Source organism: Haliotis rufescens, unplaced genomic scaffold (assembly GCF_023055435.1).
Source record: "Haliotis rufescens isolate VD_foot unplaced genomic scaffold, xgHalRufe1.0.p SCAF_1, whole genome shotgun sequence".
NCBI lineage: Eukaryota > Metazoa > Mollusca > Gastropoda > Lepetellida > Haliotidae > Haliotis > Haliotis rufescens.
The window spans coordinates 60,142,841-60,287,019 of NW_025963779.1; the positions used below are offsets into that span (position 1 = coordinate 60,142,841).

The 144,179-nt window shown below is 41.0% G+C and overlaps 6 protein-coding genes across 17 annotated transcripts; 4 read left to right on the plus strand and 2 right to left on the minus strand.

The window, feature by feature from the left end:
- Nucleotides 1–1,880: 1,880 nt before the first annotated feature.
- On the minus strand, nt 1,881–14,985 carry LOC124145067 (transmembrane 6 superfamily member 1-like). 6 transcript variants are annotated; one of them, XM_046514737.2, is made up of 8 exons: nt 14,332–14,985; nt 10,660–10,861; nt 7,923–8,005; nt 7,406–7,509; nt 6,503–6,610; nt 5,352–5,444; nt 3,886–4,005; nt 1,881–2,201 (listed from the first exon to the last, which is right to left on the minus strand). In XM_046514737.2, exons 1-8 carry the CDS (start codon nt 14,528–14,530, stop codon nt 1,983–1,985), a joined length of 1,128 nt encoding a protein of 375 aa, XP_046370693.2. In that variant the 5' UTR covers nt 14,531–14,985; the 3' UTR covers nt 1,881–1,982. The 6 variants fall into 6 exon arrangements, with proteins under 6 accessions (XP_046370693.2, XP_048254740.1, XP_048254746.1 ...); XM_048398783.1 differs by lacking the exons at nt 1,881–2,201; nt 3,886–4,005; nt 5,352–5,444; ... (3 more) ...; nt 10,660–10,861; nt 14,332–14,985 and adding exons at nt 8,012–9,559; nt 9,603–9,654; nt 9,750–10,652; XM_048398789.1 differs by lacking the exons at nt 1,881–2,201; nt 3,886–4,005; nt 5,352–5,444; ... (3 more) ...; nt 10,660–10,861; nt 14,332–14,985 and adding exons at nt 8,012–9,559; nt 9,603–9,706; nt 9,750–10,652.
- Nucleotides 14,986–15,188: 203 nt separating this feature from the next.
- Nucleotides 15,189–62,242, plus strand: LOC124145069 (probable 39S ribosomal protein L24, mitochondrial). The gene is made up of 6 exons (XM_046514743.2): nt 15,189–15,330; nt 17,822–18,115; nt 58,699–58,794; nt 59,823–59,929; nt 61,741–61,880; nt 62,072–62,242. The coding sequence occupies exons 2-6, from the start codon at nt 17,864–17,866 to the stop codon at nt 62,206–62,208; spliced, it is 732 nt and encodes a 243-aa protein (XP_046370699.2). The 5' UTR covers nt 15,189–15,330; nt 17,822–17,863; the 3' UTR covers nt 62,209–62,242.
- Nucleotides 30,413–55,414, plus strand: LOC124145068 (adenosine kinase 1-like). 4 transcript variants are annotated; one of them, XM_046514739.2, is made up of 2 exons: nt 30,413–31,004; nt 46,025–55,414. In XM_046514739.2, the coding sequence occupies exons 1-2, from the start codon at nt 30,999–31,001 to the stop codon at nt 47,075–47,077; spliced, it is 1,059 nt and encodes a 352-aa protein (XP_046370695.2). In that variant the 5' UTR covers nt 30,413–30,998; the 3' UTR covers nt 47,078–55,414. The 4 variants fall into 4 exon arrangements, with proteins under 4 accessions (XP_046370695.2, XP_046370694.2, XP_046370698.2 ...); XM_046514738.2 differs by lacking the exon at nt 30,413–31,004 and adding an exon at nt 32,078–32,172; XM_046514742.2 differs by lacking the exon at nt 30,413–31,004 and adding an exon at nt 38,523–38,660.
- Nucleotides 62,243–90,425: 28,183 nt separating the features above from the next.
- Nucleotides 90,426–112,377, minus strand: LOC124145066. 2 transcript variants are annotated; one of them, XM_046514736.2, is made up of 14 exons: nt 112,036–112,376; nt 110,135–110,289; nt 108,577–109,122; nt 107,680–107,743; nt 102,072–102,238; nt 101,566–101,692; nt 100,542–100,654; nt 97,835–98,053; nt 97,271–97,380; nt 96,036–96,210; nt 94,878–94,975; nt 94,478–94,632; nt 93,829–93,958; nt 90,426–91,557 (listed from the first exon to the last, which is right to left on the minus strand). In XM_046514736.2, exons 1-14 carry the CDS (start codon nt 112,269–112,271, stop codon nt 91,531–91,533), a joined length of 2,322 nt encoding a protein of 773 aa, XP_046370692.1. In that variant the 5' UTR covers nt 112,272–112,376; the 3' UTR covers nt 90,426–91,530. The 2 variants fall into 2 exon arrangements, with proteins under 2 accessions (XP_046370692.1, XP_048254767.1); XM_048398810.1 differs by lacking the exons at nt 90,426–91,557; nt 93,829–93,958 and having other exon boundaries at nt 94,474–94,632; nt 112,036–112,377.
- Nucleotides 112,378–112,482: 105 nt separating this feature from the next.
- LOC124145065 (survival motor neuron protein 1-like) lies at nt 112,483–122,144 on the plus strand. Of its 3 annotated transcripts, none has more exons than XM_046514734.2 (8): nt 112,483–112,567; nt 113,583–113,654; nt 113,806–113,943; nt 114,949–115,149; nt 115,998–116,135; nt 117,125–117,172; nt 118,540–118,671; nt 120,382–122,144. In XM_046514734.2, the coding sequence occupies exons 1-8, from the start codon at nt 112,508–112,510 to the stop codon at nt 120,433–120,435; spliced, it is 843 nt and encodes a 280-aa protein (XP_046370690.1). In that variant the 5' UTR covers nt 112,483–112,507; the 3' UTR covers nt 120,436–122,144. The 3 variants fall into 3 exon arrangements, with proteins under 3 accessions (XP_046370690.1, XP_048254772.1, XP_048254785.1); XM_048398815.1 differs by lacking the exon at nt 112,483–112,567 and adding an exon at nt 112,768–112,866; XM_048398828.1 differs by lacking the exons at nt 112,483–112,567; nt 115,998–116,135 and adding an exon at nt 112,768–112,866.
- Nucleotides 122,145–132,904: 10,760 nt separating this feature from the next.
- Nucleotides 132,905–134,134, plus strand: LOC124145023 (adhesion G protein-coupled receptor E3-like). Its single transcript, XM_046514657.2, has one exon. It carries the CDS (start codon nt 132,905–132,907, stop codon nt 134,132–134,134), a length of 1,230 nt encoding a protein of 409 aa, XP_046370613.2.
- Nucleotides 134,135–144,179: the final 10,045 nt, after the last annotated feature.

A 144,179-nucleotide genomic window follows, 5' to 3' on the forward strand; every position in this document is an offset into this window, starting at 1 on the left:
CGATCCTGTTAGTCGCCTCTTACGACAAGCTAATCGCCTCTTACAGCAAGCATGGGTTGCTGAAAACCTACTCTCTACACGGATCTTCACTGGTTAAACAGTATATGTCATCAGGACCCTCTAGTATGGTTGAATGCAAAAAGTTACCCATCTTGCTACCTTGTATAATATACTACATGTCTCCACCACAATTGAATACAATGTCACATCTGTCAATTACACCTTTGTACGAAAAAAACATGCGATTGTTGGTCAACGTTGGTGGGTAAACATACTGTAAGTATTTGTGTGATACTTCAAGAAAAGAGAATTCCCATTACTGAAATCTATGGGAAATTACCTCCCCAATCATAAACAAAACCATTTTTGCACAATACATGACTTTCGGTGTAAAACAATTTAGAATGTAAATACATTCATTGTATAATACATTCAGTGTTAACTGTTCTGAAACTGCAATAATGAAGTAGCTCCTATAACTGAAAACACGAGTAAGTGAGTGGATTGGGGTCCAAGGCTTCAACATTCCAGTGCATCATCCTGATGGGTACCGTGGACGTTCACCACTTTGGTTGGCTTCAACTTAGTTCAAGGGAGCACCACTACCAATCACTCTTACGATCATAAACATTCAAATTCACAAATGCTTGTCACTGAAGCTATTAAAAAGGATGGTTTCAGAAAATAAGCCACATATTCTTTAAAAAAATCAAGAACCTTTTTAAAATGAAATAAAGTTTGAATCAAAATTAAAGACCCACAACATATATAAAGCTATTTCAACATATTTCCATATTTGTTTTAAATAATAGAAATAAAAAGAGTATTGCAAAACATCATATTTAAATATGACCCCTTAAGAAATAATTAAATGCCGAATTAACATAAAAAAGTAAAAATATATCTGAGGAACATGCTTGAGAAACATGCTTCTTTGAAAGAAAAGTCCAAGAGTTACCCCCCTTCTCATATGGATCTTCCTTTCTACCTACTAAATTGCATAGGCATAATAAGATAATAAAATTGGTGGGAGATGGAAAAATTGTTATTCCATGTTTGTGACATACTTGGTTGGTTGATCAATAAAACAAGCACTAAAAACCCCAACCTCAGTGATCCATCCATCACTTGTTGTTTTGTAAGGGGCTTGTTTCACTAAGTTATATGAGTGTTGAAGACTTTAAACATAGCTTGAATGTAGTTGTCCCATCAAGCAGGCCTCAAACATGGGAACCACCTATCTCCTTAATGTTTTTTCATGTTTTGCTTGGATAAAACTTGAGTTAGATGTTAATTTTTTTTCTAACCACAAAACTTTCCAAGGAGCCACATTCAAAATGAAAACATACTGAACCAGTTAAGAATCATGAACATCTTTGGAGTTATTTTTATGTAGTGAACACACTTTCATAATAATTTGAAAAAGAAATATTCAGGACCACACAAATATTCAGGTTCCCTAACATTTTTTGTTCAGGCTTCTGTTTCATGTTTAATCCTGAGTCTAGAAACATCATCAGAAGTCAAAACATTAAAGCCTGTTATCTTATGGTGAGTAAGGATAGGATTTATGGATGAACAACTTCTTTATTACAATCCATAAATCCTATCCTTCTTAGACCTCCAACTTCTAAATGCAAATCAAAGAAGTTATCTTATGCTGACGAAGCCTTGTTTTTGAAGATTAAAACTGAAAAATTTCATAAAACTGGGTCAAAATTGTCGTGAAAAAAATCCTGTACAGTATCCACGATGTTTGGTGTTTACAAAAATATTCTTCACATCAAGAGGTTTTGACTCGAGGTAGATACAAGGCAACTTCATGATTTGTCATAATTACAAACATATGATTTAAGTAAAATTTATAATGAATTACCGGGTAAGGAATACAGTTTAATGACACCTCAGCAGTTTCTAAATCACGGGTTACAATGGTCACTTGGTGTGGAGGATGTATCATCTGGTCCACAAACCAAATGTGATCATGTGACTTTCTTCTTGCTGGCTTTTGAGGTCTTGTTCTTGATTTGCTTCTTGAAGAAGTCCGCGTTTGACAGACACCTGTAGGCTAACACCTGGGGCACGAGGAACAAGGTCAGGTTGATGAGCCAGAACACCAGTCGGGCCGAGGAGTTCTGCGGAACGCGATGGATGTATGGTGTCCGGTTGTGAAGCGATGCTCCAATGTAAGAAAACTGACCCTGGAGAAGACAAAAAACATTCTAGGTTCCTGTTCCTGTCCACTGAGTAATCTTTGAACTATAGTTGCAGTAAATATGTGCTAAAATATGGCAGTAATGATCTTAGGACTATGGTTGTTGTAAATCTATGCTGAAGTATGGAGTAATGATCTCAACACTATAGTTGCAGTAAATATGTGCTAAAATATGGCAGTAATGATCTTAGGACTATGGTTGTTGTAAATCTATGCTGAAGTATGGAGTAATGATCTCAACACTACAGTTGCCGTTAATCTATGCTGAGGTATGGAGTAATGATCTCAACACTATAGTTGCCGTAAATCTATGCTGAATTATGGGAGTAATGATCTCAGCACTATAGTTGCCGTAAATCTATGCTGAAGTACATGCTGAATTATGGGAGTAATGATCTCAGCACTATAGCTGCCATAAATCTATGCTGAAGTACATGCTGAATTATGGGAGTAATGATCTCAGCACTATAGTTGCCGTAAATCTATGCTGAAGTACATGCTGAATTATGGGAGTAATGATCTCAGCACTATAGCTGCCATAAATCTATGCTGAAGTACATGCTGAATTATGGGAGTAATGATCTCAGCACTATAGTTGCCGTAAATCTATGCTGAAGTACATGCTGAATTATGGGAGTAATGATCTCAGCACTATAGCTGCCATAAATCTATGCTGGGCTAGGATTTCGATAAACTTACATTTACGCCAGCATCCATTCCCCTGGTTCTTGTGATGTTAAATTAACCTCCCTTGATTTTCATTACCATTTTACTGAGCAATTTTTTGCCAATAAACATAATCACGAGACAAACCACGTGTCCGGGTAGTCCTGTGGGTACCTGGGTCCTACTCAATACCGACCCTACCCGTGTACCCGAGTTACCCGTCCTAGCTCTAGTAGCATAGCAAATCAAATTGGCCAATGAAAATCAAGGGCTGGTAATTTGAAATCGGATAACAGCATGGAACGAATTGGGGACTCAGAGTAGGTTTACCGAAATGCCCAATCTCATTAAAATCAGATCTTAGAACAAAGATCCTTTAAACAAAGATTTGAGGACATCCAATTAGGGGTCACGTCTGAACAACCTTTCATCCGACCAATCAGAGCGTCGCTTACCAGATCATTCCAGAATGTTCTATTTTTCAGGTTTCAAATTTTTTATCGAGAAGTTGTCAAAATATGTTTTGAAGCGTAGTCGCCAATTTGAAATTAATGCCGTAAAGCATGAGAAAGCTGCCTTCTGATTGGCTAATGTCAACTTCTTGTTAGTCATTCCATTGGCCGGTCAAAGTTCGCACAAGGTTGGTCTGACGTGACCCATAATGGGATGTCCTCAGATCTTTGTTTAGCGGTAGCGAGAACTAAGATCTGCTTTTACTGGGATTGCCGAAATGCCAGACATGGAGACATGGAGGATGTGGTTGTGCTAATGCTAAGTGATGAGCTACTCATGGAACTTGAGTATCTGGCTGTCATCTAATACAGAAAGAGCACCAGTGACAGAACTATTTCTGGTAAAAAAAGAACAGTTGCAGGAACAATAGGGTTATGATTTGTTCTTGCAACTGTACCTTTATATCCCGATATTGCCCCACCATGTGTCCTCTATATGTTGCATTAACTGGTTGTGTGTGGGTGTTTGTCAGGGGAGATATCTCTGAGTACCTGTGCTGCTGCCCCAGCGTGAAGGAGGGACCAGTCAGACATCCACGCTTCTCCTGGATAGATGAGGCCGTAGATGGAGGCCCCGTAGTAGGGGAGGAAGTAAAACAGGTACACCATCATCTACACACAGAACAATGGCTGTCAGTCAGGGAGAGATAAATACATACAGAACAATGGCTGTCAGTCAGGGAGGGATATCTACATACAGAACAATGGCTGTCAGTCAGGCTGGGATATCTACATACAGAACAATGGCTGTCGGTCGAAAGGAATATTCTACACACAGACCATGCAGCCACAATAATTATATGTTAAAAACTGGATTCTATCAACAAGGAGTATAAAAATTCACACTTGCATCACTGACACAAGCTACAGTGGTAAGAAGAGTTGTGTCCCTTATATCACATCTTCCCGAGACAAGGGAGTTAACTGACTTTAAAAGTCCAGTTTCCATCCTTGCCGAAATAGGCTGGAATTCCTGGGCTCGATCGTAGCACCACCAGGGGTTATTATGAGTTATGTTCCTTCTAAGCCTCTCCTATGGACCAATCAGAATCCACCTCTCATATCACTTACATTTGTTTCAAACAAAATGGCGGCGCCCAGTCAAGATGATCTGATCGATAATCAAGATCTATAGTGTCATAAAACGGGTCTTTCATCACGAAATGCATCAAATGATATGAGCACCTTGATCAAAAACATGAAAAGGCTTAGAAAGTTTCTGTTGACAACGAGTTGGCGGTGCACATGCTTTACAAATCCTGCATTCGATCGAAATCTGCACAGCAGTTTACTAACCGCATTTCGATTTCATTGTGCGATTTTGACTGGACTATGCATAGACTCGTTAGTCCAGCCAAAATGTAACTCCATAATACCAGCCTAGTTTGGCAAGGGTGGAAACTGGACTTTTATAGTCAATTAACTCTCTTGCCTCAGGAAGATGCTTATATCACTACATTTTAGAGAAATGACATCAGAGTATTCATATTCAGTTTGTTTGTTTGTTTGTTGTTTAACGCCGCACTCAGCAATATTCCAGCTATAGGACGGCGGTCTGTAAATAATTGAGTCTGGACCTGACAACCCAATGATTGACATCATGAGCACTGATCTATGCAATAGAGATGTGATGACATGCGTCAACCAAGTCAGCGAGTCTGACCACCTTATCCTGTTAGTCGCCTCATACAACAAGAATAGTCACCAGTTACTACAAGCATGGGTTGCTGAAGACCTATTCTAACCAGATCTTCACAGGTGAGCAAACAGTCAAATCACTGGTCTAAGAATGTGCTCAGAAAGTCAAGTAAAGTCCCTAACCCTGAAGTAAAACAATTTCTAATTAATCACGAGGCCCCTCAGGATATAGTCTGGCGAAAACTGTTCCCTAACATTTGGCACCTGTAAGAACCTTCAACAAAGCCTGCAGCATGATACAAGCGACACAATCAGCATACCTGTACTTTCGGGTAGAGCGAGGGATCAGACATGTACGGCTCGACCTTCTCCAAGTAGTACTTGCCTATTGTCACATTGCCACCTGTGGCAGCCTGGAATACAACAGAAAATCTACCTCAAACTGTTTATGTAGAGTACAAACTTTAGTATGAATAAGAATTGATAATATCTTTTGTGTTCACAGGGGAATAAAGGTCAAATACAGGTGTGCATACTGCATAATTCCACATAGCAACATTACGAAATCAACGACATCGGTCAGAGCTGTAATGCCACACAAGGCCCACCCATGCTATTATCAACTAATCAAGAAACAGTTGTCAGTCAGAGGGTGGAGGCCTCACGTGTTTTTGGCTTATGGAAACAAATGCAAAAACAATTGCTTGGCTAGCCAATCAAATGAAACAGAATCACTTGCAATTTATTTATTATCCACACCCAATACTGATATTGATCTGATATGTTATTTCAGACTGCAGTGGGCGACAACTACCGGTATGCTAACCTGGAGCTAGAGAAAATAAGGACAAGTAAAAAAATCTTTGGACATTATGCAAGTTGATTAAATATTCTTGGAGATACTGATTTTATTTAACAAAGAATAAAGTTTGCCAGCAGAAAATCAATTATGCATAATTCATCTTTGAAATGCCCACAAAAGAAATAAGAAAAGAACTTTGTAAATATCCTGTTTACATGAAGTTTCATTGTTAGATGTTCAGGATTTCCTTGTGATTCTTTATGCATGAGAAGGAAATTCTGAAATTTAACAGACACACACACACATAGCAACAGAGACAGACACACAGAGACAGAGACAGAGACAGAGACAGAGACAGAGACAGAGACAGACACAGACACAGACACAGACACACACACACACACACACACACACACACGCAACTGCAATGCTCCCTGAGAGCAAAATCAATAATTTGGAAAGGAATGTTATGTGAATCAACCTACATAGATTTTTAAGAATTTTTACACAACACAGAAAACAAAATTGAATCGTTTTCTTATATCATTCAAAGCTCCAGATAACTTTTTGAGCAATTAAAAAATTGCTACATTGAAAAGATATTCGCTACAACTTTAAGCCAATCTTAGCTCTGAGATAGCTTCTTGAACAGGCCGCCTGTGTACTCACAATGAACCTGACGATGGCCAGAACTGAGGCTGCTGCGAGGTAGAGGATGAGGAACATGTCCATTGGTCGGCGCCAGATGCTTGGCGGCTCTGGTCTGCTGCTGGTCTCCTGCAAGAAAACACACACCAATTATTGATGATGGCTAAACTACTGCATGCTTCTGCTGCATTGTGTTATTGCATATTCTACCATGACTCAGGAAATTACCTGATTCTGACTGGTCAGTCAGAGGTATCAAATAAAAATAACCACCTGTGACTGAACCAGCGGATTTGACAACCCCATCACTGCAGAAGCTAATGTTATTAGAAAAGTACTTCTTTATCAGTAGTTGTCGGTAAGCATTTTTAAATAAGTATATGTACAATCATAGGTAATAAAATGAAGAGTTGCCATTGCTACAGTATTCAAAGTATGTGTGGCAATACATTTTGAGCAGGAAACACAAGAACTGTCAAGCGTGGGTTGCTGAAGACATATTCTAACCCGAATCTTCACAGGACGTTTCTTAACTACTACTGAGTCAAGCCTGTCTACAAGGTTTTTTCCCCCTCACCTCCTTCTCCTGGCTACAAGGTCTTTCCCCCTCACCTCCTCCTGTCTACAAGGTCTTTCCCCCTCACCTCCTTCTCCTGTCTACAAGGTCTTTCCCCCTCACCTCCTTCTCCTGTCTACAAGGTCTTTCCCCCTCACCTCCTTCTCCTGTCTACAAGGTCTTTCCCCCTCACCTCCTTCTCCTGTCTACAAGGTCTTTCCCCCTCATCTCCTTCTCCTGTCTACAAGGTCTTTCCCCCTCACTTCCTTCTCCTGTCTAAAAGGTCTTTCCCCCTCACCTCCTTCTCCTGTCTACAAGGTCTTTCCCCCTCACCTCCTTCTCCTGTCTACAAAGTCTTTCCCCCTCACCTCCTTCTCCTGCGGCCTTCCCCGGAGGAACTTGGCTCCGGCCAACACTGGGATGATGAGATACGGCAAGTTCAGCAGGCATGGCCATCGGATGCCATGCTCCCCTTTAACAAAGGGCAAGACATATCCATAACAACACATTCATCTGCAAATCAATAAGTTTCCTTGCATGTTAAATAATAATATAAAGAATAGATCTTTTGAAATTGTTTAGAAATGGTTATACTATGGTTATTGTTTATGTGTTCTGAACAAAGGACGAAGGGGCAAGCAATATATCCCAAATTTCTAATACTACTTTCAAAATTCAGGATTGAAACTGGGACTGCTTCCACAACAGTGGGACAGTGGGTTAATAAACAGATAACATGAAATCTTATCCTAAACTAATTTTGAGGGGAGTAACCTTGAATGTGAAATGGTGTCATAATACTACGAAAAGTACTATTTTCAATGCTTATGAGTTAATGAATACAGAAAAGTTGGACAAGTTGTGAGGCTTGTTGAGATCTCCTACCCATCAGGATGCCAGGCATGAAGACAAACATGCTGTGACCGATCGACCCCGCCCAGTACAGGCCCACCTCTCTGTAGCTCTGACTGAAACAATGGAGTAACATTGATGAAACATCACACCTCTCTGTAGCTCTGACTGAAACAATGGAGTAACACTGATGAAACATCCCACCTCCCTGTAGCTCTGACTGAAACAATGAAGCAACACTGATGAAACATCACACCTCTCTGTAGCTCTGACTGAAACAATGGTGTAACATTGAGGAAACATCACCTCCCTGTAGCTCTGACTGAAACAATGAGTAACACTGATGAAACATCACACCTCTCTGTAGCTCTGACTGAAACAATGGTGTAACACTGATGAAACATCACACCTTCCTGTAGCTCTGACTGAAACAATGGAGTAACATTGATGAAACATCACACTTCCCTGTAGCTCTGACTGAAACAATGGAGTAACACTGATGAAACACCTGTAGCTCTGACTGATACAATGGAGTAACACTGATGAAACACCTGTAGCTCTGACTGATACAATGGAGTAACACTGATGAAACACCTGTAGCTCTGACTGATACAATGGAGTAACACTGATGAAACACCTGTAGCTCTGACTGATACAATGGAGTAACACTGATGAAACACCTGTAGCTCTGACTGATACAATGGAGTAACACTGATGAAACACCTGTAGCTCTGACTGATACAATTGAGTAACACTGATGAAACACCTGTAGCTCTGACTGATACAATGGTGTAACACTGATGAAACACCTGTAGCTCTGACTGATACAATGGAGTAACACTGATGAAACACCTGTAGCTCTGACTGATACAATGGAGTAACACTGATGAAACACCTGTAGCTCTGACTGATACAATGGTGTAACACTGATGAAACACCTGTAGCTCTGACTGAAACAATGGAGTAACTCTGATGAAACACCTGTAGCTCTGACTGATACAATGGAGTAACACTGATGAAACACCTGTAGCTCTGACTGATACAATGGAGTAACACTGATGAAACATCCCACCTCCCTGTAGCTCTGACTGATACAATGGAGTAACACTGATGAAACATCACACCTCCCTGTAGCTCTGACTGAAACAATGAGTAACACTGATGAAACATCAAACCTCCCTGTAGCTCTGACTGAAACAATGGAGTAACACTGATGAAACACCACACCTCCCTGTAGCTCTGACTGAAACAATGGTGTAACACTGATGAAACATCAGACCTCCCTGTAGCTCTGACTGAAACAATGGAGTAACACTGATGAAACATCTGTAGCTCTGACTGATACAATGGAGTAACACTGATGAAACACTTGTAGCTCTGACTGATACAATGGTGTAACACTGATGAAACACCTGTAGCTCAGACTGATACAATGGAGTAACACTGATGAAACATCACACCTCTCTGTAGCTCTGACTGAAACAATGAGTAACACTGATGAAACATCACACCTTCCTGTAGCTCTGACTGAAACAATGGAGCAACACTGATGAAACATCACACCTCCCTGTAGCTCTGACTGAAACAATGAAGTAACACTGATGAAACATCACACCTCCCTGTAGCTCTGACTGAAACAATGAGTAACACTGATGAAACATCACACCTCTCTGTAGCTCTGACTGAAACAATGGAGTAACACTGATGAAACACCTGTAGCTCTGACTGAAACAATGGAGTAACACTGATGAAACATCACACCTCCCTGTAGCTTAGACTGAAACAATGGAGTAACACTGATGAAACAACACACCTCCCTGTAGCTCTGACTGAAACAATGGAGTAACACTGATGAAACACCTGTAGCTCTGACTGAAACAATGGAGTAACACTGATGAAACGCCTGTAGCTCTGACTGAAACAATGGAGTAACACTGATGAAACATCACACCTCCCTGTAGCTCTGACTGAAACAATGGAGTAACACTGATGAAACATCACACCTCCCTGTAGCTCTGACTGAAACAATGGAGTAACACTGATGAAACATCATGGCTGCAGTGAACATAAACTTAAACTGGACGGAAGCCAGCATGTACTGGTATGTCCACTGTAGCAACATATCTCTTCATCTTGTTTATGATAAATAATTTTTAATAAAAGAATGATACAAGTGACAAGCTCCTCACAGAGATGGCCTGTACGCAGAGCTCTGTATACCATCACTGCCACCAGTCACAGCTCCCCACTGTGCTAGGTGCCTACAACCATGCATGGAGTTGAGCACACAACCATCTGATGTTAAGGTTTACAAACAAAAATTTCTATTTCATTTCAACTATCATATAATTGGTACAGTGAGAATGTAAGGGGGTAGTTGGGTGCGTTTCCATTGGTCAGCAATCTTGAAACAATCTGATAAAATTTAAACAAACATCAGCTGGGAAATAAAAACTTAGTCATAAAACTATTCCCAATTCACTAGAATGGCATTCCCAAAGATATATACGGTACACATGTAAAAAGTCACCAAAGATGGGTTAGATCGAAAGATTTCAAGATTCTTGTAATCCACAAATCCATGTTCCTAAAAAAAATCTTTGTTTACCATGTTTACAGTTAACTTTGCTTGTGATGTTAAATTTAGTTACAATGTCCCAACATGGCCATCCTTTTCCATTAGGAACTTATACAACCCATGCCATTGGCACAGTAACACAAGGAACATCCAACTCTGCCAAGTGATCAAACTGAAATGTCATGTGCCCACCCCCAGGACTGGGCAGCCAGGATGGTGAGGTACATGGCGTAGTGGGCAACGCCGTCCCAGTAGGCGATCATAGTCCCATAGGCAGTCTTCAGGTATGGCTCCCCCTCTCGCAGATAGAAGGCCATGAAGTCACCAATGATGCCATCATTCTCCAGCGCAATGACGAGGTCAATCACAGAACTGAACGTGAAGATGCTGAGGACTGCAACAGACAGACACATGCTGTCACATACAAAAGATTTATTACCACGTGATGAGTTTGGTTTAAACGCTGCTTTAAACAGTGTGTGAGTGAGTGAGTGAGTGAGTGAGTATAGTTTTATGCCGATTTTAGCAATATTCCAGCAATATCATGGCGGGGGACACCAGAAATGGGCTTCACACATTGTACCCATGTCAGGAATCGCACCCGGGTCTTCGGCGTGACGAGCAAACGCTTTAACCACTAGGCTACCCGACCGCCCCTGCTTTAAACAGTATTTTTGTTTATCAGCTTAGTGTTGGGGGAAAGCTGCAGGGACGCAACTCTGCATAAAGAATTGTGGCCAAGTATGCAGTAAAGGCATGCTTGGAAAATATGAGTGAACAAAGATGCAAAAACTTGTAAGGATATTTCACATTTTATACTTGAACATGTGTGGAGTCGATTCAACTAACTTCCCGTAATATGACAACAGCACATTATATTTAAGTCATTTCTGTCGAGAAAACTATCCTGTTCTTCCTCACAGTCCTATCAATAACCATACTGACAATATCTTCATCTCTACTGTTATGGCTGCCATCTTCATCACCTCCCCACCAATCATCCTAATGACACTTCTCTTCAGCAGGTTAGGATGTTTGCTGGTAGTTTTGTGTGTTCACTGCTCAACTCGGCCATGAACTGGGAGTGCTTTACAACATATTTAATGTCATACTATCCCCAATGTGAAGCGATACAGCCAAGAAATGTAGACTATAAGCATATGGCATTGTATGTCAAACAAGAATGAATTAATTCCCAACCATGTTTCTCAAAGAATAATTGAATGGGAAAAGCACTGCAACATTCTTTAAACAATGACAACTGCATTGTAACCTTGTTGCTTGAGATCATCGCATTGTACGGAAAGCACATATCTGCGGTTGTCATGGCCCCCCATCTCTGCATCGTTAATATAGTGAGTGAGCATGGTTTTACACCACGTTTAGCAATATTCCAGCAATATCATGGCAGGGGACACCAGAAATGGGCGTCACACATTGTACCCATGTGGGGAATTTAACCCGGGTCTTCCATGTGACGAGCGAACACTTTAACTATGCCATCACCCCATAAGGTTTTTGTAAGTGTTATCTTCATGTTAGAAAAGTCTGACAGTGTGCTCTGTAGCATTTACAGCAATGTGCACTGTAGGATGTAACAAGGACGGGACATTGTCATACAATGATATCCTACATACTGCTGTAGAGTAGACATGTTTATTCTAGCAATACCTTTAGGTTTGGTTTCATGTTCACTTACTTAATGCCTTAGATCCCACAGTGCAAGGTAATGAACATGATAAATGTCATGCTTTGGTACAGGGTCTGTGTTTTCATACCAAGTGGAACATGTACAAAGTTGAAATTGTTGTTGAATGCTAATGAAATTATATTGGTGCACTTTACACTTTTTTTTATTTCAATTAGCACTGCATGGAGCATCGAACTCACGTTGCAGCTTGTAGCTAAGTGAGTTAATCTGATTAAAAAACCCTTAACACAAGACCATGGGTGCTGGTTCACCAAGTCATCAGCCCCCGAATGTTTATCATAATGCCCATGTGTAGCAGAGATTTTCTCAGTGGACAAGTGACAAATCTGACAAAACTAACTGCAATCATGCAAACGTAGTAACATCTAAACAATTTTTACATTAGAATACTTATCCTGCATTACTACCTTAATGCTTTTACTGCTATTTTTATTTTATATATATTTATTTAAAAAGAGAGCTTCCACAGCTTTTACAGATTGCAGGAACATGAACTGCATCCAGGAAACCCAGGCAGGTTCCAGATACGGTGCTAGGAAGGAGCCAAAACCAGGAGGCATCAGAGGCACCAGCGCCAGATGTGCTGGCACTGGCAGCGCACCAGGTGCTGTTAATCAAGAGTTAACCATGGCGGCAGACACAATGGGTGTGAGCGCTGATGTAGACAACCGTGGGGATGAGAGCGCTGCTCTAGTAGCAAAGACTGTTGAGTGGTAGGGGGTAGAAAGACCTGAGTCAATGGGATCTGCGACCTCAAGTGTCGGGGATGTCTCAACTGGGAGTTTATTCTCAAACATTTTACAGTGCTACGACTAGCAGTAATGTGATTATACGTGACAGCTGTGCATGGGTAGGAGCCACACCACAGTTGGAACAACTTCTTCTGCAACCTGGACCTCTCACAGCTCCGTCAGGAAAACTTACCTACCAGTAAATATACAAGCTTGATTGACTAGAAACGAAATGGATGCTGAAGATAACTTAACAGCACTTTCAAATCTTGACTGCCCATGTGATGAACTGTCGGGTCGGGTGCTGATAACTCACTTCATCCCTGTGATTGGTGGACAAGACAATGATGTCACAGAGGTCATCAATAGCGACCATACCAAGAATGAGTTTGGTAGTTTTAAAACTAATGTCGCTGCCATTTGTACTTCGGTTTTAGAGCAAACCTGTTGTGTAATCATGTGTGATTAGGATGGCATCTATCCAGACTTCGCTGTTTAAGCTGCCATAGCCCTCACTGTTCCTGCCAGCAGTGTACCAGCTGAATTAGACTACAGAACAGTGTTCATGTTGCTAGTCACAATCGCCTCAGTCAACATCGTCAAGGACGCCTGAACTATTTGATGGAACTGAAAAGGCACCGTGATGAGCCCATTGCTAATACACCTGTTGCATGTCAACTCCTCCAAATAAAAAACAAAACTCTGAATCAACAAGGTACAATGTTTTAATTTCACTTTCAATATAAAGTGATAATGGGGTACGGCAAATTGTTGCCAAGACTGGTATTTCGTATGCAACTGAAAATCCTGACATTTGTTATACACAGTGTTACAGTCACTCAAACAAGATGAAGCGGGGTAACTTTGATCTCTCAACCTTAATTCATACCGGATATTAATGTCATTTTTTATGGTAGTATTTATCTACAGAAACAGGAGAGCTTTGGAATATATTTTGATCAACTAAGAGGTATGCATAAATACCACCGTTAAAATGTCAATAGCCAGTCAGTCTTGGGACATTTCAGAATCGCAAGCTCGACCAAAAGTTTATAAGCCATGCACGGACCAGCGGGCAGGCGGCTATTTCTCACACTGATCAGAACTAACTCTAAGGATCTAAGAGGCACGCGAGATTTGTGATTGTGAAGTGAGAGCGACAGCCTGAGCCATTTAGTACAATATAAGTCGGGCCAGGTAAACTAGATTTGTTGCCCAAATTATTACTGCTCCACAAACGGATCTTAACACAGAAATAAATGAGTTATTTGAAAGCTAAAGTGATTTTTCCCCTGCAAAACTCTCCAGTTGACATAAAGTAACTGAGTGGTGACACATGTGACACATCCTTACTTAGCCTACTTCAGTGTAAAATGGGCTATGTAGCATATAGTCTAGATCTAGAACATAATGCTTCCTTACCATAGAAGAAGGAATCGGTTTTCTGTGGTCGGTACTTGACAGTGAGGTATGGGATGAGCGTCACAAATACCAAAACCAGAACTCCACAAAGAAGTATAAGCCGGGGGTCTGTCATTGAAGACGCCTTGTTCAGCATGTACGAAATTGGGATTGCTGTCAGTGAGGAAAAGAAAACAGCAGTTGGGCCAGAGACACCCATTTTGACGTTTTTTGCAAAACACAACCTTTGGGTGACAGTACCACTCGAACGATTTGTAACAATGCCTGTGTCTGTCCCGTAAGGCGGTCACATGCTCTTTTAGTTATCGCAATAACAGCGATAACTGCCCTGACAACACAAGTGTGGCGAGTTATCTTGTGTTTGTGAGTTCTGGAAGTAGTGAAAAGTTCAGTTTATCTCCCTTGGATGCATTACACGCGAGTGCGTTTAGCTGCACTGATCTAGGTGCCGGAAGAACACGAATACTGATGACGTCATCCATAGTTACCATGGTAATGATTAAATGCTACGAGAATCAGGCAATAATTTGTTCTGCCGTGGAAGGTGTATTGATATATAGTCCCAAGCTGCATTCTTATATTACATAAATCACATCTAAATCGCTTAAATGTAATGACGTCATCACAATCTGTCATGCCGTTCAACGATGCACCCAATCAACAGAGGGCGCTGGCATAACCAGTCTTTGTACCAGGCTTGACGGAAATAGCCGAACTTAAGGCTTGCGATCCACCTAAGCTGGGCCCCGTCTCTCATATCTCAAATTGACGAAGCGCCCAGGGAGCCGGGAACCAGCTTAGCGACCGACCGGGCTTTCATTTTTAACTGGTTTCACTATTGATGTGCGCAAATACCTTGTTAAATTTTATTCAATAACGGATAGACAGAAGCCCAGTCACGTCTCTCCACAAGTACTGTTTCCTGTTTATCCAAGGACAAGAGCACACGCTTGTTTCAGACAGCGCATAAGTATTTGGCATGGTTTATTGCAATATTAGGTAACTATGTCCATAAAGTGATATAGAACAGGCTTCGCATGGAAGGAATTAAATTATTCGGGCAAATTATTTTTCGTTTTGAATAAACAGAGCTATATTTTTGTGTCAGATAAACTGTGATAATGGACAGCTCAAAAGCCTCGGTTTAATAATAATAATCACTACTCTGAGAGTCGCTGAGGCCTGGCCCTGTTTCTTGGGACATATATTTGTGGATGTAGAGTATTCACTTATTTCTTGATTGATCAAGAATGCTTTCATTGACCAGGCCCAGCTGATCTAACTTCCTGCCACTGCAAATATGTCTGAGACTAGCTGTTTTTTAAGAATACTTCTAATTACTGTCATCACTGCATGTTGAGAGACCATATACCAATATGGAAGACGATTCCAAAAGAACTAATTTGGCTCACTGTTCCCCATACCTCAAAGTAGATTGTCACGAGAATCTCCAGAAAATCAAACCTTAACTCTGATTTGCCTTCTCCCTCTATATGAAGAACTGATTTCTGATGTGTTCAGCAATAGTCACTCGCTCCATTAAGAACTGACCAACTCTCTGTAAGAGGTCATGTCCCATGAACTTTCAAATTAGCATGCCTGGGAGGCTTCTAAATTCCAGACTAGCGGGGTCGAGTGGTCAGGCCTCGCTGACTTGGTTGATGCATGTCATCGATTCCAATTGCGTGGATCAATGCTCATGATGTCAATCACTGGATTGTCTGGTCCAGACTCGATTATTTTACAGACCGCCGTCATATAGCTGGAATATTGCTGAGTGCGGCATTAAACAACAAACAAACAAACAAACAAAACAATCTAAATTCCAGGAACAAGTCAGCGAGACATATGGAGCATGCATACCCTGTTGCAGTCCCTCGAAAATGAAATACAACTTACAGTTCTGAATGGAAAATAATAGCCACCCTACAGGGTTTAGTATCAAGGGAATATTTGTGTTTTGTGAATGAGAGGGGAAGGGAGCCCTTTTATTCAGACTAAATTCCAGACAGAAATAAACCATTTAGAAACAGGGACTGATTGTGCTGACAAATTGAAGACTAGTTGAGCCCAGTTGTTATAGAAAGTTGACCTATGATTGATGATGCAAGAAACCTATCATCATGAATCCCACAGTAAAACCCTGATCAAGTGTCTTGTGTGCACCATGCCTGTACTCGTGGTTTCCTCACTGTGGTAAACGTCTTAGACCTGCATCACATTGGCTCTTCTTCCACATCAAACAGACACACTGAAAAATGACTGAAATTCTGTTCAAAGCTATGTTTAACCAAACTCACTCCCAAATTCATCCCAAACAGAATAACATGTTGCAAAAAGGGAAATTATCTCATTTCACAAAGGCCATTTTAACTTACTTTTACGGTTGCCAAGACCCAGAGTTACTACAAGTCAATGAATTTGAATATGTAGATGACAGAAAACATTTTTAAAGCTCCTGAGGCATGTGTTAACAGTGTTTCAAATCAACATGATTGAGGAAGTTGCTCGGGTCATTGAGGTTAGCGGGATCACAGGTGGCCCAGGTGTCTAAGGCGCTGCGATTCGCTGTACAGAATTGTGTCTCTTTGGCACGCCAGAAACCTATGATTGTGGGTTCCAATCCCGCTTTGCCCCCTTTATGTTTCTAGGTTTGTCAACAAAATACCCGTACTTGTGGGTTTCACCGAAGTGGTAAACGTCTGAGACCTGCATCAATTCGGGCTTTCCTCCCACATTAAGCTGACACACCGTGATATAACTTGAATACTGTTAAAGCAGCGTTAAAACCCAACCCACTCACTCATTGAGGTTAGCTGTTGTTGGAATCTAAGATTTAAACATGAATGGGATTGGGTGGTCATGCATGCAGACGTGGTTGATGAATGTCATCATTTCCAAATAGTGAGATTAATGCCCATGAAGTCAATCACTACATTGTCTGGTCCAAACTCGATTATTTACAGACAGCCTTCATATAGCTGGATTATTGCTGAGTGCATCGTTTTTTTTAATTTGTGATGAGGTGTATAAGAAAATGTGAGGTGAAATGGGGTTAAACTTTGCATTCAAGATTATTGCACTTACATAGTAACATGCTTGTGTGTCTGTCTGTGTGCTTGCTTGTACTAGTCCAACTAATGCAAACTTTATGGTGCTGGCCCACTGAAATACTATGCCACAGTTTAACATGGATACACTACTCTGACATGTGCCATGTCTATACTGACTCCAAGTCAACCAGTCCTTGTTTTATCCCCTGAATGTCAAGCTCCAGACAGGGAAACAACAAGTACCATCTTATGCTTTTTGGTATGATGTTGCTAAGGATCGAACCCCTGGACAGACCTCCAAATAACTTTTTGAGCAATTGAGTTTTTACTCCAGGGTTTCTATTTTAATTGGGTTATTACATTTTTCATTGGGTAACCAATATTTCTTCTCTCAAGAATAGGGGCCTGTGAAGTTCAGCTGTGTTTTCATATTGCAGGTGGTGAGCATAAAGGAAACCAGCTGCAGGGCATCTCTCACAATGAGGCTCACTGTGGTTGCATGTAACTATTTCAAGAAGTATGTACAGCGAGAGATTGCGAAAGCAACCGGTGTAACAGTTAGAAAACCTTTCCAGGGTTTTCGAGACATTCGTAAAAAGAAATGGTATTATGATGAAAACCGACCATGGACATCTGCAGCCAAAGAAACTAACATATCTCTCAGACGTCCTCCACATGTCGTAGTACAACCCATATCCAAAAAGGACTGGACACTTTTCAAAGGAGACAGGGTGAGTAACAATATTAGTTTTTATGGATTAGTTGTTAATGTAACATAACTGGATATTACTCCGGTATAGAATGTCTCCTGTAGTCTTACTTGTCCTAAGAGGCGTTGTAATGGATGGGGTGGTCCGGATCGTACACTGACTTAGGATGTTGCTCGTCATGTCAACCACTGGTTTGTCTGACCCAGACTTGTTTAATCACAGGCCACCATGACACAGCTGCAGTACCGCAGACTGAGGTGTTAAACAACAAATAAATACCGTATTCGATAAGTGCCCAGGGCTCTCTCAAAATTAGAAATAGGGGGTGCTTATTAGAATATTATTTTGGTGAAAAAAAACCAATTGTAAGATCGTAAATTTTGTCTTTAGGCGTACACAGAAAACGATCGCTTCAGTATTTTACCCCTTGACGTGGGTACTTATTAGAGAGGGGCGCTTATTACGTCGAATATGGTAAACATTGTTTTCCATGGCTATGATTGAAGGGAAGAGAAAATCTGCCCCTAATTTCTTGGCTTGTCATTACCTGGACAGTGTTATAATTAATTGTAATACAAAGTCTGTCTGTGCAAGACTCAATTATATACAGGCCCCTGGATATAGGTGGAATGTCACTGACTGTGGCGTAAAACAACAAACAGGATACAACCAGATAAAAGAGAAACAAGTAGCCCTGCAGCGTGTGCAGGTTTCCCCCGGCCTCAGGACCAGGGGTTTTATGGCTGTGTCTGGCCTAGATCCTGTTGTGTAGTTGCGTGACTGAGCAAAGTTAATGTACATGCCGTATTCGACGTAATAAGTGCCCACAACGATATTTGCTAATAAATTGGCCAGTGAACAATCCTAATTAGCGCCCCTTCCGATTGATCAATGTACACAAGACTTATTTATTTGTGTAAAATACACACTCATGTGTTATATGCACCCTTAATTATGGGCAATTAAATTCTGGACAAATATATCTGTCGTACATAAACAGTTCAGGCTGTCAGCATAAACCACGAAATTGATCTTTTAACTCTTTTTTCACTAAAATAATATTCTAATAAGAGCCCCCTATTTCTAATTTTGAGAGCGCCCTGGGCGCTTATTACATCGAATACGGTAGTACATGTACAAAAGCGTGTGTCCAGACATGAATCATTTCCACAAGACTGACAAGAGAGGATCAAGTGCAAGGATTAAAGTACAAGCATCAAGTACAAGAAGACAGTGATCCCTCCCCTTCCTGACTTTCGCCTTCATCATCAGTTCCTGACAACAGCATCACTCACTCACTCATATCAGTACTAACACTATTGACCTGATGTTGGATGGATGCATGTCTTCCACTTCCTCATCTCTTCTTATATACTACTCAAAAGAAGTTAAGGTTCACCCGATTCTTTCATATTGGTAATGTTAATCTGTCATGGCATCAGAGATTAACTATTGTAATATGAAAGAATAAGGTGATCCTTAACTTCTTTTGAGTAGTATACTTTTCAGCTTTCTAATGTTCCCAATAGACAGTACTTTGTTATTGTGACAAGGAATAAAGACTTGATCAATGTTGATTGGGTTGAATGGACCTGACTCTGGAAGACCATCATGTGATTCCCAGAAGTTAGGTCTGAGGATGTTTTCAATTGTTAGTGCACACTATACACAAGAAAATGTGGTACAAGTAATTACTGTTTTGGGATAACTCATGATCTGCAGGTATTTTTGTACTCCAAACCTACTCAAACTGACCATACTGACAGAAGGTTGATGTGACCATTGTAACTCCTAGCATGGCAATATTGTGGATATCCGAGTTAAATTATCAGTCTGTAACTTCGTAATGTACTGTATTGCTTTTGATTGCTCTACAATTGTACGATTGGTAGGAATTTAAAAACACCAATGATATGGCTGATAGTATGCACAACAATAAATATTTTAATAGGTGCAATATTAGTTATAAATAAAACTAAATAGCAGAAAACTCAGGTTTTACCATCAAATTTCATACCTGATATATGTTGATAAGCAAGGATTATGACAATTTCATATTAGAGTTACTTCCCTTTGTCTTATGGCAATGCCATTGCCCACATGGCTAGAAAGATGGAGTGTAAAATAATTTTTAATATTGATTCTTGATGCTGGTGAGTTAAAGCAATTTATCATCCAAAACTTACCAGGCTCCCACGGGAGATATAGCTTGGTTGAGATCAAGAGATATCTACATTGTAGATATTGCTGCAATGAAATTGCATCACAATGCTTTGCTGACCATTAGACATCATTGGTTACCATGACGTCACAATCAATTGACATGACTAATGGCTCTGCTACTGAAGCTGTTAGCAGTACTTTTTACGCTAAAGACACTGCTTATTACTGTCTACAAACTGAAAAAATTGGAAGAATGATGTTGGATGATAAAAAAAATCTCTCCCTCGTGTCTTTTGATATGAAATATATGAACACAAGTTGATAAAAGTGGAAAAACTCCTTAGCAAGCCTCAACTCGTGTTGATATATTTCATATCAAAAGACACTTGGGTGAGATTCTCTTTGTGACATCAAATCACTTAATTGTTGAGAACAATATGCAGGGCTTGATTTAATGAGCTTGATTTAGCTTGCATCAGGTGCATGTTGACATGAAAACATAGTTGCATCAGACAAAACCAGGTTGCACCCAAAAATATTTCTAAATAATAAAATCTCAGATCTCATGACTTTTAGTATGTTAGTACTGTTGCTGTACTTATGAGGCAATGTCATCAATGGCAGCCCTCATATATCATATACTGTTGCTGTACTTATGAGGCAATGTCATCAATGGCAGCCCTCATATATCATATACTGTTGCTGTACTTATGAGGCAATGTCATCAATGGCAGCCCTCATATATCATATACTGTTGCTGTACTTATGAGGCAATGTCATCAATGGAAGCCCTCATATATCATATACTGTTGCTGTACTTATGAGGCAATGTCATCAATGGCAGCCCTCATATACTGCATAGTGATTATCATTAGTTGGATAATCTAAATATCAGGGATAGATGAAGCTACATTACTGTATATATAATCTTGATGTACTCACAGTTTGATGATGTCAAGCTCAAGAAAGCATGACAATTTACACAGAACACAGGGATTAGTGATGTAGTATGTGAATAAAGCCAAGAGGTAATGATAGTGTTCAAAGACTGTTGTTGTGTGGACAAGTAAGGGTCAGCCAAGACACAAATTGCGAAGATCTTTTACATGCATTTGGTGCATGCAGACATCAATATTAAGTTGCATTTTTCAATAATAGGTTGCACTGGTGCATGTTATAGATGGCTAAATCGAGCCCTGAATACAATATTACATTATCCATTATTCGTTATGTCACAGATGATAACATTTCATCTTAACAGTCGCTTGACTTCAGTGAGGTTTCTTTATGGCGTTGACATAAAAACATTATTCTTTTCTATTTTTTAAAATTGACAATGAGTAATATATCATAATATATAGGATAACATACTTGAAAATATTGATTATCTGTCATGAAAGTGTAATGCTGTAAGTCAGTCACCAACAGTTAGAAACCCCTGAAGATCTGGGATAGAATCATCTTCCCGAGGCAAGAAAGTTAACTGACTATAAAAGTCCAGTTTCCACCCTTGCCGAACTAGGCTGGGATTATGGAGTTAGATTTGAGTCTATGCATAGTCCAATCAAAATCGCGCACCGAAATCGAAATCCAGTTCGTAAACTGTCATGCAGAGTTCGGTCGATTGCAGGATTTGCAAACTCGTTGTCAACAGATATTTTCCAAATCTTTTCATGTTTTTAATCAAGGTGCTCAAGTGATTTGATGTACTTCGCGAAGTAAGAATCGTTTTATCACCAAATAGATCTTGATGGTAGATCAGATCGTCTTGACTGGGCGCCACCATTTTGTTTGAAGCAAATGCATGTAATACGAGGGGTGGAATCTGATTGGTCCATATGGGAGAGGCATAGAATGGACATAACTCGTAATAGCCACTGGTGGCGCTTTGATCGAGCCCAGGAATTCCAGCCTAGTTCGGCAAGGGTTGAAACTGGACTTTTAAAGTCACTTAATGCTCTTGCCTCGGGAAGATGGGGTAGAATAGGTCTTCAGCAACCCAGGCTTTGTCGTAAAAGGCGACTATGCTTGTCGAAAGAGGCAACTAACAAGATCGTGTGGTCAGGCTTGCTGACTTGTTTCATGCAGGTCATCATATCCCAATTGCGTAGATCAATGCTCAGGATGTCAATCACTGGACTGTCTGGTCCAGACTCTATTATTTACAGAATGACGTCATATAGCTGGAATATTGCTGAGTGTGGCGTTAGAGGCCTTCACCATGTATTCACTTTTAGAGATAATTTCTTGTAAATCTCTTGAAGATTACTGATTCATCTCAAACTGTGTCACAGTCATTCCCATATTCAATTAAATGAATACAGACATTTCTTGTAGTCTTGTGTGTCCTAATTTCTCTTGGCAATGATCACATAGGCAATGTGCATCATGCATATGGGCGGGTGGTTGTTAGAGTTGACTCCTAGCACCCATTGCTTTTCATTAGCGGTTACTAATTATTATCGGGTGGTCAGGCTCGGTGATTGGTTACGTATATGCTCATAACCGCTCACAATATCAACCCCTGGTTTGTCCAGCTCAGGCTTAGGTATTTACAGGCTACTGTGATGTACATCGATCCCAATTGCGTGGATCGATGCTCATGATAATAATCACTGGATCGTCTGGTCCAGACTCGATTATTTACAGACCGCCGTCATATAGCTGGAATATTGCTGAGTGCGGCGTTAAACAACAAACCAACCAACCAACCAACTGTGATGTAAATATGAAGTGACAAGATGAATAAATGTTTACCAAGAGATGAGAGATTGCTTAAACACCAACATTTCACGTTTAATTGCAAAGATGCATAAGGACATCAAGAGAGCCATATGGAAAGAAATTGCAATGAATCATCAACATGAACATCAATGAAATGCCAATCAAATCCTCTACCTTGTTTAAATATGTCTGTGATATGACAGGTCATAAGGTCGCTAATATCATTCAGTACCAACCAATCCTTCTATCTACAACGGCAATACCATGCCACTCTTCATGGCAATGAAAAAATGGGAATGTATTGGCAGAACATTAACCCATGCTTGTCAAACTCTTTCAGTGATGCTCATCATATCAATCACTGGTTTGTCTGAGCCAGATTTGATATGGCTGGATATTGAAATATTGTCGACCGCTGAGTTAAACCACAGCAAACAAAACAAACACATACAATGTTTGGTTGAAATAATTAATTTACTATGTAATTCAGTGTTTCTGTAAGCATGGCAAGATAGTCATGATATAGAACAATTATTGATAAAACTCTTGTAAAACAAAACATATTTGAAAATGTATTCACATTGTTGAAAACATATACTAACCCTCTTGCAAAATTAATCCAGGTGATAATGTTCTTAAGTTCTCCAGTAGGGTCACCTTTATTTATGTCCGTGTTGCATAGATCATGTACATAATTGGTAATTAATATTTTAGTGCCAGCATGCAAAATGTCTGCTTCATCTGACAACTCTCACACCGTGTATGTCAGTATATTATATTATGTGCAGTGTATCAAGCATTATCATCATAATGTTACCATGATCATGTACTTGCATAAAATAACAATGACTAACATGGTCGGAAATGCATAATTTGTCATCAAGTGTGCCACAGTCACTAAGAACCGACTTTCACTTTGTGTGAGTTCATTGGAGTATGAACCTTCATAGAGTGAGGGCCAAACTGTATAAACATCGGAGCTATTCTCAGGGTTTTCCCCATGAATGTAGGTGTTCTGTTAGTGTTTACGTCATTTCAAGAAAACGGTCTCGTGAAAAACATATGAACGTCAAATTGTGTCGTTCATACACTTATGAACTTCAATTTTGTGGTCATGTGACCGGTCTCTCGTCACATGGAAAAGCTGTATATCGGGTAAACTTCAAATTAAAAAATTATATGAAGATATTTCAGTGCTAACTAGAAATAATAATGTTATCATGTACATGCATAATGTATCATTGGATACTTGCCCACCCTTCACTGTTGCAAATTATATATACTGAACGAAAAAAGTGACTATTTTGGGGATATATATGTGGTGTAGACACTATTTCATAAACATATCCCCCAAAATATCCATGACCTCTAACTTTTTTGTTCAATATATGTGTTTGCCGTGAAAAGCTGGAAAATTGCTGATGGGGCGTAAAACAATATTCATTCATTCATTCATTCACTATACATGTATATATACATAATAGTCACATAGCTGGTCCCACCATCGGATAATTACATATGAGTGTCTCTCAAGTTTGTTGTGAGAGGAAATGGCATATTGAGAGAGTTATTCACAGAAACTATCTGATTGGTGATCAGTGCATGATCGTGGTTTGAGGTGTGATGACACGTGTAACGGAACAACTGATTTGCCTCATAGTCATTGTCAACTGGTGATGAATGTGTTTTGAAATTTCTATCAAGTTCAGAATTACAATGAATGATGATATAGATCTATGTCCAGGGGACTTAATTCTGCTGACTTATGTTAAGAATGATCCTGTTAAAATAAGTTGATCAGATATTGATTTCTGGACATTTCCCCATTATTACAGATCTTTCTAAGTCCCACTTACACTGTGAACACAATCCTAATGTCAGATTGACCCCAGGCATATAGCTTTCATGAGAGGTCAAGTTGGAAGGACAGCTTTATTTAGCCAGCTTGCGCATTGCCACTGGCATTACATTGGGGAACTAGCAGGGGAGAACTTGCTTCAGGACAAATAGAACTGTGAGCTTCAGTCCTCTGACCTATTTCTGGGAGTAGCCCTGCCCATTTACTGAGGCTCCACAGGGGTGGGTCGGAAACTTGACCTAGAAACCAAGACAATTTGTATTGATGTTTTTGGCATGTTGCCAGTGGGTGTGTGATCAGAATAATTATTTCACACATGATATTTTTTGTTTATGATGTGGGAATTGAAGATGTTTAATTTATTTGAGTTGATAATGTAACCATCTGGTAAACAAAACTGAAATATCTTATGTCGTTTTTTTGGCAAGATTATTTTAAAATGTTATATATTTTTTATATGCCAGACCTGAAATCATTTAACCGGTGTTTGTTGTTAAATGCTGTACTCAGCAATATTCCTGGAATGTGATGGCAACCAGTAAATAATTGAACCTGTATGGACCAGAAAATCCAGGGATTGGTATTGAACCACAGTCCACATCGTCAGGGTATGCTGACACTTTGTCTGAACCATGTCACCTAGCCTGACCACTCAATCTGTTAAATCGCCTCTTACAACCAGCATTAGTTGTTGGGGAGCAGTTCTAACCTGGAATCCCCACGGATTACATCAAGCTTAATTGATAATGTATTATTTTTGTATTGTTATTATATTATTGTTATCAGTGTTTCTTCATAGACCTTGAGACAATAGAATGTGCACAAGCTAAACAAGTTTCAGTCAAAGTGTGAATATCAACTTTATTTTTATTAATAATGTGTCATGTTTATTTGGTTATTTTATTTAAAACGGTTACCATGACTAATGAGAATGAACTTGTCCCAAATGCAGATGTTCCCAGTTAAATATTTGTCCTTCCTAACTTGGTAAATTGGATGCTGGTGAAAATCGTAATTATTTATAACACAAGAAGAGAGGCCCTCAGCCCCAGGTTACTGATGACAGGAAGTGATCAGCGTCATGGCTGAATGTGTGTCTGTGTGTGTGTGTATATATGTATAGATATCCGACATTTGGGGTTCATTATAGTCTTTATACAGCTCTTGGATGACTGGTTGGCGCCAGTGGCACTGTTTTCCTGTAGTCCCCTGTAGGTTTGATTTCTTTATTACTCCCTGATTTGTATATTTGTTTATGATATCGCTTCAGGTCATTGATTTGACCCCTTATTACCTGACCCTACCCAGGTACCCACTGCAGGTCTCAAGAGTTGGGAACAAAATGTCTGATTGGGAATTGTTTTACCGCAGCCCTGGCAAAAACTATTCAGATACATGTATCAAACGTTCAGATCATGTGTACACTGAAGTTGACTGAAGCTTTTAATCTTTACTCAAACATATACAAATCAAAGGAATGTGTGCATCGTCAGAAAGAATTGCGAACGTTAGCGACTTGTAGTGTAACCACTGAGCTATAGTGAGATTTTGTCATTAAACAATATATCACGTGACTAACCACAGGTCTGGGTAGGACTGTGGGTACCCGGGTCCTACTCAGGACCCACCCGATCCGAGTACCTGAGTTACCTGTCCCAGCCCTGCATTGATTAGCTTCAGTTCTTGTTTCACGGATCTCCTGTTCTGCTCAGCAAGTTACAGGAAGGTACTTGGTGGTACCCTGACTGTCGCTCAGCACTTGAAGGGATAAAATGAGGATTGGGTGCATCAGACCAATCAACAACCGGTGCACCCATGTTCTGAAACAAAGTTCTTTAGATGATAATGCTATAGCAGGACCACTGCTTGCTGTGACAGTATACAACATTCACTCACTCACACACTCACTCACTCACTAGCTCACTCACTCACTCACTAACAAACATCAATCAGATAACCTTTTTGTGTTGACATAGCACTTTGTATGGAATATGAAATAAAAGAGTCTATGTCAACACAAAAAGGTTATCTGATTGATGTTTGTTAGTGAGTGAGTGAGTGCTCAACAACAGATTCTCCCTTTCATCATCACCGCTGTTATTTGTATCCATCAACAGTCACAATATTACAGAGACAGTATATTTGCAATATGAAAAATTTATGAAATATAATTACCCCACCTTACTTTTTCTAAAAAGAAATTGTTGAAATTCAAATACTTAATTTATTGTGACCTTAGGTTTGTGGTATGTGTGTCAGTTTGTGATGGAGATATTGTGCTTCAGAGGGGCTTGACACACATTTATCAAGGGATTGGCATTACCTAGCACAAGTGTGTCTTTCTCTCATCAGTGACGAACAAAACATACCTAAATCATCGCAGGGGTCCATTCATGGTACTCTTCGCCCCGTGAGGTTCTGGGTTCGAATTTGTCTTCAGCAAACCATGCATGTCGTAAGAAGTGACTAGCGGGATTGGGTGGTCATGATCGCTGACTTGTTTGATGCATGTCATCATATCCCATTATGTAGATTGAATCACTGGATTGTCTAGTCGATACTTGATTATTTACAGGCCGCCGTCATTATTGCTGGAGAGAGAGAGAGAGAGAGAGACTCTTCATGTGTAATGAAAACTTTAACGTACATTGTAGTCATAAAACGTAGCCATAGGCGACAGCCAACGTTATGTTTTTGATGTCATAGTACGTGATAATTGTGGGAGGCGTAAATGCATTATGGTGTGAGCATGGTGAGTGCAAATATGCACATTGAGCTTCATGGGGATTGTTCAAAAGTAGAAGTGAGCGGTGAGCATTATATTGGAGGAACTGGTATGCAACTAAAAGGCTGAGTGATTGCACACAGTGAACAAATATGATAATCTAAATGTACGTTACATAAACACATTGAATGATGAATGCGGGAGTGGCCATATTACTGTCTTTCCGTTTTATTAATTGTTTAACAATGATTTCAGAACAGATGTTCGTTAGGCTTTTGAAACCTAAACTTAATTCTAAGGTATAATTTTCAAAACTCTCCTATATATTTCTATGTTTATTTGTGCACGCACACCACAATGTATTTGCTCCTCACGCTCTTGTCCCGGAATTCTGACATCGAAGGCATTAAGATGTCAAGGCCATAATGTTGTCTGTTGCCTATGACTATGTTTTACGTCTCCCTCTATTGTCACTAACTGTTACGGCATAGGCATCATGACATCACAAATACTGCCATTGTGCCTCGCCTATGACTACGTTGAAGTTTTCATTACACCTGAAGAGCCGTTGAGCGGCGGAAGATCATCCTGTGCGTGACAAGGCTTCAAACAGGACCTGTGCCTCAGATCATCCTGTGCCTAACAAGGCTTCAAACAGGTCATGTGCCCCAGATCATCCTGTGCTTGACAAAGCTTCAAACAGGATCTGTTCCTCAGATCATCCTGTGCTTGACAAGGCTTCAAACAGGACCTGTGCCTCAGATCATCCTGTGCTTGACAAGGCTTCAAACAGGACCTGTGCCTCAGATCATCCTGTGCCTAAAAAGGCTTCAAACAGGTCATGTGCCCCAGATCATCCTGTGCTTGACAAGGCTTCAAACAGGACCTGTACCTCAGATCATCCTGTGCCTAACAAGGCTTCAAACAGGTCATGTGCCCCAGATCATCCTGTGCTTGACAAGGCTTCAAACAGGACCTGTGCCTCAGATCATCCTGTGCCTAACAAGGCTTCAAACAGGATCTGTGCTTCAGATCACCCTGTGCTTGACAAGGCTTCAAACAGGACCTGTGCCTCAGATCATCCTGTGCCTAACAAGGCTTCAAACAGGATCTGTGCTTCAGATCACCCTGTGCTTGACAAGGCTTCAAACAGGACCTGTGCCTCAGATCATCCTGTGCCTAACAAGGCTTCAAACAGGATCTGTGCTTTAGATCACCCTGTGCTTGACAAGGCTTCAAACAGGATCTGTGCTTCAGATCACCCTGGCCTCCGTGGTCTTGTGGTAGAGCGTCCGCCCGGAGAGCGGAAGGTCCAGGGTTCGATCCTGGGCCGCGTCATACAAAAAGACGTTAAAAGATTGTACTTGTTGTTACCCTGTCTGGCGCTCGGCATTAAGGGGCTAAAACAAGGACTGGTCGGCTCGGAGTCAGTATACTGTGTCTGAGTGGGGTATTCATGTTAAACTGCGGCATGGTATCTCAGTGAGCTAGCACTATAAATCGGCATCAGTCCGGACTAGTACAAGCAGCCACACACACACATACACGTGCATGCATGTCGCTATATAAGTGCAATAATCTTGGACGCGACGTTAAACCCAATTTCACCTCACCTCACCTCAGATCACCCTGTGCCTAACAAGGCTTCAAACAGGTCCTGTGCTTCAGATCATCCTGTGCTTGACAAGGCTTCAAACAGGATATGTGCTTCAGATCATCCTGTGCCTAACAAGGCTTCAAACAGGTCCTGTGCTTCAGATCATCCTGTGCCTAACAAGGCTTCAAACAGGTCCTGTGCTTCAGATCATCCTGTGCGTGACAAGGCTTCAAACAGGTCCTGTGCTTCAGATCATCCTGTGCCTAACAAGGCCTCAAACAGGTCCTGTGCCTCAGATCACCCTGTGCGTGACAAGGCTTCAAACAGGTCCTGTGCTTCAGATCATCCTGTGCGTGACAAGGCTTCAAACAGGTCCTTTGCTTCAGATCATCCTGTGCCTAACAAGGCTTCAAACACATCCTGTGCCACGTTCAGATCACCATATTTTGGGGTGAAACCTGTTCCAAATCTTTTTACATTTCCAAGTTAATGTTGATTTAGTTAAATATGTAATTTGCCAACTGGTAACCTCACCAGGTTTGAAGTGCATGTAATCGAAATCCATACGTATATATGTATATTCCATTTTTTTGTGTGTAAAATACTTGATAGTGTTATAGTTTGAATTTGGTAGACTTTCAGTGAGTTACTTTAGCCATAAGTCTGAAGTCTGAGAGTCGTACAACATCTTCGTGTCTGTAGTCAGATCACATTATACTATAAACACATTTATACTAAAATATGCTGAAAATAATGTGAAACATGTCCTGACAGTTGACTCAAAAGGTTCTGGTACAGACTGGATTAATGGAATAAAATCAGTGGATTAGTGGTAATCATGTGTTGAAAAATATAAACTTTATCGTTTATGGTTAGTAAAAAAAAATTGATAGTTGAAAAAGATATTCTGTTGAGAATTCTGTTGTTGTGATATATCATAAAAAAACACTTGAAGTTTTCAATTATATTAAATATCAATAATTATCTTTCTTTTCCGCAGAATTGTTAAATATAATGTATATCAGTTTTAATCTCATGTGAAACAACAATAACATATGCAATTTGAACTAGGTTAAAAAATAGGATAGCATCATCATTTATTCAGGTCAATCAAAATAACGTTGAAGACTAAAACAGAAGTGCTGTGAAAGGGTTAATGTGCGTGACATCAGTGTGTATACAAATTTATGCTTGATTTATGATAATGTAGGTAGTGGGGTCTTCTCCTAGCAACCCTCATTGATACGAGCACAATGTGGGTCACATGACATGCATGATGCAAACTCTGTGAGAATGAGCATGTTGGCGGCATGTGTGACACACTTTCCAATAATCCAAGGAATAGCTCAGCTGGCAAAGAGCCAAGCCGTCCCAGGCTCAAAAACTAACTAGGCCTCATCTAAATGTAGGTTACGTCAAACTTGTAGGATAGCAGGTAGGAGCTGGAGGAAGCACTGAGATTTTAGGACAGATTTCTGGCTGGATTTGTACTCTTGGACACTGCCAGTGGAGATGAGGAAAGTGTGTATTGATGAGGATGGAGTGAGATGGACCAGTTCCCTCAGCAGCTTCTGTAGTGGGACCATGTAACACACGATGCTTGAAGGCTGAGGTTGGAGGGGGAGGGAGCAGCACTGGCCTACTTCAGGTGGCGGTTGTCTTTTTCTGTCACAGATTGAAATGATTTTCCTTGATTGCCCTCCAAGTCAACAGATGGCTTGTGAAAATTTGAGTGACAGAAGACACCCACCAGCTGAAGGCAGCGGTATGCAGGACGAATGGATTTGGTTGGAGCTTTGCCACAGATCTTTTTATCAAACAACTGAGATTTGCTGAAATGAAGGTGAGAATTGTTTGATATCAGTTAATTATTCAAGTAAAAATGCTGTGTGTATTTTGTAAGGATTGCTGTTCGGTTATTGAGTATTGAGTATTTTGTTTTTGAAAATATTTTTTTTTACAGATTATTTACTGTTTTAGCCATTAAAACAACCACTTGTTGCTTGTCCTAAATGATACTCAAACCTGGATTTGATATAACAGTAACAGAAAATGTATCCATTTTGACATATTTGATGATTCTATATCACACTGACGTCCAGAGGGTTTTATGTACAGTGTGATCTGAATTGAGGCCAGAAACATGTTGTGGTACAGCATTACCAAGCCTACCATTGATCTCCCGGCAAATCAATACTGTGAGTGCTGTAAATGAGGTCACCTCGCCCACAGCCCAGAAATAGGTCAACAGGTCATATTGTACTCGCTGGTGAAGAATCAGGTCAGCCCTCAGCCTGCTTGGTTATATATATAGTGGAGGTACTACACCGGTACCTGTGCACTCAAGCTTCTGATTTGTGAACACCTTCCATTATCAGGGCTGCTTTTATTAGTCTTATCCTGCTTATGTTGGTTGTGGGCTTGTGATTGATTTGGATCAGTGAAAAGAAATTGATTTTAGTGACCAGAGATTTAGCTAGGCCGGCTTTGAGGTCGATATACCACGCAGAGTCTGCAGCAAATGTTAGCAAAAATTTCAAGTTGGAATTAGACTTCCCAATTCATCCTGTTATAGTTATAACTAATGTTATGGCTTCGTAGAGGTGGCTTGTATTTCACTGATAAACTTGATAACAGGACCAACAAAGAGGAAGAAGATTAAATGCTCAGTTAAATAATTGCATTGAAAGCAATGTTCAATGATAAAATATGTCTGAATTCATAACAAAAGGAACTTTTTACAAATACCAATTTTGAAAAAATTATGATTTTTCCCAAATTGGCTGCCAAGGGCACTTATTTTGGAATCCGTCCATGCAGAACAATTTTATTCATCTAACAGGAACAGTTTTCAGGGAGATAGGATATCTAAGGTGCTATTTATAGTGCTGACATCGCATTTAAGTGTCAGAATTTTTCAGCATTTGAAAGGAGTTCTGATGAAAATGGATGCATTGTCTGTTCTGAGTGTCAGTTTCAAGTGTGTCTGCGGTATGACATGGTTACTAAAGGTGATTTGTTCAGACACAATGGCTAATAAGACACTGTTACAATACTATTATATATTGAAGTATTCTAAATCAAGCATGAAAGTTGAAGGGTCCTTGTCATCGCCCCTTGTTAAAACTTAAAATTCTTGTGGTCCCTTTAATTACCGAGGCACAATCCTCACTGATCCCCCTTTTATAACAGAGCTCCTGCAGTAGTCGTATCGTTATTGGAATAGAATTGAGATAGTGGTATGACTCCCTTTCCTTCCTACAATAAATAAGTCCCAACACCTCAGTGTTCTATGTTCAGATAGACAGACTGAATATATTGTGTACCATATTTTCTTGAGTATAATACGCGCTATTATTCACGTCATAATGAGTTTTGATGTTTTTTCCCCCCAAACGCAAAGACATTACCGTGAGCACTTAACACCAGAAATATTCGGAAATAGTTTTTTCCTATCATACTCAAAAAAATATGCTACATTAGGCCAATAATACAAACAAAAGGACAATTAAATGTACACAGTGAATAATTGGCTGGAGTATAATACCCTTTAAGTTACAGTGATAGATGTTTTGCTTCTTATCTTTAGCACTTGGCAAATGAATTGACTAAAATGTTTAACATTATGGATATTGTCGGTTGACAGTCTACAAAAGTCTCAGTTGTTGGTTGATTGATGAGATGATTGACAAGACATTCCATGTAGGACAGGAATGCCTGTCACCTATCAGTAGTACATGACGTTCATCTTAACATGATCAAGGCCTCTATAAGGCTTTCGCATGGGAGACAAAACACAGGTGTTTGTCATATGGAATCTTTCTATGGCGCCACATTCAACTGCAAGCTTGGCAAGATAGAGGCACAAGCTACCCAGGTTTCTAAGGCATTTACATAAGCGGAGAGTCTAAGTCAAGAAAAATTCAGTTCAGTTAAGTAAGCGCATCTAATAATTGTCTGTATAATGATACTAAATTCTACATATTGGTGAAAAGAATTGATGATTAAATCATCTTGTCATTGGTGAACTGCATATTGGCCATGGCTGAAATCATTTGAGTGCTAGTATTCTTAACCAGTTCTGAATAAAACTGACAGAAAATGGAAATATATTAAACATTTTTGTTTCATTCAAGGACTAAGCTACAAACTCTGAGGACTAGTGAAAAAATGTTTCCCTTTAAAGGAATTTCTAAGGCCGCCATAATGTGTTCCACATAACTGTTGCATGTTCTTTGACATATTTCTGCAATTAGAGTGAGTTTCCATTAGCGAGTACCTGAGTCCTCTGTAACGGACCCGTGCTATGCTGAAACCAACTCGGCCACGAGTACTTGGAGTCCCGGTAGCCAGTAGTGCTGTGTAATCAATATTTATCTCCCATTAACCTAGATGTTATCAGGGACTCTGCATGACTGTAGAAATATCCATAAGCCAGAGACATTACATTTTCTGATTACTGTGACCTATATCTCAAGGGCTTGTGCTATCTTAATGATATATTTAAAAATATATATACACAGCTCCCCCACCTCATCAGGTAATATGTGTGTGCTTCTGGCTACATTTATTCATATACCCCTAAACATTGGCCAACAAGAGATTTATCCTTCCAGCATAATTTTTTGCCTGTTAATCTAAAATATCTTCATCAGTATGCCTCATAGACTATTTCACTGACATCCTGAATGCCAGCAGACAAGAATTATCCCCCTTGCATACATCCGGATATGCTCTGTTAAGTTCTATAAACTGCATTTGATCAGATAGGTGTTCAGTTTATAGTATCATATTATTCATATCATTGTATTAGCCTTGGTGAGAAGTTCAACATTCCCCAGAGGGGAATATGAAATTTATATCCTATCTGTCAGCGGAGTACTAGTCCATTCAGAAACCAATCCGAAATGATTATCTTGATACAAAGTAAGATAAGGGCCTATATGATTACTCTTAAGCATGATGTTTGTATTATGTGCATATTGCCATTTATAGGACATCCATTGGACATACTGCTTTCAAATTTGTTGATGTTCAAAAGATCCTTCTTAACAATATATTTCACTCAGAACAAGTAAAAGAAAGCCAAGTGTTCAAAACCCACCAGCCATGACACATTAACTGCAGTCATATGAAAAACTTGTGTTCTTATTTTTTTTTGAGTAGTACTGTGTATTAATATTGACACACTAACCCTATTTAGGAAGACAAATCTTATCCAAAGCTCTCCAACCCTTTGACCCAAATGTCCACTGCGATATATAAGGCCACACTTTTTTCATTTTATGTTTCACGGATTTATTCCAGCTTTTCCACACATGGTCGGTTTTTTAAATAAAAATAATAGGAAATGGCAATCATTTATATATTGATATGAAAATCATTCTGCCATGGAGTTAAAACTGCAGGTGCCTCTTGAAACACGGATAGTTTTGTAGACGCGTAATCTATGTATAACATTTTGTATTGTATAAGAGGGTCTATATTACAAGCGGGACATATAATAAAAATAAATATTTTTATGTTTAATTAATTTCTAAGACATAGACCGACTGTTTTTCAGTAGGGATGGAAGGCCCGTGAAATGAAAAATAATAAATGTGTGGTCTAAAGGAAACATTTAAGGTTTCAAATAGGGTGCCTACAGGTTGTGCCCTAGGTCATTGTGAATGTGTCGCCGCGACATCATGGATGGATGCTCATGCTGATGGTTTGCCTGACGAATTTGTTAACAGTGATGAGACAGCTAATTATTTCCGAAGTTGTTATTAAAAACGTCTGTCCATGAAACTTTTCGAACAGTCTCGGTTCTGAAACGCTAACAGGTAGACATAATGATTATTCTTATTATTAGTAGTATCACTTGCTTTCTGTGCTTTGAAAGATGAGAGTGTCATCTCCTTGAATACTCCTACCATTTTGCACAGAATACTCTGAAACTAGTTGCTTTTAAGACCGAAAAGACTGGAGAGTATATTAGGCAATATGTTACTGGTAACAAAACTTGCGCTCCTGTTTACAGGTCTTAAGCACTATATCCACTTCACCAAGGTGGTAAACGTCTAAATCCTGCATCACTTCAGGCTTTCCTCCCACATCAAGCTGACACGCTGTAGTAGAACTGCAATACTGTTCGAAGCCATGTTCATCTGGTTAATGTGAACTGACTCTCATGCGGTATACACTACTGTGTTGACATGGTCCTAGCTACCATGGTCGATATTGATCCCTCTGTTGTCCCAGCCCTGAAATATGATGCTTTGGTTCAGGGGATAGTGTGTCGATCTCATTTGCTAGCTGGCAGTAAAGATCTGTTATGCAGGTTTGCAGTAAACAAGCCAGGAAAACATCGGGTTTAACTGTTGTCATTTCTGTAAAACAGTCAAAGTTATTAAACAAGCTCTCCTCCACACACAGATTTAGATGATAATAAAAAAGTAAAAGACTATTTAAGGAATATTAAGTGACCCCCTCAACTTCGGTGGAACTATAAGTTAGCCCCTTGAAGATCTGGGTTACAACTGGTCTTCAGCAACCCATGCTTGTCGTAAGAGGCAACTTAATAAATGGCATCAGGTGGTCAGGATCACTGACTGGGTTGATGCATATCATTGTATCCAAATTGCGTAGATCGATGCTCATTATGTTGATCACTGGATTGTTTGGTCCAGACTCGACTGTATATAGACCACCATCATATAGCTGGAATATTGCTGAGTGTGGCTTTAAGTTTCAAAAACACACTTGAAGTTTGTCCAGTTTGTTCTTAAGGAAAGGGTCGTGGAGAATGATGATTACGCAGAATGCGGGTCATGACAACCTAGCAAGAACATCTTGATGCTGATTGCAACGCCATCTGTATCATTACTTTGGATTGGGATAATCTGACATGTCATTCTTATAAACATGTTAGATATACCATGTATACACTGGACATATTATCCTGATTATGAGAGTCAGTTTGGTGTATCAAGGAATATCCCTATCAAGAGTTGAGAAGTGGGATATATTTATTATCAAGTAATGTGAAAATGGTATATGTCACAGAGTTTCATGTCAAGGGTATTTTGATTTCCAGGGGCAAAGTGGTCTTTTCATGTTCTGTGGGTCTACGTGACTCATGACATATCTCAGAGATAAGTCAGAATAGCTTATGATAAAGCAGAACAGATGTTTACTGATTACATGAACTATGTTATGATTGTAATTTTCTTTTATCATGATAAATCTGTTATATGCACAATCTCATTAAAATAAGATCTGAGTTCTCGCTGCCACTAAACAACGATCTGAGAACATACCATTACAGGTCAAGTCAGAACGACCTTTAGCAAACTTTGACCGCCCACTGAAATGACTAACAAGAAATCGACATCAGCCAATTAGAAAGCAGCTTTATCGAGCTTTACGGCACTCGTTTCAACCTGGCGACTTCCATTTCAGACTACACTTGAAAAACATGTTGACACAGTTCTCGATTATACATTTGAAAACTGAACAAACTAACATTCCAGAATGTGTAATATATGGTTGAGATTGTATGGCAGTGCTTCCCACGTACTGTACAAAGCCGCCTCCGTTCAAATGTTTATCCCACAGAAGCGAGAGATAGACGATAATTTTGACGGAATCAGTCATACGGCTGTAACTTTCGTTATACCCTGTGTCGACAAGCGACTTGACTTGATAAGTGACACTTTGATTGGTCGGATGAAAGGTCGCTCTGATGTGACCCATAATGGGATGTCCTCAGATCGTTGTTTAGCAATAGCAAGAACTAAGATCTGATTTTAATGAGCTTGGTTATATGACATGCTACGTAATGATAAGCAACAACCAATAATATACTGAACAATAAAAAGTTAAGGATCTTGAATATTTTGGGGGATATTTTTATGAAATGGTGTGCTCAGTCAAGCTGTTTTGCTTTGGATCTTTTGACCTCTTTTTGCACCAGAGAGTTTGTGTTGAGAAGATGTCACTGTATCTTTACTGTACGCTGAAGACCTGACATGCCTGCTCTCTTGTAACAAGAAACATTTGACATTTGACATTTGACCTGTTCCCAAAAAACATTTGTACTCTGGTTTTCTTTATGTTCAAATTATCGCTGCATTAAAAAAATGCAATTATTTAACCCAACTTGAGTTGTTTGATAAATAACGCATGACTATAGGCTTTTCAAGAAAATGTGATTATAGATTTTTTGTTGATGTACATGAGAGTGAAAAGTAGATACACTTGTAAAACAAAGTTTGATTTTTTTCCAAAAAAATACAAGACCTTGTCAGTAAATCCATACTAATTAAGTATGCAATTAAATCCTGTTATTACACTCTCTGGTTATAAAAAGTGTTCTTTGTATATATCTACTTATGTGTTTTATCTATTTTATTAATTTTATTCAAAATTTCATTCAATATTGTTTTCAGTAATTTTGGCGAAATCGTGTGTGAAGATTACCAATATTGACACCTTGAAACGAACTTAAGTTGACAGAGACCAGGTGCATATATCATAAATGCCATACTTTGACTTGTTTAAAGTCATATTTGTTGTAGTTTGACTATTACATGTCAATATAACGCTTTCAGAAGACCACAGGAAGTTTACAATATTGGAATAGATTATCACTTATAAGATAATACCTTTAAATACAATTCTTCCGATCATTGCATCAAAATTCTTTGAAGTCATAATATTGTGTATATTTCAACCGTATCACCAGTAGAAAATATGTGTTTACATGTGATGGCTATTTCCTGCGTAGTTTACGAGAAAATACACACAGTAATCTTATGTTTTGTATATAAACCAATGCCTAGCAGAACAGGAAATGCAATTTAAATGGTAAATCATCATGTATCGTGATATTTCATCTCTAATTTCACATTTTTTACCAATTTTAGTTAGTTAACTGAAATCGATGAAGGGATAGGGTGTAGTTTTGTCTGCGCATAATATGATGTTGACTGACAGCTCCCATGCACCTGTGCCGCTCGTGTATCAACAACAAAATCACAGCTCTGTGTGGCTGCACCTCTTTAATTTATATCAGACTTAATATCCTTTGTTATTATATCCAGCCTCAGGTTGGAATGTCCTGCAAGAAGAATCTACCTTTTTCAAAAATATCCGATTGGCAAGTTTTAAAATGTCCGGTTTGCACTTGTCAAATCATACATTTTGCAATCACAGACCAGTTTCTAGATCCCTGGTCTGTAGTTGTCTTGTTTTCAGCATTGTATGTACATTCATCAATTCAAATCTGTAACTATGGTAATACTGTGTATCGAAGTGTTGGAAGCCATGTACTCCATAACCCTTTGAGCTCTTGTGACGATGCAGTTCGTTGCTGATAACCCAGATACGGGTACATGCCGCTGTATCTTGATGGCTGGAAATAGTAACAGTATCGACTGCTCTATTGATCAGAACACCATTGATTCACCACTCTCAAGCCTTAATCAAACATGGTGAATAGTGGAGGCGAGTCCAGGTAATGCTTTAATGGTGGCTTAGCACATGTTGATGGCAGCCTGAGTCTGTGAAGTGTCTAAAGGCAGATTGCTGGCAGACCAGTTAGACCAGGGCCCACTTGCACAAAGCGATCTTAGCGCTAAGATGATCGTAACTCCTATACTTCAACATAGGCTTACGATAATCTTAGCACTAAGATGGCTTTGTGCAAGTGGGCCCAGGTCTCCATGGGTATTGCCTGGTTGTGACTTTAAGTGGGGCAGGTATTACAGAGAAATTCTCACCTTATTGATCATACAGTTGTCTCATACATGCCACAGTTTACTGGGCAGGGTTTCGTCTCTTAGAAGTGCTGGACACTTATGGTCATGGGTTCGAATTCCAGATTTGCCCTGATTATGTTTCTTGGTTCGTCAGCATCATACCAATGCCCCTAAATTTCACCAAGAATATCCATGCCATTGATCAGTTCAAGCTTAACGTCCACATCTAGCTGACAGGCCATGATATCACTGAAATACTGTTCAAACCGCAGTTTAACTCACTCACTCTTTTGACCACAACTTTATGTGACCAGTTGAGCTTGGGGGTGAGGTGAGGTGAGGTGAGGTGAAATAGGGTTTAAGGTTGCAGTCAAGATTATTGTGCTTATATCGTGACATGCATGCATGTGTGTGTGTGTGTGTTTGTGGCTGCTATGTACTAGTCTAGACTAATGTCAAGTTTATAGTGCTAGCCCACTGAGATTCCATGCCGTAGTTTAACATGAATACCCCACTCAGATACAGTATACTGACTCCGAGCCTATAAGTCCTTGTTTTAACCCCTTAATGCCGAGCACCAGGCAGGGTACTAACAAGTACTAACTTTTAAATCCTTTTGGTGTGATGCTGCCAGGGATCAAAGCAAGGACCTCCACTCTCGGGGCAAACGCTCTACCACTAGAGCCGCCTCCATGGTCTTGTGGTAGAGCGTACGCCCGGAAAGCGAAAGGTCCGGGGTTTGATCCCCGGCCGCGTCATACCAAAAGACGTTAAAAGATGGTACTTGTTGTTACCCTGTCTGGCGCTTGGCAATAAGGGGCTAAAACAAGGACTGGTCGGCTCGGAGTCAGTATACTGTGTCTGAGTGGGGTATTCATGTTAAACTGCTGCATGGTATCTCTGTGAGCTAGCACTATAAATCGGCATCAGTCTGGACTAGTACAAGCAGCAACAAACAAACACACACACACACACACACACACACACACACACACACACACACACACACACACACACACACAGTGCATGCGCCTCGCTATATAAGTGCAGTGCAATAATCTTGGACGCGACGTTAAACCCAATTTCACCTCACCTCACCTCACCTCTACCACTAGACCATGGAAGCGGTCAGATGAGCTTGGAGCCTTGCTGTGATGATGCTGTATGTGCTTGCCACTGTTTCAAACCCAATCCCCTCACTCACTGTCCCATTTTCTACACTGGTTTATCACAAGGGCGATTGAGATCCTGTGTTTCTGGCAGACAAGGAATGTCCCCACGTCATATGTATCACAGATGCATCGTGGCCCCACAGCCGTAATCAAAAACATATAGTCCTTCACTAACCCCAACACTGGGTAGAGGACAAACAGAGGTCCTGTCACTCTCACAGCACATTTGACTGATTGTTGAGCCAGTGACAACTTGTTACCTTTCAAGGTAGAGTACATTTACTGCTGTTTAAAGTATACTGATCTGTTAAATTAGTTTGATATGTGTGTCCATAGCAATGCAACATAAAGCTTAGTTAATGTTTGGTCATCTTGATCTTTTCACATTACAACCTATTGGCTAAGTTGTGTTCAGCATTTTGAGGTTTGAAGTTGGTTCATGAGAAACCTGTGACTGTTGACTGGTCCTTTGGCCAGTTGCCACAAACAGGCCTTACAGCTATTGTCATAAGTACTTTGACAAAGGGAGCTTATTGTCGTCAGAACACAAAGTTTACGTTGACTTGGGGTGGGTGGTTCTCCAGGTGTCTTTATAATGGTGTCAGGTTTTGACAATAAATAGGAGTGGAATGATTGTCTGTCATCTGATGTCTATAGATCTATGACAAGTTAAACTGTCATTTTCTATTGCTCCTGTGCTACACTATATATATATGTCGTACTGTCAGACATTACGACATGAAAACATAACGTGAACCCTTTCCCAAATATGTTTCAAGAGACATGTGGGTACTGGTTCAGTAGGTTTTGAATTTGTAGAGAAGAGTGAGTGAGTATGGTTTTATGCCGCTTTAAGCAATATTCCAGCAATATCACGGCTGGGGACACCAGAAATGGGCTTCACACATTGTACCAATGTCGGGAATCGAACCCGGGTCTTCAGTGTGACGAGCGAACGCTTTAACCACTCGGCTACCCGACCGTTGTAGAGAAGAATAAATCAGGGGATTCTGGGTGAGAATTGTTCATGTCGGGAATCGAACCCGGGTCTTCAGTGTGACGAGCAAACGCTTTAACCACTCAGCTACCCGACCGTTGTAGAGAAGATAGATCAGGGGATTCTGGGTTAGAATTGTTCCCTTGCAACTTCTGCTGGTAATAATGGGTGACTTATCAGATGAATCACCTGGTTGTCTGATGCAGGCTTGATTATTTACAGGCCACCTCATATTGTTGGAATATTGTTTAATGCAGCGCTAAATTGCAAGTGATTGCAGTTGTATAACAAATTTAATAATAAAAAATTAGTTTATTATGTGCTGAATATCCAGTCACCAACCTGAAGTTAATGTGCTCCAACTTGTTCCCTCTAGGGATGATGGTATGCACTGAGTTACCCCAGAACAGCTCCACAGGTCTAATGTACAAATTAACTTCAGATTGCCGTGGCAACTGAGCATCACTCATAATGACCTCTGGGACCTCACTGAGTGTATTGTCATACCCTCATCACTGTAACATTGAAATGGGATTGATGACTTCAACTTCTTGTGATGTGATGTTTTCTGGTACAGGAGGTTAGGTACCATACCAAAACATCACATTGGGAGAATAGTGAACTGTATGCCATAAGAGAGCTTCCTTGATGTAAGAGGGGGCACAGATAGCCCAGTCGTCTTAGGTGCCGCGATTCGCTGTGCAGAGTTGCGTCCCTTGGGCACGCCAGAAACCTATGATTGTGGGTTCGAATCACGGTTCGTCCCGATTATGTTCCTAGGTTTGTCAGCACCTGATAAAAGCCCCAAAACTGTACCAAAACATGGCATTGAAAGAATAGTGAACTGTATGTCATGGGTCATCTTGCTTCCCACGGGTACTGGGGCACAGGTGGCCCAGTCGTCTAAGACGCCAGAAACCTATGATTGTGGGTTCGAATCCCGGTTCACCCTGATTATGTTTCTAGGTTTGTCAGCACCATACCCGTGCTAGTTGGTTTCACCGAAGTGGTAAACGTCTGATACCTGCATCGCTTCAGGCTTTCCTCCCACATTAAGCTGACACGCCGCGATATAACTGGAGTACTGTTAAAAGCGGCGTTAAACCTAACTCACTCACTCCTACAGGTAGGTACTTGTACCATTGGCGTGCCACCAGTACCAAAACATGGTATTGAAAGAAGTTGAACTCCATAAGTCAGTCTTTCCTGCATTGATGCTACAAAATGTAAATGTCACCTGAAGACATGTTTACCTTGAAAACCTGTATTGAAGCTATGTCAAGAATGAGGGTCTGTCAATATGTGTATTTGCTTTATATTCATGTTGGTTATGGATACAGCACCCTAGATAGGTAACACTGCCTTAGAGCTGTCAGTGCTCTCATGTTGGATTACCGTACATTATGGGGGGACAGGGGATGCAGGGAGGGGGGACTACAGTGGGGGACGACCATCAGTAGTTGTCTGCTGGCCCTAGTGGTAGGAGAGCTGCATAATCAGAGAGCTGTGGGACTGGTGTTGTACAAAGTAAAGTCTGGTGAGGATCTCTTGTTATGTGATAGTGTTGATTTGTAACTGTCTGTGCCTGTTTGTGTTGTACTGTTTTTGATGAAGACATTGTCAGGCTTCTGCTCGTTGTGGAGGTAGCTAGCTGCTGTAACTGTATTCTTCCCCTGTTAGGATCTGTGTTGTAATTGGTGCTGCTGTAGCACCTAGTGTTTGTTTCATGAAGGAGGAAGGAATGGTGAAGTTGTTGCAGAGTATCAGGTTTCAGATGTATACTACCTAGGAGGCAGATATTTTACCCTAGTCTGTCTAACAGTCCCTGGACCATATTATTTCCCCTTCTACCCAGCCCTTTTTCTAATGCAAAAGCACTACATCAAGTAAGTCTAGATTTTCCTCTGGTCTGAATCTCCCATCTCTGGGGCTCTTTTCAATATTAATGGAGTTATTTGGTCCATCAAAAAATATATTTTCAGAGACTAAACATGAGTCTACTATTGCCAGGGTGTGATGTCGAGGGTTTAGCAAGGAGAGGGAACCTCTGAGGAGAACACAGCCTTTTCAGAAGTATAAACACTTGTTAATGTACGATCACTAAGCTTCCTGCATGTCAAACTGTATGAGCATTCACCGACCGACACAAACAACTTCATGCCAAATAAGATACAACACCCAAAGTTGGTTTTGTTTCATCTGATTGATCAAAGTTAATTACTCAGCAAAAATCCATAATAAAAGTTTAGAATAGGTCTTCATCAAGCCATGCTTACCGTAAAAGGAGGCTATGCTTGTTGTAAGAGGCAACTAGCGGGATCGGATATTCAGACTCGCTGACTTGGTTGATGATGCATGTCATCGTATCCCAATTGCGTTGATCATTCCTCATGATGTCAATGACTGGATTGTCAGACTCAGATCCAGACTAAATTATTTACAGACCACCATGATATAGCTCTAATATTGCTGAGTGCAGCGTAAAAGAAAAAAGAAGAAAAAGAAAAGTGTAGCCTTACTTACCATTTAATTTTATAGATATTGTCTATCATTAGCTGTGGCCCAGAGATGATAGTGAACCCTTAAACATAAACACTCATGGAAATAGCTTGAAGTGAGTTCACAAAGTTTTCGTAAAATATATAGATATAGATCTACACAGGATTTTACCTTGACGTATAAAAGCGGGAGTCCAAGGGACACCAATAATTAATTTTAAGGGTCCTTTCAGACTGTGCATACAAGGAATATTATTTTGTGTCCCCAGGGATGCAGTATGTTTTTTTCTGCATGCATTTCTACATCTGTGCATAATGGACACACTTTTGTGCTTTGTGTCAAACCCTGCTAGAATTTCTTTGATTATCAGGATCTGGGTGCCTTAAAGGGGTAAGAGGATGTGGTTGTCTTAAAGGTGTAAGAGGATGTGGATTTTAAGGGGTTAACATGGTCAAGCACAGATGGCCTGCTGTAGGGGGACTTGGTGACCCGAGTGTTGAGATTTAGGTTAGCAGGTCATGACCACATGAGGTCACATGACACAGTGATATATATCTAGATAAGCATGATAAGGTTCATGGTACAGGTGCCCTTTGCTGGGGTTATTGTGACCTTCTTTAACCTCACACCATATCTTGTCACACACTTCACACCTTTTCTATCGTAGTAATGGCTTTACATTGAAATGTTTTCTGCTAGTGATTGTTATGATAATTCCTTGGACTGATTAAGTTTAATAATGTATGGGATTTCTTCATATTTTTCCTTTGTCATCTGCGGCGTTGTAATTCACTGCTCAGAGTTACATCCCTTGGGCATACTAGAAACCATGAACGTGGGTTCGAAGCCCGGTTCGCCCCAATTATGTTTTTTGGTTTGTCAATACCTGTGCTCATGGGTTTCACCAAAGTGGTAAATGTCTAAGACCTGCATAACTTTGGGCTTTCCTCCCTCATCAAGCTGACATGTCATGATATAAGTGGAATACTGTTGAAAGCAACGTTAAACCAAACTCACTCACTCACTCACTCACTCACTCACTCACTCACTCACTCACTCACTCACTCATTTGTCATATATATTTCATCTCAACTCAGAGTTGATAGTTGGCATTTCTAGAGTTGATAGTTGGCATTTCTAGAGTTGATAGTTGGCATTTGTAGAGTTGATAGTTGGCATTTGTAGAGTTGATAGTTGGCATTTCTAGAGTTGATAGTTGGCATTTCTAGAGTTGATAGTTGGCATTTCTAGAGTTGATAGTTGGCATTTCTATCTATAGCAAGAGGTGAAGAGCAATGGTGTTTTACGTGTTGTGTGTGTGAGATACTATGCCACCATTAAACAGACTCTCAGACTACCAGTTCTTGTTTTATCCCCTTAATACCAAGTGCCAGGCATGGTCTCAACAAGTACCATCTTTTGGTATGATAGGGCAGAGGATTGAATGAACACCAGCCAGACTCTTTATCCACTAGATGGAGGTTGTCTTCTATAGCCAGAACCACAAAGACCATTTGGAATTTTTCAAGCAACTTGTTGCAAGTTGGTGTAGCCATGAATGAATACATATAATTAAGTTTGTATCTCTTTCCATTTTGTCAGTTTGTTTTAAGTTTTGTACCAATACAAACAATCTGAATGAATGAATATTGTTATAATTTTCCAGCTATTTGCAGCACAATCAATCTGAGTGAGATATTTTATATTTGACCCCACCTTGGCAATGTATCATCCATCATTATTATAGCAACATTTATACAGCAACTTATATACAGTGACCATCAAAGCCCTGGTGACAATTGAAAAGTTAGGCCAGTGTGGTTTGTGGCCCGCAGAGCACTAATATTAGACCATCCTGCTGACAAGGATTCCAGTTTGACAAGTTCTCTTGTAACTTTTCAATGATATTTAGAGAATAACCGAAGAGCGACAAGGAATTACGGATTATCTGTCCCTCGTGAATGGATGTTGGTAATCCCTAGCCATTGCCGAGGGACTTACAGCATTCATTCACGAGGGACAGACAATTTGTAGTTCTGAGTAGGTTATTCTGTATGTTACTCACTGACATATTGAGAGAGAAAATGAAGAAATAACATATGAAATGTCAACCCTACAGAGAAACCTCACTGAAGGCAGCCTGTTGTTCAGATGATGTAATGAAATGTTTATGACGTCATGAACAATTGATAATGTTTTTCTCAACTGTGAAGCACTGTGACATCAACTGACCAATCAGCATTGAAAATTGCTAAGATTTGCAGATGTCGGAAAGTTGTTATACACCATCATTCTACCCTTGAGTAATATAGTAAGTTAATGGAGTTTCAGACTTTTTTCAAGGTTTAACTGTATTCATATATATATTTGGAGATACCCGGTATGTATAAATATATGTGATGTGATGATATACTTCAGATGAGTCTTCAATGAATGTTTCCTTCTGCTTCAGATGGCCTTCAGTACGTCTGCATCCAGCGGGATTCGCGAGGGGATGCTGCTTGGGCTTGGAAACCCTCTATTGGACATTTCCATCCAGGGAGACAAGTCATTCCTCGACAAGTATGACCTCCTTCCAAACAACGCCATCATTGCAGAGGACAAGCACCACAACATGTTCGCCGAGATGACTGACAAGTACAGCCCAAGCTACTTGGCAGGGGGGGCAACACAGAACAGCATCCGGGTTGCCCAATGGTTGCTGGAGAAACCAGATGCAACGACATTTTTCGGAGGGGTTGGTGCTGATCAGTTCTGCAAGATCCAGGAGGAGAAAGCGAGGGAGGTGGGAGTCCATGTCTGTTACCAGGTCCACCAGGGGATGAAGACAGGCGTCTGTGGAGCCATCATCACAGGAGAAAATAGGTCATTGGTTACAGAGCTTGGTGCGGCAGAAATGTTTTCACTAGATTATTTAGAACTACCTGAAAATTGGAAATTTGTTGAAAAAGCTCAATTTTACTACATCGGTGGGTTCCTGTTACCAGTGAGTCCTGCCTCTGTGCTGAAGGTTCTGAAGCATGCAGCTGACAAGAAGAAAACAGTCATCATGAATCTACATGCCACATTTCTGTGCAAATATTTCACTGATGCTGATCTGGATGTTATGCCATATGTTGATGTTCTCTTTGGAAATGGTGACGAAGCTGCTGAATTCTCCAAACATGCAGGATTCGGGACATCAAGTGTTGAAGAAATAGCATCCAAGACCGCAGCTCTGCCAAAGATCAATTCGTCACGCTGTCGCACAGTGGTCTACACCCAAGGGAGGGACCCCACCTACCTTGCTCACGATGGGAAGGTCTCGGTATATCCAGTCAAGCCAGTAGACCCAAGTGTCATCAAGGACACAAATGGATGTGGAGATTCATTTGTGGGGGGCTTCTTGTCTCAACTTGTCCAGGGTAGATCCATTGATGAGTGTGTCCGATGTGGGTCCTATGCAGCCAAAGCCGTCATTCAGCATTATGGGTGCACCTTCCCTCCCAAGCCAGACTTCAAGTGAACAGTCGTCTTGTGCCAGTCAACCACTTCTCCACCAAGTTCATACACAAACAACTTCCTCTGCCTGGTGTTTGTCAAGGAAAGAACAATTATCTAATAATGTTTCAAAGAAGATAAATTTGAGTTATTTTCAACAAATATCAAATCTGGTGACATGAAATTTTTGGGAGTTATTTTGTCGAAAACAGAATTGATGCAAATGTAGATTAAATTCATTGAATGTTACACATTCTCTCAATGAACTAATAGCAATGCTGTGAGTATGAACTAGGTCAGATGTCAACGAATCTCAGTGTTTTTTCCAGTTCCATCTGTGTGATATATTTCTGATTTCATTTTATTTGTGATACACCAATTAATATTTATACAGTCTTTTTGTCATGACAATCTATTTTTACATCTTCCTTTGTGAGGAACCCCTGTTTATAAAGGGATACCTAGATCAGGTTTATACCAAATGAACATAAGGTTCGACCATAGTGGCACCACGCATCACTACACAGCCTAAGTGATCAAGTATGGACAGTTATTCTAAGGTTGAAAATACGATATTCAAAACCTCCCTTCTTTCCTTGATCACAGTGATATTATTTTTGCATAACATGTATTAATGAAATGTGAATAGAATCCAGGCAATTAATTGTTTACTTGGTTTCAAGTCTGCTTACTCAAAATTTCGTAAATGCTGAATAAGATATAAACAAAAATATCCTTTTTAATCTCTTTTTTTCATACTGCAAAGTCTGTTAAATAAGATGAGTGGGGGGAAAAGTAACTGTTGATTTGTTGTTCTAAAATAATGTTTGTTTTTAATTTCACTTGGACAACAATACTTCAAATCAAATAAATATCATTTGAAGAAAATAAGTATAAAATATAATTTAACCAGTGATCTGCACTTCTGTAAACCAAGTAACTGTTATTAAAAATAGGTCTCAGTTTTTGGTTAGATCTTTAATATTAACCTGATTTATTTTATTCATACATAATTGAACTGAAAAATGCCACACTTTTCTTACTGTGAAGACGTTTTGTAAAATTGTTATGTGACACTTATCTTATCGCAATCAGGTTTCATTCATTGCATTTTTTTTAGCCACATTTGTTATTGTTTAAATAGGAATATTAGTCAAATATTTAGTCTTGAATCAAAGTGCCATATTGCTGTATTATATGCGTAATGATAATAGTGCTATATTTTTTAAGGTATGGGATATGAATGGGAAATATTGGGTGAATATGAATTATTACATTTGATATGATCAATTTTCTTAACAAAAACAATACGCACAAGACCACCAGCTGTTTCCATCCACTGTCAACTACACTCATGCTGATTCTCCTCCGATAGATTACTTCATGCTTTCATCAATTCCTCATCCGCATCAATTATTACCGATGTAAGTTTCTTTATTTGGTTCCTTAATAACTGAAAGAGCAAGGTTTTTCTGTCAACAGCTGGGTCATAAACTGTATGTAAAGGGCATTACTTATTGTCTTCATGGGAATGAGGAAATTAGTGTATGTTTGGGGAATTGATGAATATTTTGATTTTATTTGTAGTTATGTATATATAGTCATGATAAATGAAATACTTATAGAGGAATATTACATCTTAATCATAGGAATAGAGAAAAAAGTCTTTTGGAAGTGTTCATGAACGACAATCTAAGAAATAATTAAATGTGTTGAATTAATTATTTGATTCTCTTTATATTTATATTGGGGAAAAAACTAAAATTGTTTCTGTTGTCTTTTAATTATATTATGTGATTAATGAGGAGTCTTCTCCATACAGACAATGTCTGTGTCTTTGGCTGCTACTAAGCTAGTCTTAAGCACAAAGTCGAGTCAAATGTATTTTGGTTAATTAAGATAATATACTCAATTCCTCCTATAGAAATGCACACCCTAAAGTATGAAATGTCCGAAAAAGGAAAAGGTAATATGTATACCTTTTCTTTTCCGGACATTTAATATTTTAGGGGGGAATTTTTGGAATTGAGTATAAAATAAAATATAAATAATAATAAGACAAGTAAGAACCTTTGATGACAAGGCGTATTTTCTTGAACATTTCCCAAGATTTGATATTCTCAGACATATTCCCAGGTTGTGACTCAGAAATGGCAGTGTGTATAAGATTTTGTTTGGGATTTGGATTTCGTGACTGAATTTGGGATTTTGGATTTGCTGGATGTGTATTACGAATTGACTTGTTTGTGTGTGTTGTAGACCATTGCAGAGTTATCTTGGTAGAAGATCAAGTTTCATTGTGCATTAAGCTGACATCAAAGAGTCGCCATGGCCACAGGTGGATATATTCAATGTCATCCCTTCTAACAGAATCATGTTATTTTTGCACTCTATCTCCAACATACACCCTGGTCACAAAAGCTTGCTTATCTTTTCATTTTTGTAAAATTACTGAAGTATAGACACTCCTTTTGCAGCCTTATTTGGAAAGAAATATGATGATGTTTTACTATATAAGCATGAATGAGGGGGAACGTTCTCAAGCTGTACATTAGTTGTCAGAATCTGGTACGAGTGGTTGATGGGCAGGTGTTTGATCAAGAATTTGATTTGGTTAAATTTTAGTTTAAAAGCCATGAAGTTGTGTACACAAGTTTTGGTGCAAGATACTTGAAAGAGCGAATATTTATCAGATGTGTGTTGTTTGTAGTTTATATTTTGAGTTGAATTAGCATTTTTGAATTATTTGATAACTTTCTGAAAGTTGATAGGACAGAACAAATTTTGATTTTATTATATCTTGCGCTTCAAATTCTGAAATTCTGAAAATAACTATGTGCACTAATCATTTTTATTTCTTACATTAAGTTTAACAATAAGTTCAGTTTTGGTTTTGCTTTCATGAAAATTTCAGTTCATATTTTTGGGGGGAAATCTGGATTAATATCTAACACTGGTGTACCTGTATAAAGAATGAGCTGCATGCTATTTTGAGAACGGTATGATTGTAAATAGTGTACAGTGACATGGTCATCCCTAGCCTTAATGTATGCCATCTTTTGTTGTTCCCGTCTGGTGGAAAGTGTGTGATATTTTGAGTTGGGCATTACGGAGATGTGATAAAAGCAAAGCCATCATGGTCCAAAGCAAAGGTCAGGGACTGAAACTGAAGAAGGTGTGAAGTGATAAATATTACATGTTTATGAAATTGATCAACTTTACTTACATAATCTGTTCGAGGTTGATAAAGATTTAGAATTTACATGATTTAAGAAAGCATAATTTCTTTTTCAGAAACCAAATCAAACGGGAAATAAATTTATTTGTGTGCTTTTTCTCTGCAACAAAATTACATTACCAGTAAGTGAAAGGGAGCAACATATTGTGATATGTAACAAAATTAGCTACCTTAAGACTTGATTGTAAAACCTAAAGAGCTACACCAAAGGGAGACAACTGTGATGGTCCTTTGCCTAGCATTCTACTCCAAACAGCTCCCCAGGCAGCAGATGTACAGGCTATTTTGTAAGGTTAACTCAGTGGTTCAATAGCACAGGGCAGATGGAGAATATTGCACATTTCTCATGAAGCACATTGTTAAACACAAGATGCAGTTTTATGTTACATTTAGTCCTAGAAAAGTCAACCAAAAACCTTGATCTGTGCTTCTTTGCAATCTTGGTCAAAATGCCAACTCTGTCGTGAATATTTCAATTTTAAGACCAGCTAACAATATTTTGCAAGTATTGATTGTGTGATGCAGGTTGTAGGTTTTCACAGGTATAATACTGACAGGGCATCTTTCCATAAAGCAACAACTATCATAAATCAGTGTAAGGATTTGTTTTTTGGTAAGCGATCACAAGGATACGAATATCATAGGGATGGATACATTAACATAATTCTTTGTAAATGCATGGAATTTATGACAGTCAGAGCACTTGGTTTCCTTCCGGCAACAATGGGACCATGGCTATATAAATATTGCATTGAAGCCATATCCCACAATGTTTTCTTGTATGGGAGCTGTGACATAAAAACTTGTTTTGGTGAAAGAAAATTGATGTTCCCCATCACTGCGTTTGTTGACAGCAATTTGCTGGCTTTTTCCTGTAATGGTGAGATGTGCATTATCCTCGCATTACCATGCTTGACTGTGTTTGAGATGTAGGTGTGCAACAAGGATGCATACTTGCTCTATGGCTATTTCAATGAGATATTATGATTTTATGGTTTTCTACTAGTAGTCACTGTTTCGTAGTTCATGTAGTAGGATACTCTTGATAATATAAAAAATATTTTCACTGGGTCAATAAAAGTAGGTTGTTACGTCAAATTTCACCTATGACAAAGCGATGCAAACAAATTTCAAGCACTTGAATTATATTATGTGTTTTCAGAAAATGAAGACTTTATTACAATATCGGTTGTCAAAACATGATACCAACCAAAACTATTTTTCAGTTTCAACAGAAAAAACAGATGTTTTGATATAAATTTCTATTTATCATTGTGAATTTTGTGTCTCACAGAATCATAATTTCTCAATGGATATGTTCTACTTATGACAATCATTCATGTGTAAGTACTGTACCAGCAAGTGTTACTATAGTATATGTGGATTAGAACAGTTTCCTCAATGGTATGGACAAGACAGTGATTTGTACTGAGTACAGTAGCCAGCTTGTTTATCTGTATATGGAGTGTCAATTTACTTATTTAGATGTGGTAGTCCTATTACTGGCATATTATATAACACTAGCTGCTAGTCATCAAGTGTGATTGATGCTGATTCTTGTTTCAACTGATTAAGGTTTTAATCCTGTTCCAGAAAGGTATTTAAGGGCTGTTTCTGGTGGCGAGTAGCATGTTTAACACTAACACAGCTTTGTGGAATTGGACCCTGGGCCCTGGGCCATAAGGCGACCCTAGTGCTACGATTATTGTAAGACTTTGTTAAAGTATGGAAGTTACGATTGTCTTAGCGCTAAAATTGCATTGTGGAACTGGGTCCCAGACCTGGGCCTACTTGCACAAAGCGATCTTAGCGCTAAGATGACCGTAAGTCCCATACTTTAACATAGGCTTACGATAGTCTTATCGCTAAGATCACTTTGTGCAAGTGGGCCCCGTTTGACATTATAATCTTAGCGCTTTGACTGTCCTAAATCTGTGGAAGAGAATAAAAGTTGTGACAGTTGTAGCGCTGAAATCGCTTTATTGACCTGGATCAAAAACCCACTTTCAAAAAGTGATCTTAGGATTACGACTATTGTAAGTCTGTGTTAAGGCATAGTTGTGACTGCCGTAGTGCTTGAGACTGTTGTGGAACAGGAACCTTACGTAATTCCGATCAAGAAATCAGTTTCATTTATTAACTTCATTGATGATGCTATTTTCCAAAAAGCTATCTCTATAAAGTGAATATTCAACACCCATTTGTTCAGCACAAATGTAATTCAAAAAGGAATCGTTGTCCATTTATTTCATATCAGGTGATGATAAGCAGTTTGTTACTGCTTGGAAAAGGAAATTGATATTACTCAAATCTATGCACTTCATTGTAACATAGCACAACATCATGTGTCACTCTAACCACCATGTTAGTCCACCTGTAGAACTCCTCCCATCAGAGGCAAACTCATAACTTCTTAGGCCCCCTCCCCCCAAAGTGTTGTTTCTGGTATTTGGGCTTTGGTTTGATGCGAAGACAGTTGTTTTTACAGCTTTTTTTTTTACAAGCTTATTTGCATAACATTAACAATCTTTGTATTCTGGTGGAAAAAGGTAGTTGTCGCCTATACCTATATGCCCTTTTTGCATCGATTAATACAGTAATGTCAAATCTAAACTGCAATCGACAAGCTCAAAAGGCCTTATAATCTTGCCCCCTGTACAGACACAAACGCCATCGTGTGTCATGTGCATTTGGTACTTCCATTTTTGAGAGTTACCCGCCCTTGGTTAAAAGTCCAGAAAATAAAGCCTGACGAGTTGTGTGGAAATGGCGGAGACCAGAAACAAGATACTTTTGTGGAGGGGCCTTAGCTTCATTGTCAATATCTCAGGATGGGTTAGTGTATTGTTTATGCATTGTATTATTTCTTGTAACTTGCGAAGACCCTGGTTCCTGGATGTTGCATCCAGGCCCGGACTCAGAGGATGAAATATCCCGGTTGTACAGATAACACCATCTTAAGGTGGACGTTTTTTCAAGCATTTATCATTGACTTATACTTACTGACATATGAGTGTGTCAGTTTCATATCAGATGCTGTGGCATCTTGGCATTCATGCAGGGATATTCATGGTTTCTGTAAATATGCTTTTGGATGTACGGTTATTTATTTTCTCTGTCAAAATGTACAGAAAGCAAGTGTGTTGGTTGTGGAATCTTACCAAAGTCGTGGTTGAGGGTGATGGTTGATTGGACGACCAAGACCTGATGAGTTAGGTGGCGATGCGAAGAATATAGAATGGCTTTGAGAATGCTTTCTCTTCTACCATGCAGTACATGGATTGTGAGTTATGTTTCATTCACCAATCTGACTGTGTCTCCACAAGGTGGAAATGTTTGTTTATGGAACATGTTAAATTTTAGCATCTCTGTTTCCAACTGGACATTTGTCAGGTACAGGGATATTCATTAACTGAGGGAGGATGTGGTTTGGAGTCATGTCAAGCAAGAACATATTGAGTTACTCACATTGGGTAGCTGTTGTGTTCCCTCCACTATGGAGAACAAGAGACTGGGTGTGTTTTGCTCAGGAGAATGGTAGTATTGTATATTCATGTAAGTTAAAAAATATGCCAGATGTGTATAAAATGTATTCTTTTGCAATATATGATATAATACGCATTCTGCTGATATACTTGTTTCCTCAATAATTGCTGTTATTTTCAATGTTTTTCTTTTTAAATTATTTTTCACACTTTCATTTTGATGATCTCAATCAAATAATGAATTCTTAACAATTTGTGAATAATGTAAAATTAAAGATTTTATGATTATAATATTGTCATGATTACAATAATGAAGCTGTTTGTTGTGACAAAATATATTGTGTAAACTTCCCACAACTAACATTGATTAATCATGTCAATCCTTTAAACAGATTTCTGTTTAATTTCCTGTCTTTACTGTTCATGTAAATAAATGTGCCGTTTGTGTTTATTTTGTTCAATTGTGCACTGAAGTGTTCCCTCTGTAGCATTTATTTATTCAAGCACTGTTTCTGTTTGTGTCATGATTGTCATGATTAGTGCGTCCTGTCAAATATAGTGCAAAAAGTTGGTCTTCAATCATTCACTCTAGAAATCTAATGAAGAAATGTCAAGGGTGAGTTCCAAGTTATCTGTTATATATGTATCTGTGATATCGATTCTGTCACTGTTACATCCTTTGGTTATTAGTATTGTGGCATGACTGTAAACATACCTGCAGTCAGGTAAACCAGACTGTTGTCAAAGCCATGGTTTGCTTGTCCATAGTGAAACACTGTGACTCACATTGGAGTGGACGGTCCTGCTTTTGCCCACTTCAGGCTGGTTGAGTGGTAGGGTAGCCAAGTAGTTCAATCAAGTTTGATTCCCTGATTGGTATATTTGTGTAGGGCCTTAAATAAATATTTCTGTGGTTCTGATAACACGAAATTTTACAAAATGGGTAGGAAGGCAGTGTTTGGAATATATTTTTATGTACACTCTGTGCTCTGTAAGGAATAGTTCGTACCTCACGGTATTCAGAACCACTTCATGTAGGCCTAGCCCACTGTACTGGCAGGACACTGATGCAGTTGCTGGAACAATGGTACTCGCTTGTCGTAAGTTGGTTTGCCAGTAACTCTTTAGCCAGTATACATGTTCATAAAGGAATTCTGTTGTTGACTCCAGCTTTAAGCAACAATCGATTCACATTTGAGGGTCAGCTAAAAAGCTTTACTAGCCCAGGTAAAGATAAAATGCCATTGTAATGTTAAAACAATGGGGAAATTGGGAGATTTGTACAAGCCCGCAGGAATTTGTATCACCTCCTGGCGAGCGAGCTGGTGTTATGTTCTAAGCCTGATTTTGCTGTTGGTCTTTTAATGTTGTTGAAAGCTGTGTTCTGTCCTGACACTTCGGTCTGTGAGCCTGTTAGACGAAGTTGGAATACTTGCCTGATAAGAACAGATTTGAATTTTCCAGTGAAGTAAATCTTTATGTCCATTGTTAAGAAGCCACTGTGGTGAGCTGATTCTGAAGTCAGGAGGAGCTGGTGTATTCCAGATGCTAATTGTTAACTTGCATGATGCTGCTTTTGTTAGCTTGTAATTTATGGACATGTGTAGGACTGTTTGGTTGAATAAACATACCTGACCAAGTTGTTTTTGTTTGATGTACATCTAAAATCCTATCAAGGGTGGTCGGGTAGCCTAGTTGTTAAAGCGTTCGCTCGTCACGCCGAAGGCCTGGGTTTGATTCCCGACATGGGCACAATGTGTGAAACCCATTTCTGGTGTCTCCCAATGTGATATTGCTGGAATATTGCAAAAAGTGGCGTAAAACCACACTTACTCATTAAATCCTGTCATATGGAGTATTAGTAATCTCATTTAGATCAGATTGTTTTTTAACTGATGTGATACCTCTCGGCATGAAGATCTGGTGGTGTCTGCTGAACTGTCCAGGGTTTTAATTCTCAATACAAGCAAGGGAACCATTCAGATCAGCATATCTGATTTCTGTATCTGGAAAACAAACTTAAACAACCAGTCCCAAATGTCAATAAATAAGGCCATTCAATTATATTGTTATAGATATTTTATACAAACAACTTCTGTTCTGAGTTTCATGACATTTACACCCATTTTAGAGTTCAATCGAAGGAATATTTCTTTTCCTGTAGCTGCCTTGTGATTGGCCCAAGGATCCACACATCCTTCATTTTGATTGGGCAGTCAAAGATCATTCTAGGCTCACCTGACACAACCTACTATGGAGGTGTCATCAGATCTTCACACAGAAAAGTATCATATCTGAGTAAAAATCTGATTACTATGAGACTTGAGTATTAGTTATGTTCAAAGATTTATAGTACATAATACATCACATGTTCCTTAGGCAAGAGTGTCCACTAACCTATATCAAAGCTGGTTTTCTACCCTGCCATGTCAAGCCAACTTTTCTTGGCTCGATTGTGGCACCACTCCATGTAGAACATGAACTGTGTCCCTTGTGATCAAAACGCGATATCCAGTGAAATTGCTGTCCTTATTTCAAATGGCTGATCAGTCACCACTGTAAAGATACTGCTGCCACAGTTTGCCCTTATTATAATAGAGGCACAGAGACTTGTGAGAGGACATAGTATCTAGTAACACTGCTCATCGCGGCTAACATGAAACATTCGTCACTGCATCTCAGTAATTGCAATACGTGTTCTGCCATTTTAGTTAAAAACAATGAAGTTTGCACTTGCATATAGGCATAAGTACTTGGGCAAGTTAATTAAAAACTTTGAACCACTTTGTCGTAGATTATTTTTTAAATTATTTTCAGCATAAATTCAACAGGTGATGGCTGGAGGCATAGCAGACACCACATTGTCAGAACTCAGATTTTGACTTTGTAAAACATTGTCTGATTGGACTATTAATATGTGAGATAGTCCTTTCCTGTTTTATCGCATAAAAGTAGGTTTGAAATGGCAAGGGTGGAAAGAAGGCTTTGATATAGGCTAGTGGACACGGTTGCCTTGGGAAGATGAATACATCGTAGACAAAGCAGTTGCTGAAATTAAGTCTTTATTCTCTACCATTGATACATAAATACACTTAAACACACTTACCATAAAATAATTATTTATGTTAAACCATTCATACATAATTACACATAAACACACCATCAAAAGAATGTATGCTAAGCCATTCATGCATAATTACACATAAACACACCATCAAAAGAATGTATGCTAAGCCATACATGCATAATTACACATAAACACACCATCAAAAGAATGTATGCTAAGCCATTCATGCATTATTACACATAAACACACCATCAAAAGAATGTATGCTAAGCCATTCATGCATTATTACACATAAACACACCATCAAAAGAATGTATGCTAAGCCATTCATGCATAATTACACATAAACACACCATCAAAAGAATGTATGATAAGCCATTCATGCATAATTACGAGATAAATGGTATATGTTTTCACATTAACGGGTGTTATTAAGTATAGCTATTTGATGTCTGGAAATTTCATTGTGATCTGGGGGGCACGGGTGGCCCAGTGGTCTAAGGCACCGCGATTCGCTGTGCAGAGTTGCGTCCCTTGGGCACGCCAGAAACCTATGATTGTGGGTTTGAATCCCCGTTCGCCCCGATTATGTTTCTAGGTTTGTCAGCACCATACCCGTGCTCGTGGGTTTCACCGAAGTGGTAAACGTCTGAGACCTGCATCACTTCGGGCTTTCCTCCCACATTAAGCTGACACGCCGTGATGTAACTGGAATACTGTTAAAAGCGGCGTTAAATCCAACTCACTCACTCACTCATTATGATCTGACATTTTAATGTATTTTCTACACTGTAATAGGTCTGACACAACAGCTAGAAGTGTAACAACATATGACTGGGAGAGTGTTGTGCAGAGACACCAACAATCATGATTTGGGTGCAATAGTTACGATTTCATAATTACACCTGTCCTCTCCCAAATAAAGGTTTTTTCATTAATTATTTACATGCATAAGATATTACGGAGATCAGATTGTAAATACATTGTACAGTGAGATTGTGCTGACCATGGAGCCATGCTTTCAATACACAGTGTTAAGATATCCATTACACAGTGGCACGAGGTCTACGATTGTTTCTTGTCTTAAAACACTCGTCATTTATCAATCAATCTCTGCAGTACTACTTGCATGTTCACTGACATAACTTGGTCTTTCTGAAAAACAGTTAATTTAGGAAGTGTATTACCGTATACAAGGAGTATGTCACATTTAATAGCAAGTGTCTACAGAACTGAGCCACCCTTTGTACAGAAAATGTACCACCTTATACAGAAAATGTACCACCTTATGCAGAAAATGTACCACCTTATACAGAAAATGTACCACCTTATACAGAAAATGTACCACCTTATTCAAGGAGTATGTCTCCTTATACAGTAAGTAAGCCACCTTATACAGGAGGTAAGCCATCTTATGCAGGAGGTAGGCCACTTCATACAGGAAGTAAGCCATCTTATGCAGGAGGTAGGCCACTTCATACAGGAAGTAAGCCATCTTATGCAGGAGGTAGGCCACTTCATACAGGAAGTAAGCCATCTTATGCAGGAGGTAGGCCACTTCATACAGGAAGTAAGCCATCTTATGCAGGAGGTAAGCCACTTCATACAGGAAGTAAGCCATCTTATGCAGGAGATAAGCCACTTCATACAGGAAGTAAGCCATCTTATGCAGGAGATAAGCCACTTCATACAGGAAGTAAGCCATCTTATGCAGGAGATAAGCCACTTCATACAGGAAGTAAGCCATCTTATACAGGAAGTAAGCCACTTCATAAAGGAAGTAAGCCACCTTTTACAACGTGAGCCACCATATACAGGAAGTGAGCCACCTTATACAGTAGTGTTTTGTATTGCAGGTGGAGATTCTAGTTGGTCGCGACAAGGGCAAGCAAGGACTCGTCAACTCCATCATCAAGGAGAGGAACTGGTGCTTCGTGGAGGGCCTCAACTGTGTAGGTCCCAGGAAACTTATGTCGACATAAAACGTTCACCCACTAGAGCAGACATAACTCAGTAATCCCAGAGAGGGCCTGTTTAAAACAAAGTTTGTTCTATTTTGTCTTCAATATTTCTATCAAGGAGAACCAGTTGTTTGTAGACTCACATTATGGACATATTCACTGCATGTGACAGAGAAAAATCAATTCACCATCATGATTAACCAAAAAATACTTAAAATAATTCAATCCTGTGTGTGATGTACCCTGTGTGTGATGTACCCTGTGTGTGATGTACCATGTGTGTGATGTACCCTGTGTGTGATGTACCCTGTGTGTGATGTACCCTTTCCCGGCAGGTGATACGTAGGCTCACACACAGAGTACATCACACCATATGCCCAGAGAGATCGGTTGACAATGAATTTATCTTACCGACTTTCATTAGTCATGTTAGTACAGGTCAGGAATATTTCCACAGTTTCACTGAGTTAGCAAAAACTCGTGGCAGACAATGCAAACGAACTGAGTTACTTCCCTTTACCCAATGCATTCAGATAAACATCAGTTACCGGTAATTTCAAATCAACCATACTTATGTTCCGATTGATTTCTCATCGGGCTACATGGAACATAGTTCCCCGCTCCTTAACCAATCAGAAGCAATTTTTTAACGTAAATTGAGATAGTGTGTATTGTACCATGTGTGCGATATCTTGATGGCTAAGACATGATGTCAACAAATCCAAAGTTATCGTCAGATATACTTGGTTAAGTTCACTAAACCGCAGGTGTTGAGTTTCGAGATAATATAATAAGGTTCAGCACTTCCCAGAGGGGTATATGAAATTTATACCTTATCTGTTTTGGGTAAATGGGCAAAAAAATCCCATTTAGTAACCAATCAGAAACATGTATCTTCATGTTGAAGGGTCTAAGCATCAACCTTTGAACCAGTTTCAAGACATGTCTCTCTGACCTTTTAATGACTGTGAAGATTGTGTACTTTCATGTGGTTTTCTGTTGATGTATGTTGTCTGCAGTCATACCGGTGGCTGAACAAGTCTGCAGCCAGTCCAGGGACTCTCGTGAAGGAGGAGAAACCACTCCTGGTGACCACAGAAGTTGCACTTATTGACCCCGCTGATGAGTGAGTTGTCATCTTGTCCTACAACCTTCCGTTAAGGCCTGTCTGTACACATTCTTCACACAAAACTTCCTCTCTCCTCATTCTATGTCTGCCCCTTGAACATCTGGGTAAGAATTTGTCTTCAGCAAGCAATGCTTGTTGTAACCCAATGCAGGGAGATTTAGTGTGACTGGTTGGTCCGGCTTTCTGACTTTGTTGATAATAAGATAGATCAATGCTCATGATATCAATCACTGAATTGTTTAGTCCAGACTTGATTGTTACAGAACACTGTCACTTAGCTTGAATATTGCTGACTGCAGCATAAAACAAACAAAATAAATGTGTTTATTTCAAATTTGCTGTTTCCAGTGGACCCAAAAGGACCCCATCCAGTGTTCCCATTTACAGTTTTTAACCGGTAAAATTAGGCTTGGACCGGTAATTCATGTTATTGGCAGTCCCTGTGGACCGGTAAATAAAGTACCTTATAAATCTTTGTTGTTGAACAAAACATTGACATTATTCTTTTAAGAATATTTTTCGAACAACGTCAGCTTGTCTGTTACCATCAGGGTTTCCCCTTATCCATTTCTGGTGCAAGAATGTAACATTTCACTTTGCTTCGAGGTAAATATATACTTGTCTCAAAATATTATTAAAAAAAGAGAGAGAGGAAATTGTAACTGAACTTGTGTGAATGACGGGTAGATCTAACTAAGTTACTTCAGAGATGACATCATTGCACTGAACATGATGTTGAAAGAAGTAAAACCAGGTTATTTTCATACATTTTCATTTGTTGAAAGTTGGGACTGATATAATTTAGGGGTAGGGGTGGGGGTGGGGGTTTCAAGGGCCCTTGTGGCTTGTGAAGTTTCAATGATAATGCAGGACATGCAGTCAATCCCATTGCAGTTGTGCAGTGTCCTGTAACCACTGGGTATTTCAGGTTAGAAAAGGTCCCGGGGTAAACCTATGCTGGTCGTAAGAAGTTACTAAATGGAAAAGGAGTCCAGCTTGGTGATTTGATTGATTGTATGTCATCATATATTGTTGCTTATCACTGGTTTGTCTGGTCCAGGGTCAGTTATTGACAGGCTGCTGTCATGGGGGTGGAGTGCAGCATTAAACAACAAACAGTCTGAATGAAATCTCCTGCAGTAATGTTCATGTGCTTTCGCGTTTGAAACAAGCTTTGGGGAGGAAAGGCTGGCCTAGTCGTCAAGCGTGATGCAGTTCTCTGTGCAGAGTTGCATCCCTTAGGTGTGCCAGGAACCCATGATAATAGATTTGTATTTAGCTCATCCTGAATATGTTTCTTTGTTTGTCAGTTCGATAATCATGTGTGTTGGACCGCCTCTCTGGTCTAGTGGTAGAACATCTGCCAGGAGAGCGGAGGGTCAGGGGTTTGATCCCCGGACGCATGATACAAAAAGACGTTGAAAGATGGTTTGAGTTGTTACCCTGCCTGGCGTTCGGCATTCAGCATTAAGGGCTAAAACAAGGACTGGTCAGCTCGGAGTCAAGAGTAGGATATTCAGGTTAAACTGTGGCATGATGTCTCAGGTGGCTAGCACTATAAAATCGGCCTTAGTCCGGACTAGGACAAGCAAGCACACATGTGCACACGCACACGCACACGCACACGCACACGCACACGCACAATCACACAGAGAGAGCGAGCTTTATAAGTGCAATAATCTTGAATGCGACTAAGACCTGCGTCCAAAACATTTAAGGTCATGGTGATAGGAAGTTCCATGCCTGTTTACTGCAAACTGGGGCAGTAAACCAAACTTACTGACTGACTCCTGCTGTGTTTCTTCCAGTAAGGCGACGGACATAGAGTGGCGGTACACGGAGGAGGGCATCAGGGTGCGAGTCTCCACACGGACAGGGAGAGTCATTCCTTTGTCAAAGACAGCAGAGGACGAATCATACGACATGGTGCAGATTAGTTCATACGTTGGTATGTTATATCCAGCTTATATCCTTGCTGTTGCCATATGAGTAGTTTCTGTTGTACAGGTTGTTAAAGGCAGTATCACAGATTAAAAGTCATTGGGATATTTGAAGTCTCACCTTACTTACATCGAAGCATAAATTCTCAAACATGGTGTCTGCATGCCAGGCTGTCCAACCTTTGTGTTCATTTTGCAGAAACAGACAAGGACACAAAAGATAAAGAATTGAAGAAAATTACCTTCAAGCCCAGATTATCCACATTTGAACAGGACATTATGGAAAAGATGGGGATTAAAGAAGACAGAGAGCCAGCAAAGACATATTGGTATTGATGTGTTGGACTTGAATAAACATAATTTGACTCTTTGGTTTGTTTCTTTATGAATTTTGGTCCTGTGCCATGAATTGTGTGGAAGGGGATGTGAGGTAGCCCAGAGTTCAAACAGTAGCTTGTCAAGTCAAAGGTTCAAATCGTGACATGGGTACACATCTACACACTCACCCCATCGATTGTGACCCACTCGCAGTCAGGCCAGGAATTATGAAAGTAATTGTGATTTGTGAGTGACTGTTGTTATATGCTTCAGTCAGTTGTATTCCATGAACAAGAAATAAAAACGCTTTAAGTAAAATATCTTTGAGAGCTCATTTTTTTAGTTTCAGATGCCTAAGAAACATTCCTAGTTTTCTCACTAATCTCATGAACAACTTTTAAACATCCCACTCACTCAAAAACAAGCCATCATCTGAGTATTTACATTGTGTGTCAAGCATCACTCACTGAAGTCGAGGAATATTGCATGTTGTCCAAAAACATCATCCAAGCATTTATAAGCATTCAGTGCTTTCTCCATCCGCATGTACAATGATCAAAGTGGCATGACCACCAGATCCAGTTCAACAAGCATGGTCACAAGGAACCAGTTCTACCCCAGGATCTCCACAGGGTTTCAGTGGGTGGCACCCCTTTCACCTTGTGGTGACACTGAAATCATGTAATGATGGCAGACCAAGAATCCAAAGTCATTGAACCATGACATGGAGATCCTGGCAGCCACACTACCCTGCGCAAGTCGCAGTACAACACTGGGCCACTCATACCCACTGGAGCTCAATGCCATCCCTGAAGTTTGACAAAAATTCGTTATTAATTATTTTCATTTTAGTCCCATTACAATTCTATGTGAAAGAGATAATACCTCAAGTGTTATTTGTCTTGTCAGGAATCAATATGGAAGCCATGTTTGTGTCCATCTCAGTCTATGACGCAGTTGTTTCTCTGTCTGGGATTATTCTGCAGAATTTAAGTGTTAATGCAACAGTTTAACTTCAAACCGCTTCAAATGATACACCGTGAAGAAATTTAAGCACCATCTAAAATAATGATTTATAACATGTTATAATGTAATGGCAGTGGTGACTATGATTATAATAGAGTCCTTAGAATTTGACTGGATGCTTGACTGTGACGTCAGAACTCATGTAGCATGCCACTCATGCAGTCTCAAACATGCAGTATGGTCAGGCATCAAATCTGGGTGTTTAAATCTTGCAATGTTTAGTCATTCCCTGCGATCATGACACGAAGGAGCATATCAAAGGCGCAAAGGTGGTAAATAACACAACCATTATCCGAATGAACATGTATGTTAGTCTATGTGTGTTGAATCACTTAATTGCCATAACTTCAAAGACGCTAATCCCCACTGCTAATCCTCATCACTATTGCTTTGTACATTTACCTGCACGAGTTGTATAACTTGAAATAGAATCAGGAAATATCACATGATCAATTAACGAAGATAACTGCTTATACTTACAAAGTGAAAACAAGCCAAGATATGTGTATCAAAGACACCACTGTATTGTACCTAATATTCCTATTCAAGGGCTCCAGTTAAAGGCCGTGTCGGCGTATGTACGGATGACAATATGCACCATACGGTGGGGGATAATTTAGAGTGAGTGAGTGAGCTGGGTTTAACGCCGCTTTTAACAGTATTCCAGTTATACCACGGCGTGTCAGCTTAATGTGGGAGGAAAGCCCCAAGTGATGCAGGTCTCAGACGTTTATCACTTCGGTGAAATCCACGAGCACGGGTATGGTGCTGACAAACCTAGAAACATAATCGGGGCGAACCGGGATTGGAACCAACAATCATAGGTTTCTGGCGTGCCCAAGGGATGCAGCTCTCCACAGCGAATCGCGGCGCCTCAGACGACTGGGCCCCCCGGATAATTTAGAAAACGTAGCCGAAACGCGTCACAGCATACATCATTATCGCAAGAAAGGCTTGTTTTCACTTTATGCGTATTGAAACACATGCGACTATCTTCGTAAATCAATAATCGCGACATTTTCTGTTTCTTTTTCAAGTGCCGAGGACTAAAGATCAGCCACTATGGCTCTCCCTTGCGTACCTTTATCAAAAGGCGTACTCACCTACTGACTTACTCAAATCCGCCGATGTGGAATACTGGACGCAAATCGTTTCACATCAAGGAATGAAGCTGTTGACTTACCTGTGCCCAAAACCCTTCCTGTCTCCCCGCAAACTGCTTTTGCAGCACATCCGAAAGTAACAACCCAGCCGCGTTCACTGCCGATAGAATGATTGTCTCTGACGTCAGCTGATTGTTGACGTTTTTTGTCTATGACGACATTAATTATGGGGACACAAAAAAAATGACGTGGCTCCATTGTTGACGTCACAGATTCCTGCTTGGTGACATCACTCCTGTTTTCCAGACCGTTGTGGATCCCTGCATTTATTTTGCAAGTGTCTCCCATTATTGTCCCACCTCTGCCACATATATATGGCCACTCTATAACGCATCAAGATGCACTCCATCTTGACTTTAGGACAGATTGCAAACGAAATACAGGAAAACTACAGCAAATAACGCAGATCAATCCCTAGCAACGGAAGCCAAGCTTTGGAAGACCACCTGTGTGTTTAGGGTAATATGCACATCTTTAATTGAACGAGGCGCATTAGAAGAGGGCCATCATACACCCATCTGAATGCTGCCATAAACATTCTGAAACAGTTAAACGATCGCCTGGTAGATGAAGCGAAAAGCACAAAGCATAGACCAACTAACTTCCTTGAAACACATATTTACTGAAAACACCAACGCAGTCACATCCGATTTCTCCGTCTGAGACTTTTTGAATCGTTCTCCAAGCAAAGGACATACTAACAATAACTTGGTTTTACACAAACTGATTGTAATTGTAGACGATAACAGAATCATTTTAATTGTCTCACTGACTGGGACTTGAATGCACAGAAAACGATCTGGCCAAACTCCGCACCCGCAACCCAAATAGATGGTACTTTTATTTTCAACTACACCGTCTCCTCCAGACACACACATTCACGTGATATGTGACGGCAATTAACAGGCCCTTCACAAATCCGCCCAGTCGCTTTTCAAGCAAAAATGGAACTTCAGTTTTATAACAAGCCCATTTATTTACTATCCTTATGTCGACGCTGCCAACAACAGTTACCACTTGAACATCGGCTTTCTGTCAATTCGTACTGAATAAGAAGACACAGCAACATACAATCACCAAATCCACTCAGTCGTCTGAAATGTACACCCATAATTTTGTCAGTGGATAACGTGTAGGCCTCGTTGGAATACTGGACGCAAATCGTTTCACATCAAGGAATGCAATTGTTGACTTACCTGTGCCCAAAACCCTTCCTGTCTCCCCGAAACTTGCTTTTGCAGTACACCCAAGAGCAAAACGCTCGCCAGCCGAGTTCACTGCCGACAGAAAGATTGTCTCTGACGTCAGCTGATTGTTGACGTATTTTGTCTATGACGACATTAATTACTGGGACACAAAAAACAATGACGTGGCTCCATTGTTGACGTCACATATTCCTGCTTGGCGACATCACTACTGTTTTCCAGACCGTTGTGGATCCCTGCATTTATTTTGCAAGTGTCTCTCCTTATTGTCCCACCTCTGCCACATATATATGGCCACTCTATAACGCATCAAGATGCACTCCATCTTGACTTTAGGACAGACTGCAAACGAAATACAGGAAAACTACAGCAAATAACGCAGATCAATCCCTAGCAACGGAAACCAAGCTTTGGAAGACCACCTGTGTGTTTAGGGTAATATGCACATCTTTAATTGAACGAGGCGCATTAGAAGAGGGCCATCATACACCCATCTGAATGCTGCCATAAACATTCTGAAACAGTTAAACGATCGCCTGGTAGATGAAGCGAAAAGCACAAAGCATAGACCAACTAACTTCCTTGAAACACATATTTACTGAAAACACCAACGCAGTCACATCCGATTTCTCCGTCTGAGACTTGTTGAATCGTTCTCCAAGCAAAGGACATACTAACAATAACTTGGTTTTAAACAAACTGATTGTAATTGTAGACGATAACAGAATGATTTTAATTGTCTCACTGACTGGGACTTGAATGCACAGAAAACGATCTGGCCAAACTCCGCACCCGCAACCCAAATAGATGGTACTTTTATTTTCAACTACACCGTCTCCTCCAGACACACACATTCACGTCATATGTGACGGCAATTAACAGGCCCTTCACAAATCCGCCCAGTCGCTTTTCAAGCAAAAATGGAACTTCAGTTTTATAACAAGCCCATTTATTTACTATCCTTATGTCGACGCTGCCAACAACAGTTACCACTTGAACATCGGCTTTCTGTCAATTCGTACTGAATAAGAAGACACAGCAACATACAATCACCAAATCCACTCAGTCGTCTGAAATGTACACCCATAATTTTGTCAGTGGATAACGTATAGGCCTCGTTGGAATACTGGACGCAAATCGTTTCACATCAAGGAATGCAATTGTTGACTTACCTGTGCCCAAAACCCTTCCTGTCTCCCCGAAACTTGCTTTTGCAGTACACCCAAGAGCAAAACGCTCGCCAGCCGAGTTCACTGCCGACAGAAAGATTGTCTCTGACGTCAGCTGATTGTTGACGTATTTTGTCTATGACGACATTAATTACTGGGACACAAAAAACAATGACGTGGCTCCATTGTTGACGTCACATATTCCTGCTTGGCGACATCACTACTGTTTTCCAGGCCGTTGTGGATCCCTGCATTTATTTTGCAAGTGTCTCTCCTTATTGTCCCACCTCTGCCACATATATATGGCCACTCTATAACGCATCAAGATGCACTCCATCTTGACTTTAGGACAGATTGCAAACGAAATACAGGAAAACTACAGCAAATAACGCAGATCAATCCCTAGCAACGGAAACCAAGCTTTGGAAGACCACCTGTGTGTTTAGGGTAATATGCACATCTTTAATTGAACGAGGCGCATTAGAAGAGGGCCATCATACACCCATCTGAATGCTGCCATAAACATTCTGAAACAGTTAAACGATCGCCTGGTAGATGAAGCGAAAAGCACAAAGCATAGACCAACTAACTTCCTTGAAACACATATTTACTGAAAACACCAACGCAGTCACATCCGATTTCTCCGTCTGAGACTTGTTGAATCGTTCTCCAAGCAAAGGACATACTAACAATAACTTGGTTTTACACAAACTGATTGTAATTGTAGACGATAACAGAATGATTTTAATTGTCTCACTGACTGGGACTTGAATGCACAGAAAACGATCTGGCCAAACTCCGCACCCGCAACCCAAATAGATGGTACTTTTATTTTCAACTACATCGTCTCCTCCAGACACACACATTCACGTCATATGTGACGGCAATTAACAGGCCCTTCACAAATCCGCCCAGTCGCTTTTCAAGCAAAAATGGAATTTAAGTTTTATAACAAGCCCATTTATTTACTATCCTTATGTCGACGCTGCCAACAACAGTTACCACTTGAACATCGGCTTTCTGTCAATTCGTACTGAATAAGAAGACACAGCAACATACAATCACCAAATCCACTCAGTCGTCTGAAATGTACACCCATAATTTTGTCAGTGGATAACGTGTAGGCCTCGTTGGAATACTGGACGCAAATCGTTTCACATCAAGGAATGCAATTGTTGACTTACCTGTGCCCAAAACCCTTCCTGTCTCCCCGAAACTTGCTTTTGCAGTACACCCAAGAGCAAAACGCTCGCCAGCCGAGTTCACTGCCGACAGAAAGATTGTCTCTGACGTCAGCTGATTGTTGACGTTTTTTGTCTATGACGACATTAATTACTGGGACACAAAAAACAATGACGTGGCTCCATTGTTGACGTCACAGATTCCTGCTTGGCGACATCACTACTGTTTTCCAGGCCGTTGTGGATCCCTGCATTTATTTTGCAAGTGTCTCTCCTTATTGTCCCACCTCTGCCACATATATATGGCCACTCTATAACGCATCACGATGCACTCCATCTTGACTTTAGGACAGATTGCAAACGAAATACAGGAAAACTACAGCAAACAACGCAGATCAATCCCTAGCAACGGAAGCCAAGCTTTGGAAGACCACCTGTGTGTTTAGGGTAATATGCACATCTTTAATTGAACGAGGCGCATTAGAAGAGGGCCATCATACACCCATCTGAATGCTGCCATAAACATTCTGAAACTGTGAAACGATCGCCTGGTAGATGAAGCGAAAAGCACAAAGCATAGACCAACTAACTTCCTTGAAACACATATTTACTGAAAGCACCAACGCAGTCACATCCGATTTCTCCGTCTGAGACTTGTTGAATCGTTCTCCAAGCAAAGGACATACTAATAATAACTTGGTTTCACGCAAACTGATTGTAATTGTAGATGATAACAGAATGATTTTAATTGTCTCACTGACTGGGACTTGAATGCACAGAAAACGATCTGGCCAAACCCCGCACCCGCAACCCAAATAGATGGTACTTTCTTTTTCAACTACACAGTCTCCTCCAGACACACACATTCACGTCATATGTGACGGCAATTAACAGGCACTACACAAATCCGCCCATTTGTACCTTTAATCCATTCGCTTTTCAAGCAAAAATGGAACTTAAGTTATATAACAAGCCCGTTTGATCATTTCTATCCTTATGTCGACGCTGCCAACAACAGTTTCCACTTGAACATCAGCTTTGTGTCAATTCGTACTGAATAAGAAGACACAGCAACATACAATCACCAAATCCACTCAGTCGTCTGAAGTGTACACACATAATTTTGTATGTGGATAACGTATAGGCCTTGTTGGAATACTGGATGCAAATCGTTTCACATCAAGGAATGTAATTGTTGACTTACCTGTGCCCAGAACCCTTCCTGTCTCCCCGAAACTTGCTTTTGCAGTACACCCGAGAGCAAATCGCTTGTCACTCTCCTACCCAGAGTTCCATGCGGCCGGCAGCCAGCCAGCATAGTAAAAGTGGTGTTATGCTGAGCCACCACTGCGACGGAGTGTGATCGCCAGCCGAGTTCACTGCCGACAGAAAGATTGTCTCTGACGTCAGCTGATTGTTGACGTATTTTGTCTGTGACGACATTAGTTACGGGGACACAATAAACAATGACGTGGCTCCATTGTTGACGTCACATATTCCTGCTTGGCGACATCACTACTGTTTTCCAGACCGTTGTGGATCCCTGCATTTTTTTTGCAAGTGTCTCCCCTTATTGTCCCACCTCTGCCACATATATATGGCCACTCTATAACGCATCAAGATGCACTCCATCTTGACTTTAGGACAGATTGCAAACGACATACAGGAAAACTACAGCAAACAACGCAGATCAATCCCTAGCAACGGAAACCAAGCTTTGGAAGACCACCTGTGTGTTTAGGGTAATATGCACATCTTTAATTGAACGAGGCGCATTAGAAGAGGGCCATCATACACCCATCTGAATGCTGCCATAAACATTCTGAAACAGTTAAACGATCGCCTGGTAGATGAAGCGAAAAGCACAAAGCATAGACCAACTAACTTCCTTGAAACACATATTTACTGAAAGCACCAACGCAGTCACATCCGATTTCTCCGTCTGAGACTTGTTGAATCGTTCTCCAAGCAAAGGACATACTAACAATAACTTGGTTTTACACAAACTGATTGTAATTGTAGACGATAACAGAATGATTTTAATTGTCTCACTGACTGGGACTTGAATGCACAGAAAACGATCTGGCCAAACTCCGCACCCGCAACCCAAATAGATGGTACTTTTATTTTCAACTACACCGTCTCCTCCAGACACACACATTCACGTCATATGTGACGGCAATTAACAGGCCCTTCACAAATCCGCCCAGTCGCTTTTCAAGCAAAAATGGAACTTCAGTTTTATAACAAGCCCATTTATTTACTATCCTTATGTCGACGCTGCCAACAACAGTTGCCACTTGAACATCGGCTTTCTGTCAATTCGTACTGAATAAGAAGACACAGCAACATACAATCACCAAATCCACTCAGTCGTCTGAAATGTACACCCATAATTTTGTCAGTGGATAACGTATAGGCCTCGTTGGAATACTGGACGCAAATCGTTTCACATCAAGGAATGCAATTGTTGACTTACCTGTGCCCAAAACCCTTCCTGTCTCCCCGAAACTTGCTTTTGCAGTACACCCAAGAGCAAAACGCTCGTCAGCCGAGTTCACTGCCGACAGAAAGATTGTCTCTGACGTCAGCTGATTGTTGACGTATTTTGTCTATGACGACATTAATTACTGGGACACAAAAAACAATGACGTGGCTCCATTGTTGACGTCACATATTCCTGCTTGGCGACATCACTACTGTTTTCCAGACCGTTGTGGATCCCTGCATTTATTTTGCAAGTGTCTCCCCTTATTGTCCCACCTCTGCCACATATATATGGCCACTCTATAACGCATCAAGATGCACTCCATCTTGACTTTAGGACAGATTGCAAACGAAATACAGGAAAACTACAGCAAATAACGCAGATCAATCCCTAGCAACGGAAACCAAGCTTTGGAAGACCACCTGTGTGTTTAGGGTAATATGCACATCTTTAATTGAACGAGGCGCATTAGAAGAGGGCCATCATACACCCATCTGAATGCTGCCATAAACATTCTGAAACAGTTAAACGATCGCCTGGTAGATGAAGCGAAAAGCACAAAGCATAGACCAACTAACTTCCTTGAAACACATATTTACTGAAAGCACCAACGCAGTCACATCCGATTTCTCCGTCTGAGACTTGTTGAATCGTTCTCCAAGCAAAGGACATACTAACAATAACTTGGTTTTACACAAACTGATTGTAATTGTAGACGATAACAGAATGATTTTAATTGTCTCACTGACTGGGACTTGAATGCACAGAAAACGATCTGGCCAAACTCCGCACCCGCAACCCAAATAGATGGTACTTTTATTTTCAACTACACCGTCTCCTCCAGACACACACATTCACGTCATATGTGACGGCAATTAACAGGCCCTTCACAAATCCGCCCAGTCGCTTTTCAAGCAAAAATGGAACTTAAGTTTTATAACAAGCCCATTTATTTACTATCCTTATGTCGACGCTGCCAACAACAGTTACCACTTGAACATCGGCTTTCTGTCAATTCGTACTGAATAAGAAGACACAGCAACATACAATCACCAAATCCACTCAGTCGTCTGAAATGTACACCCATAATTTTGTCAGTGGATAACGTATAGGCCTCGTTGGAATACTGGACGCAAATCGTTTCACATCAAGGAATGCAATTGTTGACTTACCTGTGCCCAAAACCCTTCCTGTCTCCCCGAAACTTGCTTTTGCAGTACACCCAAGAGCAAAACGCTCGTCAGCCGAGTTCACTGCCGACAGAAAGATTGTCTCTGACGTCAGCTGATTGTTGACGTATTTTGTCTATGACGACATTAATTACTGGGACACAAAAAACAATGACGTGGCTCCATTGTTGACGTCACAGATTCCTGCTTGGCGACATCACTACTGTTTTCCAGACCGTTGTGGATCCCTGCATTTATTTTGCAAGTGTCTCTCCTTATTGTCCCACCTCTGCCACATATATATGGCCACTCTATAACGCATCAAGATGCACTCCATCTTGACTTTAGGACAGATTGCAAATGACATACAGGAAAACTACAGCAAACAACGCAGATCAATCCCTAGCAACGGAAGCCAAGCTTTGGAAGACCACCTGTGTGTTAAGGGTAATATGCACATCTTTAATTGAACGAGGCGCATTAGAAGAGGGCCATTATACACCCATCTGAATGCTGCCATAAACATTCTGAAACAGTTAAACGATCGCCTGGTAGATGAAGCGAAAAGCACAAAGCATAGACCAACTAACTTCCTTGAAACACATATTTACTGAAAGCACCAACGCAGTCACATCCGATTTCTCCGTCTGAGACTTGTTGAATCGTTCTCCAAGCAAAGGACATACTAATAATAACTTGGTTTCACGCAAACTGATTGTAATTGTAGATGATAACAGAATGATTTTAATTGTCTCACTGACAGGGACTTGAATGCACAGAAAACGATCTGGCCAAACCCCGCACCCGCAACCCAAATAGATGGTACTTTCTTTTTCAACTACATCGTCTCCTCCAGACACACACATTCACGTCATATGTGACGGCAATTAACAGGCACTACACAAATCCGCCCATTTGTACCTTTAATCCATTCGCTTTTCAAGCAAAAATGGAACTTAAGTTATATAACAAGCCCGTTTGATCATTTCTATCCTTATGTCGACGCTGCCAACAACAGTTTCCACTTGAACATCAGCTTTGTGTCAATTCGTACTGAATAAGAAGACACAGCAACATACAATCACCAAATCCACTCAGTCGTCTGAAGTGTACACACATAATTTTGTATGTGGATAACGTATAGGCCTTGTTGGAATACTGGACGCAAATCGTTTCACATCAAGGAATGTAATTGTTGACTTACCTGTGCCCAGAACCCTTCCTGTCTCCCCGAAACTTGCTTTTGCAGTACACCCGAGAGCAAATCGCTTGTCACTCTCCTACCCAGAGTTCCATGCGGCCGGCAGCCAGCCAGCATAGTAAAAGTGGTGTTATGCTGAGCCACCACTGCGACGGAGTGTGATCGCCAGCCGAGTTCACTGCCGACAGAAAGATTGTCTCTGACGTCAGCTGATTGTTGACGTATTTTGTCTGTGACGACATTAGTTACGGGGACACAATAAACAATGACGTGGCTCCATTGTTGACGTCACATATTCCTGCTTGGCGACATCACTACTGTTTTCCAGACCGTTGTGGATCCCTGCATTTTTTTGCAAGTGTCTCCCCTTATTGTCCCACCTCTGCCATATATATATGGCCACTCTATAACGCATCAAGATGCACTCCATCTTGACTTTAGGACAGATTGCAAATGACATACAGGAAAACTACAGCAAACAACGCAGATCAATCCCTAGCAACGGAAACCAAGCTTTGGAAGACCACCTGTGTGTTTAGGGTAATATGCACATCTTTAATTGAACGAGGCGCATTAGAAGAGGGCCATCATACACCCATCTGAATGCTGCCATAAACATTCTGAAACAGTTAAACGATCGCCTGGTAGATGAAGCGAAAAGCACAAAGCATAGACCAACTAACTTCCTTGAAACACATATTTACTGAAAGCACCAACGCAGTCACATCCGATACCTCCGTCTGCGACTTGTTGAATCGTTCTCCAAGCAAAGGAAATACTAACAATAACTTGGTTTTACACAAACTGATTGTAATTGTAGACGATAACAGAATCATTTTAATTGTCTCACTGACTGGGACTTGAATGCACAGAAAACGATCTGGCCAAACCCCGCACCCGCAACCCAAATAGATGGTACTTTTATTTTCAACTACACAGTCTCCTCCAGACACACACATTCACGTCATATGTGACGGCAATTTACAGGCACTACACAAATCCGCCCAGTCGCTTTTCAATCAAAAATGGAACTTCAGTTTTATAACAAGCCCGTTCATTTACTATCCTTATGTCGATGCTGCCAACAACAGTTTCCACTTGAACATCGGCTTTGTGTCAATTCATACTGAATAAGAAGACACAGCAACATACAATCACCAAATCCACTCAGTCGTCTGAAGTGTACACACATAATTTTGTATGTGGATAACGTATAGGCCTTGTTGGAATACTGGACGCAAATCGTTTCACATCAAGGAATGCAATTGTTGACTTACCTGTGCCCAAAACCCTTCTTGTCTCCCCGAAACCTGCTTTTGCAGTACACCCAAGAGCAAAACGCTCGCCAGCGGACAGAAAGATTGTCTCTGACGTCAGCTGATTGTTGACGTATTTTGTCTATGACGACATTAATTATGGGGACACAATAAACAATGACGTGGCTCCATTGTTGACGTCACATATTCCTGCTTGGCGACATCACTACTGTTTTCCAGACCGTTGTGGATCCCTGCATTTTTTTTGCAAGTGTCTCCCCTTATTGTCCCACCTCTGCCACATATATATGGCCACTCTATAACGCATCAAGATGCACTCCATCTTGACTTTAGGACAGATTGCAAACGACATACAGGAAAATTACAGCAAACAACGCAGATCAATCCCTAGCAACGGAAGCCAAGCTTTGGAAGACCACCTGTGTGTTTAGGGTAATATGCACATCTTTTATGAACGAGGCGCATTAGAAGAGGGCCATCATACACCCATCTGAATGCTGCCATAAACATTCTGAAAAAGTTAAACGATCGCCTGGTAGATGAAGCGAAAAGCGCAAGGCACCGACCAACTAACTTCCTTGAAACACATATTTACTGAAAGCACCAACGCAGTCACATCCGATACCTCCGTCTGCGACTTGTTGAATCGTTCTCCAAGCAAAGGAAATACTAACAATAACTTGGTTTTACACAAACTGATTGTAATTGTAGACGATAACAGAATGATTTTAATTGTCTCACTGACTAGGACTTGAATGCACAGAAAACGATCTGGCCAAACCCCGCACCCGCAACCCAAATAGATGGTACTTTTATTTTCAACTACACAGTCTCCTCCAGACACACACATTCACGTCATATGTGACGGCAATTAACAGGCACTACACAAATCCGCCCAGTCGCTTTTCAATCAAAAATGGAACTTCAGTTTTATAACAAGCCCGTTCATTTACTATCCTTATGTCGATGCTGCCAACAACAGTTTCCACTTGAACATCGGCTTTCTGTCAATTCATACTGAATTAGAAGACACAGCAACATACAATCACCAAATCCACTCAGTCGTCTGAAATGTACACACATAATTTTGTCAGTGGATAACGTATAGGCCTCGTTGGAATACTGGACGCAAATCGTTTCACATCAAGGAATGCAATTGTTGACTTACCTGTGCCCAAAACCCTTCTTGTCTCCCCGAAACCTGCTTTTGCAGTACACCCAAGAGCAAAACGCTCGCCAGCGGACAGAAAGATTGTCTCTGACGTCAGCTGATTGTTGACGTATTTTGTCTATGACGACATTAATTATGGGGACACAATAAACAATTACGTGGCTCCATTGTTGACGTCACAGATTCCTGCTTGGTGACATCACTACTGTTTTCAAGACCGTTGTGGATCCCTGCATTTATTTTGCAAGTGTCTCCCCTTATTGTCCCACCTCTACCACATATATATGGCCACTCTATAACGCATCAAGATGCACTCCATCTTGACTTTAGGACAGATTGCAAACGACATACAGGAAAACTACAGCAAATAACGCAGATCAATCCCTAGCAACGGAAGCCAAGCTTTGGAAGACCACCTGTGTGTTTAGGGTAATATGCACATCTTTAATTGAACGAGGCGCATTAGAAGAGGGCCATCATACACCCAACTGAATACTGTCATAAACATTCTGAAACTGTGAAACGATCGCCTGGTAGATGAAGCGAAAAGCACAAAGCATAGACCAACTAACTTCCTTGAAACACATATTTACTGAAAGCACCAACGCAGTCACATCCAATACCTCCGTCTGAGACTTGTTGAATCGTTCTCCAAGCAAAGGAAATACTAACAATAACTTGGTTTCACGTAAAATGATTGTAATTGTAGATGATAACAGAATGATTTTAATTGTCTCACTGACAGGGGCTCGAATGCACAGAAAACGATCTGGCCAAATTACCCCGCACCCGCAAACCAAATTGATGGCAATTTCTTTTTCAACTTGACTGTCTCCTCCAGACACACACATTCAAGTATTATGTGACGGCAATTACAAGTCACTACACAAATCTGCCCGTGTGTACCTGTCCCGAAAGCTTACCTGTGCCCCAAACCCTTCCTGTCACCAAGAAACCTGCTTTTGCAGTACACCCGAAAGCAACGCTCGCCTGCCAGCTGCGTTCACTGCCGATGGAACGATTGTCTCTGATTGTTTTTCCTTAGAATCCTTGGAAAACCTTTCACCTGGTGTGTCCTGGAGCAGTCTGTAAGTGGGCTTAGTGCCACTCTGTTCAGTTTTTCATTTGTCTTAGTCTTATTTAGGTATCCGAAAAACTTTGTGACAAGGATGATGTTTCCACTATGGAGAACTGACAACTTGTAGTAACGATGACAGACCGAGGACCCAAAGGCATTGTGCCATGTCATTGGAGATCCTGGCAGCCACACAACCCTGCACAAGTTCACAACACTCATACCCACTGAGGTGAAATGGGCTTAATGTCTTGTTTAATATTATTGCACGTACATAGCGATGTGTGTGGTAACGATGAGAGACACTCTGTGTGTGTGTTTGTGTTTGTGTGTGCGTGCGTGCGCTTGCAGGCTAATGTCACTTTAATAGTGCTGCAATACCATGCGGCAGTTCAACTTGTATACCCCACTCACGACGGGTCTAGGCATTTTCCCCCATGGGCAGGGGAGAATAGGCCTGATACTGTCTCAGACAAAGCATACTGACTCCAAGGCAACGAGTCCTTGTTTGAACCCCTTAATGCAGGGCACCAGGCAGTGCAACATCAAATACCAACTTTTAACGTCTTATGGTATGATACGACCAAGGATCGATTTCCCGACCTTCCACTCTCCAGGCAGACGCTCTATTCCCTAAACCGCATGGTCCATATGCACTGAGATCACTGTCATAACTAAAGTTTGACAAACAAGAACACTGCAGTTGATTATCGTCGTTTTAATCACTGGAAATAGCATCATAAGAATTATACCTCAAAGGGATAATACCTCAAGTGATATTTGTACTGTTGATCTCAGAAGTGCATAGATGTGTCACAACTTAAAAGCGATCAAGTGTGCACGATTAAAGAACCAAATGGATAAAAACTAATAACCTCATGATGATTTTACTTCTTGAATGTATTTACATGTAACGAAGAAAACTATGAATTGTAGAATTTTCCTATTCGGAATATTCTATAGTAATACGTTACCACTTGTTATACCGAGACTGTTGTCTCCAACAACTGCTCTTATAGCGAAATCTACCACAGAGATCTCAATTACCTCAATTGTCAAAATACAAATAAGGACAAAACACACAAAACCCCCACTACTGTACCCACGGCAGAGGGAACATTGGAGTCGACCCAGATTGACCACCGTGCAAGGTCTGACGCCTGAGGAGTTCGGAATTGCGCTGGGCACACCCCTTAGATGACCGCTTGCGACGATGCTTCCAGTGATTGACTGTGTTGATCACTGCCTTTAACTCGAGGCAATTGATGTGAAGACCTAGTTCGTCTACGCACCACAGCCCCGAGCTCACCTCCCCTCTAAATGGGCGCCCCAACCCACTAGAGAGGCGTCTGTATACAGGTTTAACATGGCCTGGAAGGGCAACATAGAGACTCTTGATAAGACGTTGCAAGGGACCGTCCACCACTCCAGATGCGGTCGGAGCTGATCTGGGAGGGCGACGGACGCACTGTTCTCCTCCTGTGCTAACAACTGGACAAGAAACGTTGCAGCGGGCGGAGTTGGAGACAGCCCCGTTCGGTGCAGTCCTGGGCCGACAAGTAGCCCTAACAGCTGTTCGCAAAAGTGAACCGTCTGTTGCACCGCTAAGACTTTGGCAATCATCACCTGAATCTTGTGCCACCGGTCTGGGGGGACAAAGAGGGGATGGGTCACCGTGTCAAACCGGCCTCTGATGAACTTCAAGTTCTGTAAAGGGGTTAACTCGCTCTTGGGGAGATTGACAATCCACCCCAATTGCTCCAAGAGCCGAAGGGCGAAATCGAGTTGATGAGACAGCACATCCGTCATCCTTCAGGTCAATCGATGCGAGCCAGTCGGCGGGCATGATCAGAGCTTTCAGGTCCGCCAAGGTCAACATTCTCAGTTTCTGAACTTCGGCACTGTCCTTGGGCATGAGAAATATCCTGGAGTAAAACCCCGGTGTTATTTATGGTAGGGCTAACTCCCGTACCGACCTCTTCTCCACCAACCTGCCGATGGCATCGGCCAGGATGGAAAGATCGGTTTCCAAATAGAAACCTTCCAACGGGGCAACGGTGAGCGTCGGATCCGCTTTGAGATCTAGCCGATAGCCGTACCGGATTGTGTTGACCACCCATGGGTCGTCGAACACTTGTTCCCAATTTTCCCAGTAAGTCTGGAGTCTGGCTCCCACTGGGGAAGAAGAGGGGGGCCTGACAGGCTGTTGCAGGCCCAACTGTCCAGGGCCGAGTGACTCGGGTTCGCCTACGAGCCAACCGAAGTTGACGCTGTCGGCAAACGAACCCCTCCAGTGAGAGTCAACTGGAGGAGCCCTTGCCGTCCCTAGACGGCTTGGACTTCCCCCAGTTCCCCTTCCTCCCGCGAAAGAGCTGCTGATTGCCCTTACCGGAGCCCTAAGGGCGGGGCTTCTTCCCGGAGGAAGAAGGACCCGACCCCTTAGACTTGCCGGCACTCCGCTTAGGGGCAGCACCCAGGCGTCTATGCAGGGACCCAACAAGATCGAGTGTGTGCCGAGAGGCTTCGGCAGACGAAGAAACCTGTTGTTATTAAAAAGGGTCTGCGCAGACCAAGGCTGCAAAAGGAGCACTTCCTGGTTGGCAGCGTCCAACCCCGAGGCGGCAAGATACGCATGGCGCCTCAGAAAATGGCTTGTGCCAGAAAGATATGACGAAGCCCCGGCAACGTACTCAAGGGAAGCATTTAAACCGAGCAAGCAGTTGTAAATGCGCAGGTCTCGGTCCGTGGGAGAACCTTCGACCAGACTGGCCGCTGCAGCCAAGTATGTGTCTCCGTGAGACATGGCAAACATGGAGCGCCAAGCAAGGGTGTCCAGCTGCTGCAAGGTAGCCTGCGTTACCGTAGCAGCCGGTTGGGCACAGACACCCAACCGCTCAACATGGGCCTCCGCGGTAGGACCAGCCTCGGGAAAGGCAAGGTCATGTACCGGGAATGAACCCTTTCTCCATGACGGGGGAGGGAACGGGAGACCCCGACCGGAGGCCACCGCGAATGCTTTCTCCAAGGAAGGCTTGATCCCGCACAACAAGGTTGATGCAGGGAAAGCCTTGTTGGAAGACTCCTCGAATACCTCGGCGGAACCCACAGAGCCATGGATTCCCCGCGGTACCGGCAGGGGCTTAAGCATGTCCTCAAAGAGGTTATATACCATAGCCACGCGGTCCTTAACCGATAGCGGGAGCAATGGTTCAGGGTAAGGACCGGTGACCAAGGGCCGCCAAGGGATCCGCCGCAGCCGTGGAGGTGGTACCCGCACGGGGACCCCGACCGGACGAGCCGGCCACCACGTACAGCCTGTAGCACTCGAACGCCTCAGGCCCCAGGCCCTCGCACAGGGCACACCGGGTGTCCCCGAAAGGAACCCTGCACCGCGGGCAACGATCGTAGGGGATCCCGGGAAGAGAGGATTTACGGCACGCCCCGCAACACCTGGGTGCAGGTGTAGAGGGGGTGGAGGACGGCGAGTCTTCCGTGTCCGACATTGTTCTTACTATGAATAAAAAGAGTAAAACATGGTTACAACACACGCACCACAAATATTCACAAACGAACATTTTCACAAGAAAATAAACTAGCATTGCGAATATAGATCATACACATATAGCATATCGAGACATAGGTGATGTAAACCCCTAAGACATACTATAACAGGAGAATGTAAGACGCAACATGCATACGAGACATCCCGCAAGTGTATAGAAAAAAAAGGGCTGGAAAAGTTTCCAAGCATAGTTACAGCAAACGCCCCGAAATGCAGAGTTTATAGGAGTCAATAAACAGAAATAAATATCACCAAAGGTTGGAGAAACAGGAACTCTTCAGAGCAGTCAATAGACGTCTTGCTGGAGCAAGCGAAGAGACAAGAGTGAAGAGTGTCACATGGCAGCTGAGGTGGCTACGCACCTGCTGCATGAGGTAATTGAGACCTCTATGGTAGATTTCGCTATAAGAGCAGTTGTGGGAGACAACAGCCTCGGTATAACAAGTGGTAACGTATTACTTAAAGTAGTATAGGTAATGGGGGTTCTGGCTCACTTCCACTAAAGCCAGATTCATATACCTATACCACCACTACAGAGGGAATTTTTTATGTCAAAATGATGATGTGATTTAACAATCGTCATGATTCATATTAAAAGAAACATCAATATTTTTACTAATGTAAGCATTCGTTTAAATGTGATCCAACAATAGGAAGCAATCTATTTTTAATCTCCAACTAGTTCTTTTGTTTTGGCACGGAATAATTGACGCACTTGTTGTCTCCCCTGTTCTATGAACTTTTTTTCTCGTCTTCACTTATACCACTGGTCTTACGAGAATTAGATCGAATCTCCTGCTTCATTGCGTTCTGACAACACTAAACGAAACTCATCCTGGGATATCTTACAATCAGCCATTGCTGTTGAAATATGATCCTCAATGCTGTTCAACTTTGCTTCGGCGAGTATCCGAATATTATCATGTTTTAATGCTTTCTTTTGCAACTTACGAGAAATGAATTTTATCGCTATTCCCGCCAGTCCTAAGACTCCGGCGGCTACTTCCATACCAAGTACGATAGGCGTGGCGATTATAGTTGATAATAAACCAACACCGGCTACACCGGAGTCCCATGCTAGCTGTTACAAGTGTGGTGTCAACTCCGTCGAGAGCATTCATGGCTCTGCGATATTTTTTATACAATCCAAGTCTAAACTCCCTCTCCTTCTCTATTCGATGTTTTGTCACTTATTTGATGTAATCGAAATCCATCAACAGTATCCATCTTTTCAAATGCCTCATCGAGCGCTGGATATAAACCCATAGTGTATATTATTATATCATATAACAGTCTTTAATTGGTTTGCTTCAATGTTTTGAGAGTATACATCAACCTTATTAAATGTATATTATACGGCATGAATATCTTAGTAAGAGAAATGCTGTCACTTTTAATAATTTGGACCCCCTCAAGGGTTCCAATTGGTAATGCTCCCATATAAATAATACTGCAACGTTGACGTTGGTGTTTCTTAAGCCATTTAATCAATAGACCTGGTAATATTTCGAAGGCATCTACCGGTGCATCTCCAAACAAGACTTCAATAATAAGCGTAGAAAGATTAGGTATTGTACTCAAGTTATCTTTATTATCATTGAATTCAGTAACCAAATTTAAACTAACGTTTTTTACTGCCGGACGACTATATAACATATGACCTGGGTTTTCTGGCAGGGGAGAGACTAACACACTTTTTTGTTTTGAGGGGATATAAGCCCCGAGTACGATCCCACTATTTATTATCTTAGTTAAATTATGTGCCTTACCCGTCATCACATATGGTGGGGTAATGACGATATTCAGAAGCCACTCGATTTTTGCTTCGATCATAGTCCATTTATTATCATCGTTGCGAGTAAGATTGTATGAAGTGTTTTTATTGAGTCTACTAAAGTCGACATCGCTTAAATCTCCTAGATTACATGTGAATGCAACTTCTTTCCGCTTGTATACATTATCTTGTAAGTGTAAAGCATATAACTTGCCATCGATACCGGGTTTACCGAATCCTTCTGTGTCTCCAAGATCAGAAAGTGCAATTGTATTACATTGTCTAAGGTAATGCGCTCAAGGGCCCAATGAATCAACCATTATTATAATATGGAGCGTTACACTCAAGTATCCTATATGTACAGGTTGATGTTTTACATCTAATACAGAAATTTTGAGATCTGAAATAATACCCCGCTTTAACTTTTTATATTGTAATGATGAGAAAGATCCGTTCTACTGCTATTATATTTTTCATCTTTGACTGGAATAGCTCTCAGCAGAGTTGAAGGACTTTCCAGTTGAATATTATCCGTCGTACTGATCTGATCAAGATGGATGCACAACTCTCTATAGGGAACTAAATCGGGCATTTTAGTTCCATGCACTGTTTCGTTGGGTAGGATTATTGTTTTTCCTCTAAAAAATCCAAGTGTATCTGATAATTACGGGAGAAGATTTACAACCTTTTCTCCAGCGCTTAAAATCAGCATCCCATTCGACTCATTTTGTGTGAGACTATGTCCAAAAGGTTAAAAAATTTCATCAATGAGTGAGCATACGCTGTAATACCCATCAGATATAGTGCGCCAGTCTACACCTAGTATTAACTCATTATTACTTCTCGCAGCACTTAAATTGGTCCACCGCGGGTAATACATTACATCGCATTGAGCGACTTCAAGTTGACCGGCTGAGTCATCGATAGTGGGAAGCAGTTGACTAAACTGGCCATTTGTTATTCCTGGGAGTGTGACATACATATTAAATATACAAAGATACTATATCATAACATAAATATGAAATCAACTTACATTATTAATCAATCAATTTTAGTAAGTGCCTTTGGTGCTAATTTTGAATTCCCTGATATCTTTGAAAAATACAGGGTCACAGTAACTAGCGATAAAATGGTGCACGATTGGTTCCACAATCCAATGCAATTTTGGCAGAACCAGTTAAACTTTGCCATATGGTGTGCAACAACAGGATGTGGTGTATCTCTTTATGCCCCAGGATTTGAAATGAATAAGTCTGTTTTATCATTTCATGTGTACTATCAGATTAGACGTATTCTTAAAGAAATTAGTGCTCCATTACCGCAGGATCGAGCATGGAATGCATCAAATAATCCTTACAATAGGTTCGTGTATGAGTGTATTTGTCAGGAATTTAATATTTCTACGAGTAAAGATTGGTGTATTAAAGGAGTTAACCATGGTCTATGTATTCCGTACGCTGGTGCACACTATGTTAAAGAAGTCAGTGATGATTTACTGAAAGGGGACAGCTTCTTCCAAGCTTTGCTCTCTTGAGTAACGAGTGGAGAGACGATTGTATGAACTTTAAGGGTGGTGTTGCATTCACCGTCCAAAGGTTGAGCAACCACCTTGAAACGCTTGGAATGAATTTCTGTATGATAAAACAGAAAATAATTTTACTTACCCAGGAGTTGTAAGAGTTAATGAATCAATAAGAACTTATGTATGGGCAATTCTTGGTGTACAATCGCAAACACGAACGGGAATAATTGGTTCTGGGACGGCGCTCGATGCGCAAAAACAGTTTGTCACAAACGTGGAGGATGCTATTAATTCACCAGTTGACATACCATCTTCTATAAAACGTTATCAAGATGTATTACAGTACGCTCAATACAAAGTAGTTAACGTTTATGCGCCGGGACTATACATGTCTCCGAGTAATATGGAACTTAAGATCGGTCAAGTGATCAGTTATAATAATAAAATTGTTATTGCTACCGATCAACAAAAACCAGGTATAAATTCAGATATTAACACTGAATTAATAACGCAAACAAACACAGGCGAAACGGGAATAGTAAAACCACAGACACCACATGTTTCACAGCCATCTACTAACGCACAACCACAAGTGCCACCACATATTGCAGCTATAAATCAACAACATATCGATGAAAAAACAGCGCTTATAGTAGGCGGAGTCGCGGCTGGTTTACTCATGATTTGGATAAATAGTCTTTAGCGGATACGTACAACAGCCCGGCAATTGCTACGATCAGTGCCCACAAGTTTTTACTAAGCCAAGTGGTGGTCTTAGCTAATAAATTCAAGAGCCAGGGAACAATACTCCCCATTATACCTGGAAGTGCAGACGCAGCTTTCCCAGCGAGCTTTCCCAGTGCTTCTCCTAATGCTTTTAAATGCTTTTTTATCCACTCTTTTACACCATTTTTATAACTAGATGGTGTGACACCTCCTGTACCACCGGTTAACGTGAGAGTCAAAGTCGATATAATAAATCCCAATGCGGTTAAAATACTGGCAATGGTTATCCCCTGTTCGCTGAACAATGTTTTAATTTTATCGGCCAGTGTAGTATCATTGTTGAGGACTTGATCGATAGTTTCTCGAATTCCACTGATTTGCGAACGAAGTGCCTTTCTATTACTGGAAGCCGCTTCAAGGCGGGCCGATCTTTCGTCTCCTAAGTTAAGCAATCTTTCTGCCCACATTGTTCGCATTGCCTTGTCAAGACCTCGTAATTCCTTAATACTGAACTCCGAGGATGGTACCTGTAACATGGAATTATTGTAGTAGGTATCCAAGATTTCTCTGAGTCCGTCCGAGGCCAGCTTTGAGCTTTCTTCCAAATCATCTATCGTACCGAGTTCAGTACGCACAGTCCGAAGTACGTTAGTAGTCTTCGCAGAAAGTTTTTCTCGTGAGTAGTCTACAAAACCTAATTCATTTGGAACAATGTTGATGCCGTGTTTACTAGCTATCGTAGACCAGGCTAGGGGCTTACGAGTACGAGAATTCATAAGATCAATATCTGGAGAGCCACGCTGCCGTAATATTCCTTTACTATCTATCGTAAACTTTGAATAGTCACGACCAATAGGCATCGTAATAATCATTTACAGCTGGTTTCAAAAGTTCATCGTTAAGATTCGTAAAGCTGGTTTCATCAGAACCCTCTTCATTTGTACTCGGGTTATTAAAGCTATCTAGATTAAAATCATCAATTTTTATATTAAACATAAGTAAAAATAATTAGTAATCGGAACACATTGAGACTGTGTGGGTGCTGATAATGGTGATAATATCGTCGTAAAAGATCTCGCTGTTGCTGATGCATTAGGTAACCGATTCTATATACTGCTCGACTTTGAATTACTAGATAGTCACATGCCCTTCTATCACGCATCCCTAGGCGATAGGTTAGAATACGTACTCACTTTTAATGACTATGGTAAAGTAATCAGAGCTGCTGAAGATGCTAGCTATTCCATTGACAATATCTCACTGGAGTATGATATGGTTACAGATCCCGAATTAGCCAGACAAATTCGTAACCAGTATACCGGAAGTTTAGCTATTTTGTACGATCGCTTGCTGCGACACCAAAAGATCACAAGGAACAAAAAAGATACGATGTGTAATATCAATCTAAACATCCCCACGAGATCGTTGAAGGGTATTTTAATGTTGTTCGAGGACCCTTCTGAAGCATTAAGAAATACCGAGAAGTTCTACAATCCCAAGATTACAAAAGTAGAATTGACTATCGAGGGTGTGCCTTATCAACTATATAGTCAAGGATCAACAATGGGATGAGATTAAAAAACTCCCTTCTATAAAACGAAGCCGAGATGTTAATGCGGTCGTGAAAGATCTGTCTCTCGGGGATGTATCGATGGGTGAATACCTCATAACGAGGTACGCGCTATGGCTCGACATGCGAACCACAGACAATGACCAACTACACGTTAGTGGGCGGAGAATAGAAAATGCCAGCGAGGGTGTTACTATGCAGATAACGAAGCTCCAGGAATCCGATGGTAAATTAAATATATATTTGTACGTTATTATGGACGCGCAACTTAATATACAGAATGGACGTTTCTTGCAAGCAATCTATTAATAATCTTTTACCTAAAGAACCGCACTGCGCTATCATTTGCGGGCAAACAGGTTGTGGAAAAACAGCTTTTATTCTAGATATTTTACAAAGTCATTATCGGGATGTTTTCGACCATATTATTTTTCTGTGCCCGACTATAAGCGTTAATAAAACATACCTATCGAGAGATTGGGTAATGAATGATACCGGGGTACACAGAGTTGATCCAGGTGATCGTTTACAAGACTGTTTACGAGTATGGCACAAAAAATACAAAGGAGAATCAACCCTTTTCATAAGAGACCACTGCAGCGCAAGTAAAGAACTTACTAAAAAGAAAGATATGCTTTCATATTTAGCATTCTCCGGTCGGCATATGGAGCATAGCGTTTGGGTACTTACTCAAAAATACAACTCTGTCCTGAAAGATCTGAGAGAGCAGACCAAATAGGTAGCCCTGTTTCATTGCAAAGACCGAGATTCATTCAAGGAATGTTTACGCGAAAATGATGTTATTTATACCAAGCTCGAACGAGATAAAGTCAGAAAACTGTTAGCAGAAACGAAGCATTGTAAGCATCCTATTAAAAACCGATCAACCAGCTGCTTATACAATTGCTTAGCAAAAAAAGCAAAAATATAGCAAAAATATCAACTGCTAAGCAAAAATATAGCAAATATAGCAATAAATATAGCAAAAATACGATAAATTGAACATAGGTGGTTATTATGTAATAATGTGGTTTGAAATCCTCATTCTTTCGCAACAGTTTATTATTTCGGGTTGTATTGGATATGCAATATTTTATTATGTTAGACTTAAATATCTCCTTCGGTGTTACATTATGGAATGCGACGAACTTATCGAACAACTACTCCAAGATGAGTCAGAACCTATGGCAGATAAACCTTTAGAAAAACATAGAGAAAGACTCGCTGCTTTGGTAACCGGTGGAAAATGTTCCCAATATTTGGGGGGAAATTATTCCACCGAAAAAATTGATAACATGACCGATGAAGAAATTAAAAAACTGTACGCGCGTTACGAGTCTAGACTGGGAGCTACCATGACTAAAACAACATAGTCGGCTATGTTACAACTATACACAGTCGTAGCTAGTACGTTTCTTCCTATCCCGGCAGAAAATCGCCCGTATTTATGCGAATGTCTCGAGAAAGACCCATTCATTAAAAATGCTATAAGCGCAGTAAGCTGTGAGTTTTATCAAAGATACGGAATGTTCTTAGCGCCACGTACCACAGCTTTGATAACAGCAGAGTTAGAGGATTTAAATAGTATAAAATAACAGCTGACGGTTAAAATGTCATTGAGTAAAAATGACACCGAATATACCGAACCTTATTTCCGAGGCAAGCAAGAAGTTATAACCCAATCCGATACTATAAACGCATCATTAGATACATCAATTCAGAAGATACAAGAAACTTTAGAATGCTGGACTAATAGAGGTTCGGGTTGGGGTGTGAATAAAATCGATAGTTTTATATTCTCGTTGACTAAAACTATACATTATACGGACAAGGATGGGAAAGCCAGAATAAAGCAAAGTAACGGACTTAGATTCATAGACTCCGTACAGTTTCTGTTAGCTTCCCTGGACAATTTAGCTCATGCGAACAATCCCAATGACTTTGCAATAACAAATCAATATACCGATCGGTTAACACGTCATTTGTTGTTGAGAAAAGGTGTATATCCTTACGAATATATGGATGTTTGGTCTAGATTCGACGAAACTAAATTACCACCCCTTGAATCATTCTATAGTAACTTAACGGAATCTAAAATGACTGATGCCGATTATGAACACGCTCTGACGGTGTGGGATAAATTAGGTTGTAAGAATTTAGGCGATTATCACGATCTGTACTTAAAAACTGATGTACTGTTACTTGCCGATATATTCGAGATATTTCGAAAGACATGTTTAAAACAATGTGGCTTGGATCCAGCATGGTACTATTCCAGCCCCGGACTGTCGTGGGATGCATTGTTAAAGAAGACCGGTGTAGAACTAAAACTACTCACCGATTACGATATGCACTTGTTTATTGAGAAAGGATTAAGAGGTGGTATATCGATGGTAGCGAAAAGGTATTCTAAGGCTAATAATAAATTAGTGGAAAGATATGATCGGAGTAAACCCAATACGCGCATATTATATCTAGACGCCAACAATTTGTACGGATGGGCTATGAGTCAACCTTTACCCACGAGTGGTTTTGAGTGGGTCGATGTGAATGATATCGAAGTGAATGATATCCCCTCAGATTCCGATAAAGGGTACATACTAGAAGTTCACTTGGAAGATCCAAATTCGTTACATAAAGACCATAACAGTTATCCGCTTGCTCCCGAAAGATTAATGGTGAATAAAGATTGGATGTCGTAATATCAACACTCCTTGATGGGTAATACTAGGTAAGCTAACGTAGAAAACTTGTACCAAATTTGATGGATAAGACAAAATATATAGTTCACTACAGAAATCTCCAGTTATATCTATTGTTAGGTATGAAACTAAAGAAAATACACAGAGTTCTAAAGTTTGATCAAAGCCCTTGGATGGAGCCCTATATAAGGTTGAACACAGATTTAAGAAAGATGGCTACCAGCGATTTTGAAAAGAATCTATATAAGCTCATGAGTGACTCAGTATTTGGTAAAATTATGGAGAATCTAAGGAAGCGTGTTGATGTTAAATTATTCAGATCTAATGAGGAAGAAAGACTCAGGAAACTTGTAGCCAGTCCGGCTTTTAACAGAAGCAAGATATTCGATAACGACTTAGCCGCGTTGCATATGCAGAAGAGTAATATAAAATTCAACAGACCGGTGTACGTTGGTATGAGTATTCTTGACTTGTCAAAACACTTAATGTATGACTTTTATTACAACGAACTTAAGAAGCAATACGGTGATAAATGCGAGGTGTTATATACCGACACAGATTCTTTGTTGATGGAAATACAAACCGTGGATGTGTATAAAGATATGGCAGAAAAAATAGATAAGTACGACACGAGCGATTACCCAAAAGATAATCCACTGCACAGCGTAGTAAATAAAAAGGTGTTAGGTAAGATGAAGGATGAATGTGCTGGGACCCCTATAGCGGAGTATGTCGGATTAAGACCTAAGATGTATTCTATAAAGAAGTCCGATAATGGGGAGATAAGAAAAGCTAAGGGTGTTAAGAAGTATGTGGTAAAAAAGCATATCAAACACGAACAGTATAAAGAAGCATTATTCAATGGTAGAACATTCAAACACGAAATGAACTCTTTAAGAAGTTACAATCACAGGATATATGGATTAAGAATGAACAAGACATCATTATCCCCCTTAGATACAAAGAGATGGATTGATAAGGATGGTGTAACTACCTATGCTTATGGTTACTTAGGGCGGTAAAACTGTATCGTTGGGAACTATGAGCAACTCTTCTCGTACAAATGCCCTGCCCAGTCCATCTTTAAGATAATAAAGAATAGGCTCTCCTTCTTTCATAACCAACCAACTAATGTTATATGTCTTGAGGGACGAAATTGGATCGGTTGCACGACGTAGGCCTACTTCGAGTTCACCGGGCTGGTATAAATATCTTACGCTTACTCTATCCGGAAGTTTTTGTTCTTTGCCTCTCCTTGGTGCTGAAGATTCTGAAGTCACGGATTTCATTTTAATCGCATCAGATGGTTTCTTCCCGATTAATCTCGTTACTTCATTATTCAGCGCTGATACAACAGCTGATAATCGTGTCACCCATTCGGTTGATCTCAATCGTTCCGATTTCATTTCGATCCCATACTGATAGCCAGAAAAACGATCCGCTAATGTCCGGTTAAATCTTTCAACGATAGCTTGACTACGGTGGGCCTCTTTTTCACCACGCCTGATTTCGACATCATGCTTTGTTAACAGTTTAGTTACTGATCCCATAAACTCGCGACCAGGATCTACTTGAAATAGCTTAGGCCACCTTTTAGTGGTCCGCGTTTATATATGCGGCTCAGTGCGATAGCTACTTCTGTTGAATCTTTCGAGGTTAATGGCTCAGCCTCTTTGTATCGACTAGCCACATCCACTACGGTTAAAGCGTATGTATACGTTTTGCGTCTTACCTTATCATGGGGAAGAAACAAGAGGTCAGCCTGATGAACTTCATTCGTTGTAAAAATATCAAACTTCTTCCTCGGTATATAATGCGGTGCTGGTAAGTATATTTGCCACATCGCTTGTTTCTTTAACCAATCCTTGGCTACATCTTTAGATACCTTAGCCGCAGTGGCTAATTTTTGTATTGCTCCTATACCTTTCCAATATCCTCGTGGGCTATAGTAAATTTTATTCATTATTAATTAATATTGATGTTTCTTTTAATACGAATCATGACGACCGTTGAATCACATCATCATTTTGACATAAAAAATTCCCTCTGTAGTGTCGGTATAGGTATATGAATCTGGCTCTAGTGGAAGTGAGCCAGAACCCCCATTACCTATACTACTCTTAATGTAATTACTGTCAGTATGACAGTGATCAGACACACAGCTTTGGCATCAAGCAACACATTTTACAGACAAATATGAACAATATGAAGATTCCATCTAAGAACATTGAAAAAAGACTACAATCACATCTTGTTGAATTTAGTCAATAAATTTATTCCTGATCAACCTTTTCCTGGCAGGACTTGTAGAGATTGTTTTCTGTGAGCACTATTGGGTAAAATAACATAACAAATCACACTTACAATAAAAAAGTATGTAGTTAGGATAAGAATTTATGGATGAACAACTTCTTTATTAAAAAAGTATTTACAGAAATAACACAAATGATATGAAAACCTGATTAAATCTTACACCTCCTTATTTGGTGTATGATAACAAGTGAGGCTGTACACCATCTTGAAGCTGAAGGTACCCATAATACCAGCATCACAAGTGAAGCTGTACACCATCTTGAAGCTGAAGGTACCCATAATACCAGCATCACAAGTGAAGCTGTACACCATCTTGAAGCTGAAGGTACCCATAATACCAGCATCACAAGTGAAGCTGTACACCATCTTGGAGCTGAAGGTACCCATAATACCAGCATCACAAATGAAGCTGTACACCATCTTGAAGCTGAAGGTACCCATAATACCAGCATCACAAGTGAAGCTGTACACCATCTTGGAGCTGAAGGTACCCATAATACCAGCATCACAAGTGAAGCTGTACATCATCTTGAAGCTGAAGGTACCCATAATACCAGCATCACAAGTGAAGCTGTACACCATCTTGGAGCTGATGGTACCCATAATACCAGCATCACAAGTGAAGCTGTACACCATCTTGAAGCTGAAGGTACCCATAATACCAGCATCACAAGTGAAGCTGTACACCATCTTGAAGCTGACGGTACCCATAATACCAGCATCACAAGTGAAGCTGTACACCATCTTGGAGCTGCAGGTACCCAAGATACCAGCATCACAAGTGAAGCTGTACATCATCTTGGAGCTGCAGGTACCCATAATACCAGCATCACAAGTGAAGCTGTACACCATCTTGAAGCTGCAGGTTGTTACTCAGCCACACAAGCCAGGGTTAATGAAAGCCAACCACTGATCAAGAAGAAATGTTCTTCTCATCATTGACCTGGAATACATTTGTATAATGTTGAGACAAACATTATGAACTACTGTGATCAATGCCTGTGTAGCCCTCCATTGTTGTTATCCTCTCCCACCACTGTGAAGACTTAGTAGTATGGACGCCTGGGGTTATTCTGCAAAATATAACACAAAGCATTAGATCAGCTTTTCCTGTCACAGGCTGTAGAGTTTCTAAAAATATATAACAACTTGAGGTGTTTGCAAGTACTTGCAAAAAGGGAAAGAGCCCTGTCACTTACATCTCTTCCAACCTTCTAAAGTCTATAATTACCATAATATATTACCTACGAGGGCAAACAGGGTTAACAAAAATCATATGTGCCCTAGGGTCATGTCACGTCACGAGACAACAGTGTATTGTTTCCGGCATCCGGATGGCATTGTTGATGTCATTCGAATCTTATTGTGACGTGAGGTCAGAATGACGTCACACTAGAAACGACGTCATACTTGAAGATTGTTGACGACATTCTTCATTGCGACTTGCTGTGCTCATAGACACTAAAATTTGTCTCTGTACGTAGACATCTTCCTCGGTAATAAATAGAACATTATATTCGTGTTCGTGTCATGCTATGTTCACAACACTCGTGCCTAACCTCTGGTATTTAGACACTTGTGTCGTAAACATGGTATGACATGAGCACTCATATAATATCCACTGTTTACTTCCAGCCCCAAAACATTACTTCCAGACTTTAATCATGACAATGTCTTAAACACACTTACCAAGTCTTAGGATTGTACAAGTAAGAGTGCAGCAATACCAGACAATGACTGATACAGCCACATTTCTCAATAACATCAGAGATGACAGTGACCTTTGATAGACATGGCAACAACATTTCATGCGGTAGGGTTTGTAAAAATACAAGCAAAAATAAAGTTTCATGCATGTTGAGGTAACAATGCCGCAGAATGATATAACCATGTCTTTCAAAACATGACACTGGACATTGTAGAAAAGGTATATCTCAAGTTTTATGATACATGCATTACCATATTCAACGTAATAGGCGCCCCGCTCTAATAAGCGCCCACGGCATATTTGCTAATATATTGGCTAGTGAAAATCCAAATTAGCACCCCTTCCAATTGATCAATGTAGACAAGACTTACTTATTCGTGTGTAATATGCACCCTTAATTGTGGGCAATTAAATTCTGGAAAAATATATCTGTCGTATATAAACATTTCAGCATAAACCACGAAATTTATCTTTCAACTCTGTTTTTTTCACCAAAATAATATTCTAATAAGAGCCCCCTATTTCTAATTTTGAGAGTGCCCTGCGCGCTTATTACGTCAAATACGGTAATACATTTTGGGCAAGTGTAACCACAAATGTTTTAGCAAGATTGTCAATCTTTATACATTTGACCTTGAACCATACCATGACATGTGACAAAGGAATTCTCAGGGCCATTTGTAGAAGTCCATGCAAATATAATTCTAACATCAATAATCTTTGTGTTGTAGGCATAAGAAAAATCACCGGTGGAGGTCAATTTCCAATAAAACCTAACATAGTCCCATTTCAGGAACTGCTAATTATCCTAGGTGGCTTAACTCACAGGTGTTAACGTGATTTCATCCCAGTATTTGTTTCCAGGACACCCATGAAGCAATTACCAAACGAAGATTACTAATCCACTAATACACTGACATTCCTACCAAATCCACATACTATCAAGATATCTCTACTGATAAACTGCTCCAGATATGTCAAGTAACAATTCACCGAAAACTACAATATCATCGATTCTTAGGTACACAAGATACTTGAATTAATCAGTTTGTGATATTGCGGTACTCTATAAATAGAACAGAAACCAATAGAGATACCTCCCATAATGGCAGAAGTAGCATAGCGCCACCAGTAAGCATGAAAGAACACAAAGTTGTGGTGGCTGGGGACACGCCGACTAACTGTTACATTTAATAACCATCCCTTCATTTATAACTGTTGTGTTCTTGCGGTTTTCTTTGTTAAAAATTTTGAGATCATAAAAGAATGAATGAAGAAAGAGGTTTAAGAGCTGTATTTCACTGATTTCATCATTTCTTCATTGTTTGTTGTTTGACGTCGCACTCAGCAATATTCCAGCTATATGACGGCTCATCATTTCTTACTATTCGATGTGGTGTATCGTGATACCAGTAGTATCGTCAGTCCATTATATAATACTAATCACATTGCAAGATACCAGGTGATACTCAGCTCCAGTGTCAAGCATCGAGCATTCTTTCTTAAAAGGATGTGTGTAAATGCTTGCGCACTGCAATGTGTAATCAGATGACATGTTGCTGTCACTATTCAACTTAAATGATTTATTATTTCAAATGTTCTATTTAGAAAATCTGGAAAATGAAGATATATTCACCAGTGGATTCGGCCTAAATCTGTATGCCAGCATCATTCTCTTCCTATATGCATCAAACTCATCATCATCTCTGCCGAGCTCGGCTGGCCTCTCAATGCCCAGGCCTCTCCCTTCCACGGCAGTTTGGCCTCTATACAATACAACATCACAGCAATGCATCAAGAAGCCTTATTAATATTAGCTTCATGTTAATCAGCTAACATATTTACAAACAAAAAATAAGACATTTAGGTGATAAACAGTGACCAAGAGTTGTTTTTGACCAACATATAGCCACATCATGATAGAGGACACCAAGCATGGGCTTCACACATTAGTTGCCTAAATCTCACTCTTGCTGAAGAAAATGATCTCATATCTCATAGAAAAGTATATCTGAAACTTCTATTTGGTTCAAACACCAGTCTACAGAAATGGACATTTTATGTGTAAGTGTGAATATGCAAAATTCCCATGACAGAGTATATAATAAAAAACAAACAATAGATAAAAACCAGCAATGGTCTCTGTCAGATAAGGGAGACAACTTTTATATTTCAATAAATAATCTACCTTCCTCAATCTTCAACAACAGCCCAAAGAGTAGGTCTCAATAGTCTATTCTGCAACTATTACTGTAAGGTTTGCTTGGGGTGACAAAGTGACCTACTTTCCCACAGGATTAGTGATGCCCTGGTTCTCGTTACCGAGACCCTCCCCCTCCTTCCAGCCCAGTTTCTGCAGCATCTGATAGCCGATGTTCTCGCACGTCAACTTGAACTCCTTGTATTCGGAGTAGTCAGGCTCTCGGCCTTCCTTCAGTGCCTACAACACAGGTACACATTGTACAGGATACATTCGGCTTGGGACTCCTACAGTATTCATGAGGATGAAAATAGCTATGACACTTACAGATCCATCTGGGAACAAGACATGCTACTGCATTTTTACAATCCTTCACTGACCCTTATGGAAGTTCAAATACAATAACAAACGCTTTTCCTTGAAAATATCAAATGTTATATCAGGAGAACATTAATACTTGGTTTGGTTAATAATGCAAGTGATACCTTGAAAGTCTCCATGAATTTCTCCAGTTCCTGGGGAGGCAGGAAGTCTCCAATGAAATGCTTCCCTCTGTTTACATCTGTCAGCTGTTCTGCCCATTCTGGTAAACAATGCCAATTTATCTCAACTTGGCTCAATAATGAGTGGTTACATCATGTTAACTGTCTGTGAGATGATATCGTATGTCAGACATGGTAATAAATGCAAATATAATTGAAAACTACCTATCCAATAGTGTAATAGCCAGATCACAATGCTTGAGATTTTACGCAAATAAACTACTGTCAGTCAAAGATGAAAGACAGAATGTACTTTCCCAACTGAACACTAGATGAAGCAACCATAAGTATTCCAACTTCACATATCAGGGACAACTACCGTATTCGACGTAATGAGCGCCCTGCTCTAATAAGCACCCACGGCGACATTTGCTGATATATTGGCTGGTGAACCAACCTAATTAGCCAATCCCAATATATCTGTCGTACATAAACATTTCAGGCTGTCAGCATAACCATGAAATTTATCTTTCAACTCTGTTTTTTTCCACCAAAATTATATTCTAATAAGAGCACCCCATTTCTCATTTTGAGAGCGCCCTGGGCGCTTATTACATCGAATACGGTATTACATATTCTGGGGAACCTGGGATTATTTATTAAAATTAGAAATTACTGGAAAATCTTTTTGTTTGTTTGTTGTTTAACGCCGCACTCTGCAGTATTCCAGCTATATGATCGTGGTCTGTAAATAATCGAGTCTGGACCAGACAATCCAATGATTGACATCATGAGCATCGATCTATGTAATTGGGATACGATGACATGTATCAACAAAGTCAGTGAGCCTGACCACCCAATCCCGTTAGTCGCCTCTTACGACACGCATAGTTGCCTTTTACAGCAAGCATGGGTTGCTGAAGACCTGTTCTCAACCCAGATCTTCACAGGTCACTGGAAAAAAACAAAAACCTCAGGGTTTGCCAGAAATGATGAAAATAATGAGTTGGAAAAAACATAATTGTTTGGCTCCTACTTTCAGAGAGAAACATTACATGTGTTGAAGCAGTGTCTGAAGAAAGTCCAGCTCAGACAGGATATTGAATGGTAGTTTCCTCGGTTGCATGGGTACCAGGAAGGTGTTTCCCCTGCTCAACCTACCCTTGGTGGCCTCCATCTCAAGTTTCCTGTTCTTGTGTTCCCATGTACCCCCCTCCACATCCTCGTCCGAGTCATACTCGTACTTGGGCTTCACCTTCATCCCCGGCAGATCAGCCATCAGCGCAGCCTCCTTTGCCTTCTTCTGTGCCAGGATCAGCTCATACATCTTGTTCAACTGACAACAAGCGCTTCAAGTTAACCCATTATCAGTGAAACAACTAAACAGTAAACTCTGTCTTAGGGTTTCCCCTAGCCTCTTAAATCTGGGGTCATTATGACTCCTTAGCTGTAATACAGAGCAATCAAGCTTCAATTGTACTACCAGTTGCAACTGCATAAAACTAATAAAAAATGTAAGCATAGGTAGCATTTTTGTCCTGTTCATGCAGTGCTGCAGCTGCTAGGTTTTGTGTTCACATTACTATTCACTGCTGTGTGAACAGAGGCATATTTCAAACCAAGTCACTTGTCTAAGGTTACTTTACAACCTGTGATTCAGTGATGGGCAGGTCGATGGAAACTTGCAAGAGTGAAGCTTGTACCCCCTATCATGTCTGTGTTGTTCTGTGTTGTTCTGAGTTGTTCTGTGTTGTTCTGAGTTGTTCTGTGTTGTTCAGTGTTGTTCAGTGTTGTTCAGTGTTGTTCTGTGTTGTTCTGAGTTGTTCTGTGTTGTTCAGTGTTGTTCAGTGTTGTTCAGTGTTGTTCTGTGTTGTTCTGTGTTGTTCTGAGTTGTTCTGAGTTGTTCTGTATTGTTCAGTGTTGTTCTGTGTTGTTACAGTATGTTCAGTGTTGTTCTGTGTTGTTACAGTATGTTCAGAGTTGTTCTGTGTTGTTACAGTATGTTCAGTGTTGTTCTGTGTTGTTACAGTATGTTCAGTGTTGTTCTGAGTTGTTCAGTGTTGTTTTGTGTTGTTACAGTATGTTCAGAGTTGTTCTGTGTTGTTACAGTATGTTCAGTGTTGTTCTTTGTTGTTACAGTATGTTCAGAGTTGTTCTGTGTTGTTACAGTATGTTCAGTGTTGTTCTGTGTTGTTACAGTATGTTCAGTGTTGTTCTGAGTTGTTCTGTGTTGTTCTGTGTTGTTCAGTGTTGTTCTGTGTTGTTACAGTATGTTCAGTGTTGTTCTGTGTTGTTACAGTATGTTCAGTGTTGTTCTGAGTTGTTCTGTGTTGTTCAGAGTTGTTCTGTGTTGTTCTGTGTTGTTACAGTATGTTCAGTGTTGTTACAGTATTCACCTCCTGCTGCTCCCGGATCTGTTTGAGCTGCTCAGGGGAGATGTCGTCACTGCCGACCATCTTGCGGGCAAAGTCCTGTATGGTGGGCATCACATGTCTGGCCGGCATGGCTGGGAGCAGGTCACAGGAGACATTAGTGCACACCCACAGTGCATTCAATGGCCATAATTAACTCCACTAATAGTGTTCTTTGGTTACATTTCCGACAACATCCTTTGTAGGTTTATGGACAACTAACAATATCAATTAATTTCCTAACTACAGTTCAACCCTGTTAGTCTTGGGCCAGTATATCCAGAACCCTGCTTGCTGGACAACTGTTAGTAACCACTATATATAACATTATGCCAAAGCAACGATTTGTTATTTCGGAAAATTGACATGTATTTCACTGGAAACCACACTGTCTGGTTTAATGGGATATTAATAGACCTATAGTTCAGGGTTCAATGGCAGAGCTGTTCCTGTACATTTGAAGCAACACAAATATTTGTTACATGATTGTGTATTGTACGTTGTAATTCCTATCTATCTAAGGCCACTGATCCATCATAAAATGTTTACCTTGCATGGGAGGGACAACTGTATTTATAAGGCCTCCAACACCGAGCTGGGGAGTAACTAACCCTGGTGCCCCTAGCTGAGGATTTACCACCCCAGGGGCACCCAGAACAGGATTAGCAAGACCTGGTACAGGCAAGGTTGGCGGTACAGCAGCACCAGCATCATCACCCCATCGACTACGCTTCTTCCTCCTTACTTGCTTCCTGTCCTCTGTCCCCTCTGTGAACAGAATCATGATGTTACTTAGTGAGTGAGTAAATGAGTAACCTAGAGGTGTTTGCATTTACTTGCAAAAACAAGCAGACCCTTGCCCCACCTGTACTTCCTCAAAGCTTAGTCTTAATATACCATCATGTACTTCAGTCCAAAAATGTTACTTCCAGACCTGACCTTAATCAAGACAACTTATAAAGAACTAACAATTACCCAAGTCTCGGGAATATATATCATGATATAAGTTAAAATTCAATATTGCAACACTAACGGGGAATAACTGATGCAGCCCTTTAATATATACTTCAGTGTGAAAGACTGAGTTTTCTGAAATTTAGAAAAGTGATAGTTTCATTGCAGTGAACATGGCACTAAATATTTCACTACAGTGAACATTACACTTTGACGGAACAATTGTCATGCAAGAGTTACCTCCCTTCAAATTATCTCCTTTTAACATTGGTGTCAAGCCCGTTGACATCCTTTTTACGTTAGTTCCACATTGACAAGGCAAAGTCACTGTTAGAAATTGGTACTAGTCCTGTAGTCCTTGCCAAACTGCCCAGTAGTTAAGGTATCATAAGGACTAGTAGAAATGTGCCCTTTTTAAGGGTTTTGCTATATGTTATCATTATAAGGACTAGTGGTTCAAACCTGTTAGTTTCTTCGCTGATAGTAATGACAGATGGTTATTGATGGAGTCAATATCACTTCTTGCCATTTGTAATTCTCTTGAAAATGTTTTGTTTCTTGACCAGCGTGTATTCTTTCGCTTCCCGGTCCCCCCCGATTATGTTTCTAGGTTTGTCAGCACCATACCCATGCTCGTGGGTTTCACTGAAGTGGTAAACATCTGAGACCTGCATCACTTCGGGCTTTCCTCCCACATTAAGCTGACACGCCATCACATAACTGGAATACTGTTAAAAGCGGCGTTAAACCCAACTCACTCATTCACTCCAGCAATGGTCTCCTACTTTTTTAAGAATATTTGTTCTAAAGTTGATTTTTTATATATTATCATATCGAAATGTATAATAAAGAATTTTCATGGCCCTAAATATTTTTTGATACTTTTGTTTATATTTTTTAAGATTTTGCAAACAAGAGACTCCAGTGTGTTAGGTAGGGAGAATTTACATTTCAAAGTTTTACATTTGTAATGTAATAATTTAATTTTCCGGTAGAAAACTACACAAAAAGTGAATGATAAATGGGATATTTCATGTGTCTCATGAAATATCACATATCTCTCATCGAGTGACAGGGGGAAAGGAGATGTTTTCATGAGTGGCGTAGCCTTGAAATGTAAATTCTCCACACCTAACACACAGGGACGGTTCACCATCCCTTGTATTTGTGACTTAAAAAGTAATTTCCCTCGATGAGAGAAACATGATATTTCACTTGACACATAAAATATCATCCATGTTTTACAATAACCTCAAAGGAAACCATAACCTTTTACAGACATACCGGTAGTACCAACTTTAGATATGGTAGGATTCATAAAGACACATGCAAATATAAAAGTTAATGACTGTAGAGAGGTAACCATGCCTCAAAAACTGACAATGATATAGCCATGTTGATGACCTTGACCTTCTCACTGCATGTGCCAAAGGAATTCCACTGGTTCATGTGGAATAAAACATTGTAGGATATCCTCTGATATTAATAATATTTGTGCCAGAATATGATTGCAACTATTGTTGAAAAGTTCCTCAAAAGTGACCTTGACCTTTGATGTAAATGCAACAGTTTAATTTGTGGTAGAATATCCCAAGAAACATATAAATATAAAGTCCCATGCCTGTATAGTTAACCATGCCTCCAAAACTGACAATGATAGAACCATGTTATACGAAAAAACAGAATGCTGACCTTGACTAGTCTTGACCAAAACATTTCAAAGCAGGGCCCCATCCTAGAGAGTCAGACAGCATATACCTAACTTCTAAGAAGTTGGTATAATGCATAAGGAAGATAGTTCTGTGGATATACATCTTCTTTATACTCTGACTAAGCTATGTCATGTTAGTTTGACATGAGCCAATAAAAATAGGCAAAAAAGCTTTAACATCCATCTACATTATCTTTGAATCTAACTGCCATTATTTGAGTGAGTGAATCATGTACTACGATTAGGCAGCCTGCCAGAGATGAAGAGATTGATGAATCAATTGTCAATAAGCATGCAGTGCTGGGGACCTGTCCTGCATGGGAGTGTCTACAGGATAAATGTCAAGGTATTTGGGGTATTCAACAAAACCACAGTACAGTACATGAACAACATGTTCTTGATGATCTGAGTGAACGTGGGTGCGTGAGTGAGTGAACTGGGTTTAATGCCGCTTTTAACAGTATTCCAGGTATATCGCAGCATGTCAGCTTGATGTGGGGGGCAACATGTCACAAAAGAGTTCCATATTTCTAAGATATTATCCCTGTATGCACTGTATTTGCGATGCATCTGTGGACACATGCAACCCACCTCTGTCTCCTTCCGTGTCCGCTGCGTTGCCTGTGTCTGTGGATAGTCGGGACATTTCCCAGATTTTCTGATGAAAATACTTGTATGCTTCACATGAGGTGTCATATAAAAAGCTGCAACAAATTTTTTAATTTTCTTTAAATACTCCATTTAACATGTTTAAGTAATAATGATATTAAAAACAAGGATCTCACCATGATTTTTCACATAAATTCACAATCTCATTGAAATCAGACCTTAGTTCTCGATACCGCTGAACAAAGATCTGAAGACATCCCATAAGGAGTCGCGTACAAAGATCAACATGATCAAAACAAAAGCTGGATAGCAATTTAATTTTGCTTCATGTTTCTACATACATAAGAATCCAGCTATTTATCAAACCTCCAAGTTTATCAACTTGTGAGCCATTGAGTAGCATTTAATCAAAATGGTGTGTGAGCTTAATGGGAGAGAAAATACCCACTACGTTTGTCATCAACATGAGCCACTTAGGAGAAACCCACAAGCAAAGGTAAGGGTCTGACAAAGGATTAAACTGAGGTGAATCAGGAATTTCTAGACAGTTGACAGCTGGTCAATCGTTTTGCAATCTTGCAGACATTAATTTTGCACACCCAAGCATAAAACACAAAGATTACTCCACAAAACACAATCAAGGTGATGTGGAGTGAAATGTGGTTTAACAGCATTCAAGATTATTGCACTTATAAAGTGACTCTGTGTGCATGTGATGGTACTAGTCTGGACTAATGCTGATTTTGTAGTGCTATGTCACTGAGATAGTATTTAACATGGATTCTACATTCAGACACAGTATACTGACTCCAAGCCGACCAGTACTTGTTTTAGTCCCTTAATGCTGATCACCAGGCAGGGAAACAAGTAGTACCATCTCTTAACGTCTTTTGGCCAACTGCTCTCCTGACAGATCCTTTATCCACATGACCAGGGAGGTGGTTAAATCATAATGAAACTTACACAGACCAAACCTAGGACTCACTATGCCCTCCTTAATACTTACTAGTATTTGGCATGCTGACTTCTGTATTGCTCTCTGAAGACCTCCTCCAGTTCTGGACCACCCTCAACAATCTGCACTGCCAGCCTGTCACAGGCCTCACGTGTGATGGGGTTGTCTGGTGGTAAGACTAGAAGACCCTTATCAGTACTCTAGCCCCCTCTCACAATACTTGGTGTGTTGTAGCTAATAAAGAGCCAGCACTTTGCCAGTTTGTATCACTTGCGACACAATGCAAACAGCGCTGTCCATCTTTTTCAGTATGGCTCACACTGACATGAATTAATTCTTGTAGTCGTTCACTTTACCATCTTTACCAATTACTTTAAGTTGTCCTACATGTTATTTTTCAAACAGATCAAACTATATGAATAAGAGATTCCAATTTCTTTTCTTTTTATCCTAAAACATGATGACAGATGGAACCTTGTTAGCTGTATGCGTGATTTGGTCAGTTACTTAATTTCAGATTTTCTGGAGCACTGTTAAATACTGATCCACACATCTACCTGTAGCTTGAGATGCAGGTTGCAGGTCAAAAACATCTGATAGCTTCTCCTTTTTCAACACCGGTTCGATGGGTGTCCCATACTGCCCTATGTCTGGGCGGGCAGGTGCTTGCAGGCTCATTTGTGCTGGTCTGTGCTGGATGTTACCAGTGCCATGACCAACTGAGCTGAAACACGGAGTGAGTGAGTGAGTGAGTGAGAGAATATGGTTGTACGTCAGACATTTTCCACCTTTATCAGGGGACAACCTAGTCTGGACCAGACAAGAAATTGGCTAATGGCACACATCACCAATATCTACAATAAGAATATTAGGCTGTGGACCTATTCTGTCTCCAAATCCACACAAGCACAGTTACTTTCCATAGACAAATGACACAAGTAGATTATAGAACATTCAGAATGATATAAGTTTTGTAGAATTTTCCTATTCGGAATATACTATAAGTAATACGTTACCACTGTTATACCGAGGCTGTTGTCTCCCACAACTGCTGCTATAGTGAAATCTACCACAGAGATCTCAATTACCTCATGCAGCATGTGCGTAGCCACCTAGCTGCCATGTGACACCCTTCACTCTTGTCTCTAGCGAGAGCAAGTGCTCGGGGGACGGACGGGCGGGCATCAGCCCAGTGGTAACGTATTACTTATAGAATATTCCGAATAGGAAAATTCTACAAATTACATTAAATAATACGTTACCACTGTTATACCGAGGCTGACTACCACAGTTGGCGGTGGGGAGCACCTACAACCCGAACCTGGATGAGCATGCTCCTAGCTCGGCGTTACCCTATAGGAATACCAAAGCACTGTCAAGCGCATACCGTAAGGCTCAATCGTCTTTGCCAAACGATTGGTGACTCCAAACGGCCCCACTGGACAGGTATTTGTCGCCGCAGCGGATGAGAACACAGTATCCGTGTGAGCTAAATCTTAGATCAGGTTAAACAGTCGAAAAGAGGGAAATTAATTTCATTCGGACTGTATATCCCAGAGCAAGCCTACATAAAGTATGCATTCAGCGCGTGACCTAATTCCAGTATTTGTAAGCATGCATCACAAGGTTGGGATACACGACAGACAATTAAATACATAAAAGCCTTCCTCACCTGTGGTGTGAGTGCGCTGGTTTGCGGGACCCTCACTCCTGTACCCACGGCGGTGGGAACATTGGAGAAGACCCAGATTGACCACCGTGCAAGGTCTGAAGCCTGAGGAGTTCGGAATTGCGCTGGGCACACCCCTTAGATGACCACTAGTGCCGCGATCAGCGGCCCAAGACGGTGCACACCCTCCACGTCTTCATCAGAAACCTTTCTGAGGTAATGATTGGCAAATATCGGGTCAGAACGCCAGTAACTACCTCTTAATATTCTGTGAACAGCGATATTAGAGTGTAGGGCAAATGTTGCCGCTAGCGCCCTGATCTCGTGCGGGTTTGACCCCACAACCGGTAACCCCTGAGACCGGTACGCCAGATTGATGACAGAACAAAGCCATAACGCAATCGAGTTGCGAGTTATGTCAGCAGTCCGATTAGGGTTACACAGGATCTGTCCTCAGTATCAGCAGGGTGTAAGATTTCTTTGAGTGATCTTACACTGAATTCTCTCTCCGTTTGGCCAAATTTCTGATTCTTAGCGACAAAGCCCATGAGCAGGCCCAGGCGGACCGCTCCTTCGTCGCCCCTATCGAATCGTTCTTTAGTGACATCGAGTGCATGAATCTCAGACACACGTGCCGCCGTGGCAAAGGAGAGGAGAAATGATGTTTTCCAAGTCACATGCCGAAACGAAGAACTACCCAAGGGTTCATACGGAGCTTCCGTAAGTGATTTCAACACTAAGGAAAGATCCCAGGCCGGTGACCGAAGGCGGCCTTTCTTAAGATCTTGCTGTTTGAAACCCTTGATAATACCCCGAATCACTGGCTCTTTTTGGAGACTGGTACCCATAGCAACGTCCTGTAATGTAGCAACGGAAGAGACATAGTTGGCAATGGAACCCCCGGAGAGTTTCCGGGTCTCTTGTAAGTGAGACATGAAACGAGCAATATCGTGCACAGATACCTTATCTGGCGAATGAATGTGATGTTTACAACACCACTTCGTGAAAATAGCCCAACGTGCATTATACACCTTCTGGGTAGAATTACGATGCATACTAACGTATGACCGAGACGCCCGACGAGAAAAACCTTTACTCCTCAGTCGCTCGGTGACAACATCCACACGTGCAGATTGAACTGCCCTGCGTTTGGATGAAGTTGACAGGTGTGAGGGTGGATCAGGAGATCTGGTCTCACAGGCAGTGGAAGTGGAGACTGCTAACCTGGGCCAGCAAGTCGGGGAACCACGATCTGTTCGGCCACATGGGTGCGATCTGCAACATTCGACAGCGAACTCCTTGGAGCCGGCTTAGAATGAGTGGTATTAACGCTGTTGGCGGGTAAGCATAAGCGCCATGCCCATCCAGTCTAATGCGAGAGCATCGTGATCGATGGCCCTCAAGTCCGGGACTGGTGATACAAACAACAGGAGTTGATTGTTGAACCTGGTTGCGAACAGGTCGACCATCGGACGACCCAGACGTTCGCACAGCCACTGAAACACTACTGGGTTGAGCATCCACTCCATGGGGCTCGGGTCCCGAGGCCTCGACAGAGCGTCTGCCAGTACGTTCCGCACACCGGGAATGTGACAGGCGCGTACCTGGCACAGGATACTGTCCACCAGAGCGTAAAACTCCAACGTGAGATCGAGTAGCAAGTGACCCCCAGTTTGTTCACATAAGACGCTACCGTCGTGTTATCGGTCGCCAGCATGAGCCGGGCGTTGACGAAACGATGCTTCCAGTGATTGACTGCGTTGATCACTGCCTTGAACTCGAGGCAATTGATGTGAAGACCTAGTTCGTCTACGCACCACAGCCCCGAGCTCACCTCCCCCTCTAGATGGGCGCCCCAGCCCACTAGAGAGGCGTCTGTATACAGGTTCAACGTGGCCCGGAAGGGCCGCATAGAGACTCCTGATAAGACGTTGCAAGGGACCGTCCACCACTCCAGATGCGGTTGGAGCCGATCCGGGAGGGCGACGGTCGCACTGTTCTCCTCCTGTGCTAACAACTGTATTAGAAACTGTTGCAGCGGGCGGAGTTGGAGATGACCCCGGTCGTCGCAGTCCTGGGCTGACACAAGTAGCCCTAACAGCTGTTCCCAAACGTGAACAGTCTGTTGCACCGCTAAGACTTTGGTAATCATCACCTGAATCTTGTGCCACTGGTCTGGGGGGACAAAGAGGCAATGGGTCACCGTGTCGAACCGACCTCCGATGAACTTCAAGTTCTGTGAGGGGGTTAACTCGCTATTGGGGAGATTGACAATCCACCCCAATTGCTCCAAGAGCCGAAGTGCGAAATAGAGCGGACGAGACAGCACGTCTGTCATCCGATTAGCTACTAGCGAGTCGTCCAGGTACGCAAAGTACCTGACACCCCTCCTGTGAAGGAACCCCACTAGGGGGGGGGGGGGGTAACCGGGTGAACAGCCAGGGAGCGGACTGTCCAGGGCTGAGTGACTCGGGTTCGCCTACGGGCCAACTGAAATTGGCACTGTCGGCATACGAACCCCTCCAGTGAGAGTCACCTGGAGGGGCCCTTGCCGTCCTTAGACCCAGGCGCCTATGCAGGGACCCAACAAGATCAAGAGTATGCCCTTAGACGGCTTGGGCTTCCCCCAGTTCCCCTTCTTCCCACGAAAGGGCTGCTGAGAGCCCTTACCGGAGCCCTCAGGGGGGGGCTTCTTCCCGGAGGAAGAAGGACCCGACCCCTTAGACCTGCCGGCCGCAGCATCCTGGGGGGCAGTCCGCTTAGGGGCAGCACCCAGGCGACTATGCAGGGACCCAACAAGATCAAGAGTATGCCGAGAGGCCTCGGCAGACGAAGCAGCCTGTTGTTCTTTCAGAACCCCAGGGATCTTGTTATTGAAAAGGGTCCTCGCAGACCAAGGCTGCGAAAGGAGCACTTCCTGGTTGGCAGCGTCCAACCCGAAGGCGGCAAGATACGACTTGCGCCTCATAAAATGGTATGTGCCAGAAATAAAGGCCGAAGCCCCGGCAACGTACTCCAGTTATAAATGCGCAGGTCTCGGTCCATGGGAGAACCTTTGACCAGACTGGCCACTGCAGCCAAGTAAGTGTCACCATGAGACATGGCAAGCATTGAGTGCCGAGCGAGGGTGTCCAGCTGCTGCAAGGTAGCCTGCGTTACCGTAGCAGCCGGTGGGGCACGGACACCCAACAGCTCAACATGGGCCTCCGCGGTAGGACCAGCCTCGGGAAAGGCAAGGTCATGTACCGGGAATGAACCCTTTCTCCATGATGGGGGAGGCAACGGGAGACCCAGACCAGAGGCCGCCGCAAAGGCTTTCTCCAAGGAAGGCTTGATCCCGCGCAGCAAGGTTGATGCGGGGAAAGCCTCGTCGGAAGACTCATCAAATACCTCGGCGGAACCTACAGAGCCGTTGATTCCCCACGGTACCAGCAGGGGCTTAGGCATGTCCTCAAAGAGGTCATAAACCATGGCCACGCGATCCTTAACCGATAGCGGGAGCAACAATTCAGGGGAAGGACCGGTGACCACGGGAGCCGCCACCGTACCGGTGGACCCCGCGTCCGAACCCACTGCCACTGAAGGGGCCGGGGACGGAACAGCCAGCGGCCTATCCTTATATAAGGCCGCCAGCTTGGAGTCCACAAGTTTTGCAAGTAATGCAGCAACGGAATCCCCGGACAGCCAAAGGGCTGCCAAGGGATCCACCGCAGCCGTGGAGGTGGTACCCGCATCAGGGGTGGAAACAGACTGCAAATACAGCCTGTAGCACTCGAACGTCGCAGGCCCCAGACCCTCCCACTGGGCGCACCGGGTGTCCCCGCAAGGAACCCTGCACCGCAAAAGCCCCAGGACATACTAGAACAAGGGAACGTAAGACGCAACGTGCATACGAGACACCCCGCAAGTATATAGAAAAAAGGGCGGTAAAAAATTTCCTTTTGGCGGGAAAAATATTTCCAAGCGTAGTTACAGCAACGCCCCGTAAAAGCACAGTTTATTAGAGACAATAAACAGTAATAAATATCACCGAATGGTCGGAGAAACAGGAACGCTTCAGCAGTCTTTTTGTACGTCTTGCTAGAGCAAGCAAAGACACAAGAGTGAAGGGTGTCACATGGCAGCTAGGTGGCTACGCACTTGCCGTATGAGGTAATTGAGATCTCTGTGGTAGATTTCGCTATAGCAGCAGTTGTGGGAGACAACAGCCTCGGTATAACAGTGGTAACGCATAACTTAATGTAATTATGATAATTTGTGATAGAATGTCTTCTATATCATCACAAATAAAGTCACTACGATGGTTTTTCTTCTTTAATCTTTTCATTAATAATAATATCAATCAATATAGGTCCGTCACAAGGATAAAATGCAAGAAATTAAATGCAATGAGTCCCTCCAGAGAAGAATTATACGAAATTACTCTCATAAATGTACAACTGGTATAACACTGTTTTCATTGCAAAATAAAGTAAACGCTACATGTCTCTACTCACAAGGCTACTGGCATCACAGGCGAGTTTTTTCCTGGATCTCCAAAAGCTAATTTTTCATGTTTAACTGAAAAACAAACATAAAATCCAAATAGCACTATGTTTCAATAAACTCTGCCTTCTTCAACATGTTCAAGAAAACCACATCATTACCAGCACAGCAAACAGCCTACAAAATCCTAAACATTTGTTGAGTGACATATACTACTCAAAAGAAGTTATGGACCACTCAATTCTTTCATACTACTATAGTTAATGTGTCATGCCATGATAACTGAGTAACTGTACTAACATGAGAGAATCAGGTGACCCTTAACTTTCTTTGAGTGGTATAGATGTTTTACATGAGAACCAGCAATCATGTCACAGCTGCAAAAATAATGAGATAGAATTGTAGATTGAAAACTCATAACAATGACAAATGTTTGTTTGTGGTTATTTTAAGTTTTAAATGCAAGCTGGTACCTGCAAGTACCGGTATTCATTTATTAGGGCTGGGACGATACACCATTTGTGAGATCCGATACGTATCACAATACCTTACTCACAATCTGATATGTATCACGTTACTTGCATTTGCTCTTATCTGTGGCGTGTAAGCCATCTATTTTATAGACAGGATGGCCAAATACCTGGCACACTGACGATTTACAGTTGGCAGTGTCAAGTATGGCACTACAAATGAAAATATTTATGTTTTCACTATTAACTTGCACTACTTATTAGTGTTTAGTGGAACAGTTATAAAAGCAAACATTTATGGTCAGAAATGATGTTTTTTACTTGGTGAGCGACTGTGATTGACATTTGTATCGAGAAGTAAAAAATCATGATCCACTGATGCATCGCTGTATCGTCCCACCACTATCATTTATACAAATATTTCAAAGTATATCGAACCTGGACTATCTTCAGTGGGTGCAGAAGGATCATACGCTTCTTGGTATCTATCCTGTTTGTTGCTGATCTGCCTGCCATAGTCTCTGCTGCCCTGACCTCGATATCCTCCATGATCTCTGTCACGGCTACGCTGATACCTATCACGACTCCTGCTTCGACTGTGACGACTTGGGCTCCTGCTCCTGCTACGAGAATAACTAGAGCTTCGGGAAGAACTCCTGCTTCTACTTCTACTACTGCTTCTACTACTGTGGCTTCTTTTCCTCCCTCTACTTCGGCTCCGGCTCCTGCTACGACTACTGGAGGAATGGCTGTATGACCTTGATCCAGATCTAGATCTAGATCTTGACCGTGACCTTGACCTTGACCTGGATCGTGATCGTGATCGTTCACGTCTGTAATGCGCTTCTGGCTGTGGACGGGGCAGTGGGGAAGGTTGAGGTGGTTCACTTTCTCCGGTGATGTTACCAAATCTGGCCCGAGCCCTGACGGCCTCTAGGAGTGCGGCACTCTGCACCTTTTTTCCTGGAACTGCTGTATTTGCCACTGTTGGAAAATTTTGAGTTACTCCTACACATTTAAAAAACATGATACATTAGATCAATGAAGAGAGGGAACAAATGAACGTTGTTTTACACTACTGTCAGTTACGTTAAAGCCTGGGTTTTACCTTGACCTTCAAACAGGGGGTCCAGGGGACCCCCAATTACTAATTTCAAGGTCCTTACAACATTGTACAAGATATATGAGGGTTGTCAAAAAGTAATGAAATGGTGTAGGGTACTTTATTTACAAGACCTTTATATTTCTTGTCAAGTGAGTGACTGAGTTGGGTTTAACACCACTTTGAACAGTGTTCCAGTTACCGTATTCGACGTAATAAGCGCTCAGGGCGCTCTCAAAATTAGAAATAGGGGGCTCTTATTAGAATATTATTTTGGTGGAAAAAACAGAGTTGAAAGATAAATTTCGTGGTTTATGCTGACAGTTTGAAATGTTCATATACGACAGATATATTTTTCCAGAATTAAATTGCCCATAATTAAGGGTGCATATAACACACGAGTGCGTATTATACACGAATAAATAAGTCTTGTGTAAATTGATCAATCGGAAGGGGTGCTAATTGGGATTGTTCACTTGCCAATATATTAGCAAATATCACCGTGGGCCCTTATTAGAGCGGGGCGCTTATTGCGTCGAATACGGTATATCATGTTGTGCCAGCTTCGTGTGGGAGGAAAGTCTGATGCAGGCCCTAGACGCATACCACTTTGAGAAAACCCACAAGTACAGGTATGGTGGTGACAAACCAAGAAACATATATGGGGTGAACAGGGATTTGACCCTACAATTTATGGTTTCTGGCGGTAAACAAAAAATCTTGAACTTTTAACATAAAGACATAACGACAAGGGCCCCTCGAGTTTCATGCTTAATTTCAAACACTGCATACATATACCATGGACATGATGTACACAGTCACATTTCTGTAAACATGATAACATTAACTTCATAAATGATAATATATTTGTTTCAAGTTGAATGAAATACTTACTTGGTGTTTGCTGCAATCTTGTCAGCTCAGCAAAATAAGTGCTGGTTTCACTTGGTTCACTTGCAACGGTTTTCTTAGGAATTACCCCTGATTTCAAGACAGGAACAGCCCTTGCTGGCTTACCCTTTAATCCTACACCTGGGCGCCTTCCAAACCTAAGGCCACAATAAGGTACAGCATTGTTAGAGTATTATTAGAATTTGTGTTGTTCACACTCGGTTAATGTTGGTCATTGCTGTAGCATTGACAGTATGACTACACCACAGTGGGGTTTCTAGTCAATTACTCTGCATGCTTATAGTTCATAATTAATAGCAACTGCTAGTAAATTACCAGGATTGTTTGTTTGTTGTTTATCACATTTAACACCTCGCTCAGCAACATCCAGTGGCAGTCAGTCGTTTGTGTGAGACAATCCAGTGAAAGTGATTGACCTTTTGGGTATCATTGAATCCAATTGAGATACAATGACATGCGATCAACCAAGCTGTTGAGCCTGACTGCGCTATCAACTGCCAACAAGCATAGATTGCTAGAGAGTGCTTACCCTGAATCCCCATGAGAATAGTACCATGATCACTGTAAGGATTGAATACACTGTAATGCTGTAGGTCTTTTATTTTTACTGAAGTTGCACTGTTCATCAATCTCATTAAAATCAGATCTTAGTTTTCGCTACCGCTAAACAAAGACCTGAGGACATCCCATTACGGGTCATGTCAGAACTACCTTTCGTGAATTTTGACCGACCAATGAAATGACTGACAAGAAATCGACATTGGCCAATCAGATGGCAGCTTTCTCGAGCTTTACGACACTAGTTTCAAACTGGCTGGAATGGCTTATAGATGGCCTAGATAATATGGATATAATCATAAAACCCGTAACTGTCGTTCGGAATACCCCGTGTTAAATATATTGTGGTTGCATGATTAGAAAACACATTCCGACTGTCACTTTCATGATCTGGTAAGCGACAGTCTGATTGGTCGGATGAAAGGTCGTTCTGACGTGACCCCTAATGGAATGTCCTCAGATCTTGTTTAGCGATAGCGAGAACTAAGATCTGATTTTAATGAGATTGAACTGTTCGTATACAATGTATATGTAGGTTAATGTTATTATTTCATTTATAGAGTAATAATACATGTGTTTACAAACCTTAACTATGTAACTGTAAGGATTGAATACCCTGTATTGCTGTAGGTCTTTTATTTTTATTGAAGTTGTGCTGTTTGTATACAATGTATATGTAGGTAAATGTTATTACCGTATTCGACGTAATAAGCGCCCAGGGCGCACTCAAAATTAGTAATAGGGGGCTCTTATTAGAATATTACTTTGGTGAAAAATAACAGAGTTGAAAAATAAATTTAATGGTTTATGCTGACAGCCTGAAATGTTTATATACGACAGATATAATTTTCCAGAATGTAATTTCCCATAATTAAGGGTGTATGTAGCACACAAGTGCGTATTATACGCGAATAAATAGGTCTTATGTACAGTGATCAATCGGAAGGGGTACCAAATGAGATTGTTCACTAGCCAATATATAAGCAAATATCACTGTGGGCGCTTATTAGAGCGGGGCGCTTATTACGTCAAATGCGGTATTTCATTTATAGAGTAATAATACATGTGTTTACAAACCTTAACTATGTCACTGTCAGGATTGAATACACTGTATTGCTGTAGGTCTTTTATTTTTACTGAAGTTGTACTGTTCGTATACAATGTATATGTAGGTAAATGTTATTATTTCATTAATAGAGTAATAATACATGTGTTTACAAACCTGAACTATGTCACTACAGATGTTTGTAAACAGATGTCAAAATATTTTAATAATATTGTCTCAAGAAGACAAAATACTTATTGAACACAGAAAACACACTTACAACGGCATTGTTGGTTTCATTTGAACGCCAGGATCGGTATCGGATTTTTCAGATTGTTTCATTTGTGCTTTAGCCAATTTTTCTTGAATCTGACGCTTCTTTTCTGCTATCATCTTCTCTTGTGCAGACATTTGATTCAAAATGCTGGCCTGATTAGAATTGCCAGGTCCAGGGTTATTTGTCGGTGGTCTCCCTCCGGACCTACCTCCACCTTGATCGCGTCCCCAAAGATACATGGCTGATAATTTAAAACAAGGCTAAATTGCAATATTATGTAAAGTTACTATATTCTCAAGACAACCCATGCGCCATGTTGGTTTCGTGTCGCATAGTTTCCATAAGGTTTTCGTTGGTTGGCGAATAGTCCCAGTAACAGCCAATCAATAGTTCTATCATAGATTTATGTGACCACGTATTTGATTGGCTTCAGATAGAGAATCGCCCAATCGCATTCGAGCTTGCAACCCCAGAAATGGAGAGCAACATGGCAGCTGCAGAGAGTGGCTATGTTGTATTTCAACGTGGAAAAGAGGTGTGCAATGATTAATAAAATCTAAAACTTGTAACTCAGTTCAATATTTAAATGTACCACCCTGCTATTTTCATCGTTATTTAAAAGTGCACCGTGTTTTTTAATGCATAGTTCCAAATCATGTCCATTATCGCAAGGCACTGAAAAAAACGTGCGTGCGTTTCAAATCGTCACAAGAGAACGTATACGGTACGATCGCCTGTTCTGTAGATGTTATGCCGGGAAGTCTTGAAATGGAATATCACGGAAATAACACTGACCGTATTTTGAAAAGGTGTCACTGCAGTCTTTCGGAGGAAGTTAGTGTAAACCGCATGTCTCATCAATGATAAATAACTTATGGGCCATTGTCCGTGCTGTCATAAGATATTAAGGCAACATTGCTGTTTACCAGGCGCAGCTTATAGTGCTAATTGCCTCAGGCTGCTCCTGTGGTTCTCACTTCACTACTTTGTTGCCTCTCGATCTTAAAGGTTAATTACCACCAACTCTATCCTGTCCCTGGGCGGTCGGGTAGCCTAGTGTTAAAAGCGTTCACTCGTCACGCCGAAGACCCGGGTTCGATTCCCGACATGGGTACAATGTGTGATGCCCATTTCTGGTGTCCCCCGCCGTGATATTGCTGGAATATTGCTAAAAGCGGCATAAACCATACTCACTCACTCACTCACTATCCTGTCCCTTGGATCCCCTTTCCTATCAAGCACCCCTTTACAATCATTTAGGTTAGATACCCCTTTTTGATTGAATGCCTCTTCGCGATTCCTTAGGGTTGGGCACCCCTTGCAAATCAACCATAATCAACAAATTAGGGATAGGCACCCCCTTGACGATTCTTAGGGCAGAGACCACAAAATCTTATAGGCTACATCATCTTCATACAAAAATCTTATGCTGATTTTGCACCCGCCTCAAGTGCACATAACAGAATAGCGTAGACATATTTGTAGCACCTTTGCAGCTTGGTGAATGAGTGATGATGTAAAGTTTGAAACCTGTTTTGTTGTCTTTTCAGAGTGATGAAAGTGACATTTGGGATGACACTGCCCTCATTAAGGCATACGATAATGCAGCCTCCATTATGAAGGTATGTATTGTGTAACAATGGAAACAACATCTTATAATTTATGATCCATTCAAAATAACTAAATTTTGTAAATGTTGTAATGACTTTATGCGATGAATGATGACTGAAATCAACGCCATTTCTTTTTTTTCTTTTCTTTTTGTCCAAGTAGGCTCGATTAGCAGAAAGAGAAGGAGGCACCAATGAGAATGGGGAAATGGTTGCTGAGTCGGTGACACAAACACAAGAGGGTGCAGCAAAGAAGAAAAAGAAGAAGCATCGACCAAAGAAGAAAAAGCAACAGCAAAAGGTGGGGAAATATCATTATGATAACTACTAGTTTCATAAATACTTGATCTCAAGCCTTTGAGTCCAGATGTAAGCATGGTTTAGGAAAACAGATAAAAAATGCGTAATTAAGAAAGAAGAAGATAAATGACTTAAAACTCAACAAGTCCACAGATCATTTTGGACTAGTGGTTTATGTAACACAAGAACTTAAGTAGTCAGTAATTTTCTTAGGACCAACAGCCTGTTAAGGTGGTGTTGTGGAGCCACTGATATGTCGTCTTCCCGAGGCAAGGGAATTAACTGACTATAAAAGTCAAGTTTCCACCCTGGCCGAACTAGGCTGGTATTATGGAGTTACATTTTGGCTGGACTAACAAGTCCATGCATAGTCCAATTAAAATCGCGCACCGAAATCGAAATCCGGTTAGTAAACTGGCGTGCAGATTTCAGTCGATTGCATGATTTGCAAAGCATGTGCACCGCCAACTCGTTGTCAGCAGATATTTTCCAAGTCTTTTCACATTTTTAATCAAGGTGTTCACGTGATTTGATGCACTTTGCGAGGTAAGACCCGTTTTACCACAATATAGATGTTGATTATCCATCAGATCATCTTGACTGGGCGCCGCCATTTTGTTTGATACAAATGCAAGTTATACGAGAGCTGGAATCTGATTGGTCTATAGGAGAGGCTTATAAGGGATATGACTCGTAATAACCAATGGTGACGCTACGATCGAGACCAGGAATTCCAGCCTAGTTCGGCAAGGGTGGAAACTGGACTTTTACAGTCAGTTAACTCCCTTGCCTCGGGAAGATACTGATATGTTTGTTTGACATTATGTAAATAGTCAGTTATCAGGCATCTTTTTATATACAAAAGGGGAACTTTCCTTGCCATATTGCATGCATAAGTTATTGTCATGTTAGCTTCATTTGATGTACAGTCATATTGAATGATGAGTGTCCTAGTTCATTTAGTGTGAAAGTGGCAAACTGTGATTTCAAGATATCTTCTCAACAGTGGAAGATCGGAGATTCCTGCCGAGCTGTGTTCACCGAAGATGGCTTGCTCTATGATGCAGAGATCATTGGTATTGATGAGGCTGAGAGCACCTGCACTGTCAGATACACAGAATATCAGAACGAAGAAAACCAGCCACTGGATCGCCTCCTTCCACCGCGACCAACTTCTAAACCACACACCAATGTGTCACTCAGTGAGGTAAGTTATGATAAATCAAAACCACTTAGAAGGGCGAGGGCTCTGTTGCTTCTTTGTCAAGGGTCCAAGCATTTGTGTGGGCTCCAATGCTTCACATTTGGACTTTCTGCTTTTGTGGGTGGGGGAGGAACTCCAATGCTTCACATTTGGACTTTCTGCTTTTGTGGGTGGTGGAGGAGCTCCAATGCTTCACATTTGGACTTTCTGCTTTTGTGGGTGGGGGAGGAACTCCAATACTTCTGAGTCAGAGTAAGTGTGGTGGGGGTGGTGGGGGTGGTGGGGCTGCTTTGGTTTTAGAAACCTTGATAGTTGTCAGAGACAAGAATATGTGAACGAGTTTTTAAAAAAGCAGCTTTTCAGAAGGCAAAGCTCTAGCACTTGTTAACTCAAATGTAGCCTCGAAGTCCAGAGTAGCATGCTTTGCAGTCAGTGATCTCTGCTTTGGCTTTAGACACACTGTCATCATGGATATATGCTGAATTTAAATGTCATGTGTGAGGGTCCATAAAATAATGATGAACACAGCCAGGAAATATTCAAATATGTCACTGTGTGAAGGCAAGTTTGGTAATTGGACACCTTTCACTATTTCAATGGTACAATAGTCAGTGTAACAATTGCTGTACCACTGCAATTATCAATGCACACTCAATAGTTACATGAACTCACTAAGTCTACTTCAAGAATAATAGTCTGTCATAGCTGGTATTTGTCAAACCTTCTGGAGTTGACAGTAGTCAAAGGACTATATGAATGTGAAAAGCTACTTGAATATTTGTGCCTGTGTATGCTGTCAGTGTGTAAACTGTTTGTAGGCTTGGTCTGTAATGCTGTGTGTTTGTCCCTAGACTGACAGCAATGATGTCACAATGCAGAATGCTGCCCCCCAAAGAATGGGTGGGCGGGGCAAGTCCAGTGGGGCGGCCCCTGACCACCCTTCCAGAGCATCATTTGAATCTCACCCATTCTTTCAAGGAATGCCATATGTAAGTCTCAGGTTGTTACTTTTGTTTCCTGATTAATCTGAGGGCACAGGTGGCCCAGCCGTCTAAGGTGCTGCAATTTGCTGGACAAACTTCCCTTGTGCAAGTCAAAACCTATGATTGTAGATTCAAATCCTGATTCGCCCCAATTATGTTTCTAGGTTTGTCAGCACCATACCCCTGCTTGTGGGTTTCACCAAAGTAGTAAACATCCGAGACCTGCATCACTTTGGGCTTTCCTCCCACATTAAGCTGACACACCGTGATATAACTGGAATACTTTTCAAAGCGGCTTTAAACCCAACTCATTCACTACTGCATAATCTGAAACTTTGTTATTCACAATATAATCTAGTAGTATAATAATGTCTTACAAGGGTTTTACCTTGACTTACAAAACTGGAGGTCCAGTGGACCCCCACACACACACACTTATTAAATTCAAGGAAATATGAGGGTTTTGTAAAGTAACAAAATGAGGAAGTGTTCTGTACTGTAAGATTTGATAATTACCTCGATTACAGGAACTTTATATTTCTTGTCAACCATTTGGTACAATGAATGTTACTGTGCATCCTGAAAGACGCACTTTTCCATTTTTTCTGTGTCCATCCTATACATTTGTGCATACTGAAAGCACATTTCTGTGCCTGATTTAATGGATTGGGTGGTCAGGCTCAGTGACTTGGTTGAGAGCATGTTAATGTACCCTGATCGCAAGGATCGTTGCTCATAGCATTGACCACTGGTTTATCTGGACCAGACTTGATTATGTACAACTACTGCATGGAGATTCCTGGTTATAATAGGTTCGCAGAAATCACTGCTGGTTGTAAGTACCAATTTGGTTGATTGTGTGTCAACGTACGCCATTGACTAGGGTCATTGTGATATCAGTCACTGGATTGGTAACAGGCCACTGGAATAATGCTGAGTGCTGCATTAAACAACAAACCATCAAATGATAACATATTTTGTCTTCCCTTTCACAGCCTCCATTCAGGTTTCCATCAAACCACGCTGCTCACGCAGGAGGACCGGTAAGTTTACAATTCCAGCAGTAATGACAAGTTAAAGAGGAAAATATTGAACAATACAAAGTTAATTTGATTTTCTCAATATTTCACGGGTTGATATACATTACTTTCCTCCATCACATGTGAATACATACACAGTGCTCCAGGTAGATGCCGTATCGGTGTATTGTATGGATGAAAACTAGTGAAAAACAGAGGGATTGCAAATTATAACCATATCGAGTATGTGGGCATACAATACAATACGCTCTCATAATTAATTGTCCTTCTCCAATGATTGTTAAACTTCTGTTTACCACATCAGGCATATCCGTCTGCTTATACGGTAAATCATCATTTTGTGTCAGCAGCAAATGCAGTTCCTCCCAATCCTGCATTGTGATTGGCTGATAATTACACACTCGCAAATTCTCTCATCTCAGTTATGTTTCCGCTAGTTTGGTACCAAAATCCAAATGTTCAACTCAAGTTCTTTGAATAGTGGCCATGGAAAGTGTGTTGACAAATTTCTTCCAACCCTTGGCCAACAGATTTAAGTAGGAATAGTCTACAAATAGTCATACGACCTGATATACTGGTGGGCAGGACAGGTGGAAGGTATAGCTAAAATTGCAATGTATAACTATTTTATCACGCCAGTACTCATCAATTCAACTGACTAGCAGTACAGTATTTATTGGTTTGAAAAGAATTGTCTGGTACTCATCCGTTCTGATAATGACCAGTACTGTACTCATATGGTTGAAACATCTGGAACACTGCATACAGACACTCAGCAGTGTAGTCACAATTGTTGCCCGAGGAGTCAAGCCAGGGGCTGGTTCTAGTGTCAGGGAAACCAGCTAGTGCTCCAAACAATGAACACTCTGATTCAACACACTCATGGCAATATTTCATGTTCTATATATGCCACAGCCTTGCATCTATCTACTCTTCATATTGCTTCGGTATCAGGCCTGAGGATTGTTCTAAAACAATTCAAGCACGAAATTGGGCTCATTTGATAAGTTACACATGACTCATGCAGGGTTAGAAACTAGTCCACTAGTCCTCATAATGATAACATATAGCAAAACCCTTAAAAATGGCCAATTTCTACTAGTCCTTAGGATACTTTTACCATTGGGCAGTTTGGTAAGGACTACAGGACTAGTGCCAATTTCTAACGCTGCTCATGTCATTACTTGAATGACATAGACACAGGTCCGGTGTTTTCATGGGTGATAGGGGAACATAGTTATACAAACCCAGGAATTAGCAATGGAGAATTTTGTGTTTCGCAAGGTAACTGTTTGGGTAAACTTTGTCCGCTAAAACGTGGCACTCGTGTGTATGATGACTAACATCTGTTTTGGGGGTTTCTTTTTTAGAGAGTGCCCCCGATGCCTCCACCGCCGCCTCCTCCCCCACTGATGTCTGAGGATGTCGTGAGCGATGACGAGGCACTTAGTAGCATGTTGATATCGTGGTACATGAGTGGATATCACACAGGATATTATCAGGTACTCAGAAGGAATATTCTCTTAGATAACTGAGCTTCAGCAAACAATACTGTGCATTGTTATATCTCCATTAGGATCTTGCAATTCCATTGGTTAATCCATGGCAATGTAGATCCCCAAATCACTTGACTGACACTGACCTTTTATATTGACTCGTCACATGATCAGTAATGACCTTTCATGTGATGAATATTCGCTCTCGTCTACTAGAAAACAAGACAGTGTCTGGTGGTAACATTTCACGGTTCAAAGATTTTGGAACGTATAGAGGACTGTTAAAAGGCTTCATAGACTTTATAGTGAAATTCGGTATAACAAACCAAATGATAGCTCTTTGACGAGGTCCGTGTGGGAAAACAAGGTCCCTGTTTTGGCATATTGACCTCATCAAGAGTAATTATTTGTGTATTGTACTGACTCACAAATGAAAACACATCATCATGTTTTCAAGCATCAGACATGATGTGTTTTTGTGCTCAAGTCCATCTCGAAACACATCAAATGAGATTCGAACCTGAACAAGAACATTATTGTGTTTAATTACATCATGCCTAAATACACAGAACTTCATTGGATTTTTGTGGACATTTTGCCAAATATGACAAAACATTCGGTATATATGCTTCTGTAAAGTTATGCAAGTCCATGCCCAGCTGATTACTTGTTTTACAGATTTGTATTTCACTTTTTAGTCACAGTTAATCTCAGAACATCAACATGATGTCTTCAACTTTGCCACTATGGTCCTTGTCACTTGAAATAGAATCACAAAATGTTGCAATCATTAATGAACAAAGATAGCTGCATGTGTGCTAATATGTATGTGAAACCAAGCCATTCTGTCAATCAAGGATATTACTTACAGTAATGACAAAAATTGCAGAGAGATATCCATTTTGCTCATGATAAACATCACTGATGTTTAGTCACATGGTTAAAATCCAACTGAGGATCGGCAGTCAATTGACTGCGACCAGTCAACATGGGGGGGAAGTATTAAGAGCGCTATTCGCCCTGTGACCATCCATACATTTCAACACAGCAGAAGACCTCACAGGCTTGTTGACTCTTAGGTTTTCTTGGAATTGCCATCAGAGATGTTTCAGATGTTTACTCAAAGATTATTGACATCAGATATTATGGACCTCTCTCAAATGGCCCTGAGAAGTCTTGCCCCTCATTCAAAACTCAAGGTCATTAAATAGAAAAGATGTTTTAAAGATGTTTAAACTTAATATGCCTAAACTTAATATGCCTCAACTTAATATGCCTCCTCCAGTTTGGGACCCTACTCTTAAAAGGCTTTGTTCAAGATTAGTCAAAAGGTTAACATTCCCATTGTTGTGAAAATTGTCAATCATGTTATATCATTGTCAATTTCTAAGGCACAGTTGTATATTCATTGCAAGTTGCCGTAGCAGTTTTATATATACAGTCCTGAGATTTGGGTAATTGTTGGATCCATAGAAGTTGTATTGATTCAGGTCAAGTTCTGGAAGCAATTGTTGTGGACTGGACGTTTTGTGTTACGTGAAATTCTTTTTAGCTTTGAGGAAATTCCTACTTCTGTTTTTTGCAAGTATTTGCAAACACCTGGAGTTCAATCAATAATGTTATGAACATGATGGATGCAGTATATGAGCAAACTGTTGCAGCTTTGATTCTTCACTGTCGGAGGGAATATAATATGCGGAGTGTTGTGTGTTGCAGGGCCTGCAGCGGGGACGGCAGCAGCAGCAGGGAGGTGGTGGTGCTGCAAGATAGCAACATCATCACTGCATCAGCTCATCACTGAAAGATGTAACTCAAAGTTACGCAATATCTGAAGAGATTCAGAATGAGTGTCATGTTGTAACAAATAGTGCTTGTGTGTTAATATTTGATATCATGTTTGAGAAGTGGAAACAATTCTGGCGATCTGTTCATACCATAGAGGCATCTATTGCGTAACCCATACACCATTTCAAGGTTTCATATTGCCTTTGATATCAGAGGATATTTGTGACTCACTATATTTTGTTTTGATATGAAAATGATAGTCGTGATTTCTTTATTGAAAACTCAAAAAGCAAAAAGGCATTTGTTGTTGGCATTGCATAGCCAGTTCACATTTGTTTGAACGAAGCGCAAGGTTTCAGCCTATGACTGGCAAACCGACGTGAAATATGAAATCTGGCATGTCATGTTATTGCCTTCAGGCAATGTATTCACTTGTCCATGTTTGCTGTAAAACATTTATGGAGTTTTTGATGAGTTTAGAACGCACTCCTGTTAATCTTTATGTAGGGGCCAGCTCTGAACCTAGACAAGATGTTATGACGTACTTCAAGGTTAATACTCACTCGTATCTCTCGTAAATATACGGTATGGAAAGACTCCTCCAGCAGACACTTATACAACAGGGTAACTAGGATGGTGCCTTAGGCTATGTCATCTCCTGAGGTGACAGTGAATGATACATCTTCGTGATACTTTGATGGACAAGAGATTTTACCGTGACGTACAAGTGATGGTTAGAAACAACTCAGCTGTAGGTGATGTCTGAGATTGTCAACTGTTATTGCTTACATGGTATTAATGGTGAACAGCAACACCATTGATCAGCACACAAGTCTAAATGTGTTTCAAATCTTCGTTTTGCTTGTTATTTTTGTTTTAGTATTTGTTTAAGCTCAAGACAGGTCATACAAATCAGGTTCATTTTTCACGTAGGTGAGACAATGAAATGTGTTTTAGGTTACCTACTCTTGAAAACATCTTATGCCGGTAAATATCAGACCTTGTTTTATGTTAGGCAGTTCCTTTTAATTGAGAACATGGCAACATGAATACCAAATCAAACAGTATTTCTTTACATCAGGTGTTAATTGCCTGTATATAATAATCATCCTCAATGATCCAGGATACTGTCTCCATTCTAAGATAGATACCTTGGTTCCATTTACTGCCTCAGATTCATTTTAATCAAATTCAATTGACACAATGCAGGAATTGTCAAACCAGTCAAATTGCACAGATATGTGAGAGAATTCTATGGGAACTTACTGATAAGACTCATTGAGATGGCCACATCGCCACTTACAATGAGAGAATGGAGATGTGCACTGGATGTTCAAGGTTGATAAGCATGAGCTTGTGTGAAAATGTGGTTCACATTTACAGCTGTGACATGACAATACAATTAATTAGTAATAATAGCAAAATTAAATTATGTGATATAAATATATTCCTCAATTCATCTTAGAGTTATTAATTCTGAGTCACTAATGGGTTTGTAAATTGTATTTCATATTTGCAAGAGAAAAGCGTCCAATGTTTGTGGTACTTTGCTTCAAGGAGTACACATCCAATCTGGAGATATGATTTTTTTCTACCAGTTTCTTGTAATCAAATTGTGACATTTCTTATCTAAGGTTTGACTTAAATTACAATATTCTTGTATATAACATGATAAAGAACAAAGTGAAAACATTCAATTGCTTTTGTTATTTTGTCTTACATAGTTTGTTTGTTTTCTATCCTCACGTACATCAATACACCAGCAATATGATGTGTAACCAATGGAGTCTGGGCCAGACAATACAGTGATTGATGTCATGAGCAATGATCCACACCTTCCTCGTCTGATGGTATTCAGTCAGAATATGATAAATCCCCAGCAGCTTCTGCTTCTAAGTGGTGATTAACGGGTCAGACTTGAGACTGGGTTCCCTGATGCCATATCTTGGGACTTTGCTTGAAATATGAACCACTTGTTAATCTGACTTTTACCTCATTTGTAAAATTTTGGGTAGGTGGATTGGTAAACAGTGCAATCATAATAGCAAATATAAATGGGTTAAAGTCAAGTGTGAGTACAACGCTACCTTGGGCACTATTGTCCACAGTTCTGCTGCACCAATGTTAATACAACCAGGTAAACCAGTCATACTCAACCCTATTGTTTGACACAAGCAGGTAAGCTACAAACCCTGGTCAGGTACAAAAGCATTGCTTTAATACTTTACCCAATACTGATTAAAACATCACGAACAGGCATCCCCAGAAAGCACCCTCATTCCACCTTAAAAATATCCGCACACTCATTCTGTTGCCCATTTGTTCCTACTGCACGTTCATTTCTCTAGGTTTTATATTTTTCAGTTCCTACTCTGACACCCTCGCAGTGATATTGCTGGAATATTGCTAAAATGTTAGACCAAAACTTTGTAAACCAACTGATAAAGAATAAGGCCTCATGAGGTACACCACGTACGCCTAGTCCTGTCAAACATTTAAGCTTCATGTGAATCATCTGTGGACCAGGTAATGCAACATGCTTTGAACAGTAGATGAAGTTATACCCGGTTGTTTTCAGAAGCAAATTCCCAATGCTTCAAATTAACCAAAAAAAGTGGATGAAAATCAAATCAAATTAATATTTTGTGGCATTAGATTTACTACTTTAGCAAAGTTACACACAGAGGAACACGTTATTCTGGTCCCCAGGGGAAGTCAGGAGAAAGGGGTTTAATGTTGCCTTCAAAATATTGTGCATGTGTATGGCTGTTGGTCCGGACTTTTATAGCGAGGTACATGCCGCAGTTTAACATGGATACGCCTCTCACACTGTAAACTGAATTCGTATTTTATTCCCATAATGACAAACAGGGTTACCACAAGTACAATCGTTGAACGTCTTTTGGTATGACGCAGCCCGGGATCGAGCCACCGACCTTCCACTCTACTGGCAGACGCTCCACAAGACCACGGAGGCGGTCGCGGCTGTTTTCAATCCAGGGCACCTGGCAATTTAGAAAATCTTTAACAAAATTCCTGTTATGTCCGATTGGAGAACTCGACTGCCATCTGGTCGATATAAGAATCAATTGCATCACACACGCCCGTGCTACATCTGCTACAACCGTCAGACACTAGGAATCCAAGTCCGACACAACACAGATAGACACGCAGCCATGAGGGTCGTTCTGCTTCATCTCATCATTGCATGTCTTGGATATCATGGTAAACTGGGCAAGTTATTAAGTTACTAACTTTTATATTATCATTTGGAACCGAGCGCTTTAGCGTATAAACAAATGGAACGATATCAAATATCACAGTAGGTTCAGTGTTCACTCTATAGGAATTTTTTCACATGGGCCCTCTATGTGAAAATTTCAAATATACCAGAGGTACACCCACACTTGCCCATACAGCACACTGTTCAAATGCCCTATTGTATTTGAAAATAGATGTATAAACAAGAGGTCTCTACAGTGGAAGGATATCAAATATCACAGTAGGTTCAGTGTTCACTCTATAGGAATTTTCTCACATGGGCCCTTTATGTGAAAATTTCAAATATACCAGAGGTACACCCACACTTGCCCATACAGCACAATGTTCAAATGCCCTATTGTATTTGAAAATAAATGTATAAACAAGAGGTCTCTACAGTGGAAGGATATCAAATATCACAGTAGGTTCAGTGTTCACTCTATAGGCATTTTCTCACATGGGCCCTTTATGTGAAAATTTCAAATATACCAGAGGTACACCCACACTTGCCCATACAGCACAATGTTCAAATGCCCTATTGTATTTGAAAATGTGGGCCTTTTCAAATTTAGAGGCTAAAGGCACAAGGCCCCACACTAAAACTATCCCTGTAGGTTTATCTCCTATTTACCATGGCGACAAGAACGGTAGTCTTTTTGGAACGCGAACTTACACATGGCAACATAGGTCAACGATCTTAGAATGTTCCGAAAAGGGATCAAAGGTAGTTATTTGGTTGGTTTGTTGTTTAATGCCACACTCAGCAATATTCCAGCTTTATAACGGCGCCCCCCATTGAAATATTTTACTCAGTCTAGTTATTTATTGGAAAACGACGCAAAATGTCATTTATTGGAAATCTCCGCGACAAGTATTTCTTGGATATCAACTGGACATCTCTCTTTGCAAGGGTCACAGGTGGCTGTCGAAATGGTGACAAAATGCTGAACTAATTTATTTCTACAACAAATTTTATTAAACAGGAGGCGGTCGTGTAGTCTATGGGTTAAAACGTTAGCTCGTCAGTCCCGGTAAAGCCCATTTCTGGTGTCCCCCGCCGTGATATTGCTGGAATATTTCTAAAAGCGACGTAAAACCATACTCACTCACTCACTTATTAAACAGCAGGAGTTTAGGTTTTGTGAAGTTGTACACATGTGGCAGTTCGTTTAAAATATCTCCCCAGCAGTAATACAAATTACGCATGACTGTCTCTCCACCCCGAACTTCGAAAAAGACTGAACTTGACTAACTTTCCTTACTTCTCGCTGTCCTTGGCTGTTAAACCAGTTGTTCACGGTGTCAGTGCTATTTACAAATTACCCAGAGGACAATCCCTATCTGTAGTTAGGTTCAACACTAACCCGATAATTTACTGAGGATACTGGCACAACCATCGACGCGTAGACCGTCGATAGATCGATGTTTCATACAGACGGAATTTGTGTTAAAAGGCCTAATATAGAAGAGGACCCATGAAGATCCAAGTTAGAATTGATCTTAAGCAACCCATGCTTGCTGTAAGAGGCGACTATGCCTGTCATAATAGGCGACTAACGGGATCGGGTTGTCAGGCTCGCTGATTTGGTTGATGCATGTCATCGTATCCCAATTGCTTAGATCGATGCTCATGATGTCAGTCACCGAATTGTCTGGTTCAGACTCGATTATTTACAGACCGCCGACATATAGCTGGAATACTGCTGAGTGTGGCGTTAAACAAAAACAAAAAACAAAACAACAAAATAATATACTAGAGGTATCAATAGGAAAAAGGCGGAAAATGATGCCTATTCTTAACCAATCAGAATCAAGCTTAAGCATGCTTCAATGTTATGGTAAAATGTCGTGACCTTTTATGACTTATCGGAAAAGTTACATACACTCTGACAATGTATTTTCTGATTCCTGAACTGAATAAGCCCAAATTATCAGGGCTTGAAGTGAGAGTTCATTACCAATAGGGATTCCAGTGCAAACGTCCCCATACAGTACCCTATGCTTGTAAAACATTTTCGCCTTGCTGGGTGAGGTGAAATGGGGTTTAACGTCGCGTCCAAGATTATTGCGCTTATATAGCGACGTGCGTGTACGTGTGTGTGTTTGTGTGGCTGCTTGTACTAGTCCGGACTGATGCCGATTTATAGTGCTAGCTCACTGAGATACCATGCCGTAGTTTAACATGACTACCCCACTCAGACACAGTATACTGACTCCGAGCCGACCAGTCCTTGTTTTAGCCCCTTAATGCCGAGCGCCAGACTGGGTAACAACAAGTACCATTTTTTAACGTCTTTTGGTATGACGCGGCCAAGGATCGAACCCCGGACCTTCCGCTCTCCGGGCGGACGCTCTACCACTAGACCACGGAGGCGGTCTATTGATCGGTAGTCGTACATTGTAAATGGATATAGATCGATTATTTAATGCCTGTAGAAGCTCTATGCATAACTTATATATAATGCAAACCAAATTTGATGCGTGTGACTATTGTGTTTGGTTTAATAAAGTGTTTGTAAATATCTCTCGTTTTCATTAATTTCTTCAGTTGCAAATTGAATGACGTCTCGCGATATTTTATGAATGAAAAAAGTAGTCCCGGTGTGACAGAGGTCACCGTTATCCAATCAAAACGAATAAAACAAGGTCAACCTTGTACGACACACGTGTGACGTACGGATTTAGAATCTTACCACCTGTATCTTCACCACGTGGGTAATAAAGTGTAAAGTCATTCCGACCTCACGTCACAATAAGATTCGAATGAACACAGCAATGTCGTCCGGATGACGTAAACGATACATTGTTGCGCGTGAAGTGAGGTTCGCACTGGTACCCATGCGACCGGCCTGTACGGATATCATGACGTCACAGTGTTTCATATGAAGTCATCTGCTTGTAACGTCATAATTGACACTGATTACATTTGAGTCACAACACCACATTTCATATTTCCCTGACAGTAAGTCTGTACAAGTGGATATATATAGAATACTAAACGAGCTCCCGTGTAATACCAATTTTATGAAACGAGTGAATAGTTGTGGTATCTGACGAGCGAAAGCGAGTCAGATACCACAACTATTCACGAGTTTCATAAAATTGGTTGTACACGGGAGCGAGTTTAGTATTTTATTTATTACTTGCAATTTATAACGTTTTTTGAATTATACTGTTGAGTATGAATAGGCTGACACCTACATGATCCACGACATAGTCCAATTGAGTTTAACAGAATAATACTTCAAACACGTCAAAAGTTGAAACGTATGAATTTCATACCATACAACGGGTCTACCTTTAGAATTCACAAAATTATCGTAGGGCTAAGACTTTCGCATCTCACATACTTTAACTTAGACCAACGACTGTCGTTGCGGTACAATACGATCGCCTTGTGGAACGGGCCTTGCACCTCAAAGTTTTCAATAACGTCACAATACCCGATGACGTAATTTGTGGAATTTTGATGCAAGATCCATCGGCGAAACAATGCCATGTGACGTCAGCCTAGCAACAAGGTTGCTGTGGTCATCGAGTGTGCATAACCTCCTCTCAGTGATCTATCAACTCCACACGCAATGTCGTTGAATAAGCCAAGGGATGTTGAGAGCTTTCAATATTTGTTCGTGAAACGTGTTCCGAGAGTACATAAGCACGCGTTTTGGTATTACACAATGTGTAATAAAGCTCTATGTTTATTAAACGGGTGATCTCTTCACGGGCAAGTAATAAAATATGTTTTACGAGCTGAACGCTCTTGAACACCTTTGACCTTCGACCACGTGGTATGCGCGTGCCCATTCAGCTCATACAATCCCGCAGACCTCACAAGTCACTCAAGGTAGAAAAAAAGCAGAGTCGATATAAGCTATAGAGAGAAACGCGTCGAGAAACTAACAGTATCCACATGACGTCAGCAATGACACCTTTCAGCTGCCCGCCATGAAATGATACTGTTCCGAGTGGCGTTCATACGCTCAATGACGGTCTTTTTGGCTAACCTTATAACAAGAAGCCTGTAATGTCGCATACATATACACCGATGGGCTGAAGTATATGCGTTAAGAAAAGGTAGTCATGCAACGTGAGTGAGTGAGTGAGTTTACTTTCATGTCACGTCGGGCAACATTTCAGCCATCGTGTGACTTGAACAAGTTATACAACATTTATACAAACTGTCCTCGAAGGACAGTATAATAACTACCAATGTATCACAGAGTAACTTAAAACTAGTTGTAGAACATTAAAACTATCTTATTATTAGGCAACGACACGATATAACAATGGGGCTATAGATCGCCAGCAACAAAGGTAAGGTCACCCACCATACCAGGGACCAAGGGGACTTACGGTACGTCTGCTACCTGCATGGTTCCCCAGGAGGATTTACACCTTTGCCTTATTTAATGGCGATTGTTGCAAGTTTAGCCAGAGATAAAAAGTGAACAAATATTCTGCAAATTTAAATTTTTAAATATCCTTTGAATGAGGTGGTCTTACATACTCAACAGCGCTAAGTGCAAACATTACTTAATCCCAAAACGAATCCGTCGTCAATGTGGCGAGGAAACGCTTTAAATTTTTTAAACCACTAACCTGCAACTGATCCAACCCACACCATAATCTTAGCCACTAATCTTAGAAAACATCTTAACGTCCCCTCCCACCCACCAAACACACCGCCTCGTATCAATGTTAGTCCCAATGTAACTACAAGCGAAACAAATGGCTTCATATTCCATTCTTTCTAAACATGATGAAATACACCAGGTACGTCAAGACCAAACATTCAAGGTCCATTCGCAAGACGTATGTGAACACTTAATGCAAACATATACCTGGGATCCATCGCATCATATTTTTTTAAATTGGTGGACGAACATATATTGTTATCCTTCGACACATCATTCAGCAAAAAAGAATTGTGTCTTTTTTGTCCTGTGGAGTTACACCAACAAGAACGATAAACACGTTACTATGGCATTTTGTGGCCAGGAACGCTCGCGGCTGTTATTTTGCATGACACATGGCACCTGTCATTACTTTAGAAAACCATTAACAATAATTCCTGTTTTATCCTTATCATATTGACAAAGGGACCACCGTGTAATACAGGATCTGTTTGTGTCAACACAATGATGGAGGTTCATGTTGACTTGAATCAGGATGGTGTATTCTCATTAGGAGCGATTTGTGAAACTCATTGTCTTCCGTTTGGTTGATAAACGAATCAGTTGTATTGAACACACTCATGGTTTATCTAAACTGACGCTTTCCCAGCCTTGCTAATATTCTTCATGACATTACACCAGTAGCCATCCACACAACACAGATAGACACGCAGCCATGAGGACTGTTCTGTTTCACCTCATCATTGCATATCTTGGATATCACGGTAAACCAGGTAAGTCAACTTTTATAACAATATACATTTGTATAATGCTTAAGATGCTCAAACTCACTGCCGTAAGAGGTGACTAACAGGATCGGGTGGGCAGACTCGCAGACTTGGTTGTTGCATATCATCGTATCCCAATTGCGCAGATCGACGCTAATGATGTTAATTACTGGATCGTCTGGTCTGGACTCGATTATTTACAAACCCCGGCTTGGAATATTGCGAATAGTGCGGCGTTAAACGAGATGTACATAATAACGAAACAAATTAAGAATTAGATGCTGAAACAAAAGAACATCAACTATTTAAGATAGTATTCTCCATACTAATAATTCCACTTTTATCATTTTACCCATCATTCAATGTCAGATATTAGGACATTTTGAAAATCTTACACACACTCTGACAATGTATTTACCCTGATATAATTCCAGAGCAAAACTAACCCCAGTTTCTGGGGTGAAATATGTCTCTCAGTACCCAGTGATTGTCTTCCCAAGCGGATTCAAAGGTAGAGTAGGCACCTACTACACCATGCTTATCATAAGAGCTTTTTACCCGTGGGATTCTTGGGGATAATCTTCTAGAGTTGGTTCCAAGTACCCCGTGCTTGTGGTAAGTGAGTGAGTTTAACTCCTCCGCATTTACATCATTCCAGAGAAAAACCCGAAGTGACGCATGTCTCAGACGTTTACCCCTTTGGTGAAACCATGAGCACGGGTATGGTCCTAATAAATCTAGAAACATGATCGCGGCAAACAGGGATTTGAACCAACAATCATAGGTTGCTGGCGTGCACAAGGAACGAAACTCTGCAAGCTAATTGTGGTGTCTTAGACGTCTGGGCCATCCGTGCCACCGCTTGTGGTTAGAGCTTATTACACACTGGGAATTCCGGGACAGCACATGGACCTCGTGATTGCAGTAAAAGTTTCTTATCGTGCATACTTTTGGTCAAAAGAGTACCTCTGCCACGGGTTAGCCAAATGTGACGAGAAGTCAGTTCAAAAATATAACAATATGTTCTACATCTGTTCGATTTTCGGAAAGTTTACAATTTAAGATAAGATTACTCTTCACAGTATGGGATAATCAAAATAACAGACAATTACAGAAATACAATTCGAGCAATGGTAATGGATGGACAAGAAAAAGGAAGGATTAAGTTAATCAACATGATAATCAACTTAACACAGTAGCTGTGAATTGTAATGGTGCAAACAACCAAGAAAGACGACAGGGGTGTAGAGTCCAAAAGGAACGTTTGAGATGACTTGTTCATGCCCCAACGATTGGTGAAACATTCGTTGATGGGGGATGGCAAGGTCTGAATATCAATCTCCCAATGACAGTTTGAGGGAGTTTTGCTAACGTGGCCCGTGGCCTTTGACGTCGGCGTACACGTCTATCGTCATGCCCCAGATGTACTCTAGGGGGAAAAGTACAAGACTCATGGCAGCCTTTGCATGTTTCGCTGACTGGGATAATCAGTTACGATAAGTGCACGATCGAAAAAGACAAAACGTGAACCAGCATGGCTCGCAAACGGCACCACTATTGGAGACATTACATTGTCACGGTAGTATTGTCCAGTGACCCTTTCATGGACGATATACAGTGGCGTTCTGGCAGTCATTGTGATCCAGCTCAATATCATTACAGACCCATCTCTAAATCGGTCCTGTTGCCACAGGGCGTTCGTTAGGACGCATCCACCCTTTTCAGAAAGTCCGGAGTGCATCTAGACTCATGTGAAAACATTACACGAGACCATCGTCTATTTGAGAAATGGTCTCATGTAGTGTTTACATTCGAGTTTCTACAGTCTGAACACCATTGGGTTCTGGCTTGAATGTGTCGATTTGTCACAGTGGTAAAACAGTTGGCTGTTTTGGGCTCGATACCCCATGACTGTCGTATAAGCTTTAACCTTCCTAACCTAGGGAAATCCAGGGCAGAATACACCCCTAGTACTCTTGCTTGAGTATATGTCCCCAGTGCTTGTCTAAATAGTTTTCTACCCCAAAGATTTATTAAAATGTGTGTCTTCGCACATGTGGACGTTGTTTCCATGGTTTGATTGAACGTTATGTTGCTTTTCCAGCGAGCGCTGACATATGGGAAGTCACTGGAAAAGCCAGAATCACAATGGCAGGCTTTGCCAACGTTCCCCAGTGCGAGTACGAGTCATGCTACAACTCAGACCAGTGTGGCTCTACTCCGGCCAGAATGAATCCAAACTACACCCACAACACATACGCCAAGTCCCCATGTTCCTGTGACAGCAGCTGCCTCCTCTACGGTGACTGCTGCTTTGATTACTTTGAGACTTGCCTTGGTTTCAACATATCCGATATAATGGTTAACAACACCCTTAACGTCAACACACTGGTGGAACATCTTGGGAGTGAGGCAGCTGTACTGCGCCAAAAGCAGATGTTGATAATGAAGGAGTGCCTCTCTGTCAAAACAGGCAGCAAGGAATCTCAATATTGGCTTGTCTCACAGTGCCCACATACAACCGCTAAAGGAAACATCAGCTGTACAATGTATGGCTCTTTAATCAGACAAATACCTGTCACACTGATAGAAAATCCAACCATAACGTTTTCAAACTACCACTGTGCTGAATGCCATGGTTTACAGAGACGACATGTCCGCTTCTGGAATACAAGAGCAACATGTCAAAATGTCAACATATCAACGTTGTCTTTTGAAAAAGTCCGGGAATACATAAATCAAGGTGAGTGTTCTCTAGTCCTACAGCTGAATTCTGAAGACAAGCCAAGATCGTGTATGTCAGGCCATCTTGAACCTTCCACGGAGTACCCATCCCTACCATCCCTGATGAAACCGTCACAAACAGCTAACTACGTGTTTCTCAACAAGTTTTCCAAACTCCTGTGCTCGTTGTACTTATACCCCGTGAAAGACCCACAGGATGGGATTTACAGAAACCCCCACTGTGCCCATGCAGTCAGAGGCCCAACTGTACACTATGTCCCCCTCAGGTGCATCTGGAGGTGGGGAGAGATCATTCCGGGTTTTGTGAGTATTGGATTCACTCCTTTTCCTGGGGCAACACCATATCCCGATAAAGGCTTCGTCTACAGTTTCAGCATGCTGTTTAACTTTGGGGAGAATGAGATGAGTTTGGACATCAGTGGCCGAGTGTTGAGGTCTGAGACCAGGCTATGTCTTCGGGAAGATGAGGTGTTCAACATCTACTCCCACAAGTGTGTGATCCTCCTGTGTGACGGGATGGACATGCGGCCCGTCAACGGGACCTGCCTCCTCAAGGACAAGCAGGTGGTGAACGGAACTGGACAACTCTACCCTAAAGGAGCTCACCGCTTTACTGTCATCCTCAGTGTACAAGGGAAGAAGACGTTAATGAAGACGTTTGTGAGGAAGAAACTGAAGAGTTATTTGAAACAGTTTCTAAGTGACAGAAACCCAACTGGTCGTAACGTTAGCATAAGTTATACATATTTGATGAGATCTAGAGTACATTCAGATGTTGTCACAAATGATATCAGTGTGAACAGACTCGCTACATACATTTATCAAGCCACTGTCAAATCTAATGCTCCAGTAAGTACCCTCATTAATTCAACTGGATATCTTTTCAGAGAGATTTCCCTAAAACTAAACCACCATAACGTCACAGTGTTTGATTTCTACTTGAATGATTTTAAAAAAACCAATTCATCTGTGACACACACTATTTCTGAATATTATGAATATGTTAGCAACTCGACAGAGATTTGTCCTGTCGAACACGTTTCAAAAATGTTCCAAGATGTTGAGCTGATCACAGTCCAGGGTTCTTTCTACGCCAGGTTAACTCGAACTTACTTCAGGTTAGATAACATAGGGTTTGAGATGCGTTATGAGGACAGTGGAGCAGTACCCAATGTGACGGACATCATTGTCTGTGTTCCTGACTTTGGCAACCAGTCCCTGCACTGTCCTAACGGGACGTTGTCCATTCATCAATCTGAGTTCAGCCTCCTCAATGGCTCTCTGCGTTATATTCCCAGTGGAGTTGTGCTGCCAGCGGGGAACTTCAGTCTCACGAGACATGGCGCTGTCATTTGCTCCCACTTCTCAAGGAGTCACACTGACCAGGTCGTTTTCTTTGACTACGACAACGTCCAAGTTGTTCTGACCATTGTGACGTCATCAGTGTCCGTTGCCTCTCTTGTGGGGGTACTGTTGGTTTACAGCTTGATCCCTCAACTCAGAAATGTTCCCGGTAAAGTTGTAATGTCTCTGTCAGCAACTCTCCTTCTTGCCCAGGGACTCCAACTCATAACCAAAGTACCGACTGGGCAGATGTGTGTAGCAGTTGCCTCCCTTGCCCACGTGCTGTGGCTGTCTTCGTTCCTATGGATGAGCTTGTTGTCTATAGATCTAGCTCGGTCGTTGAGAAGCATGTCACCTGTTTCTGGAATTCAGACTCACAACAAACTGTTTTGTCTGTACGCATGCGTTGGTTGGGGGATCCCCATCATTCTGGTTGTCACGTGTGTTGTGATCGATCACTTCCATGTGTGGGGAATAAGCATTGGATATGGATCTGATCCCCCGTGCTGGATAGCCAATCCCAAGGCTTCTCTCTATGTGTTCGGCCTTCCCATGGCTCTGACCCTAGCTATCAATGTAACCTGTTTCATTTTGACCCTGATCAGCATCGAGAGGACGGCCTCCGAAATCTCTTCGCACTCCAAAAGTTGTAAGAACGAGAAGACGCGTCTGGGCATATACGTCCGTCTGTCTTTCATCATGGGTTTCTCCTGGATCTTCTGTTTCGTTGCTGCCTTCGCCCACGTCAACGTTCTGTGGTATTTCCAGATCGTCCTTAACGGCCTTCAGGGTTTCTACATCTTCGTGTGCTTCGTCTGTAAGTCGAGGATCCTCCAACTGTTGATGGACAAGCTGTACAGTGTGCACAAGAAGGCTCAGAGACAGGACAGGACCTCCACCACCACCACTAGCACGAACGCAAATAATATTTAGTCGGGATATGTGAAGCAGTGAATGGGTACCCGGTATGATGAGATGGCAATGTGGTTGCTATTCTAGTGCGTCACAGGCAGCTTGGGCTGTTTAGTCCCTTGGGAGCTGAAAATGATTGTCGAGTGCACAATGATCCTTTGACCGGGGTAATAATGCGCTTTGAGCATGATATTCCTCATGGAAAAAACGTGATACAAATGGACTTCTATTATTATATGTTTCAAAGTTTCTAATATCACCCACTGAATATACCGACACCTGTATAAACCGAACAACTTCCTTTTTGTATTGCTCATGTGAACGAGCCCAAATTCTATTAGATTCTGGTTTTGGACGGACCCTATGTTTAACAGGTGAGGAGAGGTCAAGTGGGGTTTAAGATTACTGCATTTATATAGCGACGTGCGCGCATGCGTGTACTTGTACTAGTCACCCAAACCCAACACAGCCATACTATCCCCTTAATGACGAGCGCCAGGCAGGATAACAACAAGCAGCAGCATTTAGCGCATTTAGGTCTGACGAGGCTGGGGATCAAACCACTGAGCTTGCGCTCTCCGGACTGACGCTCTATTCACCAAGCCATGGAGGTGGTAGCCTTGTTTAGCAGTGCAAATATGGCCAGTTATCCAAGTTGCCTAACGGCATGTAACGTACAGCTGTGGACAGCTAATTGTGGAGTTGCGGACGGGGCTAAAATGATACTTCGTACCCCCCGTTGCAATCCCAATCACTTTATAGCTTTCAGGTAGATTTCAGTATGAGGTGGCTAAACCGGATACAGGTAAGACTAAGTGACCTGGTTGACTGCGTGTCATCGTGCACCGACGGCGTTTAATGTTGCCCATAATATCGACCATTGGCTTTACTTGTCCAGACTCGATCATTTACAGGCCGCCGTGATATTGTTGGAATATTGTTGATTACGGCATCGGAGACAACAAGAAACACCTTATTATTTGTATCCCGAACACAAGTTCGTGTAAAACTGCGTTACCTTACCAACAAAATCATACCAAAACGTTTTGTTTTCTGTTTTGTTTTGATGTCAATTATATATATTAACAATGCTAATATACGTGATCAGACTTATAAGTGAATTGATATCGTATGGCTAAAATGTGGATCAATATCGATTTATAAACAGGTGTGCAGATAAATACATCATTCTCAGGTTTCTCCGGGTTAGAGGTGAGGTGAGGTGGAATAGGGTTTAACGTCGCGTCCAAGATTATTGCACTTATATAGCGACGTGCATGCACGTGTATGTGTGTGTGTGGCTGCTTGTACTAGTCCGGACTGATGCCGATTTATAGTGCTAGCTCACTGAGATACCATGCCGCAGTTTAACATGAATACCCCACTCAGATACAGTATACTGACTCCGAGCCGACCAGTCCTTGTTTTAGCCCCTTAATGCCGAGCGCCAGACAGGGTAACAACAAGTACAATCTTTTAACGTCTTTTTGTATGACGCGGCCCGGGATCGAACCCTGGACCTTCCGCTCTCCGGGCGGACGCTCTACCACAAGACCACGGAGGCGGTCTCCGGGTTAGAATTGATCTTCAGCAACCAATGCTTGTCGTAAGAGGCGACTAACGGGATCAGGTGGTCAGCCTGTCTGACAAGATTGATGCATGTCATCGTATCCCAATTGCTTAGACCGATGTTCAGGCTGTCAGTCACTGGATTGGCTGGTCCGGACTCGTTTTTACAGACCGCCGTCATATAGCTGGAAAATTGCTGAGTAAACAACAATCAATAATATCACTGAGTATAGAGATGCATCAGTGTATTTATACTTCAGACTGAGTTTTCTGAGGTTAAGAAAAGTGATATTTTCATTTCAGTGAGCATAACATTTGATATTTCACTGCAGTGAACAGAACACTTTGACGGAACTATTGTCATACAAGAGTTACTTCCCCTTTAATTGTCTCCCTTTGTCGTCAGTGATTTGCCGTTATTTTTACGTTAGTTCCATATTGACAAGGCAAAATAATGACGGATGGTAATTTAGTGAGTTAATATTACTTCTAGCCATTTATTCTTCTTTAGAAAATGTATCGTTATAAACAGTAACTCTCTCATTTAACTCGTCAATCGAGACTCTTCGTTTCGCAAAGCGCCATTTTTGTTACTTGTATTCTTTCGCTTCTCTCAGCGGTCTCCTAGTATTCAAGAATATTTTTGTAAACTTGATTTTGTATATAATCATATTGAAATGTATGACAAAGAATTTTCATGATCCTAATATAATTTTTTTTATACTTTCGTTCGAAACTACTTTTTAAGTCACAAATGAGGGTTGGTGAACCGTCCCTGTGTGTCAGGTAGGGAGAATTTGAGTTTCAAGGCTTTACATTTGTAATGAAATAATTTAATTTTCCAGTAGAAAACTCCACAAAAAGTGTAGAATAAATAGGATATTTCACGTTTCATGAGAAACATGCTATTTCACTGGTCACATGAAATATCCTCTATGTATTTTTGCCTCACACATGATGCTTTGAACAGGATGTTCTTCCGTCACAATATTCGTCATCAAACATGAATTGATTGATACAGAAATTCTGTTTTATGGATTAAATAAACATAATATTTATAAAACTATTTTGTTGGTTTCTTGATAGTTCCAAAATACTTATTAGTGTAGTGAGTGAGTTAAGCTTAGGGTAAATCTCTTCTACTTATAGCAATACCGTGTGTGCGTAATGTGGGCGAAAGCACCAGACTAGTTGTGGTAGACTCTTACCTCTTTGGTGAAAAACCAATGACGCAGACATTCCAAAACTTTGAATAAAAAACCACGACGACTGGATCCGTTTATTGTTAAGAGCCGCAACTCTTCACGCTCATCTTGAAGACTTAGTCACCCCAGACAATTCGCTGTGCAGAGTTGTGTCCCTTGGGCACGCCAGAAACCTGGGTTTAACCAAAGTGGTATACGTCTGAGACCAGCATCACTTCGAGCTTTTCCCCCGAATTAAGCTGGAATACTGTTAAAAGTGGCGTTAAACCAAAGTCACTTACTCACTCATTTAGTCACCCATGCCAGCTTTGGTCATTATAGTAAACGGACCCGTGAAGATCCTAAGGTAGAATAGGTCTTCACCAACCCCATGCTTGTCGTAAGAGGCGACCAACGGGATCAGGTGGTCAGGCTCGCTGACTTGTTGCGTGGATCGGTGCTCATGATGTCAATCACCGGATTGTCTGGTCCAGACTCGATTATTTACAGACCGCCGTCGTTGTTGAGTGCAGCGTTAAACAACAAACAAACAACAAAACAAACATTAGTAAACGCATCAGAGAAAGATCCTCGAAAATGATGATCAAATATATACGATCGAGGACCTTCCTCAGCCGTGACCATCGCCGGAAAAAGATTCAAAATTGCTGATGCGGGGTACATCAATATTTTCTTCCACAAATGCACTAGTCATCTGTCCAAGGGGTGATGTGATGATACACATTGAGGACTGCACGTATAGTGAAATAATATTGATAGTGGAACATATTCGAGGTTTAGACTTTCTAATTATGTTATAATTTGCAGAGAAGTTTTAGGTTGCCACGACGTTTATTTCCAAAACAATATTTGTCACAGAAACATTAACAACAACAGGTATTGTATAACAAGTAGCACACATATAATTGGGTGAAGCCAGGCAAAGTAAGAATAACAAATATCACACAGGTGATGAAGCCTGATAATCTACATATTGCCTGAAAAACGAGATTGGATTCGGACAGATTGACTGGAATGAAGTAGACTCCTTAATTTAATCTCCTCATTTTAATTTCGATCGATGTTGATCTTACCATGACCAAAGTAACTCATATAAGTATAAAGTTTACACAATTTATTGGAATCAGTTGAACTTCATGGCAAACCCGGTGGTAATTTATGTAACATTCCCATCCCGCTTGTGAAGGCGACCAGGGGGCACGGGTGGTTCGCGGTTCGTTGTGCAGATTTGCGTCCCTTGGACACGCCAGAAACCTATGATTGTGGGTTTGAATCCCGGTTCGCCCCGATAATGTTTTTACGTTTGTCAGCACCATACCCGTGCTCGTGGGTTTCACCGAAGTGGTAAACGTCTGAGACCTTCATCACTTCGGGCTTTCCCCCTACATTAAGCTGACACGCCGAGATATAATACTGTTAAAAGCGGCGTTAAACCCAACTCACTCACTGTGAAGGCCACCCTCGTCATATCATGGGCGTCATTGTGGACAGAGACGACAATGACCTGTGTCGGGCAGCTGTTCGTGCAGGACTCCTTATGGGACACTACAGCAGAAACCATAGTGACAGTTCGTCTTGTAGTTGAAGACTTAAAAAATATTATAAACTAATAATCACTACAAAATATGTGCTAGTTAAAAATATTCAGTTGTAAACGACCGTTTTTGAACGAAGGTGCAACAGGATAACTCTTTAGCTTGGCTCCGTCTCTACATGTCAGTAGTGGTCGCAGCGCGCATTGATCCGGGAACCAGACCGGAAGCGACAGTTTGGACCGTCGCTTCTATCATTTCAAAAGGAGAGTTATAACCCTTTGGAGCAAAAAGATCGCCCATTCGACCTGTGCAACACCCAAGTGCGGTGGGCAGGGATTTGCAAGTGCAGTTGAGTCAAAAGTGGCAAACAATATCAGACAAATACAGATGCAAATGTTACAAGGCACTCTCCTTAATTAATACACTGTTGTGTCGAAGTTGAAGGGACCTAGCTACGTATAAATACTTCGAGTTATCCGAAGTTGATCACACAAGCCCGCCCTTTTATTTGCACTCTAGCAAGTATAAGTATGAGTGGAATTAAAAGATTGAAAAATACTCCTCTTTCTTTCAACATCCCCGGCCATTTACATCACAAATTGAGTTCACTGTTCGGTGCGAAAACAATGTGCGAAACATACTATTTCTTCAATTGCGTGAAACTTTATTATACGCGTTTCGGACTTTTCTGTTTAAGTTATTCGCTGATCTGTGTATAAAATTATGAAGCATCGATCGTAGTTACTTCGTTCCTTTTTGCGGTATCCTATGTAATTCTGTAAGGGACATTCTCGCGATCTCGACCTAGAAACGAGCTAAATCCGCCCAAAACACGAGAATGCGAGATCGCGAGATTTCGCGAGAATGTCCCTTACAGTATTCCATAGTATCCTGATCACAACTTGCCGATCGGGCCGACTCTGACAGTGGCAATAGTGTTCGAGTTATCAAGGAACGTGAATGTTTCTCGGAAGATGAATTGATGATTTCCTAAGACGTACAAATGAACCCAAACCTGTGACCGACAGATGTGACGAAAATAATCATGATCATCCCCCTCTTGAAAACATGGATTAGAAGTGATTTGTTTATTTAGTATATTTTCTCCAAATCACAAGATCCTGTTGTAGTCTTGAAATAGCACAACAAAGATGAAGCGACATGTCATTGACTCTGTAAATCCGTGTCACTTGCTAACGTGTTACATTACACTGACTGACTGCTGGCATACATTATGCAAAAATCTGCCGCAGTTACATGTTGTTGGGAGACGAGTGACTGTAGGTGAGATACTGTTCTGGTTAATTATCACTAATTGTCTACAAAGATCAATCGATATATATATATATAACACCACGGATTGGGTGTGTGGATGTGTTTGGAACCCGCGCCCCTAAAATTGAAAGGGAAAATATCTAACGATGTTAAACTTATACAATTCACTTTAAAACAAGGTTACTTGACACGCATCCACTTTCCACACTCGTGACATTCATGGAATCCATACCAGTATTATATATACAACACAGGTCTCCCAACAACTTGTGAAACGATCGTGTCTGTCATGTACCCGACTGGTGGGAATATCCAATTAGTTTGCAAGCCCAGTCAGCCGTGCTAATTAAGCCACGCCCCCTCGTTAGAGTGAGTGAGTATGGTTTTACGTCGCTTTTAGCAATATTCCAGCAATATCACGGCGGGGGACACCAGAAATGGGCTTCACACATTGTACCCATGTCGGGAATCGAACCCGAGTCTTCGGCTTGGCGTGCGAACGCTTTAACTACTAGGCTACCCGGCCGCCCCCCCCCTCGTTAGAGCCTGGGGTTGTGACAAATACAGCCCGCAAAATACGCGACAGCACTAACTTTACGTTTTCACACTTTTTTTCCTCGGCCATTGTATTGTACATCATACTGGCTACATAGTGCTAAACATCTGTTACTATTTTACATGATACTTGTACTTTAATGCAATTGACTGTACAAAAGACAACACCATTTACACTATATTTTTATTCATATATATTCTTCAAAAAAAAGAGAGAAACGCACAGGTAGTATGTAGTACATTGGACCTGACTACACAAAAAATCCGGTATATCAATTTGATATATGTTATTGGAAAATGTTGGTGGCCTGATATTCGACAAACGGTGCGTCAAAACGCAGCCATTGTCGATTTGCAATGTCTTAAACGGCATTGTTTTCATACTTGTTAAAAAATGTCATGGAGGAAAACAGTAATGCAAAATGCACGTGCAAGTTATGGCATTCGCAACTTATTGTAGTGGCTATAATAAAGGCAAGCATAAGCCAATAATTTGTCATGATTTAATTGTCAACATTTTTCAAGTTCGAAAAGTTCCGATCAGAACATCGCCATAGGATCGACGTATCCAAAAAGGGGAATTGCAGTCTCCTGTTGCACGCCACTTCAACGTCCACCACAGCACCATTTGCCTCCTTTGTGATCGATACACACAGTTCAATTCCACTGTAGAACCGGCCGACCAAGAGTTACCACCCCTGCACAGGATCGCTACATTCGACTGTTTCACCTACGTCATCGAAATGTCAAAGCTACGGAGACGCATCCCTGATTTGAGGAGGATATCGGACCAGAATGTCAGGAACTATCTTCGAGAGGCTGGAATCCGACCCAGAAGACCAGTTATCGTCCCTGTTTTGCAACAGATCCATCGACAGCGACGCTTGCTTTGGTGCCATACTTTACACCCTTTGATTTTGAGAAACTCGAGACGAGGGTGTTTTAGCGATGCATCACAATTTCTTCTTTACCGACAAGATGGAAGACAACGTGTTTATCGTCGTCGAAATGAGCGCTATGCCCCACATTGTGTACGTGAATTCGATAACTACGGTTGCGTTAGTGTCATGGTTTGGGGGGTTATATCCTACACCACGAGATCTGACTTGGCTGTGGTTCTGGGTATCTAAACCCAATCGAACACCTCTGGGATCAACTCGATCGACGTGTACGTCAACGTCAGAACACGCCGCAGACACTCCCACAACTGGCCAACGCGTTACAAGCAGAATGGCGCAGAATTCCGCAGGACAGAATTCGTACACTTATCGTGTCAGTGCCGAGGAGATGCAGAGCCGTGATTGCTGGCCGGGGCGGTCACACGAGATACTGAGTTCAGCGCTGCCTTGTGAGCTTTTGTGACATGACAATGAACAATTTTCAATGCATTTGTACAACGACAACATGTGACTATCCTGGTCCATAATTTCATATTTGTATCTGTGATATTAAATTAGGTCCAATCAGTTTACTAAAAATCTACCTGTGCGTTTCTTTTTTTGGAGAGTGTACATGTACATTCATATGTGATAGCACAACACGACAATCTATGAATTAACACTATAATCTGATTACTGGAACGGAGTTAAGGGCACGAAGCGAGCTAACTGCTAATTCACTTCAACCTTAATTTAAACTATTTACTCCTACTTGTTAAACTGGCGCATGGTATCTCAGTTGGCAGCACTCTTAATCGGCATCAGTCCGAACTCGTACAAGCAGCCACACGTACACAAGTGCATACACATCGCTATATAAGTGCAATAATCTTGGTCGCGACGTTAAAGCCCATTGAACCCCCCACACCTCACCTGCTTGCTATGCTTGTCGTAAGAGGGGACAAATAGGATCGGGTGGTCTGGCTCGTTGACTTGGTTGATGCTTGTCATCGTATCCCAATTGCGTGGATCGATGCTCATGATGTCAATCACTGGATTGTCTGGTTCAGACTCGATTATTTACAGACCGCCGCCTTATACGTATAGCTTGAATATCAATGCGTGCGGCGTTAAACAACAAACAAACAATTAACTTCTTGCACCTTCTAGCACACATCATCCCTTGCCTTTTACCCTTTAGAATATATGTTTTGATGTCCTCACTTAAGAAACTGAAAAAATAGTGCCTGTCATCCGAAGTCATCTTCCAGAGGCAAGGGCGTTAACTGACTATAAAAGTCCAGTTTCCACCCTTGCCGAACTGGGCTGCAATTTCCAGACTCGATCGTAGCACCACCACTGGCTATTTCGAGTTATGTCCCTTCTATGTCCATCCCACTGACCAATCAGATTCCATCTCTCATATCACTTGCGTTTGCTTCAAACAAAATGGCGGCGTCCAGTCAAGACGATCTGACAGATAATCAAGATCTATATTGTAATAAAGCCGGTCCTATCTCGCGACGTGCATCAAATCACTTGAGCACCTTGATTAGAAACATGAAAAGATTTGCAAAATATCTCTCGACGCCCAGTTGACGGTAAACATGTTTTGCAAACCCTGCAGTCGATCGAAATCTATACTTTGAAATCCCAAGTTGTTTGCGAACCGGATGTCTAGTTCGTTACGCGATTTTGATTGGACTATGCATAGACTCGTCAGTCCAGCCAAATTGTAACTCCGGAATTCCAGCAAAGTTCGGCAAGGATGAAAACTGGACTTTTATCGTCAGTTAATACCCTTGCCTCGGGAAGATGTCTGAAGTGCATTCCTCTCAGAAAAATACCCTGTGTATGTTACTTTAAATAACTTATTTCAAGAAACAGATGGTCAGGCTCTTTGACATGGTTGCTTAGACCGATGTTCAGTCCCTGGAAAGTCTGGTCTATTATTTAGAGACCGCCGTTATAAACAAGAAGCTGAATTATTGCTGAAGGCGGCGTTAAACAACAAACAAAAACCAACAACAACAAGAACTAAACAATTCGATTTGCAGACACGTCCCTTTGGAGTACCAGAAACCTATCCCGTCTTAGGTTCGAATCTCCCTGATTAGGCTTCAAGGTTTGTCAGCACAACCCCAGTTCTCTTGAGTTCACCAAAGGGGTAAATGCCCAAGATCTTCATCACTTCAACGTTTTATCCCAAGGTGCTTGACGTGAACTCAAACCCACTCATCCATTCACTCACTCACACGAATCAACCACCTAGTATTTTGGGTGAAGAGGGCCATAGATATTAGGTCATTTTACTGAAAAGGTACAACACAACATTGATTTTTAAAGGACAATCATTTTTTTATGAAATTTTACACTAATTCGGTGTTACGGGGAGTGGGTTAGACAAGCTTGCGTGATGATCACTAACTAAACGGTATATATAAATACATCTGGAAAGGGCATGTCTACGCTGACCATTACAACAAGAAGAATATCGACACGCCCATTTTGATAAGTACTCACTCCCTGTCATATACCACTTGATGAACTACCTATGCTTCAGTTCATTATTCAATGATTCGGTATAAGTCAACGTCACATGACGTCACATCATGTTGTCAAGGAAATATGTTGAAATCCCGGAAGACGACAGACGCGGGGTTGAGGAGGGCTTTATCAAATCAAAACACCATGTTTTGGCGTCCTCTTGTATGATGTCAATGACTGACTGACCTTGAGTGTCAGGGTCACCCCCATCGTTCCAAGACGCGTGACGTCGTAGTTTCCTCTCTTCCATCGATGGCCTCTTCTTGTTGGACCGACTCGAACTGGAGATGACACTGATCTTCTGAAAGGAACTTCGATTTGCATATTTTGCACGATGGCTACCCATACCTGTGTCATTTGATAATTTAGCCGTGGACGATCCTGTCATTGATATTCCCGACTCGGAATCTGGCTCCGAATCTGTGTCTTCATTTGTATCGACGTTGTTTCTAGATAGACCAGCTTGTATGATCCCCATGTCCAGGATCTGACTTATTTTCTG

What these genes read in the sequence shown, in the direction of transcription:
- LOC124145069 (XM_046514743.2), top strand. Translation starts at nt 17,864, where the DNA reads ATGAGGCTCACTGTGGTTGCATGTAACTATTTCAAGAAGTATGTACAG. An exon ending in CACTTTTCAAAGGAGACAGG is followed by an intron (nt 18,116 to 58,698) that starts GTGAGTAACAAT and finishes TTTGTATTGCAG; the next exon opens with GTGGAGATTCTAGTTGGTCG. An exon ending in CTTATTGACCCCGCTGATGA is followed by an intron (nt 59,930 to 61,740) that starts GTGAGTTGTCAT and finishes TGTTTCTTCCAG; the next exon opens with TAAGGCGACGGACATAGAGT.
- LOC124145068 (XM_046514738.2), top strand. Translation starts at nt 32,101, where the DNA reads ATGAAAATGGATGCATTGTCTGTTCTGAGTGTCAGTTTCAAGTGTGTC. An exon ending in GTATGACATGGTTACTAAAG is followed by an intron (nt 32,173 to 46,024) that starts GTGATTTGTTCA and finishes CTTCTGCTTCAG; the next exon opens with ATGGCCTTCAGTACGTCTGC.
- LOC124145066 (XM_046514736.2), bottom strand. Translation starts at nt 112,271, where the DNA reads ATGTATCTTTGGGGACGCGATCAAGGTGGAGGTAGGTCCGGAGGGAGA. An exon ending in ATGAAACCAACAATGCCGTT is followed by an intron (nt 110,290 to 112,035) that starts GTAAGTGTGTTT and finishes TTGTGGCCTTAG; the next exon opens with GTTTGGAAGGCGCCCAGGTG. An exon ending in AAGATTGCAGCAAACACCAA is followed by an intron (nt 109,123 to 110,134) that starts GTAAGTATTTCA and finishes ATTTTCCAACAG; the next exon opens with TGGCAAATACAGCAGTTCCA.
- LOC124145023 (XM_046514657.2), top strand. Translation starts at nt 132,905, where the DNA reads ATGTTCCAAGATGTTGAGCTGATCACAGTCCAGGGTTCTTTCTACGCC.
- LOC124145065 (XM_048398815.1), top strand. Translation starts at nt 112,783, where the DNA reads ATGCCGGGAAGTCTTGAAATGGAATATCACGGAAATAACACTGACCGT. An exon ending in ACTGCAGTCTTTCGGAGGAA is followed by an intron (nt 112,867 to 113,582) that starts GTTAGTGTAAAC and finishes TTGTCTTTTCAG; the next exon opens with AGTGATGAAAGTGACATTTG. An exon ending in TCTTTCAAGGAATGCCATAT is followed by an intron (nt 116,136 to 117,124) that starts GTAAGTCTCAGG and finishes TCCCTTTCACAG; the next exon opens with CCTCCATTCAGGTTTCCATC.
- LOC124145067 (XM_046514737.2), bottom strand. Translation starts at nt 14,530, where the DNA reads ATGGGTGTCTCTGGCCCAACTGCTGTTTTCTTTTCCTCACTGACAGCA. An exon ending in CTGGCTGCCCAGTCCTGGGG is followed by an intron (nt 8,006 to 10,659) that starts GTGGGCACATGA and finishes CCATTGTTTCAG; the next exon opens with TCAGAGCTACAGAGAGGTGG. An exon ending in CATGCCTGGCATCCTGATGG is followed by an intron (nt 7,510 to 7,922) that starts GTAGGAGATCTC and finishes CCTTTGTTAAAG; the next exon opens with GGGAGCATGGCATCCGATGG.